General features: G+C 44.0%; 4 protein-coding genes, 2 long non-coding RNA genes and 1 pseudogene across 6 annotated transcripts in view; 1 reads left to right on the forward strand and 6 right to left on the reverse strand.

Annotated features, from left to right (window-relative positions):
• The window catches only part of LOC133001265 (SEC14-like protein 2), a 14,154-nt gene extending 4,622 nt beyond the window's left edge, over positions 1–9,532 (forward strand). The window contains exons 4-12 of the mRNA XM_061070800.1: positions 1,150–1,212; positions 1,316–1,504; positions 2,066–2,161; positions 2,977–3,037; positions 3,128–3,211; positions 3,305–3,411; positions 6,552–6,691; positions 7,572–7,741; positions 7,863–9,532. Coding sequence (XP_060926783.1) covers positions 1,150–1,212; positions 1,316–1,504; positions 2,066–2,161; positions 2,977–3,037; positions 3,128–3,211; positions 3,305–3,411; positions 6,552–6,691; positions 7,572–7,741; positions 7,863–8,059 — 1,107 coding nt within the window. The 3' untranslated portion in view covers positions 8,060–9,532. The remainder of the gene's footprint in view (positions 1–1,149; positions 1,213–1,315; positions 1,505–2,065; positions 2,162–2,976; positions 3,038–3,127; positions 3,212–3,304; positions 3,412–6,551; positions 6,692–7,571; positions 7,742–7,862) is intronic.
• Positions 9,533–30,499: 20,967 nt separating this feature from the next.
• LOC133001259 (NACHT, LRR and PYD domains-containing protein 12-like) lies at positions 30,500–83,171 on the reverse strand (annotated as a pseudogene).
• LOC133001270 (uncharacterized) lies at positions 59,500–61,274 on the reverse strand. The gene is made up of 2 exons (XR_009678230.1): positions 61,216–61,274; positions 59,500–60,298 (listed from the first exon to the last, which is right to left on the reverse strand). It is a non-coding gene; the product is annotated as an uncharacterized LOC133001270 (long non-coding RNA).
• An 8,357-nt stretch (positions 83,172–91,528) lies between the features above and the next one.
• On the reverse strand, positions 91,529–94,243 carry LOC133001271 (uncharacterized). Its single transcript, XR_009678231.1, has 2 exons — positions 94,074–94,243; positions 91,529–92,272 (listed from the first exon to the last, which is right to left on the reverse strand). It is a non-coding gene; the product is annotated as an uncharacterized LOC133001271 (long non-coding RNA).
• A 232-nt stretch (positions 94,244–94,475) lies between these two features.
• LOC133001268 (uncharacterized) lies at positions 94,476–97,266 on the reverse strand. The gene is made up of 2 exons (XM_061070803.1): positions 96,901–97,266; positions 94,476–94,959 (listed from the first exon to the last, which is right to left on the reverse strand). The coding sequence occupies exons 1-2, from the start codon at positions 97,173–97,175 to the stop codon at positions 94,524–94,526; spliced, it is 711 nt and encodes a 236-aa protein (XP_060926786.1). The 5' UTR covers positions 97,176–97,266; the 3' UTR covers positions 94,476–94,523.
• Positions 97,267–97,459: 193 nt separating this feature from the next.
• Positions 97,460–99,075, reverse strand: LOC133001438 (protein NLRC3-like; the record flags this gene model as incomplete). The annotated part of the gene is made up of 3 exons (XM_061071013.1): positions 97,460–97,476; positions 97,571–98,752; positions 98,976–99,075. Coding segments are annotated over 3 exons (1,299 nt in total), but the record flags the coding sequence as incomplete, so codon positions are not given.
• Positions 99,076–105,014: 5,939 nt separating this feature from the next.
• On the reverse strand, positions 105,015–115,843 carry LOC133001261 (NACHT, LRR and PYD domains-containing protein 12-like; the record flags this gene model as incomplete). The annotated part of the gene is made up of 6 exons (XM_061070793.1): positions 105,015–105,822; positions 106,786–106,959; positions 107,334–107,507; positions 108,853–109,026; positions 110,314–110,487; positions 114,051–115,843. Coding segments are annotated over 6 exons (2,514 nt in total), but the record flags the coding sequence as incomplete, so codon positions are not given.
• Positions 115,844–121,746: the final 5,903 nt, after the last annotated feature.

Genomic DNA, 121,746 nt, shown 5'->3' on the forward strand with positions numbered 1-121,746 from the left:
GACGTCCTCTATCTCACTGACTTATCTGTGGAGTGTGAAAGTTCAGCCTCCTCCGGCAGCACAGGCTGTTCAGTCCGTCAGCTCGGGAGTGGCAGCAGATTACAGAGGTAACGTTTCTCTTCTGTGGGGAACCTGAGTCATCGCTGCAGCCGGAGGGATCAGATAAACACGATAAGGTTTACAGCCTCCCGACTTAAAGCTGCAGGAACAGATTAATAACCACCGGGGGGGGGGGGGACACCACAAGCAACTGACGAGGGGGGGACGCAGTTATCAACTGGTTATTGTTTACGAGTTTGCAAAAGCAGCCTCTTCTTCTTCTTCTTCTTCTTCTTCTTCTTCTTCTTCTTCTTCTTCTTCTTCTTCTTCTTCTTCTTCTTCTTCTTCTTCTTCTTCTTCTTCTTCTTCTTCTTCAGAGCTAAATTCACTCATTTCCCTCTGATTTGATCTCCACCGGCCCCTCGGATAATATATCATCATCATCATATTCATTATCATCATCATATTCTTTCTACAATAGGCCCGAGTTCTTCTAATGATGTTAGCGTGGCAAAGTTAATCATCAGGAGAAAAACGCCCCGAGAAAGATTATCACCAAGTTCCAAGTGTCCACCACGTCCGACTCTCGGCTTCACCAGCAGAGAAATAAGGCGAATATAAGCAAATATAAGAAATTTAGGGTTTATTAATTATGATAAAAGTATGGTGGTAGAAAACAAATAGAGAAATCAGATTGCTGTTTGTTCAGGTTGTTCTTGGCGTCATCAGACTGAGTCACAATCTGTGTGAACTACATCTACGCTGCCGCTGCATGCGTCACAGACATTTACAAATCAGAACAGACAGTTTGAATCTTTTCATTTCTGTCTGAGTGTTTGTGAACATGTGCTTGCATGCATGTGTGTACTGTTGTGTGTGTCTGTCTGTGTGTGTGTGTGTGTGTGTGTGTGTGTGTGTGGACACTCGGCTGATCCCTGTCCTGCTGACGGAGCAGGTTTCACATCATCTACTGTCTAAAACCTCCTAAGCCACTTAATTCACTCCACTGTGTTCGGGGGCGGATCTGTTGCCAGGGAAACAGAGTCTGTCAGTCTGTGGTCGTAACTCAACTCATTCATCTTCTAACTGAACGTCCATCTTGTCTTCCAGCACGTGGAGTTCAGGAGAAACATGAAGGTGGACACGATAGTGACTGAGTGGCGTCCACCAGAGGTAACAACACACAGACACACGTGAACAGCTGCTGATGAAGCTTCTCTCTGCTGAAGGAACATGTCACTCATGGTCTGATGGTGGAAACGTGTGCTGTGTGCAGGTGATAGAGAAGTACCTGTCGGGGGGGATGTGTGGGCACGACCGCGAGGGAAACCCCGTCTGGTACGACATCATCGGGCCGATGGATCCCAAGGGCCTCTTCCTGTCCGCCTCCAAGCAGGACTTCATCAAGTCCAAGATCAGAGACTGTGAGATGCTGCAGCAGGAGTGTACTCTCCAGTCAGAGAGGGTGAGAGACCAGTGGCTTTCAGGGGACTTTGGGGGGGGGTCCCAGGCCAAAGTGACCTTGTGTCCACGGTGTCCTACAGTCTCTATTCATAGACAATTTAAGATGCTTCTCACAAAACTGTAGTTGCTGTGGATCAGCTGTTCTCGAGGGGCCCCAGGAAATATTTATCAACTTAAGTGTAGTACTTTTTGTCGATTTTTCCTTTGGACAGAATAAGCCTAAACATATTATGTTGAATATAAAAGAAGAGAAAGTTTAAAGGTGTTTTAAACTTTGTCACTTTAGCATGAATGTGTTTAAACGCTTAGCAGACGACTTCAAGTCAAGTCATAATATTAATTTGTCATTGTTTTACTAATGCAGTTGATAAACTAAATTTAACAATAACAATTTGGCCAAGTAGCCTTTTAATAATAATTTCTATTCTTTTGTGTTAATGTGTTTCAAATTGTACAAGTTTTATCCAAACGTGTCCACAAACCTGTTTAATGACCAATCTGCTCTACCACTTTTTTTAATATAATGTTGTATTTATGTTTATCTCTCACCCTCCTCATCCAGCTGGGGAGGAACGTGGAGGGGGTCACGATGATCTACGACGTCGAAGGTCTGGGTCTGAAACACATATGGAAGCCTGCTATAGAAACATATGGAGAGGTACACATACAACAGCTGCTTAACATCTGCACCAATTATTGGGTTGATTTTGATGTTAAATATAATGCTAATAAGAGTTCGGTAATGGTCCGTAGGACTAAGGATGACATGGATATTAAGTCCCCTGCCTTTCATTTTTCTGGGCAAACTCTGGGGGTGTCCAATTGGACCAAATACTTAGGGCACATTATTACAGACACTTTGGAGGATGATGCCGACATGTGCAGACAGAGGGGATTGCTCTATGTCCAAGCTAACATGTTGGTCAGAAAATTCCACCACTGTACAGATGATGTTAAGATTAATTTGTTTAGAGCCTACTGCACCCCTCTCTATACAGCTCCACTCTGGGTGAACTACAAAGAGAGCTTGCGTAGGTTGAAAGTATAATGACTGTCTTAGGATACTCCTGAAGAAACCCAGGAGTACTAGAGCCAGTGAGTTGTTCTGTAATATGGGTCTAGCCACCTTCATGGCCTTGATGAGGAACCTAGCGTTTAAGTTTATGAGTCGGCTGGACCGCTCGACAAATCTAATAATTGATCTTATGACAGACCCTGGCCGCAGCTCGGTCAAATACACATCCAAGATCTGGGAACACTGGCATGAGTGCCTTTTTTAGCCTTTCTTTCCCTGTATATTTTTATGTAATGTATTGATTGTATGAATTGTTGTTGTTTTTCTCTGTGGGCCCTGAGCCTGTATTAAAGTTTATATATATATATATATACACACACACACACACACACACACACACACTGAGACGTGATGCAGAATATTTCCTCTGGATCTTCAAACCTTCTCTCCATCACCAGATCCTCCAGATGTTTGAGACCAACTACCCAGAGGGTTTGAAGAGGCTCTTTGTCATTAAAGGTGAATTCCTCCAGAAGAACTCATGATGATAACAAATGATTTTTTGATTATTGTTGGTTAACGTTTGGTTTCTTTTATTTGATCAATCAGCCCCGAAACTCTTCCCCGTGGCCTTCAACCTCATCAAGCACTTCCTGAGCGAGAACACGAGACACAAGATCAATATCCTCGGAGGTGAGTCGCCCTCGTGTGATCGCGTCAGATTTCAAAGAACCTTTTCATTCTGATGGATTTTAACTCGAGCCGCTGTTTCCCCGGCTCTGACAGCGAACTGGCAGGAGGTTTTACTGAAGTACATCGACGCAGACGAGCTGCCGATGATCTACGGAGGGAAACTGACGGATCCCGATGGAGATCCTCGCTGTCGCACCAGGGTGAGTCGGCCGCTCGGCGTCCTGCAGCTGTGTAGAGCAGAGGGCTGAACGGGCGGAGGAGACAAGTGGATGCATGTCGAGGGAAATTACACTGTTTGTAAAGGGAGACGCCCACGGTGCAGGATTCCTTCTTCAGTCCTTAAACTATAATTAAAATTCATCCAAAGCTTTGTTTTTCAGAGTGATGTTGCTCCTCAGATAAAACTGAACCTCACAAAAGTTAGGCTCAAAGTAACGTCATCATATAAACAAGGGTCAGTTCCTGATCTCCTTTCAATTTTTATATTCTACAGAAACATGCAAAATTGTGTTTTATTTTCATCTTTTTAATTTTATAGCCAGAATAAAGTGACACAAAAGTAAATAGCTTTGAATGAGGAGACTTTCCGTGAGGTCCTTCACAGGAAACACATCTGTTCTGAACCATCAGCACCTCCTCCCACATCTGGAATCGTCCGTGCACATTATTCTGGACTAGCTTTATATTCCTCGTCTCTTTTCCCTCCTGCTCTGTAGTTTTATTTCGCCGGCTTCCTTCCTGTGTTTAGTTTGGCAGCTGCAGCTTCGTTTTGTATGTTTACGGCTGAAGTGTTGTGAGTTTACGTTGGAAGATTTGACTTGCAAACTTTGTTCTCATCCCACCATTCGTCCAGGCAGCGGAGAATACATTTGCATAAACAGCAAAGTAGAGTCTGATCTGTAACACGTCAGATCAAACTCGCTGGACGAGGACTTTTCTATAAGACTGGATCATAGACAGTTCATTTCTGAAAGCTGCAAATGAACACACTTCTGCTTCGCTGTGTAGAAACATCAGAGCTTCAGCGTAGTGTTGAGCAACTAGTGGAGAAAACAGCAGCTTGAGGCTTCATCCACTCGTCTACGTTTTCATTTGAAAACACATCGACTCAGAAACGTCCACACGACTCCGGAGCTCTAGAGAAACTAAAATGGAGAAGTTTGAAAACGCTGGACGAGCGACTCCGTCTTTTCTGTCCCGACTTCGCTGAAGACTTTGAGTTCTAACTCAAACTGCTCGTGTGGACAGAGATGTGTTATCAAATGAAAAAAGTACGGATGCAGCCTCATAGTAGAAAAGACTCTAGAAGAGAAAAACTGACGTGTGTTTGTCACTGTTTCTGTAGATATATAATTGGGCCCAGGACAGATGAGGAACACAAGGAAGAGAAATTCATTTCCGGCCGCGTTCAGGAGACGAGAAATTAAGACGCAAAAGCCTCAGAGTGTTTTCAGTTTTCCACCTTTTCTGTTTGTTGTTTTCCTGATATCTTAGTTATTTAGTTAGCTGTGTAATGGACATTGTACTGTGTGGTGTTTTATTTGAAATCCAATCCTATGACAGAGGAGACTGAGACCACTTTCAGGGGCGTGCACAGACATTTTAGGGGGGCAGGGGCTCAAGTGAGAAAAAGGGCACCTATAATAATTAACCAAATGTTAAATATACTATCAGATCTCTGAATAGCTTAACTTTTTACTACTCACACAGCTGGTAAATACTCAACAGTAGCAGGATGAATAGTTATTAGATGAGGAGCCAACAGTCAGAATTTGGCAGTTTAAGGATTTTCATTTAGAGATTTTGGTCTATTTTGCGTCATGTCGCCTTTTTCTTTCACTCTAATAGAAAGAGAACTTCATTTAGATGTTGTTTGTTTCACCCTCTGTCTGTTTGCTATAAGACACAATTTATCTTAATATTAGTTTTTCTTTAAGCTAATTGGCTGTAAACTGGAGGCACTGGTAGCTTAGTCCTTTGTTTATCACCAGCTCCACACAAGAGAAGTAAAACCAGTACAACTGGAACAACACAACATGCCTGTGGTGACTGTGTGTTCACTGCTGCACCTTCACTGGTCCCACGATTCCTTTAGGACCGACTCTGCTGCTCTGACATTTTCTAATCATCACACTGAAAGAAAATGACCTTTATAAAAAAACTGCTGAATGTTCCTGGATGAACATGGGCGTCGCTTCTTCTTCTGCAACAATGAAGTTAATATTCATATAAACCCAGATAAGCTGACTGTGCACGTCTGGTCTCGTGTTGTGTAGCAGGTTTAACATCATGATAATAAGACGGCTATAAACCACTATTTCTGGTTAACTTACCTGGTTCTGAATTAGATCTCAATGAAGACGTGTGGAATATTCTGACCTTGTTCACATTATGTCGACATGTATACGTCACACAAACATGTCAACAGGAACATAAACAGAATCAAGGAAAAATCACTGTAATCAGTCAACTTGGCTTCAGAGATTCTCACATTTAACCAAACAAAAGTCCACAACCTTTTCACTTCTGTCGTCACATGCCTCAAAAAGGCTCCACAGAAAATACACTGCATGCTCTAACATGGAATCAAATATTTTAAAACATGAAAATTATATTAAGCCTGCGTCTGTGTTACTCTCAAAATGGTTCTGGACAAAATAAAAAGAAAGTTTCAACTTGTTTGCCTTGCAGTTGCCGTCCCTCACCAGTAGGGTTCACTGCAGTAAACAGTGATTTTCAGAGTTGTTGTCAGACTGTGATTGTTGTTTCCTTCAGTTTCCTTCTGTTTGTTTCTGTTTCCTTCTGTTCCCTTCAGTTTCCTTCAGTTTCCTTCAGTTTCCTTCTGTTTCCTTCAGTTTCCTTCAGTTTCCTTCAGTTTCCTTCTGTTCCCTTCTGTTTCCTTCTGTTCCCTTCAGTTTCCTTCAGTTTCCTTCAGTTTCCTTCTGTTTCCTTCTGTTCCCTTCAGTTTCCTTCTGTTTCCTTCAGTTTCCTTCTGTTCCCTTCTGTTTCCTTCAGTTTCCTTCAGTTTCTCTCCTCAACTCTTCTGTTTAACCATTTAAAGTCGAGTGGTTTTCTGATGCAGATTGCTTGTCAGCTCTGTGTGTGTTTGTGTGTGTGTTATCGTGTGTGGGAGGGGGGGATGGTTTTATGTCTAATAAACAGGAGAGTGGAAAACAACCCTCGCTGGTGTTTTTCTTGGTCACACTTTTCTATGTTTTGTGCTCAGAATGACACAGAATCACAGTAAGTGAAGCTTTCGTTTCTCTTTCTCCAGCTTCACTTTCATTCCTCGACCCTTTGCCTCCGGCTGTCTGACCCGTTGTCTCTGTCTCTGTCACAGATTCATCACGTCGGCCCAGTTCCTCCGTCGTACTACGTGCGGGACCACGTGAAGGTGGACTACGAGCAGTGTCTGAGCGTCAGCCGAGGATCCTCCCAGCAGCTGGATTATGAGATCTTGTTCCCGGGCTGCGTCCTCAGGTGAGTCGCAGACATCAGGGAGAAAAGACTCGTCTAAGTTGTGCTGCTGCTGAAACAGCTGGAATCTGAGGTGATTCGTTTGGTTGATGGAGACGTGAACAAACTAATTCTCTGGTTCAAGCTTCTTGAGTTATATAATATAAGCTAACCCATAAAGGACAAGTAGCCAATATGCAGCAACCAAACATTCTCCAACAAGCATTATTATGGTATTTTACCAGTTATTTGATTTAACAATAACAATAAAACATCTGTTTATCAAAGTAACTACAAAGAAGCTACTATTAATATTTCTTGTTTTCTTGTGAAAAAACAATTAAACACATGATTTTATATGATCTTATTTATATATTTTATGAAGTCATATTTTGAACTCTTTATCATTAATAAACTAAACTAAAGAGCATATGCAGTATTCAGTATTCACTGTATTTGTGCTAGGGCCATGTCGACTTAATCCAGTTATTATGAAGAGGTTTATATAATGGGAGAATTTTAAATGTATATGAAAGCTTCACATATGTTATTATTAATAAAATTCAACCAGAGGTAATAGAGATATATCATATCATATTGCATCTTGTTTTATTTAGTTTTTAGTGTCAACTTGTCTGCAAGACACCAATTTACACAATATATTTATTTAGTCAAATACATCAAATTCACAAAAAAAGTTTAAAGAAAATAATTAATTAAATTAGAACCAGTCTGACTGATATGGATTATTGGAAGTCGATGCTGAAAGTGATATCAGGGAGTAATACAATGTTTTCTGATATATGGTCGATATAAACATGTAAAAAAGAACAAATATTACTAAGATGTCGTCAGACCGGCTGATATCGGCTGATTTGAATGAAAACGTTCTTGTTTCCGTCAGGTGGCAGTTTTGCAGCGAGGGGTCGGACATCGGCTTCGGGGTTTTCCTCAAGAATAAAAGGGGAGAATGGCAGAAGGCGGGTCAGATGCAGGAAGTCGTTCCCAACCAACGTTACAACTCCCACTTGGTGCCCGAGGACGGATCTCTGACCTGTGAACGCCCCGGAGTCTGTGAGTAACCGATTCAGTTCATGGTTCAGGGCAACAATCAGCCCTCAGCTCAGCAACACTGTGCAACAGCGCCCTCTGCAGCCCCACGTGGCGACTAACTCCTCTTCTTCTTCATCCGCAGACGTTCTGAGATTTGACAACACCTACAGCATCTTCCAGAACAAAAGAATCAGCTTCACAGTCGAGCTCCTGCTGCCCGACCACCTACTGCCCCCGCAGGCCAACAGGGGCTCCTGCACCCGAGCGCCAGCTGAGGACAAACCTGTCGCCACTGAGCAGACGAGTCCACGTACCTCCGCCATGTTGTCAGATCAGTAGTATGCAGCCACATGTTAGCACAGCCTGACGAACTTGATCCGCCGACGCACAGTTTGGTCCGACGTGGCCTCGGAGGAGTGTGTTCACTCACTCAGTGTTAAATCTGAACGTTCGATGACCCTTTAATAAACCTCCAGGACCTCATTCAGGAAGTTCAAATCTCCACTGAAAAGCATTTATGAAACACACGGAAATTACAAGAACGTAAACAGACATATATGTTAGAAGATTGATCTAAAGCCGGTTTCAGTTTAATTGTTTATTTGAACCAATAGTTATTTGATTAACTTGAGCTTCGGATCATCTCTACTCTGACTTTAATGCAGCAGGTGTCTTGGTCCAGCTCAGTGATTGGCTGACAGGAATAGCTCGGCTCATTCAGTTTGATAAGATCTGAAATATAATCCGGATCTGATTTAAATCAATCCTAAAACAAACACTGAGCCAGTGGGACGTGGCTCAAACGGGTTATTGAAGCAATGCATTTCAGTGGATTCTGTAATTACCTCATGCAGAGCTTATGTGTTGATGATTTATTTATGTATTTATTTTTTAAGATTTTCATTCCATATAGAGGGGAAAAGCCAAATTTCTACAGCCAAATGAAAACCACACAGTATAATGTCTATGACACAGCTAGCTAAATGAAAAGGTGTTAGAAGAACAAACAGAGTTAACGTGTTCTCGAAAACAAAGACAGAGTAGTGTCACATGTTCTCACCTTTTAAAAATGCACTCACATACTTTCCTGTTTGGAACAACTATTAGAACCTGCAGCTTCACAACGACCGAACTCACCAAAGTGAACAGAAACGATTGGCTTTTGACTTGGAAAAGAATCAAAGTAATTGATAACAATGATCCATAACCATCAACTTTAGGTTTAACTGAACAGCCAGAGGTGGGACAGGGAAATACTTTTGTGTTTGATATTTTCAGATCTGTAGAGGGCAAGAAAAAGGTTAATGAGGTTCCAGCACGTGCAACAAAATGTCTTTGGGGAAATTGTCATAAACTCGATTATATGGTATTTTTATAGCTACTGTCAGATATGCACTGAGCTCCAGAGATCCTCCCCAGTATCTCTGAAGGAGATGTATGTGTCCGAGTGAGAGCCTCCGGAGTTTCTCTCTAACTGACCCCAGGTGTAAAGTCAGTGGTCGCAACATTGAAAGAACATAAAGACTATGAATATCTCAGGATGAAGAAGCGATCACTCCGGTGGATTTGTCTCTGTTGTGAGAATCTCTCGCTGTGTTGTGCATGTGTGAGAGGAAACTTCTGGAGAAAGTCCGGACACAATTCTCCGCAGTTCCTCGGGAGGTCATGTCTGAAAATGTCTTATGTTTTAGAAAGCAAGTGAAAATATGACCTTCAGAGACGAAGCCCTTCACCTTCATATATGCAGCATGTCGATGTTGATCTGATACGAACTTCCCACAGAGAGCAAAAGATAAAATGATACAGAAACAATCAGCTGTGTGTTCTCTTTATTTACAGTTCAATCCTCCATCAATATCATGAACATGACTCTAAAGCACGATGACAAATGACATGAATCATCACCTTTTATTACATTCAATCTGCCTTTCCCCAGAAATGAGCCTGGCTGCACAAACCGAACTGATTTCATGTGAAATTTCATCCTTCAACGTGGCCCAGGAAGCATTTGCGTTTGTAGTTCTCGAGAAACGTGGCCACATGCGCATCAGAGTGATCGCATCTGAAAATTGTCTTAATGTCTCTGATACATCCACATCTTTATTTAAAGCCGTCCCCTTGTGATCTGTGGTCTTCAATGCAGAACTTACCAATGTGCGATTGAATCCATTCATCCCACCGTCCAACACGACTTGAGTAGAGATCCTGTCGAAGACCCGGTCAGAAAACAAACCTACGGTCCTTGTTGACCCTCTTGTCCAGGTTTCTGCTTCGTACTCTTTGAGACCTAAAACCCATGTCCTGCTCTTTGGGGTCGAAGACGAGGTTATCAACGCCCTGGACCACATCCCTGTAGATCACACGCTCCTCGCTGTCACCGGTTGGCCTTACTGGAATAACGACCTCAACGTTGGCTCTACACGTCACTCGCCATCGTGGTGCTTCTGTATCGACTTCAATGCTGCTGCTGCAAAAGAGCAAAAGCAAAAGGTTTAACTGACGTTTCTCACATTTCACACTGAGAACACCAACGTAATGTTTTCACAAGATTACCTCCTTTAAGATGCCACTTAAATCCACTGGTACGTGACTAATCGTATCAACAGAGAGTAAACAGAGATGTGTACTCTCATAAACATACTTTGAACTTATCGACCATATGTACGAGCTTAGCAATCATAGCTTGATTCTTAGAGATGATATTTTCTTCCTGTGCCGTGATTTCATGGATAAAAAATGATCCGAAGAGTTTTATATGCTCCTTATGTGTTTGCTTGTGTTCATGTAAAAATAGTGTCCATCTAATTTAAAATATAGGGCACAGTATTATTCATTGCCCCAACCTGTCATTGTCATTGTAAGGACGCACTACCTAATAACCGCCAGTAGGTGTCAGTGTCGCTATATGGGTGTATGTGGAGGAAGCGTCACAGGGAGATTCTCTGTGCTTCAGATAAAAACAGACATGACTCTGTGGTAATTGTCAACATAAAGTTATACTTCCACATTTTCCAGGTGAGCTGGTGATGTCATGTAGATACCCGGGGCTAGGACATTATGTATCCTTACTTTTGTCCCGTCGCTCAGGTCATCATTTCATTAACGAGTATTATTAAGAGTGAACGTTAACTTTAACATAACTTTCCTTCCTTTAGCCTCACATATTTTTTAAATATATATTTTATTCTACTTCTTCACTTCTTCCTCGAGTCTGCTGTGAGATTCTCTGTGATTCTGGCTGTACCCTCGAGGGAGCTGAAACTCACGTAGAGCATCTTTAACATCACCTTTTAACTTCTTGTTCTCAGAAGCCAGTTTGTGATTTTCCCGAGTCAGCTGGTCCAGTTTATCTTTGTCCTTATTCTGCTGGGAGTTGACAGCCTGATGAGCGAGGTCTTTCTCACGTAGAGCGTCCTCAAGTTCACTTTGTAGACTCTTCTTCTCAGAAGCCAATTTGTTAACTTTCCGACACAGGCGGATCAGTTTATCTGTGTCCTTATGCTGCTTGGCAGCCGGGTGAGCAAGGTCTTTCTCACGTAGAGCATCCTGAAGTTCACTTTGCAGCCTCTTGATCTCTGAAGCCAGTTGGTGATTTCCCAGAGTCAGCTGGTCCAGTTGATCTGTGTCCTCCCGCTGCTTGGAGATGGCAGCCTGATGAGCAAGGTCTTTGTCACGTAGAGCGTCCTCAAGTTCAACTTGTAGCGTCTTGTTCTTGGAAGCCAGATGTTGGTTTTTCTGCGTCAGCTGGTCCAGTTTATCTTTGTCCTTATTGCGCTCGGAGATGGCAGCCGGATGAGCAAGGTCTTTCTCACGTAGAGCATCCTCAAGTTCACCTTGTAGCCTCTTCTTCTCAGAAGCCAATTTGTGAATTGTCCGACTCAGGCGGATCACTTTATCTGTTTCCTTAGGCTGCTTGGAGATGGCAGCCTGATCAGCAAGATCTTTCTCATGTAGAGCATCCTCAAGCTCATCTTGTAGCATCTTGCTCTCAGAAGACAGTTGGTGATTTGTATCAATCGTCTGCTCCAAGACGATGATAATGTCTTCAGCAAGCTCTAGAGAATCCTCAAGTTCACCTTGTAGCGTCTTGTTTTTAGAAGCCAATTTGTGAATTTCCAGAGTCAGCTGGTCCAGTTTATCTGTGTCCTCATGCTGCTTGGAGATGACAGCCTGATGAGCAACGTCGTTTTCAAGCAATGCATCAACAAGTTCACCTTGTAGCTTCTTGTTCTCAGAAGCTATTTTGTAATTTTGATCTGTCGTCTGCTCCAGGACGATGAGCGTGTCTGCAGCAAGCTCTAGAGCATCAACAAGTTCACCATGTACCTCATTGTTCACAGAGGCCAGTTGGTGATTTACCTCACGGTGCTGGGAGATGACAACGTGATGAGCAAGATCTTTCTCATGTAGAGCATCCTGAAGTTCACCTTTTAGCTTCTTGTTCTCAGAGGCCAGACGTTGGTTTTCCTGAGTTAGACGGATCAGTTCTTCTCCGTCGATCTGCTGCTGGGAGACTCCAGCCTCATCACCCATCTGGAGTTTGCAGTTCTCTGCCTGCTCCCTTTGTGCCTTCATGTGCTGAATCTTCTCTCGCAGACGGGTTGCTTGAGTTTGTTCTTGCTTCAAGTCCACCTCCAGTGCAGCTCTGGCTTCTCTTTCTCTCCACGGGGCTTCTTGGAGACCACCTGCACCTGCCTGCTCTGAATCACCTTCCTGTGAAACAAAACAATTATTCCTCATGTGCTTTTGTAGCTGAAACAATTTAACAAAATTGGGGGTGAATTATCTTCTACATTTCACACAGAATTATCAAAATGGAGTCAATAATACTTCAAGCTTTATATTCGTCTCCATTTTCTCTTCTCTGTCTCCAGTCTCCATTATATTTCCCCTCTAGTGTCCTTTTCCTTGTCCACCGTAATAACTTCAAGTAAATCGATCCTCCATGAGACACAATTGGGATACACAGCGTCTATTTTCTTTCGTTCTTCTCCCTCTTTATTGACGAGAGGCAACCAACATCAAAGGAGACGGAGCAACATCATGCTTTAGTTCTCTGATCCCTTTGAAGTTGACATATTCTACTTCCTAGTGTGTGTGTGTGTGTGTGTTCGTGTGTGTGTGTGTGTGTGCGTGTGTGTGTGTGTTTGCGTGTGTGTGTGCGTATTACAGACATTACAGTTTTTCTCAGTTGTTAACACACAAAAAGCGAAAATTCGGCACAATTTGCACAACTTTCACTTCATGTACCAATAGCTTGACCCAATTTGGCACTACTTCACACTCCCTTATCTCATTAGACTCTCACTTTCCTTCTCTACACTCTGATGTAAATTACACATCACCTTGTTGTCAAAACACTACACACAATGTTCAGTTGTTGCACACACTTCTCAAGTAAAATCTCAAAGCATCAACCTACAACACACAAATACTCAAATCTCTAAACATTCAGGTCTGTTGAGCAATTTGCAATCAGGACTGCGGCATAAAAGTGTCTTGAGCCTCTGTTTTGTTTGATGAACAATGGAATACAATAGAATACAGTGTGCTCACAGTATTTATATTTTGCAGGACTGAAAGAGAACCACACCGTGGAGGAAGAACACGCATTTTCACAGCCGAACAGGAGAATGAAATTGTAGATATGGTTTGTGAGAACAACTCTATCACACTCAGACAAATACAGTAAAAACAAGGATCCTGGCTGACCATGTCAGCCTCTCTACATTGGACTGTATTCTTCATAGGAGCCATGCGGATGAAACCAGTGAACAGGGTTCCATTCCAACGGAACACAGACGCATCAAGGAGTTACGGCGAGAGTTTGTGCTTGTTAGTACCAAACATTCAGCACTGACACACATGCATGTATTGTACCTGTAATCCAATATTGTTCCTTTTCTACAGTGTCCCACTGTAGCCCACTGTGTTGAACTTGCATTCTCATGCTGCCTGTGTCAGTACTGTACTGTTCTCTGTGTGTACCGAAATAAACCTTTTTTGATGCATATTTGTGTGCTGTTTTATGTTTGACTATGAAAAAAGTAGGCCTACACTGAGACAGTTTACAAAAGGAGAAATGGCTAATTCTCCAGAGTAATTGTCATTCATATGGTGTGTTCCATTTCGATGATTGTGTTTTGAATTTTGCACTTCAGTGTGCTGTAAATGCTTGGAAGTGTGCAAGCAAATGCTTAGTTGTGTGTACTCAATAAATGGTATGTGTGTGTCATTTGAAAACATGGCTGTGTGTACCAAATGAAAACACGAGTTCCATTTTGATGGCAAAGAGTCATCTTGCAAAGGGAGTGTCAGGTTTAGCATTTTGTGTGTGAGGTTTACAGTTGTCTGTGTTCAGTTTTGAGAAAGCCGTTATTGTTTTGAAAAACGTGTGTTAACAATTGTGAAAAACTGTAATAATAACAATGTGTGTAAGACGAAGGCTACGTTGTTCACGTAGCCACCGTCTTACACTAAACTAACGTCTTGTGAACGAGCAGCAGATTATATCAGATTATTCTTCTTTCTGATCCTTTTCATTCAGGATTAGAGGTTTTGTGTTTTGCTTTTAAATGGTTTTGTTTGGTGAATGACTGAAATCAACTGATAAAGAATCAAAAATAAATGTATTGATCTGCTGTCAGGCTGTTTATATTGAGACATATTGATCAGATGTAGAATTTCATTATAAGCACAAGCTTTTCCTTATGAGTATAAAGTAAATCCCATAAATGTGTTTGATGGAATTCTAACGGATCCTTTGGACGACGTGTTGTTCACACTTTGTGTTTTGTCACCGTGACAACAGCCTGGTGCACAGCTTCATGAAGAGATGATGGTCTCACTCTGCTCTAAAATGTTTATTAAACAGTTTCCTCAGAGACTTAAAGATGCTCTGCTCTTCATCAACTCTTCTTCATACTGTAAGTGTCTCATTCACTTTTCTTCTGCTTGTTTCCATGATTTCAAACTGGTGATTTTGTTCTTTTACCTGCACCAAGGACGAGATGTTTCCACCTGTTTGTTTGAAGAGGAAAGAAAAGCAGAGTCATGATTCCAGTGAAGTCGGTGGAAGGATGTTTATTGAGCATTAAAGCAGAGACAAGTAGAAACAGAACTTTTCTCTCTGAGATGTTTTTCTTCTTGTTACATCTGGTTTGTCACAGAGGAAATGATACATGTGTTTGACTCATAGACTGAATATAAAGGCTTTGACTGGGATGTGCTGCTGTTATACTGCAGCGCCACCTGTGGGTCAAAAGTAGAAAAGCCACCACCGCTCTGCACCTGATGCAGAAATGAAAACGTCCCATTTTTAAGTCCAGAGTTTTGATCTTTTATATCAAAGAAAAAACTTTAACTTTAAGATCATAAAAAAACATATACACAGAATGTGGTTCTGCACACATGGAGACAGACTGAGGGACAAAGGTGGAAAATAATAAAGACAAACTTAAACACACTGTATGTGACTCTTTGTAGAGGGTTTATATATTCTGCTTGTGTTGTGTCATTTCAGTAAACACATTCTTCATGTGAATAAACACAATCGGGGCAGGAAGGTTGCTGGTTTGAATCCGGTTCAGATGGGTCTTCCTGTGTGGAGTCTGCATGTTCTCCTCGTGTTTTCTCCAGGTGCTCCGGCTTCATCTCACAAACACATGCAGATTAGGGGTTGTGTAGATTGGAGACTACACACATGCTGCTGCTGCTTCAGCCTCTGGATCCTCAGGACACAGCTCAGCCTCCGTCCACACACACTGTCCTCTTCACACTCAGCTCCACAAATTCCCCCACCTGTTGAGAGAAGAAGACATCAGTGTCACAGAGACTCACTTCATCAGCTGTGAGTCAGTGATGCAGCACATCCAGTAGAAAGGGCAGCAGGGACTTCAGTCCTGTTCAGAGGTGGAGCAGCTTCCTCTCTGCTTCATGTTCACGTGTTGGAATGAACACGCTAAGAGCTCAGTGTGTGTCCTCTGCATGTCAAAGTGCAGAGTGGACACGTGAGAGGTGGATTTACTGCTGTTACAGGTGAAGACATGTTTCACTGTGTGTTGATGAACATCTGCTTCTGACAAACTGGGACCAGATGAGACAGATGGACCTCAGCAGAGGTTCTGCTCTGTATAAAGAGCTCCTGGTTACCATGGTGATGAGGAGAGGCTTCAGTCCCACTGATCTCAGAGCTGTGACAAAGATCCACCTGATCAGTTCTTCACTGATGAAGTGAGAGAACAAACTGTCTCAGATCAAATGAAAACGACACCGTCTCTGTTCCTCGTGTGAGGCTGTCAGCTGTGGTCCAACTTGTGTAAGTTACAGCGCCCCCTGGTGGCATCTGGTAAGAATACATTACGTGACCACAACATAATAACGTGTGTGAACGAGATAAATGACACGAGGCCACGAGATCTGAATCTGTTGTTTACTAACAAGACGAGTGGAAGACAAGAAGACACACACTGTCTCACTGACTGTGAGGACACACACTGACTCTGAGGACACACACTGACTCTGAGGACACACACTGTCTCTGAGGACACACACTGTCTCACTGACTCTGCGGACACATACTGACTCACTGACTCTGAGGACACACACTAACTCATTGTCTCTGAGGACACACACTGTCTCACTGACTGAGGAAACACACTGTCTCACTGACTGAGGACACACACTGTCTCACTGACTCTGGGAACACACATTGTCTCACTGTCTCTGAGGTCGCACACTGACTCTGAGGACACATACTGGCTCACTGACTCTGAGGACACACACTGACTCTGAGGACACTTACTGACTCAATGACTCTGAGGACACACACTGACTCACTGACTCTGAGGATACACACATGGACCTGTCTTCAGGAAGCTGACTGAGTGCATCTGGTGTTTTGGGGACAGGATGAGTCTGGAGACATTGAGATGTTCTGGGTGAGTTAGAGATCAACTGAACCAACCAGACGTTTATTTAAACTTCCCTTATCCGTCCCTTCAAGGAGAGTGTGCACCACACAACAGTGTAGAGTCACTGTGGTCAGTGGGCGGAGCTTTTATACGGGTTGATCTCCAGCTTAACCTGGAGCAGGTTAGCCATTCATCAGAATTTACCATGGTGATTCACCTCGTTAAGAAGTGGACGAGCTTCGTAGGAATGAAAAAACTAAACGTGAAGTTTACCTGATAACCACAAATCCTGCTTGGTAGAACAGACCCTGGATCTGTGAAACTGACTGTGTTTAGTAAAATACTGATGAAAGCAGCGTGGACTGACTCCAACCATCTACTAACCTCAGAGTCTCCAGTCGACAGGTTGGACTCTGCTGTAGATCAAGCAGCTCCTTCACTGCTGAGTCCTGCAGGTTGTTTCCTCTCAGATCCAGTTCTCTCAGATGAGAGGGGTTTGACCTCAGAGCTGAAGCCAGAGAAGAACAGCTGATCTCTCTCAGTCTGCAGCTCCTCAACCTGGATAAAGAATAAAACTTTGAATTAAACTGAGTTCATGTGTGAAAATAACAGACACATATTTATGTGAGCACAGACTCATAACATGGAAGATACATATAAAATCAGACATGTTGGACTAAAATCAAGTCCTGATACAGTAAAATAGATTATTTGGACCCGGTCTCTGTCCTGCAGATCAGTTTAGGAAATCCAGAACTAAACTCTGTGTTTTAAAAAGTAGCTGAATATTTAAAATGTCACAGATGAATTAATTAATGGACTCAAGTTATGTATGAAGAGGAATTATGTTCAGTTAGAATTAAATGAGATAAATTGTGTATAAATGCTGTTTATAGATGAGATGAGACCTACAAAAGTCAGTCAGTGAACTGACCTCAGAGTCTCCAGTCGACAGATTAGATTCTGTAGGAAACCACACAGCTCCTTCACTCCTGAGTCCTGCAGGTTGTTGCCACTCAGATTCAGTCCTTTCAGATGAGAGGGGTTTGACCTCAGAGCTGAAGCCAGAGAAGAACATCTGATCTTTGACAGTCTGCAGTTCCACAACCTGAATAAAGAAATATGAATATTAGAATGTGTCCTCCTGTTGTTGTGGATCGTCATCATGTCAACACAGACTCTCAACATGCTGCGTCCAGTCTGTGACCTGAAGATAAATATCAGATCAGACATATTGGACCATTGTTTCATTCATCAGCTTCTTCTCTGTGTGTTTGGTCACTGAGCAGGTTTGGGTAATTAAACACTATTTAAAGTAGGGACGGCTCCTGATGTCACTTCCTGTTTGTTTCTATACTTATCAACTGTCCAACGCGTTTCAATAAGAATGTGTCTTATTTTGAAAACCTGAGTAGGACGAGTGCTCTACCTGAGTCCACATGTTATTTACTGACACTTTCTTAGTGATCAGGAGCAGGTGAGTGCAGGTGAATGGAGTTGATGAGGTGGACGTGACTGACAGGCTGGGTGAGGGACAGATGACTGAGGGACAGTGAGCTGAGCAGAACTGAGACAATTTAAATAAATAATGACCAAATAAGAAAGAAAGTCTGAAAAGTGAAGAAGTAATTAAGGACCTCAGAGTCTCCAGTCGACAGTTTGGACTCTCCAGTCCAGAACTCAGCAGCTTCACTCCTGAATCCTTCAAGTTATTGTCACTCAGATCCAGTTCTCTCAGATGTGAGGGGTCTGACTTCAGAGCTGAAGCCACGACTTCCCAGTGAGTCTCTGAGAGTTCACAACCCCAGAGTCTGTAATTAAAGAAAATATAAAATCTGTGAGAATCAAATCAGAAAACACAACATCCATACAAAACGTGATCATTTGACCCTCACCATGGTAAATTCCCTCTTTGTTAAAAACTTCTCAAGAGAATCCCTTCAGATTTGGTCCAATCGTTCATTCAGACAAACAGAGGAAGTCATTAGATTCAGGTGGTCAGAGGTCAAAGGTCAAGGTCACAGAACATGTTCATGTCCTCTTGAACATGATATCTCAAGTCTGTCTTTAGGGGATTTCTTCACATTTTGACTCAAAGAGAAACTGATTAGATTTCAGTGGTCAAAGGTCAAAAGTCAAAGTGACCTCATATTGTTGTGAAGTCAAGGGACGGACACTGCACTGGTTGGTGGTGGAGGACAAACGCAGGGTGGGAACTCTAGTTTGACCAGAAAGAAGAATAAACTATATTTCCTGCTTCTTCAGTTCCAAGGAACCGTCATTGATTCTCATCAGTGATCGTCTCCTCACTCTGTGCTAACTGTTTGATCATATATATATTCATATATAATAATAATAACAACTTTATTACGAGTCGTTTGAAGAACGACTCATCTCCACTGATTGAACATGTTATTGATCATGTCTAGACTCACCGAGCCTTCTTGCAGTTCCTCACAGCTGGGATCAGTCTCAGGCGACCCTGGTCTGATGTGTTGAACGTCTTGAGGACCAACTCATCCAGAACCTCCTCTGACATCTGCAGCATGTAGGCCAGAGCTGAGCAGTGGATCTCAGAGAGTTCCCCCTTAGATCTGTTCTCTGTCGTAAGGAACTGTTGCATCTGCTGATGAACTGAGTGGTCGTTCATCTCAGTCAGACAGTGGAAGATGTTGATGCTTCTGTCAGGAGAAATGTAATCACTCTTCATCTCCTTCAGGTTGTTGATTATTCTCTGGATGATCTCTGGATTGTTCCTTGTCCGACCCAGCAGGCCTCCTAAGACTCTCTGGTTGGACTCCAGACTGAGGCCGTGAAGGAAGCGGACAAACAGGTCCAGATGACCATTTGCACTGGTGAGGGATTTCTTCATGGTTCTCCTCAGGAGGTCATCCAGGGAGAAGCTACTGTCTGTGTCCTCATCTGCTTCCGAGAAGTTGTTGAGTTGTTCTCTATCCTCATCTGTTTCCGAGAAGTTGTTGAGTTCTTCTGTGTCCTCATGTGTTTCCGAGAAGTTGTTGAGTTCTTCTGTGTCCTCATCTGCTTCCGAGAAGTTGTTGAGTTCTTCTCTGTCCTCATCTGTTTCCGAGAAGTTGTTGAGTTCTTCTGTGTCCTCATCTGTTTCCGAGAAGTTGTTGAGTTCTTCTGTGTCCTCATCTGTTCCCAAGAAGTTGTTGAGTTCTTCTGTGTTCCTCTCGGTGTAACAGTGGAACATGTAGACTGCAGCCAGAAACTCCTGAACGCTCAGATGAACAAAGCAGTAGACTGATTTCTGGAAGATCACACACTCTCTTCTGAAGATCTCAGTACAAACTCCTGAGTACACCGAGGCCTCTGTGACATTAAGACCACACCGCTCCAGGTCTTCGTGGTAGAACATGACGTTTCCTTCCTCCAGATGTTTAAGTGCCACCCTCCCCAGCTTCAGGAGAACGTCCCTGTCAGCCTTCGTCAGCTGCTGTGGACTCGTCTCATGTCCCTCACCGTACTTGTTGTTCTTCATCTTTGTCTGAACCAGCAGGAAGTGTGAGTACAGGTCAGTCAGGGTCTTGGGCAGATCTCCTCTCTGGTCTGTGGTCAACATGTGCTCCAGAACTGTAGCACTGATCCAGCAGAAGACTGGAATTTGACACATGATGTGGAGGCTCCTGGAAGTCTTGATGTGTGAGATGATTCTGCTGCACAGCTCTTCATCACTGAATCTCCTCCTGAAGTACTCCTCCTTCTGGGCCTCAGTGAAGCCTCGTACTTCTGTGACCCTGTCAACACATGCAGGAGGGATCTGATTGGCCGCCGCAGGTCTGGAGGTTATCCAGACGAGAGCCGAGGGAAGCAGATTCCCCCGGATGAGGTTTGTCAGCAGCACGTTGACTGATGACCTCTGTGTGACCTCAGACACAAGCTCCCTGTGGTTGAAGTCCAGAGAAGGTCTGCTTTCATCCAGGCCGTCAAAGATGAACAAAGGTTTACAGACAGCGAGCGTCTCTGCCGTGAGCTTCTGTAACGCTGGATGGAAAACACGGAGCAGCGTGAGGAGACTGTGCTGCTGGTCCTTCACCAGGTTCAGCTCCCTGAACGAAAGCACAGTCAGCAGACCCACATCCTGGTTCTCTAAACCCTCTGCCCAGTCCAGAGTGAACTTCTGCACCGAGAAGGTTTTTCCAACGCCAGCGACGCCGTTGGTCAGGACGACTCTGATGCTGCTCTGCTGGTCAGTGGAGGCTTTAAAGATGTCGTGGCACCTGATGGGAGTGTCGTGGAGGATCTTCTTCTTGGAAGCCGTCTCAAGCTGCCTCACCTCATGTTGAGTAATAACCTCTTCACTCTGTCCCTCTGTGATGTAGAGCTCAGTGTAGATCCTGTTGAGGAGGGTTCTACTTCCTGTTGCATCATTTCCTTCAGTCACATGTTCACATCTCGTGCTCAGACTGAGTTTATGTTCATCTAAAACCTCCTGCAGACCAGGATCTGCTGAAAGACAAGAAACAATGTCAGAGACAGAGAATCTGATGATTGATTTCAACAGATACAGAAAAACTACAGAAAATAAAAGATTTTTAACTTTGTGCTTTTCTAACGATGTTAAATGTTGATGCTGTATTAAGGAACAAAATAAAACCACATGTGCTGTTGTCAGAAGTGAAGACATCAGCAGACACATGTACAGTGCTGCTCTGACCTGCTGTCTGAGATCCAGCTCCTGTTCGGGATCTTTTTCCACACTGGGGACAGGAGGAGTCTCCTGAAGAACTAGACTGGTCCCAGTATGAGGTGATGCACTGTCTGCAGAACCAGTGTCCACAGCTGGTGGAGACTGGATCCTTCAGGACGTCCTGACACGAAGCACAGCAGGACGACTGCTCCTCCTGAGAAACATGACTCCTCTTCCTCTCCCTGTGAAGACATTTCCTGATAACTCAAATGTCACAGTCACAGGTTGTCATTACTTCTGTCAAGGAAGTTTTGTTTTCACCCAGTGTGTTTGTGTGTTGGTTGGTTTGTTAGCGGGATTATAAAAAACACCAGAATACCAGTAAAATTAGTGGAAGGGTGTGGTCTGTGAACCAGATCGGAGGGGGGGGGGGGGGTCGTCTTTCACAGACATGTTCAGAGGACTGATGTTTACCAGTGTGTGGAATTTGGTGCAGATCCAAATCAAAATGAGTCTCTAGTGGATTTCAAAGCTGTTTCATAAGGAGCGTGTTGGTTCTTGGTGGAGGTCTGAGCTCTTTGAGTGATTCTGAGAGATTAGTCACCAACTTCAATAAAGCTGTGTCCTAATGCAGGGGCCACACTAGAGGAAACTAGATCCTCTTCAGAGCAGGTCACAGTAGAAACAGTCTCTTACTCTGTGTGTGAGGGTCCAGGTTCATTACTGAATAATGGAGGCTCTCTTCTGGACCAGTCACTCTTCAGAGACAGACAGCTGGACCCTGGAGACTCTGCTCTCAGTCTGTGGTCCTGACCTCTGCAAACACAAACATGTTTTATTCAGAACACATCATTCACTGGTTACTTCTCTGAGGATTCAGTTTGGAGCTTCACATGTTTGTAGCAGGTCTCTTACTTTGTGTGTGAGGGTCCAGGTTCATTACTGAATAATGGAGGCTCTCTTCTGGACCAGTCACTCTTCAGAGACAGACAGCTGGACCCTGGAGACTTTGCTCTCAGTCTGTGGTCCTGACCTCTGCAAACACAAACATGTTTTTATTCAGAACACATCATTCACTGGTTCATTCTCTGAGGATTCAGTTTGGAGCTTCACATGTTTGTAGCAGGTCTCTTACTTTGTGTGTGAGGGTCCAACTTGCTCTGAAGTGTCCTCGTCCATGTTGCACCCGGCCGGCTGCGGCTCAGTTGTGGTTCAGGCCGCGCTGCTCTTCTAGATATTCAAGGTCTGGTCTATTTCCTTCTGGTTCTGCTCTCAGTTTACAGCAGAACACAGTGAAATGATCTTTCTCACCGGTTTCAATGTTTATCTGTTGAAAACGTCACAAACACAAATATTTGCAACACTTCCTGTAACCGACCCATTTCCAAATAAAAGCACTCCAGCGTTTCTGTCGACTGAATCAATTAATTTATTTTTTTAATGTTTTTATTGTGAAATAAATGCAGGGCTTCATAGTTTGTAGTACTGGTATTTATTTGAGGACACAGGACTTCTTGAATACAAGGAAATACAGTGATCACATCAGAAACCTCAGGAAGGCTGTAGTTACACTAAAAGTAAAAACTTCAGGTGAAGGACAATAGTCTCTCTCTCTCTCTCTCTCTCTCTCTCTCTCTCTCTCTCTCTCTCTCTCTCCTGACAGGTGACCTCAGGAAGCCTCCATTACTTTGGGATATTTCAATCAATCACTAGATTTATTTAGCCAGTTTCAACCATTTCACAGAGAACATTATTAAATTAATTATATGGATATATTTTTTTGGGTACCAGCCAATAAGGGTGTGGAGGTGTACTATTGTACAAGTGCAATAATAAAGTTCCCTTTCGTGTAATATTTGTTTATGTCATCTGTACATCCACCAATAAACCTGCATAGCCACAAACAAACGTTGAATAAATAAGTATTTTTGCAACTTGAGCATTTCCTGATCTACACTCAAACCAATCAACTACATTAAAGTTAATGAATACAAGCTTGTAAAAGTTCATGTGTCCTTCAACCCCCGGCCACTAAGAGACGGAAACTCCACATCTAGTATCATGTTCACGTCATAAAGGCTGGAAATGAATTACAGAACTTTATAGACAATAACACTGAGAGCACATCAGTCAGCAGCTTGAAGCAGCACTCTGTATCTCCACTCAGTTCTATGGCTTTGTGCCCAAATGAAGGTCAAACACAAGCACTTCAACTTTATATTCACTTTAAAACTCACACAAAACCAGTGTGAAGTTATATTTGTGTGTGTGTGTGTGTGTGTGTGTGTGTGTGTGTGTGTGTGTGTGTGTGTGTGTGTGTGTGTGTGTGTACCTGGCTCTGCAGGTCGATGCTCCTCACACCTCAGCCAGTGAGTCCAGAGCTTTACTGGGATCCACAGTGAAGACTCTCCACTGGTTGGTGACCACTGCTGTAACGTATGATTGTGAAAACACCTGTGAGTTAACTCTGTTAATTTGTCCTTTGAAGGCTCTTTGATCCAGACCTGCTGTTCACATCTGTCTCTGGGATCCGATCACATGACGTCTGTCACCAGGTGTGAACTGACAAACTTAGAGTCATGTGATCAGCAGACGGATGTTAACAGCAGGTGTGAGAGTGAGACAGTAAAACTTTCAGAAAGTTGTGTTCACACTCACCTGCTCACTTTCCTTCCTTCTGCTCATCCAGGTGAAAATGGAGTGTGACCGCTCCCTGTTCTCGTGCTCCTCTTCCCTGTTGAACCAGTTCACTCTTGAAACCACCCAGTTCAAAGTCCAGTTCATACACAGTTCATGTTTTATTGTGATGTTATGATGTAGATAACAAACTTAGGATCATGTCTTGAGTTAATAATGGACGGTGTGGGATCATGAATCCAGATCTTTACTTTAACACTGAGTCCTGACTGTGAGCGTCTCCTGGGACTGAGCCGTACAATGTGATTCATCATGATGTTTAAATGAGCCTCAGAAACTCTGGAGTCAAACACGTCTTCATCATGTGAACACGATGAAGACGTGTTTCCTTGCAATCGGTCTGATCCGTCAATAGTTTTTTAAAATGTGGAAAACTCCCAAACGACCCAACTGCATCAAATGAAGCCTGAGCTCAAACCCATGTTTCCTCCTGTGATTTGAAGGTTGTTATATTTTGTGTTGGAGCTGAATGTGTGACTCCATCTGCAGAACTCTGCCACGTCATGTCACATTTATGCAGTCCAGTCACAGGGTTGGTTTATGGATCTAGAGAAATACAGTTGCATTGTGATGCATTGTTTGACCGTTGTGTATTTCATTAACTGCTGAGATTTGCATCCCAACAGTAACAGTGTTTGACCACAAGATGTCAGCAAAGAGCCAGAGTACCTGGCTGCAGACAACATGGTTTTCCCATCAAGTCTAAACTGGATTAACTGAAATTCCAACATAGAAACTACTTTTTATGAAAAAAAAAAATAAAACAGATGTGTGAGTGTAAAATCTATTTCACAGAAAACTTGACCAAAGCCTTGATCATATTTTCATTGGATTTATTTGACATGTAAGTTGTTATTTAGTGTTTTATTCACATACAGTATAAAACAAGTTGATCTCAAAGCTTATTGGAGAATCGTGATGTTAAAGAAACAGTTTTTATTTGCTTCAAAGAAAAAACGTATGTTTCTTTAAGTATAAACACAAAATACTAAACTCTAACACATGTAGGAAGAAAAACATAGAAAATAGAGTTCTTTAATATACATCGTCGTGAATAATAATTATTAGTTACATGGCAGAACTGATAAGATGCACAAACCAGGTATTTTCAAGCAAGGTCCATTTCATGTGTGCGTCTCCACTCAGGCCTTTAATCCACCCACTGTAATAAGAATGGCGTCTAGATCTCATCAGTTTAGATCAGCAATACATAAATACATGTCGAACAACTACAAGTTTACATGAGGCAGTAAACTGGGCAGAGAGAGAGAGAGAGAGAGAGAGAGAGAGAGAGAGAGAGAGAGAGAGAGAGAGAGAGAGAGAGAGAGAGAGAGAGAGAGAGAGAGAGAGAGAGAGAGAGAGAGAGAGAGAGAGAGAGAGAGGTGTGTGAAGAAGAAGAGGTATGATGTTGTCACAGATCTGAACTAAAGGGAAAGTCCAGGAATCCTTTTTGAGACGTGTTTTCATTTCCACTGACATTCAGAGAATAAGACGAGGATCTTGATGAAGAAACTCAGACATGTTGATAGAACTGATCTCTCTGAGTGTGAGTCATGTGGCTTGATGGGAACAAAGGGCCTCGGAGGTACGAGCTCTTCTGAGTCGTTCTCGCTCCTGCACCAAGGAGGTGGAAGGATGTGATGTGTGAACGGAGAGAACCCATTCAGTCTCTTTAATCAATGACATGTATAACAAATATAAATTTGTACTATCCTAAATAAAAAGAGATCAGAGACACTTGTAGAATCAATAAAACGACATATTAAATCCCCCCCCTCTTTGACTGACACTGTCAACAAGTCATGTTCACTCACACACACGTGAATATGATGACGTCACGTCTCATTCTGCACGATACAGCCGCTCACTGATATAAAGCCACTGATCTGCCCTCAGGCTTGTTTCAGTCCTGGTGGAGGAGGATAGGGAAGTGCACTGTTTGGGGGGGGCAGTTGTTAATGTAATCCCACTGTATCAGAGCAGTATGTTATTATCACGTTGTCTATAATGCTGGAACCCTTTTTAAATGCATTTGCAGATAATATCTAACAACAGGATTTGTTCTGCAACAGTAATGACTTTTTGTCTCCTGCATCAAGCACGTGTCATTTGATTTACCAGATTTTGTCAGTTTGAAGAAACCTTCAAGACCTGTACACATGATCTGGTTTTTGCTCTTTTTTATAGAAAGTTGTGTTTGCTGCATTTCATTTACCGTAATCATTCAGTACACGTTGTTCAGAATATCACATCAACACAGGGAACCAAGGTTTTGTTAAAGAGGAGTTTGATTTATAGGAATTGACTGTCATCATACTGCTATTACATTAAATTACATTGAACTGTATTTGAGATTGTGAAGAAATTCATGTAAGACAATAATGTACAGACTGATGCTAATAGTATACTGTAAATATAATAAAATACAGCACTATAGTGTGTTTAGTATGTGGACAGCACTAAACTGTTAATTAAGGTTACAGTAAGAAAGTGGTAAATCCCTGTGAACCAGCTGCCAGCAGTTTACTGTGAGAATGAGAAAACACAGCAGCGCACTGTAATTCAGTGGATTGTGTTATTACGGTCACACAGTGTAAAGTCGATGACAGTGTGAGTCCAGGTTGTTTACAGTGTTGACATGAATTAATAAACTCATGCACGCGCTTTAGATCCTCTCGTGTCAGAGGCCAGAAGCAGGTGAAGTCAGGTGAGCTTCAGAGAGAGGAATGTTTCCACACTGGTTTTCTATAGAAAGATCATTTCTTCTGGATCGTGGACGAGATGAATCACGGGAACATTCAGCCAACGTCCCGACAGAGGCCTCGCTGCTGGTTCACTGTCACGTTCACATCCGGTTGGTTTCCTGCTTCTCTTCTTCCCTCATCTCTCCTTCATCTGGGGACATTTTTATTTCCATCTTCACACGATGTTGCACAGGAGCTGATCTGCTCCACTGAGACACTGTGCACGAGGCTCATTCATGCACGTGACACATCAGGATCCCGTTCACCTTGATGTGAAACAGGAGGAAGCTGATGTGTGCGACCAGCTGTCGTTCACGTAGCCAGCGTCTTTCTCTGGGTCCGAGGCTGAATTGTTCTTTGCTTCTCTGGACCGTGTCTTGATGATGTTTAGCTGCAGAGTTGTGGAGGAGCTGCTAAGGATCATTCATCACTTTCTGTGGATTTCCTTTCCAGGGAAGTCCGTGTTAAATCTCAACTCTGTTCAGAATCCCTAGTTGGACCTTGCTGCTGGTGGCCAGTGGGAGAAGCACGACGAGCTGCTGGGAGTAGGGGAAGATGATGACGTCAAAGTAAATAAGTCCATTTGAAAATGCAATAAATATTGTGTATTTACATAATGGAATATGTTAATCATAGTTATTGATCTATTTTTATGTTTTAAAAAGGTTGTATTATAGGAAAGAGAGATGGTGAAGAGTTGAACATGGAGCAGACTCTCTGGATGTGTGACCACATGAGGGTGAAGGAGCTGAACGGACGCGTGACACTTTGCCAACAAGAATAAACTTTGGGGATCATGTTTCATCCAGCCGGCGGGTGAATGAGGGAACTTTGACATCATATCTGGATAGCTATGAACATGGCATCACAGTCACATGTTACACTGACACACGTGTGTTGAGGATCATCACAAAGTCACATGATGACCTCTCCACACAGTGAGAACTGGAGCCTGTCAGGAACTGACTCTGTCAAACATTTCTGATCCTGAAGTCACAAAGAACTGAGACGGGCTGGAACATGAAGTGAAATCATCATGTTGAGACAAGTGTCTCCACAAAATAACACAAACTGTTCAACACAACAGGCCCAAAATGTCCACTGTCTTCAGGACATCATCTCTCGGACACTTTCTGTCCCTTGTCTCTGCTGTGAACCTCCCAGCATCAATTATTTCCCAGCATGCAGCTGTTCCCAGAGGCCTGCTACAGTCTCCCCCTGGTGGTTGTTCTGAGGTAGTGGTCGAGAACGTACAACAAAGAATCTTCATCTACGTTTGTTTAAAACGTACTTGGGTCAGTTTTCTATAAAATATGGTCAAATGTTTATGAAACAGTTTCCTCAGAGACTTAAAGATGCTCTGCTCTTCATCGACTCTTCTTCATACTGTAAATGTCTCATTCACTTTTCTTCTGCTTGTTTCCATTATGTCAAACTGGTGATTTTGTTCTTTTACCTGCACCAAGGACGAGATGTTTCCACCTGTTTGTTTGAAGAGGAAAGAAAAGCTGAGTCATGATTCCAGTGAAGTCGGTGGAAGGATGTTTATTGAGCATTAAAGCAGAGACAAGTAGAAACAGAACTTTTCTCTCTGAGACGTTTTTCTTCTCGTTACATCTGGTTTGTCACAGAGGAAATGATCCATGTGTTTGACTCATAGACTGAATATAACGGCTTTGACTGGGATGTGCTGCTGTTATACTGCAGCGCCACCTGTGGGTCAAAAGTAGAAAAGCCACCACCGCTCTGCACCTGATGCAGAAATGAAAACGTCCCATTTTTAAGTCCAGAGTTTTGATCTTTTGTGTCAAAGACAAAACTCTGATCTTAAACTCAAAGTGATTTCAATGTGTTTAACTTTGTGTTGAACTAAATCAATTTGTGACGTGAATCCAGGAACTTTAAGATCATAAACAAACATATACACAGAATGTGGTTCTACACACATGGAGACAGACTGAGGGACAAAGGTGGAAAATAATAAAGACAAAATTAAACACACTGTATGTGACTCTTTATAGAGGGTTTATATATTCTGCTTGTGTTGTGTCATTTCAATAAACACATTCTTCATGTGAATGAACACAATCGGGGCAGGAAGGTTGCTGGTTTGAATCCGGTTCAGATGGGTTCTTCCTGTGTGGAGTCTGCATGTTCTCCCCGTGTTTTCTCCAGGTGCTCCGGCTTCATCTCACAAACACATGCAGATTAGGGGTTGTGTAGATTGGAGACTACACACAAGCTGCTGCTGCTTCAGCCTCTGGATCCTCAGGACACAGCTCAGCCTCCGTCCACACACACTGTCATCTTCACACTCAGCTCCACTTAGACTTCCACCTGTTGAGAGAAGTAGACATCAGTGTCACAGAGACTCACTTCATCAGCTGTGAGTCAGTGATGCAGCACATCCAGTAGAAAGAGCAGCAGGGACTTCAGTCCTGTTCAGAGGTGGAGCAGCTTCCTCTCTGCTTCATGTTCACGTGTTGGAATGAACACGCTAAGAGCTCAGTGTGTGTCCTCTGCATGTCAAAGTGCAGAGTGGACACCTGAGAGGTGGATTTACTGCTGTTACAGGTGAAGACATGTTTCACTGTGTGTTGATGAACATCTGCTTCTGACAAACTGGGACCAGATGAGACAGATGGACCTCAGCAGAGGTTCTGCTCTGTAGAAAGAGCTCGCGGTTACCATGGTGATGAGGAGAGGCTTCAGTCCCACTGATCTCAGAGCTGTGACAAAGATCCACCTGATCAGTTCTTCACTGATGAAGTGAGAGGACAAACTGTCTCAGATCAGATGAAGACGACACCGTCTCTGTCCCTCGTGTGAGGCTGTCAGCTGTGGTCCAGCTAGTGTAAGTTACAGCGCCCCCTGGTGGCCTCTGGTAAAAATATATTGCGTGACCACGACATAATAACGTGTGTGAACGAGACAAATAACTTGAGGCCACGAGATCTGAATCTGTTACTAACAAGACGAGTGGAAGACAAGACAAGACATACACTGTCTCTGAGGACACACACTATCTCACTGACTCTGAGGATACACACTGTCTCTGAGGACACACACTGACTCACTGACTCTGAGGACACACACTGTCTCTGAGGACACACAGTGTGTCTCACTGTCCCTGAGGACACAAACTGACTCTGGGGACACACACTGACTCATTGACTCTGAAGACACCCACTGTCTCACTCTCTCTGAGGACACACACTGACTCTGAGGACACACACTGACTCACTGTCTCTGAGGACACACAATGTCTCACTGACTCTGAGGACACACACTGTCTCTGAGGACACACATTGCTCACAGACTCTGAAGACACACACTGACTCTGAGGACACACACTGTCTCACTGTCTCTGAGGACACACACTGTCTCACTGACTCTGAGGACACACACTGTCTCACTGTCTCTGAGGACACACACTGTGGTGGAAACCTCTGACATCACTACTCAATAAAAACACATGGACCTGTCTCCAGGAAGCTGACTGAGGTCATCTGGTGTGTTGGTGACACGATGAGTCTGGAGAGATTGAGATGTTCTGGGTGAGTTAGAGATCAACTGAACCAACCAGACGTTGATTTAAACGTCTCTTATCCGTCCCTTTAAGGAGAGTGTGCACCACACAACAGTGTAGAGTCACTGTGGTCAGTGGGTGGAGCTTTTATACGGGTTGATCTCAAACTTAAACTGGAGCAGCTTAGCCGTTCATCAGAAGTTACCATGGTGATTCACCTCGTTAAGAAGTGGACGAGCTTCGTAGGACTGAAAAAACTAAACCTGAAGTTAACCTGATAACCACAAATCCTGCTTGGTAGCACAGACCCTGGATCTGTGATACTGACTGTGTTTAGTAAAATACTGATGAAAGCAGCGTGGACTGACTCCACCCATCTACTGACCTCAGAGTCTCCAGTCGACAGGTTGGACTCTGCTGTAGATCAAGCAGCTCCGTCACTGCTGAGTCCTGCAGGTCGTTGTATCTCAGATCCAGTTCTCTCAGATGAGAGGGGTTTGACCTCAGAGCTGAAGCCAGAGAAGAACAGCTGATCTCTGTCAGTCTGCAGCCAATCAACCTGGATAAAGAATACAACTTTGAAATAAACTGAGTTCATGTGTAAAAATAACAGACACATATTCATGTCAGCACAGACTCATAACATGGAAGATAAATATGAAATCAGACATGTTGGACTAAAAACGAGTCTTGATTCAGTAAAATAGATTATTTGGACCTGGTCTCTGTCCTGCAGATCAGTTTAGGAAATCCAGAACTAAACTCAGTGTTTTAACAAGTAGCTGAATATTTTAAATGTGACAGATTAATTAATTAATGGATTGACGTTATTTATGAAGAGGAATTATGTTGAATTTGAATTAAATGAGATCAATTGTGTATTAATGCTGTTTATAGATATGAGATCTACAAAAGTCAGTCAGTGAACTGACCTCAAAGTCTCCAGTCGACAGGTTGGACTCTGTAGAAAACCACACAGCTCCTTCACTCCCGAGTCCTGTAGGCTGAAGTTGTTAGTCAGATCCAGTTCACTCAGGTGAGAGGGGTTTGACCTCAGAGCTGAAGCCAGAGAAGAACAGCTGATCTCTGACAGATTGCAGCTCTCCAACCTGGATAAAGAAATATGAATATTAGAATGTGTCCTCCTGTTGATGTGGATCGTCATCATGTCAACACAGACTCTCAACATGCTGCTGACCTCAGTCCAGTCTGTGACCTGAAGATAAATATCACATCAGACATGTTGGACCATTTGTCCTACCCCTGCATGGCCAAACTTCCGGTTTGGCCATGCAGGGGTAGGACGCGCGAAGGCAGAGCTCCCCACCTAACTTATCAATATTAACCTTTAAAAACGCCGCTCAGGGCATCCAACTGCTTAAATCAGTCTAAGACAGACAAAAGGCCACCAACTTTGGCGAGATGAGTAAGAATAAGCCGACCAGTGCGCCGCCGCTGTGTGCTGCGCCAACAACCCGAACTAGTGCTGCTAGCAAGGTAGCTGCTATGGCTAGTGCTAGCCCACACGGTGGTGGAACGTCTGCAAACGCCGAGGCTGTATCCGTGAGCCAGCTTGTAGCCGAGTTGTCGAAACAACGGTCTTCTCTCAGGGAGGACATCTCTGCTTTGATTCAAGAGTCAATTGCCCCGCTTCAGTCCTCCGTGAATGCACTGACAGAGACTGTTACTGGCTTTCAAGCACGGCTAAGCGCAACCGAAGTTCTGGCTGGGGATAACTTCAGTGCGATTTTCACAGCGGACGGGAAAATAAAACTGCTAGAGGAGCAAAATGCCACACTGCTCGAACGCGTGGATGACCTGGAGAACCGCTCTCGCAGAGCAAACCTGAGAATCCTGAACGTCCCGGAGGACAGCGAGAAGGGCCAGTACACCGTCAAGTTTGTATCCGACCTGCTAATGAAAGCAATGGGCGAAGAGGTTTTTGAAAACCCACCGGAGTTGGAGCGGGCTCATCGTTCTCCCGGCCAAAGACCTCGAGAAGGACAGCCGCCCCGTCCCTTTGTGGTGTGTTTCCATCGTTTCCAGGTGAAAGAAAAGGCATTGCGGTGGGCCCGGACGCACAACGTGGAGTTTAACGGCTCCAAACTGAGGATCTACCCGGACATGTCTGCGGGCCTGGCGAAGAAACGCGCTGCATTTAAAAACGTCAAGCAGCTCCTCTATGAGAAGAAGATACGATTCAGCCTGCTGCATCCCGCACGCCTCCGAGTTCAGTTTGAGGATGAGACTCTCTTTTTCCACTCACCAGAAGCTGCCAAGGTGTTCTATGACCGTCGGGTTGCCGGACCAATTGACTGATTCTGACTTAAATGGGCTAATCTGAGACCGACAGAATTCCATCGAGCTGAAGTGATCAATAAGTTTGAAGGTTGGTTAATTTGAGCTGTTACAGTTTAAGTGAAGCTAGTGTCAGTCTGTATCACTTTCATAATCGATAGCAGAATGTTTGTTGTCAACTGGCTAACGTTGCAGCCTGAGAGGGGCGTAGCCCAAGCAAAACTACTTTCCTAGACTATTTGTTCAGATCCTATGGTTCAGATGCATTTATTTATCATTTAGCCATCTATCCTGTCTATGCAGTAGTTCGAATAATGCTAAGTTAGCCTGCCTACTAGTTACAATAATGGCGGTTGTTTATGTTGACTGGGAACTATAATGTTATTAATCTCTGTTCAGAGTCAATGCGCTGAATGTGTATACTTGTTAAAGTGAGAGTGGGGAGCATTGTGTAAGGGGGAAAACGCATGGGCTATTGGAAGCATAGTCACAGTAAGATAGCTGCGGTTCGTTACTGTTCAGAGAACGAACCTAGAGTTTACACATGTTCCAGGGTGGGTATTTTTTTTTTTTTTCATTTATTTATTTTCTTATTTTATTTTCTTATTTTTTTATTTATTTTTTTTCTCCCGTTGTTCTCCATTTTATATTCTCACGATCTGGCTATACAGCACCATCCATTTCAGCCGTATCATTACCCAATCCGCTTGTTTATTAAGCTATGAATAGAGCAAACACAACTTTAGCTGGAGGGTCTGCAGTACGTTTTGTTAGCTGGAATGTCAGAGGCATGAATGGCCCAGTGAAAAGGGCGCAAATTTTTTCACATTTAAAACGGTTGCACACTGAAATTGCATTTCTGCAGGAAACGCACCTACGAGTACAGGATCAAGTTTTGCTTAGAAAGGCCTGGATAGGTCAGGTGTACCATTCAACCTTTAGTAACAGAGTTAGAGGTGCTGCAATTATAATCCATAAAAAAGTACTCTTCACTGCTTCAAAAATAATTTCAGATCCCCAGGGACGTTATGTTATAGTATCAGGTCGTCTCTATCACACCCCGGTGGTTTTGGTTAGTATTTACGCCCCCAACTGGGATGATGCAGATTTTTTCAGGAAGATAATCACCTTATTACCAGATTTAAATACTCATCATCTAATATTTGGCGGTGATATGAACTGCGTGATGGACACAGCCATGGACCGGTCAAGTCCCAAATCTGCACCTTCATCCAAAATGTCCAGAGCTCTTTTAAGTCTTATGACGCACCTTGGCTGTATTGACCCATGGAGATTTTTGAATCCAAACAAAAAGGAATTCTCTTGTTTTTCACATGTTCATCAGTCTTATTCAAGAATGGACTATTTTTTCATTGATAGGCGTCTTCTTCCCTCAGTGAAATCTGTAGACTAGTCTGCTATTGTAGAATCTGATCATGCACCCGTCATCCTTGATATTGGCTTTACACTTAATTGCCCACCAAGGCCAGCTTGGAGACTTAACACGGCATTACTTTCAGATGCAGATTTTTGTCAGTTCATGTCTAAAGCAATAGATGATTTCATTTTAACCAATCAGAATGACTCCGTATCACCATCCATACTATGGGAAACATTAAAAGTCGTACTGAGGGGACAAATAATATCATTTTCGGCTTCACGTAATAAAAAAAGAAAACAAAGACAGGAGGAGCTCATTGATTATATTCTTAAAATTGATCATCAGTACTCAACAACTCCAACGCCTGAACTATACAAAGAAAAATTAAATCTAAAAGCAAAATATGATTTATTATCTACTGGAAAGACTGAACATAACTTGTTAAGATGACGAGCATTCTTTTATGAACATGGGGAGAAGGCAGGACGCCTACTTGCTCACCAGTTAAAGGCTAAGTCGTCTGCCCAACTCATATCAACAATTAGGAAAACACCTCAAGAATTGACAATTGATCCCCAAGAAATTAATAATACCTTTAAAACATTTTATTCTGAGTTATATACCTCAGAATTCCCTCAGGACACTTCTTCTATGGTTAATTTTTTAGAAACCCTGAATACTCCAACAATTGCACAGGAACAAAGGGACAACCTGGAAAGACCTCTAAACCGACAGGAAGTAGATAACTCAATTAAGGACATGCAGAGCGGGAAGGCCCCTGGGCCGGACGGCTTCCCAGTCGAATTCTATAAAAAATTCTCCTTCAAACTGATCCCTTTGCTTCTCAATATGTTTAAGCACTCGTTTGAACAGACAGCTCTCCCAAAGAGCCTCACAGAGGCTCTCATCACAGTCTTGCTGAAGCCTGGTAAAGACCCGGTGGATTGCAGCTCTTATAGGCCTATTTCTTTACTGAACGTGGACGTTAAGATACTGTCTAAAATTCTGGCCTCTCGAATAAACACCATAATATCAGACATAATTTCAAATGATCAAACCGGTTTTGTGAGAGGCCGTCACTCATTCATTAACATTCGTAGACTCCTGAATGTGGTGCATTCTCCAGCGTCTGGGGGAGGACCAGAGGTGGTGGTCTCCCTAGACGCGGAGAAGGCATTCGACAGAGTAGAATGGGAATATCTTTTTGCTGTACTGGGTAAATTTGGGTTTGGGCTGAAATTTATGTCCTGGATTCGTCTATTATATTCATCTCCTAAAGCTGCAGTAGTCACTAATAAATTATGTTCACAGTATTTTCCTTTATCTAGGGGCACGCGTCAAGGCTGCCCACTTAGCCCATTACTGTTCATTTTAGCGATAGAGCCCCTGTCAATTAAACTTAGAACTACACCATCCATACATGGCATTAGAAGGATGGAGATGGAATATAAAGCTTCCTTGTATGCTGATGATCTCTTAATATTTTTAACGGACCCGCTATCCTGTAAATCCGAACTTTTGAAGATTGTGGTTGACTTTGGTGGTTTTTCAGGTTATAGAATTAACTATTCAAAAAGTGTGTGTTTCCCTATCAATGATAAGGCAAAGCAGATTCCAGACACAGACTTGCCATTTTGTATATCACATTCAGGTTTTAAGTTTTTGGGAATAAATATCACCCCTTCTTTTTCTGAATTGTTTAAGGCCAACTTCACACCTATAATGGAGAAACTAAAATCTGACCTCCAGAGATGGAGTGCTATTTGCCTTTCTTTGGCTGGGAAAATCAACTGCGTCAAGATGAATGTGTTGCCTAGATTTTTATACTTGTTCCAGAGCATCCCAGTTTTCCTGCCAAAATCCTTCTTCCGTTCACTTGATGCCCTACTCTCAAGTTTCATATGGGGAGGTAAATCTTCAAGACTTCGTAAAACATTGCTTGAAAGACCGAGAAAAGGGGGTGGGCTTGCTCTCCCAAATTTCAGGGTTTATTATTGGGCAGCGAATCTGCAAAAAGTAATGTACTGGTTTCAGGCCCCAGACACGGGTTGGTGCAGTGAGGAGGCAAAGCTCTGTAATCTGTCATCACATCCTGCACTGTTAACAACAAAACTTCCTCTCTCCCCATCACAGTTTTCCTCAAGCCCAGTAGTGCGCTCATCCCTAAGAATTTGGATACAATTCAGGCAAACATTTAAATTGTCTGGCCTTTCTATGCTAAGTCCCATATGTAATAACCACCTTTTTCCAGCTGCTGAACTTGATGTCACATTCATACAATGGAACACTATGGGTCTTACTACATGCAAGGACTTTTTCATAGATAATATTTTTCCTACTTTCACGGATTTGGCCAAAAAACACTCTATTTCTAAATCCAGTTTTTTCCGATATCTTCAGATACGCCACTTTATTCAAACGTACAACCCATCGTTCCCTCAATTACCGGAAAGTTCAAACTTAGATGTCATACTAAAGATTCCCTTAACTTTGAAGGGCCAAATCTCTAATATATATAATTCAATTATGTCGTTTAGTAGTGTATCAACCGAAGACATCAAGACAAAATGGGAGGAAGAATTAGGAACAGCCATTTCAGACGAGACATGGGTTAGAGCTCTTAGCTGTGTAAATGGAACCTCTTCTTGTGTACGCCTCAATCTGATTCAATTTAAAGTTCTCCACCGTACTCACTATAGTAAGACCAGGCTTGCAAAAATATACCCTGAACTAGATGATACGTGTGATCGCTGTAAAGCCACTAACGCAGACCTAGCTCATATGTTCTGGACGTGCTCCAAGTTGGAAGAGTTTTGGAAATCAATATTTGGGATTTTGAATGTTGCTTTTGGCCTACATCTACAACCTAGCCCTTTAATGGCTATATTTGGGGTAAGGGGTAACGACACTGCGACAGCCACTAACAAGAAAAATGTTATTGCCTTTGCCACTCTAATTGCTCGAAGGAGAATTCTCTTGGAATGGAAATCACAATTACCACCGAAGGCATCTGTGTGGCTTTCTGATATGATGATGTTTTTAAAAATTGAAAAAGTTAAATACTTTCTTAGAGGATCAACCGGAAAATTCAACAAAGTCTGGGACCCTTTACTGGTCTATTTTGACAAACTTGTCACTCTCCCCTCTCATTAGTATAGGGCGTTAACGTAAAGCGCAAACGCTTTCATCTTAGGAGAACTCCCCCCCCCCCCCCTCCTTTTTTTTTTTTTTTTTTTTTGTGGCACAGGGAATGTTAGGGTGGGATGGGGTTTATAAAAATATAAAAATGTAAATTGTTAAAATGCTACTGTTTCATTGTACATTGACACAAAAAGAAATTTAATTGAAATATTGAAAAAAAAAAAAAAGACATGTTGGACCATTGTTTCATTCATCAGCTTCTTCTCTGTTTGTTTGGTCACTGAGCAGGTTTGTGTAATTAAACACTGTTTAAAGTAGGGACGGCTCCTGACGGTCACTTCTTGTTTGTTTCTATACTTATCAACTGTCCAACGTGTTTCAATAAGAATGTGTCTTATTTCAAAAACCTGAGGAGGACGAGTGCTCGGCCTCAGTCCACATGTTATTTACTGACACTTTCTTAGTGATCAGGAGCAGGTGAGTGCAGGTGAATGGAGTTGATGAGGTGGACGTGACTGACAGGCTGGGTGAGTGACAGATGACTCAGGGACAGTGAGCAGAGCAGAACTGAGACAAGTCAAATAAATAATGACCCAATAAGAGAGAAAGTCTGAAAAGTGAAGAAGGATTTAAGGACCTCAGAGTCTCCAGTCGACAGTTTGGACTCTCCAGTCCAGAACACAGCAGCTTCACTTCTGAATCCTGCAGGTTGTTGTCACTCAGATCCAGTTCTCTCAGATGTGAGGGGTCTGACTTCAGAGCTGAAGCCACGACTTCACAGTGAGTCTCTAAGAGCCCACAACCACCGAGTCTGTAATTAAAGAAAATATAAAATCTTTGAGAATTAAATCAGAAAACACATCATTCATACAAAACGTGATCATGTGACCCTCACCCTGGTAAATCCTATCTTTGTTAAAAACTCCTCAAGAGAATCCTTTCAGATTTGGTCCAAGCGTTCATTCAGACTAACAGAGGAACTCATTAGATTCAGGTGGTCAGAGGTCAAAGGTCAAGGTCACAGAACATGTTCATGGCCTCTTGAACATGATATCTCAAGTCTGTCTTTAGGGGATTTCTTCACATTTTGACTCAAAGAGAAACTGATTAGATTTCAGTGGTCAAAGGTCAAAGGTCACAGTGACCTCATGTTATTGTGAAGTCAACATGTCAGGAACCTGGAGGGACGGACACTGCACTGGTTGGTGGTGGAGGACAAACGCAGGGTGGGAACTCTAGTTTGACCAGAAAGAAGAATAAACTCTATTTCCTGCTTCTTCAGTGATTCAGTGATTGTCTCCTCACACTGTGCTAGCTGTTTGATCATATATATATGATCACATTAGATTTCACCCTCCACATCTGATCTAGTTGCTCTCATATGTACATAATTATAATAACTTTATTACACATACACACACACACACACACACTGAGTGTATTTGAAGAACAACTCATCTCATATGATTGAACATGTTATTGATCATGTCTGGACTCACCCAGCCTTCCTGCAGTTCCTCACAGCTGGGATCAGTCTCCATCGACCCTGGTATGATGTGTTGAACTTCTTCAGGTCCAACTCATCCAAAACCTCCTCTGACATCTGCAGCATGTAGGCCAGAGCTGAGCAGTGGATCAAAGAGAGTTTCTCCCTTGATCTGTTCTCTGACGTCAGGAACTGTTGCATCTGCTGATGAACTGAGTTGTCGTTCATCTCAGTCAGACAGTGGAAGATGTTGATGCTTCTGTCAGGAGAAATGTCATCACTCTCCATCTGCTTCAGGTTGTTGATGACTCTCTGGATGATCTTTGGATTGTTCCTTCTCCGACCCAGCAGGCCTCCTAAGACTCTCTGGTTGGATTCCAGACTGAGGCCGTGAAGGAAGCGAACAAACAGGTCCAGATGACCATTTGTACTGGTGAGGGATTTCTTCATGGTTCTCTTCAGTAGGTCATCCAGGAAGAAGGTTCTGTGTGTGTCCCCATATGTTCCCAAGAAGTTGTTGAGTTCTTCTGTGTTCCTCTCGGTGTAACAGTGGAACATGTAGACTGCAGCCAGAAACTCCTGAACGCTCAGATGAACAAAGCAGTAGACTGATTTCTGGAAGATCACACATTCTCTTCTGAAGATCTCAGTACAAACTCCTGAGTACACCGAGGCCTCTGTGACATTAAGACCACACCGCTCCAGGTCTTCTTGGTAGAACATGATGTTTCCTTCCTCCAGATGTTTAAGTGCCAGCCTCCCCAGCTTCAGGAGACAACCCCTGTCAGCCTCCGTCAGCTGCTGTGGAGTCGTCTCATGTCCCTCACCGTACTTATTGTTCTTCCTCTTTGTCTGAACCAGCAGGAAGTGTGAGTACAGGTCAGTCAGGGTCTTGGGCAGCTCTCCTCTCTGGTCTGTGGTCAACATGTGCTCCAGAACTGTAGCATTGATCCAGCAGAAGACTGGGATTTGACACATGATGTGGAGGCTCCTGGAGGTCTTGATGTGTGAGATGATTCTGCTGCAGAGCTTTTTATTACTGAATCTCCTCCTCAAGTATTCCTCCTTCTGGGCGTCAGTGAAGCCTCGTACTTCTGTGACCCTGTCAACACATGCAGGAGGGATCTGATTGGCCGCCGCAGGTCTGGAGGTTATCCAGACGAGAGCCGAGGGAAGCAGATTCCCCCGGATGAGATTTGTCAGCAGCACGTTGACTGATGACCTCTGTGTGACCTCAGACACAAGCTCCCTGTGGTTGAAGTCCAGAGAAGGTCTGCTTTCATCCAGGCCGTCAAAGATGAACAAAGGTTTACAGACAGCGAGCGTCTCTGCCGTGAGCTTCTGTAACGCTGGCTGGAAAACACTGAGCAGCGTGAGGAGACTGTGCTGCTGGTCCTTCACCAGGTTCAGCTCCCTGAACGAAAGCACAGTCAGCAGACCCACATCCTGATTTTCTAAACCCTCTGCCCAGTCCAGAGTGAACTTCTGCACCGAGAAGGTTTTTCCAACGCCAGCGACGCCGTTGGTCAGGACGACTCTGATGCTGCTCTGCTGGTCAGTGGAGGCTTTAAAGATGTCGTGGCACTTGATGGGAGTGTCGTGGAGGATCTTCATCTTGGAAGCCGTCTCAAGCTGCCTCACCTCATGTTGAGTATTAACCTCTTCACTCTGTCCCTCTGTGATGTAGAGCTCAGTGTAGATCCTGTTGAGGAGGGTTCTTCTTCCTTTTTCATCAGTTCCTTCAGTCACATGTTCACATCTCCTCCTCAGACTGAGCTTATGTTCATCTAAAACCTCCTGCAGACCAGGATCTGCTGAAAGACAAGAAACAATGTCAGAGACAGAGAATCTGAGAATCTGCTGATTGTTTTCATCAAATACAGAAAAACTACAGAAAATAAAAGCTTTTTAACTTTGTGTTTTTCTAACGATGTTAAATGTTGATGCTGTATGAAGGAACAAAACAAAACCACATGTGCTGTTGTCAGAAGTGAAGACATCAGCAGACACATGTACAGTGCTGCTCTGACCGGCTGTCTGAGCTCCAGCTCCTGTTCTGGATCTTTGTCCACACTGGGGACAGGAGGAGTCTCCTGAAGAATGAGACTGGTCCCAGTATGAGGTGATGCACTGTCTGCAGAACCAGTGTCCACAGCTGGTGGAGACTGGATCCTTCAGGACGTCCTGACACGAAGCACAGCAGGACGACTGCTCCTCCTCAGAAACATGACTCCTCTTCCTCTCCCTGTGAAGACATTTCCTGATAACTCACATGTCACAGTCACAGGTTGTCATTACTTCTGTCAAGGAGGTTTTGTTTTCACCCAGTATGTTTGTGTGTTGGTTGGTTTGTTAGCGGGATTATAAAAAACACCAGAATACCAGTAAAATTAGTGGAAGGGTGTGGTCTGTGAACCAGATCGGAGGAGGGGGGGGGGGTTGTCCTTCACAGACATGTTCAGAGGACTGATGTTTACCAGTGTGTAGAATTTGGTGCAGATCCAAATCAAAATGAGTCTCTAGTGGATTTCAAAGTGGTTTCATAAGGAGCGTGTTGGTTCTTGGTGGAGGTCTGAGCTCTTTGAGTGATTCTGAGAGATTAGTCACCAACTTCAATGAAGCTGTGTCCTAATGCAGGGGCCACACTAGAGGAAACTAGATCCTCTTCAGAGCAGGTCACAGTAGAAACAGTCTCTTACTCTGTGTGTGAGGGTCCAGGTTTATTACTGAAGTATGGAGTCTCATGTTTGGGCATGTCACTCTTCAGAGACAGACAGCTGGACCCTGGAGACTCTGCTCTCAGTTTGTGGTCCTGACCTCTGCAAACACAAACATGTTTTTATTCAGAACACATCATTCACTGGTTCATTCTCTGAGGATTCAGTTTGGAGCTTCACATGTTTGTAGCAGGTCTCTTACTTTGTGTGTGAGGGTCCAGGTTCATTACTGAAGTTTGGAGGCTCACTCATGGACCAGTCACTCTTCAGAGACAGACAGCTGGACCCTGGAGACTCTGCTCTCAGTCTCTGGTCCTGACCTCTGCAAACACAAACATGTTTTTATTCAGAACACATCATTCACTGGTTCATTCTCTGAGGATTCAGTTTGGAGCTTCACATGTTTGTAGCAGGTCTCTTACTCTGTGTGTGAGGGTCCAGGTTCATTACTGAAGTTTGGAGGATCTCCCATGGACCAGTCACTCTTCAGAGACACACAGCTGAACACTGGAGACGCTGCTCTGTCCTCTTCCTCCTCATAACCACTCATCTTCAGTCTGAGTGGAAAAACACTGTGAGCTCAAACACACACAATGAAGCCAAGTATGTAAACTCAGTGTTTATTCAAATATAACAGAGTCCACCCTCCTACACTGTTTCCCTGTTGTCGCGGTTACCTGAGAGCGTTGTAGGTTTAATGTGTTGGACTCAGCCAATCACAGCGTTGAGTCAAACTGTTGATTGACTGACAGAAGTTCATCCTGAATCTTCTTCTCTCTAAAGTCCACGAGTAGAAAACTGACCCAGAGTCTGTGACAGTGAAATAATATGAATGAATAATATAAATGTAGCTGAACACTCACCAGCCTCAGACTTCACGTCTCCTCCGTCTGCTGCTTGAAGTTAGAATGAGTCTGAACGCTTTCACTCGAGGCTCCTCCTCCTCTCTGCAGTTACTGGAAATCACATGACTCTGGGTGTGTGTGTGTGTGTGTGTGTATATTGTGTTCACACTCACCTGCTCACTTTCCTTCCTTCTCCTCCTCCCTGTTGAACCGGTTCACTCTTGAAAAATAACTGAATACACATGAAGCTAACCCTAACCCATGTTTCCTCCTCTGATTTGAAGGTTGTTATATTTGGTGTTAGAGCTGAATGTGTGACTCCATCTGCAGAACTCTGCAACGTCATGTCACATTTATACATCGTCGTGAATAATAATTATTAGCTACATGGCAGAACTGATAAGATGCACAAACCAGGTATTTTCAAGCAAGGTCCATTTCATGTGTGCGTCTACACTCAGGCCTTAATCCACCCAATGTAATAAGTATGAGGTCTAGATCTCATCAGAGTAGATCAGCAATATATAAATACATGTAGAACAACTACAAGTTTACCTGAGGCAGTAAACTGGGCAGAGAGAGAGAGAGAGAGAGAGCGAGAGAGAGAGAGAGAGAGAGAGAGAGGGGTGTGAAGAAGAAGAGGTAAAGGATGGGACAAGAAAGAACCCATCAAATGTTGTCACAGATCTGAACTAAAGGGAAAGTCCAGGAATCCTTTTAGAGACGTGTTTTCATTTCCACTGACATTCAGAGACTCAGATGAGGATCTTGATGAAGAAACTCAGACATGTTGATAGAACTGATCTCTCTGAGTGTGAGTCATGTGGCCTGATGGGAACAAAGGGCCTCGGAGGTACGAGCTCTTCTGAGTCGTTCTAGCTCCTGCACCAAGGAGGTGGAAGGATGTGATGTGTGAACGGAGAGAACCCATTCAGTCTCTTTTAACCATGACATGTATAACAAATATAAAGTTGTACTATCCTAAATAAAAAGAGATCAGAGACACTTGTAGAATCAATGACACGACACATTAAACCCCCCCCCCCTCTTTGACTGACACTGTCAACAAGCCATGTTCACTCACACACACGTGAATATGATGACGTCACGTCTCATTCTGCACGATACAGCCGCTCACTGATATAAAGCCACTGATCTGCCCTCAGGCTTGTTTCAGTCCTGGTGGAGGAGGATAGGGAAGTGCACTGTTGGGGGGGGAAGGCAGTTGTTAATGTTATCCCACTGTATCAGAGCAGTATGTTATTATCACGTTGTCTCTAATGCTGGAACCCTTTTTAAATGCACGTGCAGATAATATCTAACAACAGGATTTGTTCTGCAACAGTAATGACTTTTTGTCTCCTACATCAAGCACGTGTCATTTGATTTACCAGATTGAGTCAGTTTGAAGAGACCTTCAAGACCTGTTCACATGATCTGGTTTTTGCTCTTTTCTATAGAACGTTGTGTTTGCTGCATTTCATTCACCGTAATCATTCAGAACACGTTGTTCAGAATATCACATCAACACAGGGAACCAAGGTTTTGTTAAAGAGGAGTTTGATTTATAGGAATTGACTGTCATCATACTGCTATTACATTACATTACATTGCACTGTATTTGAGATTGTGAAGAAATTCATGTAAGACAATAATGTACAGACTGATGCTAATAGTATACTGTAAATATAATAAAATACAGCACTATAGTGTGTTTAGTATGTGGACAGCACTAAACTGTTAATTAAGGTTACAGTAAGAAAGCGGTAAATCCCTGTGAACCTGCTGCCAGCAGTTTACTGTGAGAATGAGAAAACACAGCAGCGCACTGTAATTCAATGGATTGTGTTATTACGGTCACACAGTGTAAAGTCGATGACAGTGTGAGTCCATGTTGTTTACAGTGTTGACATGAATTAATAAACTCATGCACGCGCTTTAGATCCTCTCGTGTCAGAGGCCAGAAGCAGGTGAAGTCAGGTGAGCTGCAGAGAGAGGAATGTTTCCACTTTGGTTTTCTATAGAAAGATCATTTCTTCTGGATCGTGGACGAGATGAATCACGGGAACATTCAGCCAACGTCCCGACAGAGGCCTCGCTGCTGGTTCACTGTCACGTTCACATCCGGTCGGTTTCCTGCTTCTCTTCTTCCCTCGTCTCTCCTTCATCTGGGGACGTTTTTATTTCCATCTTCACTTGATGTTGCACAGGAGCTGATCTGCTCAACTGAGACACTGTGCACGAGGCTCATTCATGCACGTGACACATCAGGATCCCGTTCACCTTGATGTGAAACAGGAGGAAGCTGATGTGTGCGACCAGCTGTCGTTCACGTAGCCAGCGTCTCTTTCTGGGTCCGAGGCTGAATTGTGCTTTGCTTTTCTGGACCGTGTCTTGATGATGTTTGGCTGCAGAGTTGTGGAGGAGCTGATCAGGGATCATTTATCACTTTCTGTGGATTTCCTTTCCAGGGAAGTCCGTGTTAGATCTCGACTCTGTTCAGAATCCCTAGTTGGACCTTGCTGCTGGTGGCCAGTGGGAGAAGCACGACGAGCTGCTGGGAGTAGGGGAAGATGATGACGTCAAAGTAAATAAGAAACAAGTCCATTTGAAAATGCAATAAATATTGTGTATTTACATAATGTAATATGTTAATCATAGTTGTTGATCTATTTGTATGCTGTAAAAAGGTTGTCATATAGGAAAGAGAGATGGTGAAGAATTGAACATGGAGCAGACTCTCTGGATGTGTGACCACATGAGGGTGAAGGAGCTGAACGGACGTGTGACACTTTGCCAACGAGAATAAACTTTGGGGATCAGGTTTCTTTACAAACAACAACATCCAGCCGGCTGGTGAATGAGGGAACCTGGTGGCTGATGGACACGAGAAACACAAAGGACAAATGAAAGTCCACTTCCTGTCCAGCGTGTGCGTTCACCTTGACCCACAGGTGAGGCGTCACGCTGGTCTCCTCAGGTTCGCACCTTGTCTCTACTCTAACAAGAAGAAACCAACCTGTGGTCATTTCATTTTAACCAACCCTTGTTTTTATCATTTGAAATAAATTTGAATTAGGGTATTCCTGTCGGGGAAAAAAGGATCCTGACGCTGCGTCTATTTTTATTCTGCTGGATTCCTCTGTACTGAATCTGTATCAACTGGAGGAGAACAATCGAGAATCAGCACTTTGAAGATGTTGTTCCAGACGTGTGAGGTGGTCGGCCCTCTCCAAATGGTTTCTCCCACATTAGCAACAGTTGAAGCAGATTAAACAGTTCATACATGTTCAGAGGAGACAGGGGAAAAGTTAATGGTAATAATGTCAAACTAAATACAATGAGAGAGAGAGATGGTAATGGATTCAATCAGGAAGTGAAACTATTCAGATATGATGTCAAAGTAAGATTAGTGAGTAAGAAAGCAAAGTCAGATTCAGATTTTATTTTTATAAGTGAAAATAGCAGACTCAACGAGCAAGCACTAGGCACCCATTCGAAATGTCTGGATATCTAATATATTACCACAAAAAAAGGAAGTGTTCTGAGAGGATGACGAAGTTCTGCCACAGTAGTTCAGGTTTGCTGCTGTTTCCAGCCTTGATCCCCAAACGTGAGGCCAGACCGGCAGCGTGGTCCAGGTCGATCAATCAATCAATCAAATTTTATTTGTATAGCCCACATTCACAAATAACAATTAGTCTCTTAGGGCTTTAACATTGTGCGACATCCTCTGTTCTTAACCCTCAGCAAGAGTAAGGAAAAACTACTAAAAACCCTTTAGGTAAAAATATGTAGAAACCTCAGAGAGACACATGTGAGGATCCCTCTCTCAGGACGGACAGAAGTGCAATAGATGTCAAGTGTAGGAAAACATTATCGAGATTAAAGTTTTTTAGCAGCATCGATGAGGGTAAACATTTTTGAAGGATAACTTCAATACTATATGTCAAGCAGTCCTGCTGCAATCATAGTCTCTGGTCAGCAGCAAGATCACGATCCAGCGTCAAGATCGGATCCACTATAGTCCACAGTCATTGTCCACTGCCGCCAGTTAGGATCCATCATCAGCTGCCGCCTCGATCGTGGTCCACCACCATCCGCTGCCAACGCGACAAAGGATCCTCCATTACCACTACGATCAGCTGGCACGATACAGAATCCACCAAACTGGATCCACCATTGCGACCTCTGACGCGCGATCCACAATCATAATCCATGGTGCGTCCACAGCTGTGGCCCTGGATCTGTGGGCGATGAGGTACAGAAACTCCGGGGAAGGGGTCAAGTTAGTAACATGTACTGATGAGATAAGAATTACTTTGATGTGATAAGGATGGAGAAGAGGAAGGAGAAGCAGGAAAGAGAAGCTCTGTGTGTCATGTGTCATCAGGGGTTTTTGCCTTTTATTCAATTTTACAATGATACAGGCCGAGCTTGAGGCTACACTGAGGCTCAAGGTAAATCTGACTGGCTACTGGTTGGTATGGTAGTACGATGAAAACCATGTGGCCCACTCAGTTGATCAGACATCAATACCTTCGGAACACAGGACGAGTTACTTTCTGCCGTACTAATTAGCTCTTACTATAAGCTTTATCAAAAAGGAAGGTTTTGAGTCTACTCTTAAACGAACAGAGCGCGTCTGCCTCCCGAACTGAAAGTGAGAGATTATTCCACAGCAGTGGGGCTTGATGGCTAAAAGCTCTGGCTCCTACTCTACTTTTAGAGACTTTAGGGACGACAAGTAAACCTGAGTTCTGGGATCGGAGTGCTCTAGTAGGTTGATATGGTACTAACATCTCTTTAAGGTAAAAAGGTGCCATATTATTAAGGGCCTTGAAGGTGAGGAGGAGAATTTTAAATTCTATTCTAGATTTAACAGGAAGCCAGTGTAGCGATGCTAATACTGGAGAAATGTGCTCTCTTTTCTTAGTTCTCGTCAGGACACGTGCTGCGGCATTTTGGACCAGCTGCAGAGTCTTTAACGACTTGCTGCTGGAGCCTGATAATAATGAATTACAATAGTCCAGTCTCGATGTAACAAAGGCGTGGACTAGTTTTTCTGCATCTTTTTGCGAAAGGACATGTCTGATTTTTGAGATATTACGTAGGTGGAAAAACGCGGTCCTAGAAATTACTTTAAAGTGACTATTAAAGGACAAATCAGGATCGAAGATCACTCCCAAGTTCCTGACTGTTTCATTGGAAGCAAGGGCAATGTCATCTAGCGCAGCTATATCATTAGATAATGTATCTCTAAGGTGATTAGGGCCAAGTATTATAACCTCCGTTTTATCTGAGTTTAATAAGAGAAAACTATGGTGGACCACACACCTCCACCACATGGCCCAGTGGGAGGACTCTGGATGGAGATTTGGATTATTTAGCTCTAATATTATAATAATATATATCCCATAAATGTGTTTGATGGAATTCTAACGGATCCTTTGGACGACGTGTTGTTCACACTTTGTGTTTGGTCACCGTGACAACAGCCTGGTGCACAGCTCCATGAAGAGATGATGGTCTCACTCTGCTGCAGAGGAAGTGGACCTCAGAGCTTCAACATCTGCTGGACAGATGTTAGAGCAGCGTGTTCATGTACATGGCGTCACAGTCACATGTTACACTCACACACGTGTGTTGAGGATCATCACAAAGTCACATGATGACCTCTCCACACAGTGAGAACTGGAGCCTGTCAGGAACTGACTCTGTCAAACATTTCTGATCCTGAAGTCACAAAGAACTGAGACGGGCTTGAACATGAAGTGAAATCATCATGTTGAGACAAGTGTCTCCACAAAATAACACAAACTGTTCAACACAACAGACCCAAAATGTCCACTGTCTTCAGGACATCATCTCTCAGACACTTTCTGTCCCTTGTCTCTGCTGTTAACCTCCCATCAATTATTTCCCAGAATGCTGCTGTTGCCAGAGGCTGCTACAGTCTCCCCCTTGTGGTTGTTCTGAGGTGGTGCTCGAGAATGTACAGTAAGAATCTTCATCTACGTTTGTATAAAACGTCCTTGGGTCAGTTTTCTATTAAATATGGTAAAATGTTTATGAAACAGTTTCAGAGACTTAAAGATGCTCTGCTCTTCATCGACTCTTCTTCATACTGTAAATGTCTCATTCACTTTTCTTCTGCTTGTTTCCATTATGTCAAACTGGTGATTTTGTTCTTTTACCTGCACCAAGGACGAGATGTTTGCACCTGTTTGTTTGAAGAGGAAAGAAACGCTGAGTCATGATTCCAGTGAAGTCGGTGGAAGGATGTTTATTGAGCATTAAAGCAGAGACAAGTAGAAACAGAACTTTTCTCTCTGAGATGTTTTTCTTCTCGTTACATCTGGTTTGTCAAGAGGAAATGATCCATGTGTTTGACTCATAGACTGAATATAACGGCTTTGACTGGGATGTGCTGCTGTTATACTGCAGCGCCACCTGTGGGTCAAAAGTAGAAAAGCCACCACCTCTCTGCACCTGATGCAGAAATGAAAACGTCCCATTTTTAAGTCCAGAGTTTTGATCTTTTGTGTCAAAGACAAAAGTCTGATTTTAAACTCAAAGTGATTTCAATGTGTTTAACTTTGTGTTGAACTAAATCAATTTATGACGTGAATCCAGGAACTTTAAGATCATAAACAAACATCTACACAGAATGTGGTTCTACACACATGGAGACAGACTGAGGGACAAAGGTGGAAAATAATAAAGACAAACTGAATGTGAGTCTTTATAGAGGGTTTATATATTCTGCTTGTGTTGTGTCATTTCAATAAACACATTCTTCATGTGAATAAACACAATCTGGGCAGGAAGGTTGCTGGTTTGAATCCGTTTCAGATGGGTCTTCCTGTGTGGAGTCTGCATGTTCTCCACGTGTTTTCTCCAGGTGCTCCGGCTTCATCTCACAAACACATGCAGATTAGGGGTTGTGTAGATTGGAGACTACACACAAGCTGCTGCTGCTTCAGCCTCTGGATCCTCAGGACACAGCTCAGCCTCCGTCCACACACAATGTCCTCTTCACACTCAGTCCAACGAAGACCCCCACCAGCTGTTGAGAGAAGAAGACATCAGTTTTCCAGAGACTCACCTATCAGCTGTGAGTCAGTGATGCAGCTCATCCAGTAGAAAGAGCAGCAGGGACTTCAGTCCTGTTCAGAGGTGGAGCAGCTTCCTCTCTGCTTCATGTTCACGTGTTGGAATGAACACGCTAAGAGCTCAGTGTGTGTCCTCTGCAAGTCAAAGTGCAGAGTGGACACCTGAGAGGTGGATTTACTGCTGTTACAGGTGAAGACATGTTTCACTGTGTGTTGATGAACATCTGCTTCTGACAAACTGGGACCAGATGAGACAGATGGACCTCAGCAGAGGTTCTGCTCTGTGTAAAGAGCTCCTGGTTACCATGGTGATGAGGAGAGGCTTCAGTCCCACTGATCTCAGAGCTGTGACAAAGATCCACCTGATCAGTTCTTCACTGATGAAGTGAGAGAACAAACTGTCTCAGATCAGATGAAGACGTCTCTGTCCCTCGTGTGAGGCTGTCAGCTGTGGTCCAGCTTGTGTAAGTTACAGCGCCCCCTGGTGGCATCTGGTAAAAATATATTACGTGACCACGACAAATAACGTGTGAACGAGATAAATATCTCAAGGCCACGAGATCTGAATCTGTTGTTTAATAACAAGAAGAGTGGAAGACATGAAGACACACACTGTCTCACTGTCTCTGAGGACGCACACTGACTAACTGTCTCTGAGGACACACACTTACTCACTCTCTCTGAGGACACACACTGTCTCACTGTCTCTGAGGACACACACTGTCTCACTGACTCTGATGACGCACACTGTCTCACTGTCTCTGAGGAGACATACTGTCTCACTGTCCCTGAGGACACAGACCCTGGATCTGTGATACTGACTGTGTTTAGTAAAATACTGATGAAAGCAGCGGGGACTGACTCCACCCATCTACTGACCTCAGAGTCTCCAGTCGACAGGTTGGACTCTGCTGTAGATCAAGCAGCTCCTTCACTCCAGATTCCTGCAGGTCGTTGTCACTCAGATCCAGTTCTCTCAGATGAGAGGGGTTTGACCTCAGAGCTGAAGCCAGAGAAGAACAGCTGATCTCTGTCAGTCTGCAGTCTTTCAACCTGGATAAAGAATAAAACTTAACTGTAAATTAAACTGAGTTCATGTGTGAAAATAACAGACACATATTCATTTCAGCACAGACTCATAACGTGGAAGATAAATATGAAATCAGACATGTTGGACTAAAAACGAGTCCTGATTCAGTACCAATAGATTATTTGGACCCGGTCTCTGTCCTGCAGATAACTTTAGGAAATCCAGAACTAAACTCAGTGTTTCAAAAAGTAGCTGAATATTTAAAATGTCACAGATTAATTAATGAATGGAATTCAAGATATGTATGAAGAGGAATTATGTTCAGTTAGAATTAAATTAGATAAATTGTGTATAAATGCTGTTTATAGATATGAGATCTACAAAAGTCAGTCAGTGAACTGACCTCAGAGTCTCCAGTCGACAGGTTGGACTCTGTAGGAAACCACACAGCTCCTTCACTCCTGAGTCCTGCAGGTCGTTCTGACTCAGATCCAGTTCTCTCAGATGAGAGGGGTTTTACCTCAGAGCTGAAGCCAGAGAAGAACAGCTGATCTTTGACAGTCTGCAGTCCCACAACCTGAATAAAGAAATACGAATATTAGAATGTGTCCTCCTGTTGTTGTGGATCGTCATCATGTCAACACAGACTCTCAACATGCTGCTGACCTCAGTCCAGTCTGTGACCTGAAGATAAATATCACATCAGACATGTTGGACCATTGTTTCATTCATCAGCTTCTTCTCTGTGTGTTTGGTCAATGAGCAGGTTTGTGTAATTAAACACTGTTTAAAGTAGGGAGGGCTCCTGATGTTACTTCCTGTTTGTTTCTATACTTATCAACTGTCCAACGTGTTTCAATAAGAATGTGTCTTATTTTGAAAACCTGAGGAGGACGAGTGCTGGGCCTCAGTCCACATGTTATTTACTGACACTTTTTTAGTGATCAGGAGCAGGTGAGTGCAGGTGAATGGAGTTGATGAGGTGGACGTGACTGACAGGCTGGGTGAGGGACAGATGACTGAGGGACAGTGAGCAGAGCAGAACTGAGACAATTCAAATAAATAATGACCCAATAAGAAAGAAAGTCTGAAAAGTGAAGAAGGATTTAAGGACCATAGAGTCTCCAGGCGACAGTTTGGACTCTCCAGTCCAGAACACAGCAGCTTCACTCCTGAATCCTGCAGCTTGTTGATACTCAGATTCAGTTCTCTCAGATGTGAGGGGTCTGACTTCAGAGCTGAAGCCACGACTTCACAGTGAGTCTCTGAGAGTTCACAACCACAGAGTCTGTAATTAAAGAAAATATCAAATCTGTGAGAATTAAATCAGAAAACACAACATTCATACAAAATCCTCTTTGTTAAAAACTCGTAAAGAGACTCCTTTCAAATTTGGTCTAAGCATTCATTCAGACTAATAGAGGAACTCATTAGATCCAATCAGAGGTCAAAGGTCAAGGTCACAGAACATGTTCATGTCCTCTTGAACATGATATCTCAAGTCTGTCTTTAGGGGATTTCCTCACATTTAGACCCAATTTTAAACTGATTAGATTTCAGTGGTCAACATATTGTTGTGAATGCAACATGTCAGGAACCTGGAGGGACGGACACTGCACTGGTTGTTGGTGGAGGACAAACGCAGGGTGGGAACTCTAGTTTGACCAGAAAGAAGAATAAACTATATTTCCTGCTTCTTCAGTTTCAAGGAACCGCCAGTGATTCTCATCCAAAACACTGATTCAGTGATCGTCTCCTCACACTGTACTAGCTGTTTGATCATGTATATATATATATATATATATATATACATATATATATATATATATATATATATATATATATATATATATATATATATATATATATACAATAATCTCCCTTGGACCCCACATGGTCTGAATCCTCAAACTCCATCACAGTGATCACATTGGATTTCACTCTCCACATCTGATCTAGTTGTTCTCATATTTACATGAGAACAATGGGAATGTATATGTTCATAATAATAATAACTTTATTACACACACACACACACACACACACACACACACACACACACACACACACACACACACACACACACACACACACACACACACACACACACACAGAGTGTATTTGAAGAACGACTCATCTCCACTGATTGAACATGTTATTGATCATGTCTGGACTCACACAAACTTCCTGCAGTTCCTCACAGCTGGGATCAGTCTCTGTCGACCCTGATTTGATGTGTTGAACTTCTTCAGATCCAACTCATCCAGAACCTCCTCTGACATCTGCAGCATGTAGGCCAGAGCTGAGCAGTGGATCTCAGAGAGTTTCTCCTTTGATTTGTTCTCTGTCGTCAGGAACTGTTTCATCTTCTGATGAACTGAGTGGTCGTTCATCTCAGTCAGACAGTGGAAGATGTTGATGCTTCTGTCAGGAGAAATGTCATCAGTCTTCATCTTCTTCAGGTTGTTTTCGATTCTCTGGATGATCTCTGGATTGTTCTCTGTCCGACCCAGCAGGCCTCCTAAGACTCTCTGGTTGGACTCCAGACTGAGGCCGTGAAGGAAGCGAACAAACAGGTCCAGATGACCATTTGTACTGGTGAGGGATTTATTCATGGTTCTCTCCAGGAGGTCATCCAGGGAGAAGGTACTGTCTGGGTCTCCATCTGTTCCCAAGAAGTTGTTGAGTTCTTCTGTGTTCCTCTCGGTGTAACAGTGGAACATGTAGACTGCAGCCAGGAACTCCTGAACGCTCAGATGAACAAAGCAGTAGACTGATTTCTGGAAGATCACACACTCTCTTCTGAAGATCTCAGTACAAACTCCTGAGTACACCGAGGCCTCTGTGACATTAAGACCACACCGCTCCAGGTCTTCTTGGTAGAACATGATGTTTCCTTCCTCCAGATGTTTAAGCGCCAGCCTCCCCAGCTTCAGGAGAACGTCCCTGTCAGCCTCCGTCAGCTGCTGTGGAGTCGTCTCATGTCCCTCATCGTACTTGTTGTTCTTCCTCTTTGTCTGAACCAGCAGGAAGTGTGAGTACAGGTCAGTCAGGGTCTTGGGCAGCTCTCCTCTCTGGTCTGTGGTCAACATGTGCTCCAGAACTGTAGCACTGATCCAGCAGAAGACTGGGATTTGACACATGATGTGGAGGCTCCTGGACATCTTGATGTGTGAGATGATTCTGCTGCACAGCTCTTCATCACTGAATCTCCTTCTGAAGTACTCCTCCTTCTGGGCGTCAGTGAAGCCTCGTACTTCTGTGACCCTGTCAACACATGCAGGAGGGATCTGATTGGCCGCCGCAGGTCTGGAGGTTATCCAGACGAGAGCCGAGGGAAGCAGATTCCCCCGGATGAGGTTTGTCAGCAGCACGTTGACTGATGACCTCTGTGTGACCTCAGACACAAGCTCCCTGTGGTTGAAGTCCAGAGAAAGTCTGCTTTCATCCAGGCCGTCAAAGATGAACAAAGGTTTACAGACAGCGAGCGTCTCTGGCGTGAGCTTCTGTAACGCTGGATGGAAAACACGGAGCAGCGTGAGGAGACTGTGCTGCTGGTCCTTCACCAGGTTCAGCTCCCTGAACGAAAGCACAGTCAGCAGACCCACATCCTGGTTCTCTAAACCCTCTGCCCAGTCCAGAGTGAACTTCTGCACCGAGAAGGTTTTTCCAACGCCAGCGACGCCGTTGGTCAGGACGACTCTGATGCTGCTCTGCTGGTCAGTGGAGGCTTTAAAGATGTCGTGGCACCTGATGGGAGTGTCGTGGAGGATCTTCTTCTTGGAAGCCGTCTCAAGCTGCCTCACCTCATGTTGAGTAATAACCTCTTCACTCTGTCCCTCTGTGATGTAGAGCTCAGTGTAGATCCTGTTGAGGAGGGTTCTACTTCCTGTTGCATCATTTCCTTCAGTCACATGTTCACATCTCGTGCTCAGACTGAGTTTATGTTCATCTAAAACCTCCTGCAGACCAGGATCTGCTGAAAGACAAGAAACAATGTCAGAGACAGAGAATCTGATGATTGATTTCAACAGATACAGAAAAACTACAGAAAATAAAAGATTTTTAACTTTGTGCTTTTCTAACGATGTTAAATGTTGATGCTGTATTAAGGAACAAAATAAAACCACATGTGCTGTTGTCAGAAGTGAAGACATCAGCAGACACATGTACAGTGCTGCTCTGACCTGCTGTCTGAGATCCAGCTCCTGTTCGGGATCTTTTTCCACACTGGGGACAGGAGGAGTCTCCTGAAGAACTAGACTGGTCCCAGTATGAGGTGATGCACTGTCTGCAGAACCAGTGTCCACAGCTGGTGGAGACTGGATCCTTCAGGACGTCCTGACATGAAGCACAGCAGGACGACTGCTCCTCCTCAGAAACATGACTCCTCTTCCTCTCCCTGTGAAGACATTTCCTGATAACTCAAATGTCACAGTCACAGGTTGTCATTACTTCTGTCAAGGAAGTTTTGTTTTCACCCAGTGTGTTTGTGTGTTGGTTGGTTTGTTAGCGGGATTATAAAAAACACCAGAATACCAGTAAAATTAGTGGAAGGGTGTGGTCTGTGAACCAGATCGGAGGGGGGGGGGGGTCGTCTTTCACAGACATGTTCAGAGGACTGATGTTTACCAGTGTGTGGAATTTGGTGCAGATCCAAATCAAAATGAGTCTCTAGTGGATTTCAAAGCTGTTTCATAAGGAGCGTGTTGGTTCTTGGTGGAGGTCTGAGCTCTTTGAGTGATTCTGAGAGATTAGTCACCAACTTCAATAAAGCTGTGTCCTAATGCAGGGGCCACACTAGAGGAAACTAGATCCTCTTCAGAGCAGGTCACAGTAGAAACAGTCTCTTACTCTGTGTGTGAGGGTCCAGGTTCATTACTGAATAATGGAGGCTCTCTTCTGGACCAGTCACTCTTCAGAGACAGACAGCTGGACCCTGGAGACTTTGCTCTCAGTCTGTGGTCCTGACCTCTGCAAACACAAACATGTTTTTATTCAGAACACATCATTCACTGGTTCATTCTCTGAGGATTCAGTTTGGAGCTTCACATGTTTGTAGCAGGTCTCTTACTTTGTGTGTGAGGGTCCAACTTGCTCTGAAGTGTCCTCGTCCATGTTGCACCCGGCCGGCTGCGGCTCAGTTGTGGTTCAGGCCGCGCTGCTCTTCTAGATATTCAAGGTCTGGTCTATTTCCTTCTGGTTCTGCTCTCAGTTTACAGCAGAACACAGTGAAATGATCTTTCTCACCGGTTTCAATGTTTATCTGTTGAAAACGTCACAAACACAAATATTTGCAACACTTCCTGTAACCGACCCATTTCCAAATAAAAGCACTCCAGCGTTTCTGTCGACTGAATCAATTAATTTATTTTTTTAATGTTTTTATTGTGAAATAAATGCAGGGCTTCATAGTTTGTAGTACTGGTATTTATTTGAGGACACAGGACTTCTTGAATACAAGGAAATACAGTGATCACATCAGAAACCTCAGGAAGGCTGTAGTTACACTAAAAGTAAAAACTTCAGGTGAAGGACAATAGTCTCTCTCTCTCTCTCTCTCTCTCTCTCTCTCTCTCTCTCTCTCTCTCTCTCTCTCTCTCTCTCTGACAGGTGACCTCAGGAAGCCTCCATTACTTTGGGATATTTCAATCAATCACTAGATTTATTTAGCCAGTTTCAACCATTTCACAGAGAACATTATTAAATTAATTATATGGATATATTTTTTTGGGTACCAGCCAATAAGGGTGTGGAGGTGTACTATTGTACAAGTGCAATAATAAAGTTCCCTTTCGTGTAATATTTGTTTATGTCATCTGTACATCCACCAATAAACCTGCATAGCCACAAACAAACGTTGAATAAATAAGTATTTTTGCAACTTGAGCATTTCCTGATCTACACTCAAACCAATCAACTACATTAAAGTTAATGAATACAAGCTTGTAAAAGTTCATGTGTCCTTCAACCCCCGGCCACTAAGAGACGGAAACTCCACATCTAGTATCATGTTCACGTCATAAAGGCTGGAAATGAATTACAGAACTTTATAGACAATAACACTGAGAGCACATCAGTCAGCAGCTTGAAGCAGCACTCTGTATCTCCACTCAGTTCTATGGCTTTGTGCCCAAATGAAGGTCAAACACAAGCACTTCAACTTTATATTCACTTTAAAACTCACACAAAACCAGTGTGAAGTTATATTTGTGTGTGTGTGTGTGTGTGTGTGTGTACCTGGCTCTGCAGATCGATGCTCCTCACACCTCAGCCAGTGAGTCCAGAGCTTTACTGGGATCCACAGTGAAGACTCTCCACTGGTTGGTGACCACTGCTGTAACGTATGATTGTGAAAACACCTGTGAGTTAACTCTGTTAATTTGTCCTTTGAAGGCTCTTTGATCCAGACCTGCTGTTCACATCTGTCTCTGGGATCCGATCACATGACGTCTGTCACCAAGTGTGAACTGACAAACTTAGAGTCATGTGATCAGCAGACGGATGTTAGCAGCAGGTGTGAGAGTGAGACAGTAAAACTTTCAGAAAGTTGTGTTCACACTCACCTGCTCACTTTCCTTCCTTCTGCTCATCCAGGTGAAAATGGAGTCTGACCGCTCCCTGTTCTCATGCTCCTGCTCCCTGTTGAACCAGTTCACTCTTGAAACCACCCAGTTCAAAGTCCAGTTCATACACAGTTCATGTTTTATTGTGATGTTATGATGTAGATAACAAACTTAAGATCATGTCTTGAGTTAATAATGGACGGTGTGGGATCATGAATCCAGATCTTTACTTTAACACTGAGTCCTGACTGGGAGCGTCTCCTGGGACTGAGCCGTACAATGTGATTCATCATGATGTTTAAATGAGCCTCAGAAACTCTGGAGTCAAACACGTCTTCATCATGTGAACACGATGAAGACGTGTTTCCTTGCAATCGGTCTGATCCGTCAATAGTTTTTTAAAATGTGGAAAACTCCCAAACGACCCAACTGCATCAAATGAAGCCTGAGCTCAAACCCATGTTTCCTCCTGTGATTTGAAGGATGTTATATTTGGTGTTGGAGCTGAATGTGTGACTCCATCTGCAGAACTCTGTCACGTCATGTCACATTTATACAGTCCAGTCACAGGGTTGGTTTATGGATCTAGAGAAATACAGTTGCATTGTGATGCATTGTTTGACCGTTGTGTATTTCATTAACTGCTGAGATTTGCATCCCAACAGTAACAGTGTTTGACCACAAGATGTCAGCAAAGAGCCAGAGTACCTGGCTGCAGACAACATGGTTTTCCCATCAAGTCTAAACTGGATTAACTGAAATTCCAACATAGAAACTACTTTCTATGAAAACAAAAAATAAAACTGATGTGTGAGTGTAAAATCTATTTCACAGAAAACTTGACCAAAGCCTTGATCATCTTTTCATTGGATTTATTTGACATGTAAGTTGTCATTTAGTGTTTTATTCACATACAGTATAAAACAAGTTGATCTCAAAGCTTATTGGAGAATCGTGACGTTAAAAAAACAGTTTTTATTTGCCTCAAAGAAAAACACACGTTTGTGTATAAACACAAAATACTAAACTCTAACACATGAAGGAAGAAAACCATAGAAAATAGAGTTCTTGAATATACATCGTCGTCAATAATAATTATTAGTTACATGGCAGAACTGATAAGATGCACAAACCAGGTATTTTCAAGCAAGGTCCATTTCATGTGTGCGTCTCCACTCAGGCCTTTAATCCACCCACTGTAATAAGTATGAGGTCTAGATCTCATCAGTGTATATCAGCAATACATAAATACATGTAGAACAACTACAAGCTTACCTGAGGCAGTAAACTGGGTCGAGAGAGAGAGAGAGAGAGAGAGAGAGAGAGAGAGAGAGAGAGAGAGAGAGAGAGAGAGAGAGAGAGGGAGGTGTGAAGAAGAAGAGGTAACGGATGGGACAAGAAAGAACCCATTAAACGTTGGCACAGATCTGAACTAAAGGGAAAGTCCAGGAATCCTTTTATAGATGTGTTTTAATTTCCACTGACATTCAGAGAATAAGACGAGGATCTTGATGAAGAAACTCAGACATGTTGATAGAACTGATCTCTCTGAGTGTGAGTCATGTGGCTTGATGGGAACAAAGGGCCTCGGAGGTACGAGCTCTGCTGAGTCATTCTCGCTCCTGCACCAAGGAGGTGGAAGGATGTGATGTGTGAACGGAGAGAACCCATTCAGTCTCTTTAATCAATGACATGTATAACAAATATAAAGTTGTACTATCCTAAATAAAAAGAGATCAGAGACACTTGTAGAATCAATAAAACGACATATTAAATCCCCCCCCTCTTTGACTGACACTGTCAACAAGTCATGTTCACTCACACACACGTGAATATCATGACGTCACGTCTCATTCTGCATGATACAGCCGCTCACTGATATGAAGCCACCGATCTGCCCTCAGGCTCGTTTCAGTCCTGGTGGAGGAGGATAGGGAAGTGCACTGTTTGGGGGGGGGGGGGGCAGTTGTTAATGTAGGGATATCAGAGCAGTATGTTATTATCACGTGGCGTCACAGTCACATGTTACACTGACACAAGTGTGTTGAGGATCATCACAAAGTCACATGATGACCTCTCCACACAGTGAGAACTGGAGCCTGTCAGGAACTGACTCTGTCAAACATTTCTGATCCTGAAGTCTCAAAGAACTGAGACGGGCTTGAACATGAAGTGAAATCATCATGTTGAGACAAGTGTCTCCACAAAATAACACAAACTTTTCAACCCAAAATGTCCACTGTCTTCAGGACATCATCTCTCAGACACTTTGTGTCACTTGTCTCTGCTGTGAACCTCCCAGCATCAATTATTTCCCAGAATGCAGCTGTTGCCAGAGGCCTGCTACAGTCTCCCCCTGGTGGTTGTTCTGAGGTAGTGGTCGAGAACGTACAACAAAGAATCTTAATCTACGTTTGTTTAAAACGTCCTTGGGTCAGTTTTCTATTAAATATGGTAAAATGTTTATTAAACAGTTTCCTCAGAGACTTAAAGATGCTCTGCTCTTCATCGACTCTTCTTCATACTGTAAATGTCTCATTCACTTTTCTTCTGCTTGTTTCCATTCTGTCAAACTGGTGATTTTGTTCTTTTACCTGCACCAAGGACGAGATGTTTCCACCAGTTTGTTTGAAGAGGAAAGAAACGCTGAGTCAAGATTCCAGTGAAGTCGGTGGAAGGATGTTTATTGAGCATTAAAGCAGAGACAAGTAGAAACAGAACTTTTCTCTCTGAGATGTTTTTCTTCTCGTTACATCTGGTTTGTCAAGAGGAAATGATCCATGTGTTTGACTCATAGACTGAATATAACGGCTTTGACTGGGATGTGCTGCTGTTATACTGCAGCGCCACCTGTGGGTCAAAAGTAGAAAAGCCACCACCTCTCTGCACCTGATGCAGAAATGAAAACGTCCCATTTTTAAGTCCAGAGTTTTGATCTTTTGTGTCAAAGACAAAAGTCTGATTTTAAACTCAAAGTGATTTCAATGTGTTTAACTTTGTGTTGAACTAAATCAATTTATGACGTGAATCCAGGAACTTTAAGATCATAAACAAACATCTACACAGAATGTGGTTCTACACACATGGAGACAGACTGAGGGACAAAGGTGGAAAATAATAAAGACAAACTGAATGTGAGTCTTTATAGAGGGTTTATATATTCTGCTTGTGTTGTGTCATTTCAATAAACACATTCTTCATGTGAATAAACACAATCTGGGCAGGAAGGTTGCTGGTTTGAATCCGTTTCAGATGGGTCTTCCTGTGTGGAGTCTGCATGTTCTCCACGTGTTTTCTCCAGGTGCTCCGGCTTCATCTCACAAACACATGCAGATTAGGGGTTGTGTAGATTGGAGACTACACACAAGCTGCTGCTGCTTCAGCCTCTGGATCCTCAGGACACAGCTCAGCCTCCGTCCACACACAATGTCCTCTTCACACTCAGTCCAACGAAGACCCCCACCAGCTGTTGAGAGAAGAAGACATCAGTTTTCCAGAGACTCACCTATCAGCTGTGAGTCAGTGATGCAGCTCATCCAGTAGAAAGAGCAGCAGGGACTTCAGTCCTGTTCAGAGGTGGAGCAGCTTCCTCTCTGCTTCATGTTCACGTGTTGGAATGAACACGCTAAGAGCTCAGTGTGTGTCCTCTGCAAGTCAAAGTGCAGAGTGGACACCTGAGAGGTGGATTTACTGCTGTTACAGGTGAAGACATGTTTCACTGTGTGTTGATGAACATCTGCTTCTGACAAACTGGGACCAGATGAGACAGATGGACCTCAGCAGAGGTTCTGCTCTGTGTAAAGAGCTCCTGGTTACCATGGTGATGAGGAGAGGCTTCAGTCCCACTGATCTCAGAGCTGTGACAAAGATCCACCTGATCAGTTCTTCACTGATGAAGTGAGAGAACAAACTGTCTCAGATCAGATGAAGACGTCTCTGTCCCTCGTGTGAGGCTGTCAGCTGTGGTCCAGCTTGTGTAAGTTACAGCGCCCCCTGGTGGCATCTGGTAAAAATATATTACGTGACCACGACAAATAACGTGTGAACGAGATAAATATCTCAAGGCCACGAGATCTGAATCTGTTGTTTAATAACAAGAAGAGTGGAAGACATGAAGACACACACTGTCTCACTGTCTCTGAGGACGCACACTGACTAACTGTCTCTGAGGACACACACTTACTCACTCTCTCTGAGGACACACACTGTCTCACTGTCTCTGAGGACACACACTGACTCTGAGGACACACACTGACTCACTTTCTCTGAGGACACACACTGTCTCACTGTCCCTGAGGACACAGACCCTGGATCTGTGATACTGACTGTGTTTAGTAAAATACTGATGAAAGCAGCGGGGACTGACTCCACCCATCTACTGACCTCAGAGTCTCCAGTCGACAGGTTGGACTCTGCTGTAGATCAAGCAGCTCCTTCACTCCAGATTCCTGCAGGTCGTTGTCACTCAGATCCAGTTCTCTCAGATGAGAGGGGTTTGACCTCAGAGCTGAAGCCAGAGAAGAACAGCTGATCTCTGTCAGTCTGCAGTCTTTCAACCTGGATAAAGAATAAAACTTAACTGTAAATTAAACTGAGTTCATGTGTGAAAATAACAGACACATATTCATTTCAGCACAGACTCATAACGTGGAAGATAAATATGAAATCAGACATGTTGGACTAAAAACGAGTCCTGATTCAGTACCAATAGATTATTTGGACCCGGTCTCTGTCCTGCAGATAAGTTTAGGAAATCCAGAACTAAACTCAGTGTTTCAAAAAGTAGCTGAATATTTAAAATGTCACAGATTAATTAATGAATGGAATTCAAGATATGTATGAAGAGGAATTATGTTCAGTTAGAATTAAATTAGATAAATTGTGTATAAATGCTGTTTATAGATATGAGATCTACAAAAGTCAGTCAGTGAACTGACCTCAGAGTCTCCAGTCGACAGGTTGGACTCTGTAGGAAACCACACAGCTCCTTCACTCCTGAGTCCTGCAGGTCGTTCTGACTCAGATCCAGTTCTCTCAGATGAGAGGGGTTTGACCTCAGAGCTGAAGCCAGAGAAGAACAGCTGATCTTTGACAGTCTGCAGTCCCACAACCTGAATAAAGAAATACGAATATTAGAATGTGTCCTCCTGTTGTTGTGGATCGTCATCATGTCAACACAGACTCTCAACATGCTGCTGACCTCAGTCCAGTCTGTGACCTGAAGATAAATATCACATCAGACATGTTGGACCATTGTTTCATTCATCAGCTTCTTCTCTGTGTGTTTGGTCAATGAGCAGGTTTGTGTAATTAAACACTGTTTAAAGTAGGGAGGGCTCCTGATGTTACTTCCTGTTTGTTTCTATACTTATCAACTGTCCAACGTGTTTCAATAAGAATGTGTCTTATTTTGAAAACCTGAGGAGGACGAGTGCTGGGCCTCAGTCCACATGTTATTTACTGACACTTTTTTAGTGATCAGGAGCAGGTGAGTGCAGGTGAATGGAGTTGATGAGGTGGACGTGACTGACAGGCTGGGTGAGGGACAGATGACTGAGGGACAGTGAGCAGAGCAGAACTGAGACAATTCAAATAAATAATGACCCAATAAGAAAGAAAGTCTGAAAAGTGAAGAAGGATTTAAGGACCATAGAGTCTCCAGGCGACAGTTTGGACTCTCCAGTCCAGAACACAGCAGCTTCACTCCTGAATCCTGCAGCTTGTTGATACTCAGATTCAGTTCTCTCAGATGTGAGGGGTCTGACTTCAGAGCTGAAGCCACGACTTCACAGTGAGTCTCTGAGAGTTCACAACCACAGAGTCTGTAATTAAAGAAAATATCAAATCTGTGAGAATTAAATCAGAAAACACAACATTCATACAAAATCCTCTTTGTTAAAAACTCGTAAAGAGACTCCTTTCAAATTTGGTCTAAGCATTCATTCAGACTAATAGAGGAACTCATTAGATCCAATCAGAGGTCAAAGGTCAAGGTCACAGAACATGTTCATGTCCTCTTGAACATGATATCTCAAGTCTGTCTTTAGGGGATTTCCTCACATTTAGACCCAATTTTAAACTGATTAGATTTCAGTGGTCAACATATTGTTGTGAATGCAACATGTCAGGAACCTGGAGGGACGGACACTGCACTGGTTGGTGGTGGAGGACAAACGCAGGGTGGGAACTCTAGTTTGACCAGAAAGAAGAATAAACTATATTTCCTGCTTCTTCAGTTTCAAGGAACCGCCAGTGATTCTCATCCAAAACACTGATTCAGTGATCGTCTCCTCACACTGTACTAGCTGTTTGATCATGTATATATATATATATATATATATATATATATATATATATATATATATATATATATATATATATATATATATATATATATATATATATATATATATATATATATATATATATACAATAATCTCCCTTGGACCCCACATGGTCTGAATCCTCAAACTCCATCACAGTGATCACATTGGATTTCACTCTCCACATCTGATCTAGTTGTTCTCATATTTACATGAGAACAATGGGAATGTATATGTTCATAATAATAATAACTTTATTACACACACACACACACACACACACACACACACACACACACACACACACACACACACACACACACACACACACACACACACACACACACACACACACACACACAGAGTGTATTTGAAGAACGACTCATCTCCACTGATTGAACATGTTATTGATCATGTCTGGACTCACACAAACTTCCTGCAGTTCCTCACAGCTGGGATCAGTCTCTGTCGACCCTGATTTGATGTGTTGAACTTCTTCAGATCCAACTCATCCAGAACCTCCTCTGACATCTGCAGCATGTAGGCCAGAGCTGAGCAGTGGATCTCAGAGAGTTTCTCCTTTGATTTGTTCTCTGTCGTCAGGAACTGTTTCATCTTCTGATGAACTGAGTGGTCGTTCATCTCAGTCAGACAGTGGAAGATGTTGATGCTTCTGTCAGGAGAAATGTCATCACTCTTCATCTTCTTCAGGTTGTTTATGATTCTCTGGATGATCTCTGGATTGTTCTCTGTCCGACCCAGCAGGCCTCCTAAGACTCTCTGGTTGGACTCCAGACTGAGGCCGTGAAGGAAGCGAACAAACAGGTCCAGATGACCATTTGTACTGGTGAGGGATTTATTCATGGTTCTCTCCAGGAGGTCATCCAGGGAGAAGGTACTGTCTGGGTCTCCATCTGTTCCCAAGAAGTTGTTGAGTTCTTCTGTGTTCCTCTCGGTGTAACAGTGGAACATGTAGACTGCAGCCAGGAACTCCTGAACGCTCAGATGAACAAAGCAGTAAACTGATTTCTGGAAGATCACACACTCTCTTCTGAAGATCTCAGTACAAACTCCTGAGTACACCGAGGCCTCTGTGACATTAAGACCACACCGCTCCAGGTCTTCTTGGTAGAACATGATGTTTCCTTCCTCCAGATGTTTAAGCGCCAGCCTCCCCAGCTTCAGGAGAACGTCCCTGTCAGCCTCCGTCAGCTGCTGTGGAGTCGTCTCATGTCCCTCATCGTACTTGTTGTTCTTCCTCTTTGTCTGAACCAGCAGGAAGTGTGAGTACAGGTCAGTCAGGGTCTTGGGCAGCTCTCCTCTCTGGTCTGTGGTCAACATGTGCTCCAGAACTGTAGCACTGATCCAGCAGAAGACTGGGATTTGACACATGATGTGGAGGCTCCTGGACATCTTGATGTGTGAGATGATTCTGCTGCACAGCTCTTCATCACTGAATCTCCTTCTGAAGTACCCCTCCTTCTGGGCGTCAGTGAAGCCTCGTACTTCTGTGACCCTGTCGACACATGCAGGAGGGATCTGATTGGCCGCCGCAGGTCTGGAGGTTATCCAGACGAGAGCCGAGGGAAGCAGATTCCCCCGGATGAGGTTTGTCAGCAGCACGTTGACTGATGACCTCTGTGTGACCTCAGACACAAGCTCCCTGTGGTCGAAGTCCAGAGAAAGTCTGCTTTCATCCAGGCCGTCAAAGATGATCAAAGGTTTACAGACAGCGAGCGTCTCTGCCGTGAGCTTCTGTAACGCTGGATGGAAAACACGGAGCAGCGTGAGGAGACTGTGCTGCTGGTCCTTCACCAGGTTCAGCTCCCTGAACGAAAGCACAGTCAGCAGACCCACATCCTGGTTCTCTAAACCCTTTGCCCAGTCCAGAGTGAACTTCTGCACCGAGAAGGTTTTTCCAACACCAGCGACGCCGTTGGTCAGGACGACTCTGATGCGTCTCTGCTGGTCAGTGGAGGCTTTAAAGATGTCGTGGCACCTGATGGGAGTGTCGTGGAGGATCTTCCTCTTGGAAGCCGTCTCAAGCTGCCTCACCTCATGTTGAGTATTAACCTCTTCACTCTGTCCCTCTGTGATGTAGAGCTCAGTGTAGATCCTGTTGAGGAGGGTTCTACTTCCTGTTTCATCACTTCCTTCAGTCACATGTTCACATCTCCTCCTCAGGCTGAGCTGATGTTCATCTAAAACCTCCTGCAGACCACGATCTGCTGAAAGACAAGAAACAATGTCAGAGACAGAGAATCTGAGAATCTGCTGATTGTTTTCATCAGATACAGAAAAACTACAGAAAATAAACGATTTTTAACTTTGTGCTTTTATAACGATGTTAAATGTTGATGCTGTATGAAGGAACAAAATAAAACCACATGTGCTGTTGTCAGAAGTGAAGACATCAGAAGACACTTGTACAGTGCTGCTCTGACCGGCTGTCTGAGCTCCAGCTCCTGTTCTGGATCGTTTTCCACACTGGGGACAGGAGGATTCTCCTGAAGAGCCAGACTGGTCCCAGTATGAGGTGATGCACTGTCTGCAGAACCAGTGTCCACAGCTGGTGGAGACTGGATCCTTCAGGACGTCCTGACACGAAGCACAGCAGGACGACTGCTCCTCCTCAGAAACATGACTCCTCTTCCTCTCCCTGTGAAGACATTTCCTGATAACTCACATGTCACAGTCACAGGTTGTCATTATTTCTGTCAAGGAGGTTTTGTTTTCACCCAGTATGTTTGTGTGTTGATTGGTTTGTTAGTGGGATTATAAAAAACACCAGATTACCAGTAAACTTGGTGGAACCAGATTGGGGTGTTCCTCTTTCACAGACCTTTTCAGAGGACTGATTTTTACCAGTGTGTAGAATTTGGTGCAGATCCAAATCAAAATGAGTCTCTAGTGGATTTCAAAGTGGTTTCATAAGGAGCGTGTTGGTTCTTGGTGGAGGTCTGAGCTCTGAGTGATTCTGAGAGATAAGTCACCAACTTCAATGAAGCTGTGTCCTAATGCAGGGGCCACACTAGAGGAAACTAGATACTCTTCAGAGCAATAGAAAAAGTCTCTTACTCTGTGTTTGAGGGTCCAGGTTCATTACTGAAGTTTAGAGGATGTCCCATGGAACAGTCACTCTTCAGAGACATACAGCTGGACCCTGGAGACTCTGCTCTCAGTCTGTGGTCCTGACCTCTGCAAACACAAACATGTTTTTATTCAGAACACATCATTCACTGGTTCATTCTCTGAGGAGTCAGCGTGGAGGTTCACATGTTTGTAGGAGGTATCTTACTTTGTGTGTGAGGGTCCAGGTTCACTACTGAAGTTTGGAGAATCTCTTCTGGACAAGTCACTCTTCAAAGACACACAGTTGAACCCTGGAGACCCTGCTCTGTCCTCCTCTTCCTCCTCATAAACACTCATCTTCTGTCTGAGAGGAAAAACACTGAGCTCATTGGAATCAGGACAAACCAGTCTGTTCAAGAAACACACCCAAAAATACTCTGTATTTAACTCTGTAAATTAGTAATTTGAAGGCTCTTTGTTCCAGACCTGCTGTTCACAGCTGTCTCTGGGATCCAGTGAAAAACACTGTGAGCTCAAACACACACAATGAAGCCAGGTAGTAAACCCAATGTTTCTTCAAATATTACAGAGTCAACCCTCCTACACTGTTTCCCTGTTGTCACGGTAACCTGAGACAGTTGTAGGTTTAATGTGTTGGACTCAGCCAATCACAGCGTTGAGTCAAACTGTTGATTGACTGACAGAAGTTCATCCTGAATCGTCTTCTCTCTAAAGTCCACGAGTAGAAAACTGACTCAGAGTCTGTAACAGTGAAATAATATGAATGAACAATATAAATGTAGCTGAACACTCACCAGCCTCAGACTTCACGTCTCCTCCGTCTGCTCCTTGTAGTTAGAACGAGTCTGAACGCTTTCACTGGAGGCTCCTCCTCCTCTCTGCAGTCACTGGAAATCACGTGACTCTGTGTGTGTGTGTGTGTGTGTTTGTGTGTGTGTGTGTGTGTGTGTGTGTGTGTGTGTTTGTTGTGTTCACACTCACCTGCTCACTTTCCTTACTTCTGCTCATCCAGGTGAAGTCCAACCGCTCCCTGTTGTCAGGCTCCTCCTCCCTGTTGAACCGGTTCACTCCTGAAAACTAAATGAATACACATGAAGCTAATCCTATCCCATGTTTCCTCCTGTGATTTGAAGGTTGTTATATTTGGTGTTAGAGCTGAATGTGTGACTCAATCTGCAGAACTCGAGTCATGTCACATTTATACATTGTCGTGAATAATAATTATTAGTTACATGGCAGAACTGATAAGATGCACAAACAAGGTATTTTCAAGCAAGGTCCATTTCATGTGTGCGTCTCCACTCAGGCCTTTAATCCACCCACTGTAATAAGTATGAGGTCTAGATCTCATCAGTGTAAGTAAGTAAGTAAGTAAGTTTTATTTATAGAGCACATTTAAATACAGCATAAACTGACCAAAGTGCTGTACAATGACAATAAAAGGCAAATAATACAATATAACAATACGGTGCTATACAATGACAATAAAAGGCAAATAATACAATATAACAATACAAATTGACCATAAGTCCTAATATCCAATACAAAGTGCAATAACATTCAATAACAGTTAGGGGGAAAGGAAGGCCAGGGAGTAAAAGTGGGTTTTTAGCCTAGACTTGAAGGCAGAAATGGAGGGGGCGGATCTAATGTCCTGAGGGAGCAGGTTCCACAGACGTGGAGCGGCGACAGCAAAGGCCCTATCACCTTTCTGCTTGAGCCGTGAGCGTGGCACGTGCAGAAAACCTTTGCTAGAGGATCTGAGGGACCTTTGGACTGACTGGGGCTGTACAAGGTCAGTGATGTAGGCTGGGGCCAGCCCATTGAGTGCCTTAAAAACAAATAATAAAACTTTAAACTGTATCCTAAAATGAATGGGGAGCCAGTGCAAGGAGGCCAGAATGGGGGTGATGTGCTCACGCCTCTTGGTGCCAGTTAAAAGACGTGCAGCTGCATTTTGAACCAGCTGTAGACGTCTGAGTGAGGATTGGGGGAGGCCGAGGTAGAGGGAATTGCAATAATCCAGCCGTGATGTAATAAAGGCATGAATTACTATCTCCAGGTCTTTATGAGATAGGAAGGTTTTGAGGCGGGAGATCACTCTAAGTTGGTAGAAACTAGTTTTGACCACATTACTAATCTGTTTGTCAAGACAGAGTTCAGAGTCGAAGATGACACCCAGGTTTCTGGCGTAGGGTGTGACAAATGGAGTGAGGTAACCTAAATTATTTAGAGCAGTGCATCTTGCATTGGGGGGGCCAAAAATTATGACTTCTTTCTTGTCACCATTTAACTGGAGGAAGTTGTTGGCCATCCAGTTTCTGATGTCTTCAAGACAGACCAGGAGAGATTGGATGGAGTCCCTAGATTTTAATGGCAGGTACAGCTGTGAATCATCTGCATAGAGATGAAAAGAGATGTTATGCTTTCTTATAATGTCACCCAGTGGGAGCATATACAGGCTGAATAGCATGGGACCCAGTATGGACCCCTGAGGGACCCCATAAAAGGCAGGGGCAGATGATGAAGAGAACTGGCCTATAGAGACAGAGAAAGTCCTGTGTTTAAGGTAAGAGCTGAACCAAAGTAATGCAGTCTCCCTGATACCCACCTGCTGGTCCAGGCGGGTGAGGAGGATGTTGTGATCTACAGTGTCGAAAGCAGCACTAAGGTCAAGTAATATCAAGATGGCATTATCACCAGAATCCAAAGTGAGGAGCAGATCATTAGTTACTTTAAGCAGGGCAGTTTCTGTGCTGTGAAGGGATCTAAAACCTGATTGAAAGGGTTCTAGTATGTGGTGGGTGGTCAGAAAGGGAGTCAACTGTGACAAAACAGCTTTCTCTAAAACTTTAGAAAAAAAAGGAAGCTTAGAGATGGGGCGGTAATTTTTTAGGCATTCAGCATCAAGGTTGTGTTTTTTAAGCAAGGGTTGGACAACCGCATGCTTAAAACATGTAGGGACAGTGCCGGATGTGAGGCATGAGTTTAGAATTACCTGAATAGAGGGGCCAACTGCATCAAAAACATCCTTTATGATAGAAGAGGGAATGGCATCATGGGGGGATGCAGTGGGTTTCATGTGCAATACTAAATCCTGCAGTTCAATGAGAGAAATGGGCTGAAATTGGTTAAAAATAGCTGGTGCACCAGAATAATCTGGTGGAGAGGGTGATGAGGAGGGGGTAAACAATGATCTAATGTTCTCTATTTTATTGGTGAAAAACTTAAGGAATTTCTCGCAGGTATCAGTAGATACATCAGCAACTGGGGAGTTAAGAGGGTTGATAAAAGAATTAATAGTGCTAAATAAAATGTTGGGTCTATTAGAGTGTTTGCTAATCAGACCAGAGAGGTGTTTTGACCTGGCTTTTTTTGCTGCTGCCTGGAAGGAAGCTAGTGTAGTTTTAAAAATTTCAAAGGAGACAGTTAGGTGATCCTTTTTCCATTTCCTTTAGGCTTTACGGCAGGCCTGTCTGAGAGAGCGGGTGGCCTCATCCAACCAACATTGAGATTTTTGCTTGGGGCGGCTATATGTAAGAGGAGCTACAGAGTCAAGTATGGAAGAGCAAGAAGAGTGGAAAAGGCTGACTAAATCATCCGGGCTAGAAGAGGATGATGCCGCTGTTGCAATGGTAGATGCAACAGTTTTACTAAGAAAGCTATCAGAAAACTGGGCTGCAGTAAGAGAGTTTATGCGGCGAGAGTAACGACCTTGAGCTCTGGCAGTTCGCAATGGATTGGAGAGGGTAACATCAAACATAATAGGCTTATGGTCAGAGAAAGTGGCATCCTCAATCACAATATTATCTACAGAAAAGCCATAAGATAAAATAAGATCAAGTGTATGTCCCAAAATATGAGTAGCTTTATTTATATGTTGAGTAAGACCAAAGGCATCTATTACACCGCGGAATTCGTTAACCATGGGTCTGTCTGGACAGCAGACGTGGATATTAAAGTCACCAAGTATGAGAAGACGATCATGCAATGAGACAAAATGGGAGAGAAAGTCAGAGAATTCTGTTATAAAGTCTTTGTCAGGCTTAGGGGGCCTATAGATGAGTACACAAACCAGTGGGGACATAGCAGATTCTACAATTACGCATTGCAATTCGAAAGTGGAGAAACTCCCTACAGAGAGTGTCCGTAATTTAAAATGATTTTTGAAGACGAGAGCTACTCCACCTCCTCTTCCAGCGCACCTCGGTGTGCTAATGAACGAGCAGTTAATAGGGCAAAGTTCGCCGAAGACAGAAGACTGGCCAACTCCAGCGCTGATCCAAGTCTCGGTTAAAAACAGGAAGTCCAGATTGTGATGAGAGAAGAAGTCATTTAAAACAAAAGTTTTGTTAGACACAGACCTGTAGTTGACCAAGGCGATTTTTGCCGTGGAATGAATCGCAGCCTGGGGGCAACGGGAGTAATCCAAAGGGCGAATGTTCACGGAGTTCACTCCACCGCTACGGATCCGCAGTCTCGGACGAGCAGAGCTGACAGGTGTTTGGGGTCGATGCGGAGTGATGGATACATGGCAGGAGTACCTCGGATCCCACGAACGACGAGCCAGGAAGAGATCTTTCCGTCCTAGATGGGCTGCAGAGAGATGACAGGGCCACGGCTGTGCGGGAGTAACACACGCTCTTTTCCTGATCGCCACCCGGACTCCTCCGCGTTTGCCTCGGCGCTTCTGACGCTTCTTCCGGAGAGAGACACAGCGGACTCCGACGCTTCTTCCGGAGAAAGACACAGCGGACTCCACCCGGACTCCTCCGCGTTTGCCTCGGCGCCTCCGACGCTTCTTCCGGAGAGAGACACAGCAGGGTAGCCGAAGGACACACACCAGGTAGGGGTGTACAAACGGAGGGGGACATCTGGTGTAGGGACCAGGAGACCCACTAGTATGGGTCACCAGTGCATTTCTGAGATGTAGCAGAGTCTGACGATCATAGGTCCAGTTAGCGGCAACAGAGCAGTGCCCGCATAGCATAAGTGCCAGCATAAACAAACATAGAACAACTCGAACAGTTACGAGCTGACGGAGCTGACGGCAGGCCGACAAACACACTGGCGCCATCTTGCTCTTGGTAGATCAGCATTACATAAATATATGTAGAACAACTACTAGTTTACATGAGGAAGAGAGAGAGGGGGGAGAGGGGGGAAGAGAGAGAGAGAGAGAGAGAGAGAGAGAGAGAGAGAGAGAGAGAGAGAGAGAGAGAGAGAGAGAGAGAGAGAGGTGTGAAAAGGAAGAGGTAACGGATGGGACAAGAAAGAACCCATTAAATGTTGTCACAGATCTGATCTAAAGGGAAAGTCCAGGAATCCTTTTAGAGACGTGTTTTCATTTCAACTGACATTCAGAGACTCAGATGAGGATCTTGATGAAGAAACTCAGACATGTTGATAGAACTGATCTCTCTGAGTGTGAGTCATGTGGCTTGATTGGAACAAAGGGCCTCGGAGGTACGAGCTCTTCTGAGTCGTTCTCGCTCCTGCACCAAGGAGGTGGAAGGATGTGATGTGTGTACGGAGAGAACCCATTCAGTCTCTTTAATCAATGACATGTATAACAAATATAAATTTGTACTATCCTAAATAAAAAGAGATCAGAGACACTTGTAGAATCAATAAAATGACATATTAAATCCCCCCCCTCTTTGACTGACACTGTCAACAAGCCATGTTCACTCACACACACGTGAATATCATGACGTCACGTCTCATTCTGCACGATCCAGCCGCTCACTGATATAAAGCCACCGATCTGCCCTCAGGCTCGTTTCAGTCCTGGTGGAGGAGGATAGGGAAGTGCACTGTTTGGGGGGGGCAGTTGTTAATGTAATCCCACTGTATCAGAGCAGTATGTTATTATCACGTTGTCTATAATGCTGGAACACTTTTTAAATGCATTTGCAGATAATATCTAACAACAGGATTTGTTCTGCAACAGTAATGACTTTCTGTCTCCTACATCAAGCACGTGTCATTTGATTTACAGGATTGTGTGAGTGTGAAGAAACCTTCAAGACCTGAAAACATGATCTGGTTTTTGCTCTTTTCTATAGAAAGTTGTGTTTGCTGCATTTCATTTACCGTAATCATTCAGTACACGTTGTTCAGAATATCACATCAACACAGGGAACCAAGGTTTTGTTAAAGAGGAGTTTGATTTATAGGAATTGACTGTCATCATTCTGCTATTTCATTAAATTACATTGAACTGTATTTGAGATTGTGATGAATTTCATTTAAAACAATAATGTAAAGACTGATGCTAATAGTTTACTGTAAATATAATAAAATACAGCACTATAGTGTGTTTAGTATGTGGACAGCACTAAACTGTAAATGAAGGTCACAGTAAGAAAGCGGTAAATCCCTGTGAACCTGCTGCCAGCAGTTTACTGTGAGAATGAGAAAACACAGCAGCGCACTGTAATTCAGTGGATTGTGTTATTATGGTCACACAGTGTAAAGTCGATGACAGTGTGAGTCCATGTTGTTTACAGTGTGGACATGATTTAATAAACTCATGCACGCGCTTTAGATCCTCTCGTGTCAGAGGCCAGAAGCAGGTGAAGTCAGGTGAGCTGCAGAGAGAGGAATGTTTCCACTTTGGTTTTCTATAGAAAGATCATTTCTTCTGGATCGTGGACGAGATGAATCACGGGAACATTCAGCCAACGTCCCGACAGATGCCTCGCTGCTGGTTCACTGTCACGTTCACATCCGGTCGGTTTCCTGCTTCTCTTCTTCCCTCGTCTCTCCTTCATCTGGGGACGTTTTTATTTCCATCTTCACTCGATGTTGCACAGGAGCTGATCTGCTCCACTGAGACACTGTGCACGAGGCTCATTCATGCACGTGACACATCAGGATCCCGTTCACCTTGATGTGAAACAGGAGGAAGCTGATGTGTGCGACCAGCTGTCGTTCACGTAGCCAGCGTCTCTTTCTGGGTCCGAGGCTGAATTGTGCTTTGCTTTTCTGGACCGTGTCTTGATGATGTTTAGCTGCAGAGTTGTGGAGGAGCTGATCAGGATCATGCATCACTCTCTGTGGATTTCCTCTTCCAGGGAATGTGAGATCTCGACTCTGTTCAGAATCCCTAGTTGGACCTTGCTGCTGGTGGCCAGTGGGAGAAGCACCACGTGACCACAGGAGGCAACAAGCTGCTGGGAACTTGCTCTGCAGGTTGTACAGATTGGAGCTGGGAGCAGCGAACCAGAAACAAGAGGAACACTTCAGGGCCAGATGTTTGAAGTACATGGAGCTTCTTTACTACACTTTGCTTTTAGCTTGACCTTAAAACACTAAAGACATATTCAAAGAGACCAAGGGTCGACTCTCCGTTCTCAGCCACGCGGCGCCCCCTGCTGGTCTTTGCCTTACACACACATCAGTCAATAAATCAATCAAATTTTATTTGTATAGCCCATATTCACAAATCACAATTCGTCTCATAGGGCTTTAACATGGTGAGACATCCTCTGTCCTTAACCCTCAGCAAGAGTCATGAAAAACTACAACAACAAAATTAAATTAAAGTTTTTAGCAGCATTGATGAGGGTAAACATTTTGAAGCATAACTTCAATACTATATGTCAAGCAGTCCTGCTGCATCATAGTCTCTGGTTATTTTACCTGCACCAAGGACGAGATGTTTCCACCTGTTTGTTTGAAGAGGAAAGAAAAGCAGAGTCATGATTCCAGTGAAGTCGGTGGAAGGATGTTTATTGAGCATTAAAGCAGAGACAAGTAGAAACAGAACTTTTCTCTCTGAGATGTTTTTCTTCTCGTTACATCTGGTTTGTCAGAGGAAATGATCCTTGTGTTTGACTCATAGACTGAATATAACGGCTTTGACTGGGATGTGCTGCTGTTATACTGCAGCGCCACCTGTGGGTCAAAAGTAGAAAAGCCACCACCGCTCTGCACCTGATGCAGAAATGAAAACGTCCCCTTTTTAAGTCCAGAGTTTTGATCTTTTGTGTCAAAGACAAAACTCTGATCTTAAACTCAAAGTGATTTCAATGTGTATAACTTTGTGTTGAACTAAATCAATTTGTGACGTGAATCCAGGAACTTTAAGATCATAAACAAACATATACACAGAATGTGGTTCTACACACATGGAGACAGACTGAGGGACAAAGGTGGAAAATAATAAAGACAAACTTAAACACACTGTATGTGACTCTTTATAGAGGGTTTATATATTCTGCTTGTGTTGTGTCATTTCAATAAACACATTCTTCATGTGAATGAACACAATCGGGGCAGGAAGGTTGCTGGTTTGAATCCGGTTCAGATGGGGTCTTCCTGTGTGGAGTCTGCATGTTCTCCCCGTGTTTTCTCCAGGTGCTCCGGCTTCATCTCACAAACATAGGGGTTGTGTAGATTGGAGACTACACACAAGCTGCTGCTGCTTCAGCCTCTGGATCCTCAGGACACAGCTCAGCCTCCGTCCACACTGTCCTCTTCACACTCAGCTCCACGGCTCTCTCCCCTCCCACCTGTTGAGAGAAGAAGACATCAGTTTTCCATAGACTCACTTCATCAGCTGTGAGTCAGTGATGCAGCTCATCCAGTAGAAAGAGCAGCAGGGACTTCAGTCCTGTTCAGAGGTGGAGCAGCTTCCTCTCTGCTTCATGTTCACGTGTTGGAATGAACACGCTAAGAGCTCAGTGTGTGTCCTCTGCATGTCAAAGTGCAGAGTGGACACCTGAGAGGTGGATTTACTGCTGTTACAGGTGAAGACATGTTTCACTGTGTGTGGATGAACATCTGCTTCTGACAAACTGGGACCTTTGAGGACACACACTGTCACATCGTCTCACTGTCTCTGAGGAGACACACTGTCTCACTGTCTCTGTGGACACACACTGTCTCACTGTCTCTGTTGACACACACTGTCTCACTGTCTCTGTGGGCACACACTGTCTCACTGTCTCTGTGGACACACACTGTCTCACTGTCTCTGTGGACACACACTGTCTCACTGACTCTGAGGACGATCACTGACTCTGAGGACACACACTGTCTCACTGTCTCTGTGGAGACACACTGTCTCACTGACTCTGAGGACACACACTTACTCTGAGGACACACACTGTCTCACTGTCTCTGAGGACACACACTTGGACCTGTCTTCAGGAAGCTGACTGAGTGCATCTGGTGTGTTGGTGACACGATGAGTCTGGAGACATTGAGATGTTCTGGGTGAGTTAGAGATCAACTGAACCAACCAGACGTTGATTTAAACTTCCCTTATCCGTCCCTTTAAGGAGAGCGTGCACCACACAACAGTGTACTGTAGAGTCACTGTGGTCAGTGGGCGGAGCTTTGATACGGGTTGATCTCCAACTTAACCTGGAGCAGGTTAGCCGTTCATCAGAAGTTACCATGGTGATTCACCTCGTTAAGAAGTGGACGAGCTTCGTAGGACTGAAAAAACTAAAGCTGAAGTTAACCTGAAAACCACAAATCCTGTTTGGTAGCACAGACCCTGGATCTGTGATACTGACTGTGTTTAGTAAAATACTGATGAAAGCAGCGTGGACTGACTCCACCCATCTACTGACCTCAGAGTCTCCAGTCCACAGGTTGGACTCTGCTGTAGATCAAGCAGCTCCTTCACTGCTGAGTCCTGCAGGTCGTTTCCTCTCAGATCCAGTTGTCTTAGATGAGAGGGGTTTGACCTCAGAGCTGAAGCCAGAGAAGAACAGCTGATCTCTGACAGTCTGCAGTCCATCAACCTGGATAAAGAATAAAACTTAACTGTAAGTTAAACTGAGTTCATGTGTGGCAATTACAGACACATATTTATGTCAGCACAGACTCACAACATGGAAGATAAATATGAAATCAGACATGTTGGACTAAAAAACGAGTCGTGATTCAGTACAAATACATTATTTGGACCCGGTCTCTGTCCTGCAGATCAGTTTAGGAAATCAAGAACTTATGTTTGAAAAGGAATTATGTTCAATTAGAATTAAATGAGATAAATTGTGAGTAAATGCTGTTTCTAGATTTTGAGATCTACAAAAGTCAGTCAGTGAACTGACTTCAGAATCTCCAGTCGACAGGTTGGACTCTGTAGAAAACCACACAGCTCCTTCACTCCTGAGTCCTGCAGGTCGATGTTTCTACTCAGATCCAGTTCTCCCATATGAGAGGGGTTTGACCTCAGAGCTGAAGCCAGAGAAGAACAGCTGATCTTTGACAGTCTGCAGAAATCCAACTTGAATAAAGAAATATGAATATTAGAATGTGTCCTCCTGTTGTTGTGGATCGTCATCATGTCAATACAGACTCTCAACATGCTGCTGACCTCAGTCCAGTCTGTGACCTGAAGATAAATATCAGATCAGACATGTTGGACCATTGTTTCATTCGTCAGCTTCTTCTCTGTGTGTTGGTCACTGAGCAGGTTTGTGTAATTAAACACTGTTTAAAGTAGGGACGGCTCCTGATGTAACTTCCTGTTTGTTTCTATACTTATCAACTGTCCAACGTTTTTCAATAAGAATGTGTCTTATTTTGAAAACCTGAGGAGGACGAGTGCTCGGCCTCAGTCCACATGTTATTTACTGACACTTTCTCAGTGATCAGGAGCAGGTGAGTGCAGGTGAATGGAGTTGATGAGGTGGACGTGACTGACAGGCTGGGTGAGGGACAGATGACTGAGGGACAGTGAGCAGAGCAGAACTGAGACAATTTAAATAAATAATGACCCAATAAGAAAGAAAGTCTGAAAAGTGAAGAAGGATTTAAGGACCTCAGAGTCTCCAGTCGACAGTTTGGACTCTCCAGTCCAGAACACAGCAGCTTCACTCCTGAATCCTGCAGCCAGTTGCGACTCAGATCCAGTTCTGTCAGATGTGAGGGGTCTGACGTCAGAGCTGAGGCCACGACTTCACAGTGAGTCTCTGAGAGGACACAACCACGGAGTCTGTAATTACAGAAAATATCAAATCTGTGAGAATTAAATCAGAAAACACAACATTCATACAAAACGTGATCATTTGACCCTCACCCTGGTAAATCCCCTCTTTGTTAAAAAATCCTGACGAGAATCCATTCAGATTTGGTCCAAGCGTTCATTCAGACTAACAGAGGAAGTCATTAGATTCAGGTGTTCAGAGGTCAAAGGTCAAGGTCACAGAACATGTTCATGGCCTCTTGAACATGATATCTCAAATCTGTCTTTAGGGGATTTCTTCACACTTTGACTCAAAGATAAAACTGATTAGATTTCAGTGGTCAAAGGTCAAAGGTCACAGTGACCTCATATTATTGTGAAGTCAACATGTCAGGAACCTGGAGGGACAGACACTGCACTGGTTGGTGGTGGAGGACAAACGCAGGGTGGGAACTCTAGTTTGACCAGAAAGAAGAATAAACTATATTTCCTGCTTCTTCAGTTTCAAGGAACCGTCAGTGATTCTCATCAGTGATCGTCTCCTCACTCTGTGCTAGCTGTTTGATCATATATATATATATATTTATATATATATATATATATGGCCAAATGTGGGCACCCGCCCTGCCACTCGGAGCGCTATACCTGCGTGCGCCCTCCCCGCCAAGTGGGGCGCTAGCACCCCTATTTTAGGTAACAGCGCACTCTCACTAGCTCTCTCCCTGGCCCTTTGCCTCATCCCTGGACCTCGGTTGGTGAGCGGGGGTAGCGTGGTCTAGTGAGCACATCGGCTTGCACATCTCATCCATGGCAGTTATTCCTAGGCCTCTGACGAAAGGCATGGAACCGCTCCGCCGGGAGAGACGAGCACAGTAGCGCGCCAGCGGGGTAAGTGACGTTGTCTGCCGTCCTCGCGGTTACCGTGTTGTAGCTGACGCATGACTTAATCTTACAGCTAACTACCTAACTCTGCTAAACGCTGAGGATATCCCCCCTCCGGGCCACAGAGATGCACCCTTGGCCTGACATGGTGGAGCGTATGGTCCGATAAGTCCTGATTTGTCTTGTGATAATGTCCATCAATGACATGATTTGTTTGTTAGGGTGAGGCCCTTCCCCCCTCATCGACTCCAGCAGCCACGTGTCTCAGGACGTTCAAACCTGCTGTTCTGGTGCACCTGGAATTTAGGACTCCTCTTCGGGAATTCTGGTTTTAATATTGTGTTCAATATTACAAACAAGGACCAAGAGTAATAGACATTTTACTCTACGCTGCACCTTCACGGTGTGTGGAGAGCAACACGTCCAGGGGGACACCAATATCTTATACTTATCTTTTAAACCAAGTATACTGTGTTTTAGATAGGTTTGTATGTGTTATTTTGTTGTGTTGTTTTGTTTGTTTACCTTGTTTTAAACCTCGACTAGTTTAAATCATCTTTGGACGGCGGCCCAATTCCTGGGGGAGGGAGCTTCCTCACGACCCGTTTTGTTTGGTGTGCTGTGTCACGGGTGGTTTGTTTTCTTAATCACTTTCCCCCTTTTGTTTGGTCCTCGTCGCCGCGGTGAGTCACAGCCCTGTCCAAATACTATATATTTTAATTCAAGTGTTTGGTTTTTTTTTGTGTGTTAATTGTGTTTTGATTATATGCCTTTTTGTTCATTAAAGTAGTTTCATATTGATTTAAACACGTCTCTTGCCCCAGTGATTTAAACGAACCTGTGCTGTTGCACGCACACTACACTTAGTAATATTCCTGAGGTGAGACTCCTCAGGTGGCGTTGTAGGCAACATAATAACCCATAGCCGCCGCTTCGCTACATATACATATATACAATAACCTCCCTTGGACCCCACATGGTCGTATGTCTGAATCCTCAAACTCCAGCACAATGATCACGTTGGATTTCACTCTCCACATCTGATCTAGTTGTTGTCATATGTACATGAGAACAATGAGAATGTATATGTACATAATAATAATAATTTTATTACACACACACACACACACACACACACACACACACACACACACACACACACACACACACACACACACACACACACACACACACACACACACACAGAGTGTATTTGAAGAACGACTCATCTCCACTGATTGAACATGTTATTGATCATGTCTGGACTCACCGAGCCTTCCTGCAGTTCCTCACAGCTGGGATCAGTCTCCATCGACCCTGGTGTGATGTGTTGTACTTCTCCATGTCCAACTCATCCAGAACCTCCTCTGACATCTGCAGCATGTAGGCCAGAGCTGAGCAGTGGATCTCAGAGAGTTCCTCCTTTGATTTGTTCTCTGACGTCAGGAACTGTTTCATCTGCTGATGAACTGAATGGTCGTTCATCTCAGTCAGACAGTGGAAGATGTTGATGCTTCTGTCAGGAGACTTATCACTATCCATCTCCTTCAGGTTGTTGATGACTCTCTGGATGATCTTTGGATTGTTCCCTGTCCGACCCAGCAGGCCTCCTAAGACTCTCTGGTTGGACTCCAGACTGAGGCCGTGAAGGAAGCGAACAAACAGGTCCAGATGACCATTTGTACTGGTGAGGGATTTCTTCATGGTTCTCTTCAGGAGGTCATCCAGGGAGGAGGTCCTGTCTGTGTCCTCATCTGCTTCCGAGAAGTTGTTGAGTTCTTCTGTGTCCTCATCTGTTCTCGAGAAGTAGTTGAGTTCTTCTGTGTCCTCATCTGTTCCCATGAAGTTGTTGAGTTCTTCTATGTTCCTCTCGGTGTAACAGTGGAACATGTAGACTGCAGCCAGAAACTCCTGAACGCTCAGATGAACAAAGCAGTAGACGGATTTCTGGAAGATCACACACTCTCTTCTGAAGATGTCAGTACAAAGTCCTGAGTACACCGAGGCCTCTGTGACATTAAGACCACACCGCTCCAGGTCTTCTTGGTAGAACATGATGTTTCCTTCCTCCAGATGTTTAAGCGCCAGCCTCCCCAGCTTCAGGAGAACGTCCCTGTCAGCCTCCGTCAGCAGCTGTGGAGTCATCTCATGTCCCTCACCGTACTTGTTGTTCTTCCTCTTTGTCTGAACCAGCAGGAAGTGTGAGTACAGGTCAGTCAGAGTCTTGGGCAGCTCTCCTCTCTGCTCTGTGGTCAACATGTGCTCCAGAACTGTAGCACTGATCCAGCAGAAGACTGGGATTTGACACATGATGTGGAGGCTCCTGGACATCTTGATGTGTGAGATGATTCTGCTGCACAGCTCTTCATCACTGAATCTCCTCCTGAAGTACTCCTCCTTCTGGGCGTCAGTGAAGCCTCGTACTTCTGTGACTCTGTCAACACATGCAGGAGGGATCTGATTGGCCGCCGCAGGTCTGGAGGTTATCCAGACGAGAGCAGAGGGAAGCAGATTCCCCCGGATGAGGTTTGTCAGCAGCACGTTGACTGATGACCTCTGTGTGACCTCAGACACAAGCTCCCTGTGGTTGAAGTCCAGAGAAGGTCTGCTTTCATCCAGGCCGTCAAAGATGAACAAAGGTTTACAGACAGCGAGCGTCTCTGCCGTGAGCTTCTGTAACGCTGGATGGAAAACACGGAGCAGCGTGAGGAGACTGTGCTGCTGGTCCTTCACCAGGTTCAGCTCCCTGAACGAAAGCACAGTCAGCAGACCCACATCCTGGTTTTCTAAACCCTCTGCCCAGTCCAGAGTGAACTTCTGCACAGAGAAGGTTTTTCCAACGCCAGCGACGCCGTTGGTCAGGACGACTCTGATGCGTCTCTGCTGGTCAGTGGAGGCTTTAAAGATGTCGTGGCACCTGATGGGAGTGTCGTGGAGGATCTTCTTCTTGGAAGCCGTCTCCAGCTGCCTCACCTCATGTTGAGTATTAACGTCTTCACTCTGTCCCTCTGTGATGTAGAGCTCAGTGTAGATCCTGTTGAGGAGGGTTCTACTTCCTGTTTCATCACTTCCTTCAGTCACATGTTCACACCTCCTCCTCAGACTGACCTTATGTTCATCTAAAACCTCCTGCAGACCACGATCTGCTGAAAGACAAGAAACAATGTCAGAGACAGAGAATCTGAGAATCTGCTGATTGTTTTCATCAGATACAGAAAAACTACAGAAAATAAAAGCTTTTTAACTTTGTGCTTTTATAACGATGTTAAATGTTGATGCTGTATGAAGGAACAAAATAAAACCACATGTGCTGTTGTCAGAAGTGAAGACATCAGCAGACACATGTACAGTGCTGCTCTGACCGGCTGTCTGACCTCCAGCTCCTGTTCTGGATCTTTGTCCACACTGGGGACAGGAGTCTCCTGAAGAACCAGACTGGTCCCAGTATGAGGTGATGCACTGTCTGCAGAACCAGTGTCCACAGCTGGTGGAGACTGGATCCTTCAGGACGTCCTGACACAAAGCACAGCAGGACGACTGCTCCTCCTCAGAAACATGACTCCTCTTCCTCTTCCTGTGAAGACATTTCCTGATAACTCACATGTCACAGTCACAGGTTGTCATTACTTCTGTCAAGGAAGTTTTGTTTTCACCCAGTATGTTTGTGTGTTGGTTGGTTCGTTAGTGGGATTCTAAAAAATGACAGATTATCAGGAAATTTAGTGGAACGGTGTGGTCTGTGAACCAGATCGGGGGTGGGGGGGGGGGAGGGTCTCTTTCACAGACATGTTCAGAGGACTAATGTTTACTAGTATGTGGAATTTGGTGCAGATCCTAATCAAAATGAGTCTCTAGTGGATTTCAAAGTGGTTTCATAAGGAGCGTGTTGGTTCTTGATGGAGGTCTGAGCTCTTTGAGTGATTCTGAGAGATTAGTCACCAACTTCAATGAAGCTGTGTCCTAATGCAGGGGCCACACTAGAGGAAACTAGATCCTCTTCAGAGCAGGTCACAGTAGAAACAGTCTCTTACTCTGTGTGTGAGGGTCCAGGTTCATTACTGAAGACTGGAGGAAGATAAATGGACTGGTCACTCTTCAGAGACAGACAGCTGGACCCTGGAGACTCTGCTCTCAGTCTGTGGTCCTGACCTCTGCAAACACAAACATGTTTTTATTCAGAACACATCATTCACTGGTTCATTCTCTGAGGATTCAGTTTGGAGGTTCACATGTTTGTAGCAGGTCTCTAACTTTGTGTGTGAGGGTCCAGGTTCATTACTGAAGACTGGAGGAAGATACATGGACTGGTCACTCTTCAGAGACAGACAGCTGGACCCTGGAGACGTTGCTCTCAGTCTGTGGTCCTGACCTCTGCAAACACAAACAGGTTTTTATTCAGAACACATCATTCACTGGTTCATTCTCTGAGGATTCAGTTTGGAGCTTCACATGTTTGTAGCAGGTCTCTTACTCTGTGTGTGAGGGTCCAGGTTCATTACTGAAGGTTGGAGGATTTCCTTTTGACCAGTCACTCTTCAGAGACACACAGCTGAACCCTGGAGACTCTGCTCTCTCCTCTTCCTCTTCCTCATAACCACTCATCTTCAGTCTGAGAGGAAAAACACTGTGAGATCAAACACACACAATGAAGCCAGGTATGTAAACTCAGTGTTTCTTCAAATATAACAGAGTCAACCCTCCTACACTGTTTCCCTGTTGTCACGGTAACCTGAGACAGTTGTAGGTTTAATGTGTTGGACTGAGCCAATCACAGCGTTGAGTCAAAGTGTTGATTTACTGACAGAAGTTCATCCTGAATCTTCTTCTCTCTAAAATCCACGAGTAGAAAACTGACCCAGAGTCGGTGACAGTGAAATAATATGAATGAATAATATAAATGTTGCTGAACACTCACCAGCCTCAGACTTCACTTCTCCTCCGTCTGCTCCTTGAAGTTAGAACAAAGACTGAACACTTTACTTTCACTTTCACTGGAAGCTCCTCCTCCGCTCTGCAGTTACTGGAAATCACGTGACTCTGGGTGTGTGTGTGGGAGAAAGAGACGTATTTGACAAACAGAACAGAGAGCCACGCTCATCCAGAGTAAACCGAATTTAAAAGCCTCTGTTGCAATAACAAACATTAAACTTTTCAACATTTCAACCCGTAACAGAGGCTGATGCTGATGTTGCGGTCTCTGTCTGCTTTCTTCATTCACTTCACTTGACTCAGGCTTAGTGAAACAGTTTAACTTTATTTTCTGTAACATACAACGGGACACAGTCACAGTCATCTACAAAAGAAAAGTTGCAAAAGTTGCATATTACTAAACACGTTTCATACACTAAATTAACCATAAGATAGTAACTAAAACACTAACAGTCAGAGAGACACGACTTACCCAGAGCTGGGGAATCTGCTTCTGAGATAGAAAAGGGTGCGCCCGGAAGTTCCCGCTGTGGGCCTTCAAAAAAGACACCTGGCGTAATAAAAGAAATACATAAAAAAAAAACTGTGACTGCAGTTCCACGTTGAACAGGATTTAACTAACAGCATATTTACACCGTTGCACTGACTTAATGTTTCCTCATCACATTTAAACATTTCAAATTTCAACTGTTCAGCTCAAATGTTTCTCTCCTTGATTTATTAAACTTCGGCTTCTAAAAATCTTGTGACCTGAACATGTTGTAATAAATCTTTGATCTCAGTTTTAGTTTCCTGAATGCAGAGTAGAAGAGTGTTTCAGATCTGTGTTAATGGATCCTTTTAATCTGTCACGTTCATTTGGCTTCAGGTGAAATTAGGCCGTCTATAAAACACAGTGTACATTGGAGTGTCTGCTTGTTCAGAAGACAGACGGAGGAAACCTAACAAAGAAAGTCTGAAGTCCAAACCAATCGATTGGTTTCAGGGAAACAACCCTGCATGTTATCTCAAATGGAAATTCTCCACAGTGAGTGCACTCCACCTGTAGCCTTGTTGTTCTAAATGAATCAAAAATGTATATAACTCGGAACTGATAACTGCAGCGTATTAAATCATTGAAACTAATTACTAGACCATATCCTAAAATATGACAATTAGGATTTGTTCACACTCAAAGACCTGTGTTGTGCAATAGGAGTAGATTTGACGTTGGCTAATTATTAATAATCCTGAAATATGATTATTAAAATAATAAAAATTATTTATTAAAAATAATAAAAAATGATAAGGCTATCACTTAAGAACAGTAAAATAATGAATTAGAAATGATAAGGTTATCCATTAAGAATAGTTAAATAATTAATGAAAACAATAAAATTATCAATTAAGAATGATACAATCTGTAATTATTACTTATCGTAGCGGGGCACCACCCTGGTTACAGGGACCAACGAGTCAAACTATAAATATCAGTCTCATATGATAAATGTTAAATGAATAATCTCAATAGTTAATATTAATGATTATATAATAAACAGTGAAGGGTTCTAAGTTCGAGCACAGGCTATCATAATCCAGCTGTATTCACACACATATGCACAAATAATCACAGACTACAGATACTTTAATTACAAAAGCATTTATTAAAAAGGGGAAATAAAGTTAATGTTATTTAATGATTCATCATTTTAACAAAGTCCAATATTTCAAGATAACAACAGCAGCACTTATCACAACTCAGACCATACATGTAAACCCTGTGGTCTATGTACGTCTGTCTGTGTGTGTGTCTGTGTCAATGTGTCTGTGTGTGTGTGTGTGTGTGTGTGTGTGTGTGTGTGTGTCTATGTGTGTGTGTGTGAAATAAAGTTAATGTTATTTAATGATTCATCATTTTAACAAACTCCAATATTTCAAAGATAACAGCAGCAGCAGCACTTATCACAATTCAGAAACACATGTGAAACCTATGGTTTATGTTTGTCTGTCTGTGTGTGTGTGTCTGTGTCAATGTGTCTCTCTGTGTGTGTGTGTGTGTTTGTGTGTATGTGGGTGTGTGTTAGTGTGTGAGAGAGAGAGAGAAAGGGGGAGTGGCGATGACGCAGTCACGTGGTGACGTGGTCTGGTCGCATCCAAAATGGCGGCCGATAATGATTCAAGGAATTATTAGGCCTAAAAACTCTCAAAATGGCCAAAGAGCCAAAAGGGGAGGAGAGAGAGAGAAGAGGCGTGGCAATAATAAACTCTCAAAATGGTGGTCTAACTCGCGTTATTCAAAATGGAGCCTATGTTAATGACACCATGTGGCCGGAGGCCAAAATGGCGGTCGCCACGCGAATTTAACACAAAGGAATTTTCCGAGAAAGAGAATTCTTTATCTTTGCTTTGGCCTTGGGGCCGAATGGCTTCCAGATGTGTTCAGCCTCTCTAAGTATAGATTTATCTATGTGACATGAACTGTATAAATACAGATCGGAACGGGTGTGTAGGTAGGTTTAGGAGAAAAGAGAGAGAGAGAGGATAGAGAGAGAGCATGCAAGGAAATATCAAAGTCAGAGACAAGTTAACAGTGATTTAAACACTCAGCCCCCAAGCGGACGTTGTGGGCTAATGTTCTGATCGGTAAAATCTCTGCAGACTTACACGGACGTAAACAGCGCGGCCGGAGGCTTTTCTCGCGGCCCTATTCACTGTAACACAAACGCGGCCGTCAAACCGGAAACCGGAAGTGGCGACTCGCCGCGGCTAAACAATGAAGACACGGAGGTCTTATAAACAAAAACACTCAAATATTAAACAATACGCTAAGTATTAAAACTAGTGTCTGCCAAGACAAAATATCCTCCTACTGTAAAACCCTCGCGGTGTGCATGCGCGTCTGTGCGAATGTGCCGGAAGCTCAGTGAATCACGTGGTCTCTCGAGCGGTGCTTCGGTGGTTCTCGTGGTGACACGAAGCTCGGCCGCTGGACCGGAAAAGGGAGCGAATTTCCTCGTGCTGCCTTGACAGAATAAACGTCGTCTTCTTCTGCAGGGATGTGCGGCTGCTTGTAGCCGGTTGAAGATCGTGTGGAAAGAAAAGTAGTCCGTGTGGAAAATGTCTGAGCTTGTCCCGCGAGTGAATCTCCTGTTTCAGTCTTTCAAGTTAAAACAGCAAAAAGTCCTATAAAAAATATAACTTCGACTGAGATAAAAGAAAGAAAAATGAAATGAATTAAAAACAAACGTTTGTAGTTGCCCCCAATAGCAGCTGGAACATCTGGAAAGACCCGGGGGTCTGGTTCAAAAGTCTTTAAGCAGGGAATGGCTGTGGTTGCTCCCTGTAGCAACTGAATCATCTGTATAGACCTGGAGAGGTCATTAGTGCAGGGAAAAAAGCAGAGTTCTGAGGGGGCTCAGCTGTTTTATCCTACCTTCCAGGTACATGCCCCCTGGAGGAGGGGTCATGGGGTTCAGTGGGCTCTCAGCCAATGGACTGTCAGATTTTGACCACAAGGGGCGGGCTTCGCCCTCGGTGGACGTCTCAGGTTTCATTAGGGTCTCTGCAGGGCTGCGTGCAGCATCTCCCCCCCAGGGCCTGCTGGGGGGGGGGGGGTAGGGGTTCGACCACCAGGAAAACTCTAGAGCTGGTCTCAGCCTTGCGTGTAGGCCTTGTAATGGTTCTTTGTTTAAAAGTCAGATCACTTGGGCCTCCCCAACACCTGTTAGTGCTAAACACAGAAGCTGACACTGAATAAATGTTCAGTAAACATTAGATTAGACCGAGCTAGCAGCCTCTAGCACATGACAAGATTAATCCTAGAAGTCTGTGTTTCTGAATTTCACGTCTCACCTTCCCTGATATATCAAATGAAAAGTGTTTGTGATCAGTAGGAGGAGAATCAATAAGAACGTCTTCTTCTTGTTTTTTGTCCGGTTTATTGGCGACTGACACTTCTTATTAAGCCACAAGAGACAAACTGTGGGACAAATAAAATCAAATTCATTGATTAAGTTAGAAGTGAGCGTGTGTCCTCGCCACCAGCTCAATCTTTAGAGCTAAAGACTCACTCTTTAACACACACACACACAGAGAACAGCACCCGCGACCTTGATTCATAAATATTTTATGTACAAAATATTGTTACAAGTATATTCAACATATGTCACATTAGAATAATGATGAGTACTTTACATACATTTGATCATTCTTCATATTTCACAGTACAGACATGAAAAAGATCACAATTTTAGTTAAGTTAGATTTTATACAATAAATACATGCTCTGCTCACAGGCATTTTCCTTTGATTTTTTTTTACAAACTTACACTTGGTTTTAAACAGAGCTCAGTTGTCGCTGCAGCTGTGGCCACTGTGAAAAATCCCACTTATACTCAACTGTGGACGCACGTTTTTGTTTTAATACAACAGAAGAAGAAAGACAAAACTCTAAACTAGTCTCCGAACTATCTTGTCTCAACCAAACAAATTCAGTTTGGAGCCAAAGTGCAGCTAGTTTTTGGCAAACGTGCATCAGAAGGCGGGACGTTCACCGTGGCCACGTCCGCGTCCGACCAGCAACCCAGAATTCCATCAGGGAGCTCGTTGAACCCTTGAGTTCCTTGGCACGTGGTAAACAGAGAAGAGTGTGGATCAGCTATATGTTAAACCTGCATGTGTTTTCCTTTTCCATCAGATTGTGGTAAAAATATCCGATACTCGGAATCGTATGATCCGTACAGGCTGTGCATGCATGGCATCGGGAACATTTCATCTTCAAACTGTAAAAAGGGGATATAATTGAATTGTTAGCAGAACCGTTCCAGGTTCTCTCCGTAAAGGTGTTCGCACTTTTGAACCGTTAAAAAACAGGTGTCATCTTTTTGGTTTTCTATTCAGAGCAGGTCGACGGGTCAACAGTCGTCACAGTCACAGTTTCATCAACACCTGGTTAAAACAGAAGAGCTAAGTTCTAAACCTCCGACGTCACGTTTTCTTCTCACGAGGCAGAGAAGCTGCGTTTTCTTCGTCTTACTCTTTTAACTACGATGCCCAGAATTCTTTGCTTCAGGGAAAAAAGTATTTTGACTTAAATGTCGATGGTGACGAACCCACTTAGCTTTAGGTAGGAGAACAGTGAGCTAGCTGTGTTAGCCAGCTGGCTTCTTTTAAGGCTACGTTATCGTTAACAATGCGCAATCTGACCGCAGTGCGTCGTGTTTTCTTTCTTTTTAAGGTTTAATATTTTCACTCTGGGAAAAATATGACTAGCACGTTAGCAGCATCTGGACAGAATCCGTCCCCGTCGGAAGTCGACCCTCCAGAAAAGCTCTGGATCGGCGGCCGTGTCCTGACCACCTCCGGGAATCTGGAGCTACAGACATCAGTCGCTCGGTGTGTGTTGCTCTTCTTCTCTCATGAGCTGTTTTATTTTTAGTTTTCAGCCCTGGTGCAGTTTTACTTGGCTAACTGTTGAAAATAATGTTATGCGTTCTTTGCAACAACTCGTAAGACGATCACGTTACTGTGTTTTTTATTTGTTAGCTGTTCGATGGTATCTAGTGACAACTTTGCTGTTGTATTTGTTAGCGTTCTAAATGTATCTCAGTGCTTCCATGAGCAAGAGCCTGAGACGAGCGTGAACTTTCCCTTCTCTACTCGCAGCTGCTCAACAGACAGTCGCTCGCTCGTCAAACTGAATTTAAAAAACTTTGTGGACGAACCACCACATGAATCTGGTGCTGATGTTTGATGCACTTCTTCTATCATGAGCTGTTTTGTTGTTGTTTCTGACATCACTTCACTGATTGACAGCAGGTTTCTGATGATGCAGAGAACAGTGATGCCGATGTCACTGAACATTTTCATTAGGCCTCACACGATTCAATAATGTGGGATTACGGCTCCTTTCAGTTGATGTAAGATACGTTTGCATCTTCTCGTTCTGTCAGGTAGATTCAAGATTCAAGAATCAAGTCAGGTGGACAGAACCCGAGATGGTCGACAGGTGACAGACACCGGATGTAACTGACGACTTGAATAGTCCGTCGTTGGAACTTAAATGATCTCTGTCCTCCGAGCTGTTGATTTAAATCAGCTGATAATCATTTTTCTTTTTTTGACATTTTAGAGAACATCTTCCTGCGTCCTACTCCCCCATGTTGAATATTATCACTCAGACACTTCATCGGCCTGTGTTTACTGAGGAAAACTGAAACGCAGCCCTGACTCTAAACCCAGATCTCCATTTATGATCCAGTTTCCAGCGCCGGTGTCCGTGCCTCTGCTCCTCATCTTCCCTCCTCCACAGGACGGATCTCAGATTTCAGCTTGACAAACTCCTTGGCCACCTCATCGGCCGGCCGCTGGGACAGGATGCGCATCACCGTCATGCCCGTCTCGTCCGTCTGGATGCGCGGCCCCAGGGGACACCAGCACACGCAGCTCTTGCGGTTGGCGACGTCACGCAGCTGCACCACGGCCATGCCGACCACCCGGTCCGCCCGGCCGAAGCAGTAATCCTTCACCGTCACCTGGAGCTCGTAGCAGTCTGGAGACTCCTTACCCAGGATGCTGTGGGGCAGAGGGACACATTGAAACTCTGCCTCTTAATCACCGTTTTCAGGTGTCACGCGTCTGGATTTCGAAACTCACAACTGGAAGGCCTCGTTGAACTTCGCCGTCCAGCTGTTGTTCTTGGATTTCGTGGTGAGCTTGCGCTTCTTGTCGGCGAGGAAGGGGCCGACCACGGAGACGTCGACGAAAGGCCGGAACATCCCGGACGTCTGCCACTTCATGTCGTTCACTGCGATGACTGGATGGACACAAATCCAGTGTGAATTTTCTTTTTCTTGTTGTGGATTTAGTTTCAGGTTTAATTTAAACATTCTAACTGTATTCTGAAGCGACTCACCTCTGACGTTGACCTTACGTTCTTTCCCGAGCATCATATCGATCTGCAGGACGGCTTCTCCGATCGGCCTCTGGACCCCTGAGCCTGCACCAGTCAAAGAATAATACAAAACATTTTAATAAAAAGTACAATATTTTAAAACCATTACAGATTCATAACTGCTTTCATGGGCAAGGAAGAGATTTCTCTGAGGCTGATTTTTCTATAAGGAACCTCCACAAAGAACTTGATATTTCCCTGAGGAACTCGATGAACCACATTTATTTTTTGAGTGTTGTGAACTTACCCCGATCAGGTCGAATCTTTTCATTGCCGGTGACTCTGATGCCCATCCCATCGTGCACTGAGACAGGAAGAGACATTTAGAAACATTTCATCAGTTATAAGCACACAAGTCATATCTGTATGTGTGTGTGTGTGTGTTTGTGCGTGTGTGTGTGTGTGTGTTTGTGCGTGTGTGTGTGTGTGTCGCTGTGTGTGTGTGTGTGTGTGTGTGTGTGATCACCCTGCGAGTGTTGCGTGGTGACAAAGGTCTTGATGAGAGCGTCGGTGCTCTGGGAGTAAAGGGAGAGGGCGTAACGCAGCGACGCCAGTTCAGGACTTTTCTCCTGACAAACGCCTTCTTCAGCCCGTTTCCTCCAGCGTGGAAGTATTGCTGAACGAAGAAAGCATCACGATGAAGGTGAAGACCAATGGATGGACAGTAAAAACAAGATATACGATACGATGAGAACATCAAAAAGTACAAATAATTAAAGGAATAAATAAGATATCAGATTTGTGAGTGTACGCAGGTCTGCACTCACCTTGATGCTTGATTATTAAGCTATAATATTACAATAATATATATCCCATAAATGTGTTTGATGGAATTCTAACGGATCCTTTGGACGACGTGTTGTTCACACTTTGTGTTTGGTCACCGTGACAACAGCCTGGTGCACAGCTCCATGAAGAGATGATGGTCTCACTCTGCTGCAGAGGAATTGACCTCAGAGCTTCAACATCTGCTGGTCAGATGTTAGAGCAGCGTGTTCATGAACATGGCGTCACAGTCACATGTTACACTGACACACGTGTGTTACGGATCATCACAAAGTCACATGATGACCTCTCCACACAGTGAGAACTGGAGCCTGTCAGGAACTGACTCTGTCAAACATTTCTGATCCTGAAGTCACAAAGAACTGAGACGGGCTGGAACAGGAAGTGACATCATCATGTTGAGACAAGTGTCTCCACAAAATAACACAAACTGTTCAACACAACAGGCCCAAAATGTCCCATCATCAATTATTTCCCAGCATGCAGCTGTCCCCAGAGGGCTGCTACAGTCTCCCCCTGGTGGTTGTTCTGAGGTGGTGGTCTAGAAAGCACAACAAGAATCTTCATCTACGTTTGTATAAAATGTCCTTGAGTCAGTTTTCTATTAAATATGATGAAATGTTTATTAAACACTTTCCTCAGAGACTTAAAGATGCTCTGCTCTTCATCGACTCTTCTTCATTCTGTAAATGTCTCATTCACTTTTCTTCTGCTTGTTTTCATTCTGTCAAACTGGTGATTTTGTTCTTTTACCTGCACCAAGGACGAGATGTTTGCACCTGTTTGTTTGAAGAGGAAAGAAACGCTGAGTCATGATTCCAGTGAAGTCGGTGGAAGGATGTTTATTGAGCATTAAAGCAGAGACAAGTAGAAACAGAACTTTTCTCTCTGAGATGTTTTTCTTCTCGTTACATCTGGTTTGTCACAGAAGAAATGATCCATGTGTTTGACTCATAGACTGAATATAAAGGCTTGGACTGGGATGTGCTGCTGTTATACTGCAGCGCCACCTGTGGGTCATAAGTAGAAAAGCCACCACCGCTCTGCACCTGATGCAGAAATGAAAACGTCCCATTTTTAAGTCCAGAGTTTTGATCTTTTATATCAAAGAAAAAACTTTAACTTTAAGATCATAAAAAAACATATACACAGAATGTGGTTCTGCACACATGGAGACAGACTGAGGGACAAAGGTGGAAAATAATAAAGACAAACTTAAACACACTGTATGTGACTCTTTGTAGAGGGTTTATATATTCTGCTTGTGTTGTGTCATTTCAGTAAACACATTCTTCATGTGAATAAACACAATCGGGGCAGGAAGGTTGCTGGTTTGAATCCGGTTCAGATGGGTTCTTCCTGTGTGGAGTCTGCATGTTCTCCTCGTGTTTTCTCCAGGTGCTCCGGCTTCATCTCACAAACACATGCAGATTAGAGGTTTTGTAGATTGGAGACTACACACAAGCTGCTGCTGCTTCAGCCTCTGGATCCTCAGGACACAGCTCAGCCTCCGTCCACACACACTGTCCTCTTCACACTCACCTCCAGAAAGATCCCCCCTCCCACCTGTTGAGAGAAGAAGACATCAGTGTCACAGAGACTCACTTCATCAGCTGTGAGTCAGTGATGCAGCTCATCCAGTAGAAAGAGCAGCAGGGACTTCAGTCCTGTTCAGAGGTGGAGCAGCTTCCTCTCTGCTTCATGTTCACGTGTTGGAATGAACAAGCTAAGAGCTCAGTGTGTGTCCTCTGCAAGTCAAAGTGCAGAGTGGACACCTGAGAGGTGGATTTACTGCTGTTACAGGTGAAGACATGTTTCACTGTGTGTTGATGAACATCTGCTTCTGACAAACTCGGACCAGATGAGACAGATGGACCTCAGCAGAGGTTCTGCTCTGTATAAAGAGCTCCTGGTTACCATGGTGACGAGGAGAGGCTTCAGTCCCACTGATCTCAGAGCTGTGACAAAGATCCACCTGATCAGTTCTTCACTGATGAAGTGAGAGGACAAACTGTCTCAGATCAGATGAAGACGTCTCTGTCCCTCGTGTGAGGCTGTCAGCTGTGGTCCAGCTTCACTTCCTATTCACATGAAAACAACTACAACTGTCGTCTTCATGTCAACCCGATCACATGATCCCAAGCAGCTTGTTGCTCGTCTGATTGGTCGACTGTTGTCTCTCTGTGTCTCTGTCAAATCCTGACGTCTGTCCTCATTGTCCTCTCACAGCTTCACTGAGGAAACACTGAGGCCTGAACTACGAGGACACTTCACCATGTCCAGGAGATCTTTCTGAGATCAGCTCAACTGAACCTGACAGACACAGTCAGGCTAAGTGGTCACATGATGCTGGTTAACAACTCGTTAAGTTAACTCAGGTTTCCTCAACAGGAACCGTCTCACTGTCTTTGAGGACACACACTGTCTCACTGTCTCTGAAGACACACACTGTCTCACTGTCTCTGAGGACACACACTGACTCACTGTCTCTGAGGACACACACTGTCTCTGAGGACACACACTGTCTCTGAGGACACACACTGTCTCACTGTCTCTGAGGACACACACTGTCTCACTGTCTCTGAGGACACACATTGTCTCACTGTCTCTGAGGACACACACTGACTCACTGTCTCTGAGGACACACACTGTCTCACTGTCTCTGAGGACACACACTGTCTCACTGTCTCTGAGGACACACACTGTCTCACTGTCTCTGAGGACACACATTGTCTCACTGTCTCTGAGGACACACACTGACTCACTGTCTCTGAGGACACACACTGTCTCACTGTCTCTGAGGACACACACTGTCTCACTGTCTCTGAGGACACACACTGTCTCACTGTCTCTGAGGACACACATTGTCTCACTGTCTCTGAGGACACACACTGACTCACTGTCTCTGAGGACACACACTGTCTCACTGTCTCTGAGGACACACATTGTCTCACTGTCTCTGAGGACACACACTGTCTCACTGTCTCTGAGGACACACACTGTCTCACTGACTCTGAGGACACACACTGTCTCTGAGGACACACACTGTCTCACTGACTCTGAGGACACACACTGACTCTGAGGACACACACTGACTCACTGTCTCTGAGGACACACACTGTCTCACTGTCTCTGAGGACACACACTGTCTCACTGACTCTGAGGACACACACTGACTCTGAGGACACACACTGTCTCTGAGGACACACACTGTCTCACTGTCTCTGAGGACACACACTGTCTCACTGACTCTGAGGACACACACTGACTCTGAGGACGGTATCACAGACCCTGGATCTGTGATACTGACTGTGTTTAGTAAAATACTGATGAAAGCAGCGTGGACTGACTCCACCCATCTACTGACCTCAGAGTCTCCAGTCGACAGGTTGGACTCTGCTGTAGATCAAGCAGCTCCTTCACTGCTGAGTCCTGCAGGTTGTTTCTACTCAGATCCAGTTCTCTCAGAAGAGAGGGGTTTGACCTCAGAGCTGAAGCCAGAGAAGAACAGCTGATCTCTGTCAGTCTGCAGCTCTTCATCCTGGATAAAGAAATATGAATATTAGAATGTGTCCTCCTGTTGTTGTGGATTGTCATCATGTCAACACAGACTCTCAACATGCTGCTGACCTCAGTCCAGTCTGTGACCTGAAGATAAATATCAGATCAGACATATTGGACCATTGTTTCATTCATCAGCTTCTTCTCTGTGTGTTGGTCACTGAGCAGGTTTGTGTAATTAAACACTGTTTAAAGTAGGGCCGCTCCTGATGTCACTTCCTGTTTGTTTCTATACTTATCAACTGTCCAACGTGTTTCAATAAGAATGTGTCTTATTTTGAAAACCTGAGGAGGACGAGTGCTCGGCCTCAGTCCACATGTTATTTACTGACACTTTCTCAGTGATCAGGAGCAGGTGAGTGCAGGTGAATGGAGTTGATGAGGTGGACGTGACTGACAGGCTGGGTGAGGGACAGATGACTGAGGGACAGTGAGCAGAGCAGAACTGAGACAATTTAAATAAATAATGACCCAATAAGAAAGAAAGTTTGAAGAGTGAAGAAGGATTTAAGGACCTCAGAGTCTCCAGTCGACAGTTTGGACTCTCCAGTCCAGAACACAGCAGCTTCACTCCTGAATCCTGCATGTAGAAGTTGAAGCTCAGATCCAGTTCTCTCAGATGTGAGGGGTCTGACTTCAGAGCTGAGGCCACGACTTCACACTGAGTCCCTGAGAGTTCACAACCAGCGAGTCTGTAATTAAAGAAAATATCAAATCTGTGAGAGTTAAATCAGAAAACACAACATTCATACAAAACGTGATCATTTGACCCTCAACCTGGTAAATCCCCTTATTGTTAAAAATTCCTCAAGAGAATCCTTTCAGATTGGTTCAAGCGTTTATTCAGACTAACAGAGGAACTCATGAGATTCAGGTGGTCAAAGGTCAAAGGTCAAGGTCACAGAACATGCTCATGGCCTCTTGAACATGATATCTCAAGTCTGTCTTCAGGGGATTTCTTCACATTTTGACACAAAGAGAAACTGATTAGATTTCAGTGGTCAAAGGTCAAAGGTCCCAACGACCTCATGTTATTGTGAAGTCAACATGTCAGGAACCTGGAGGGACGGACACTGCACTGGTTAGTGGTGGAGGACAAACGCAGGGTGGGAACTGTAGTTTGACCAGAAAGAAGAAGAAACTATATTTCCTGCTTCTTCAGTTTATAGCATATATGTCAAACTCAAGGCCCGATGTGGCCCGCATGATAAAATCTATTTACTATTAGAGCTGGCCCGCCGGCAGTGTTTTGCAAGTGCTCAATACAAAATAAGTATTGAGAATTCCTGAGGGTCAGTGAACAGATCGGGATGGGGCACGTTACAGTTCTAGACCAATTCGCTGATGAGTGGGCGGGTCAAGGGTGAAAGTCAAATCCCACAATGCACTGCCCGTGTGTCAGCACGTCAATCACGGTCCCGCGAACGCGCGCCTCACAGTCTGTATCACATACCACTTGTGACAACTTTCAACTGTCCCGTTCCCCAAAAAATGGCTAAACGAAAGGTGGAATTTGAAAACAGGAGCTTTCAAGACAGGTGGGAGGAACAGTATATGTTCGCGGATGTAAAGGGAAAAGCTGTGTGTCTTCTGTGCGGAGACGGTGTGGCTGTAATGAAAGAATACAACATGAGAAGACACGAAAGAGCAAGACCGATACAAGCATCTGGACACAACACAGAGGCTACAGAAGGTAGAGGAGTTAAAAAGAAGTCAGGTGTCACAGCAGGCTATGTTCACTAAAGCCAAATCACAAAGCGAGGCTGCTGTTAAAACGATTCAGTGTGACATCACGAGCCACCTGCATGCCAACCTGCAGGGGCGGGGCCGTGTCATCAATGACATGTACAGTGAGGGCTTTTAAAACCAAGCTGCGCCTGCGGGAGACGCAGATGCTGCAGAAAAACTTTTCTTTCTCCTGCTACTACAGGACATTTGATTTTTCTTTGAAGTCAATTATTTTTGGCTGTTTGTAGAAAATGTTTTCACTGAAAATTACTCTGGAACTACTGCAGATAGAGCCAGAAAGCAATTAATGAAACTGATTTTATTACTTTTATATTTATTTCATAATTAATGTTTTATCAGCAATACTCTATAGGCCTTGTTAGTTCCAGGTTCAATATGTGCACTAAGGTTCTTTCAATAAGTTTTCAATAAACGTTGAACCCTTCTGGCCCTCGACTTGATACATTTTTAAATTTCGGCCCACTGTGTATTTGAGTTTGACAACCCTGGTTTAAATGAACCGTCAGTGATTCAGTGATCGTCTCCTCACTCTGTGCTAGCTGTTTGCTCATATATTTATATATATATACAGTATATACAATAATCTCCCTTGCACCCCACACGGTCGTATGTCTGAATCCTCAAACTCCAGCACAGTGATCACATTGGATTTCACTCTCCACATCTGATCTAGCTGTTCTCATATGTACATGAGAACAATGAGAATGTATATGTACATAATAATAATAACTTTATCACACACACACACACACAGACACACACACACAGACACACACACACACACACACACACACACACACACACACACACACACACACACACACACACACACACACACACACACACACACACACACACACACACACACACACACACACACTCACAGAGCCTTCCTGCAGTTCCTCACAGCTGGGATCAGTCTCCATCGACCCTGGTGTGATGTGTTGAACTTCTCCATGTCCAACTCATCCAGAACCTCCTCTGACATCTGCAGCATGTAGGCCAGAGCTGAGCAGTGGATCTCAGAGAGTTTCTCCTTTGATCTGTTCTCTGACGTCAGGAACTGTTTCATCTGCTCATGAACTGAGTGGTCGTTCATCTCAGTCAGACAGTGGAAGATGTTGATGCTTCTGTCAGGAGAAATGTAATCAGTCTTCATCTTCTTCAGGTTGTTGATGACTCTCTGGATGATCTCTGCATTGTTCCCTCTCCGACCCAGCAGGCCTCCTAAGACTCTCTGGATGATCTTTGGATTGTTCTCTGTCCGACCCAGCAGGCCTCCTAAGACTCTCTGGTTGGACTCCAGACTGAGGCCGTGAAGGAAGCGAACAAACAGGTCCAGATGACCATTTGTACTGGTGAAGGATTTCTCCATGGTTCTCTTCAGGAGGTCATCCAGGAAGAAGATACCCCATGTGTTCCCATATGTTCCCAAGAATTTCTTTAGTTCTTCTTTGTTGCTCTTGGTGTAACAGTGGAACATGTAGACTGCAGCCAGGAACTCCTGAACGCTCAGATGAACAAAGCAGTAGACTGATTTCTGGAAGACCACACATTCTCTTCTGAAGATCTCAGTACAAAGTCCTGAGTACACAGAGGCCTCTGTGACATTAAGACCACACCGCTCCAGGTCTTCTTGGTAGAACATGATGTTTCCTTCCTCCAGATGTTTAAGTGCCAGCCTGCCCAGCTTCAGCAGAACGTCCCTGTCAGCCTGCGTCAGCTGCTGTGGAGTCGTCTCATGTCCCTCACCGTACTTGTTGTTCTTCCTCTTTGTTTGAACCAGCAGGAAGTGTGAGTACAGGTCAGTCAGGGTCTTGGGCAGCTCTCCTCTCTGCTCTGTGGTCAACATGTGCTCCAGAACTGTAGCACTGATCCAGCAGAAGACTGGGATTTGACACATGATGTGGAGGCTCCTGGACGTCTTGATGTGTGAGATGATTCTGCTGCAGAGCTTTTTATTACTGAATCTCCTCCTGAAGTACTCCTCCTTCTGGGCGTCAGTGAAGCCTCGTACTTCTGTGACCCTGTCAACACATGTAGAAGGGATCTGATTGGCCGCCGCAGGTCTGGAGGTTATCCAGACGAGAGCCGAGGGAAGCAGATTCCCCCGGATGAGGTTTGTCAGCAGCACGTTGACTGATGACCTCTGTGTGACCTCAGACACAAGCTCCCCGTGGTTGAAGTCCAGAGAAAGTCTGCTTTCATCCAGGCCGTCAAAGATGAACAAAGGTTTACAGACAGCGAGCGTCTCTGCCGTGAGCTTCTGTAACGCTGGATGGAAAACACGGAGCAGCGTGAGGAGACTGTGCTGCTGGTCCTTCACCAGGTTCAGCTCCCTGAACGAAAGCACAGTCAGCAGACCCACATCCTGGTTTTCTAAACCCTCTGCCCAGTCCAGAGTGAACTTCTGCACCGAGAAGGTTTTTCCAACGCCAGCGACGCCGTTGGTCAGGACGACTCTGATGCTGCTCTGCTGGTCAGTGGAGGCTTTAAAGATGTCGTGGCACCTGATGGGAGTGTCGTGGAGGATCTTCTTCTTGGAAGCCGTCTCAAGCTGCCTCACCTCATGTTGAGTATTAACCTCTTCACTCTGTCCCTCTGTGATGTAGAGCTCAGTGTAGATCCTGTTGAGGAGGGTTCTACTTCCTGTTTCATCACTTCCTTCAGTCACATGTTCACATCTCCTCCTCACACTGAGCTTATGTTCATCTAAAACCTCCTGCAGACCACGATCTGCTGAAAGACAAGAAACAATGTCAGAGACAGAGAATCTGATGATTGTTTTCATCAGATACAGAAAAACTACAGAAAATAAATGCTTTTTAACTTTGTGCTTTTCTAACGATGTTAAATGTTGATGCTGTATGAAGGAAGAAAATAAAACAACATGTGCTGTTGTCAGAAGTGAAGACATCAGCAGACACATGTACAGTGCTGCTCTGACCGGCTGTCTGACCTCCAGCTCCTGTTCTGGATCTTTGTCCACACTGGGGACAGGAGGAGTCTCCTGAAGAGCCAGACTGGTCCCAGTATGAGGTGATGCACTGTCTGCAGAACCAGTGTCCACAGCTGGTGGAGACTGAATCCTTCAGGACGTCCTGACACGAAGCACAGCAGGACGACTGCTCCTCCTCAGAAACATGACTCTTCTTCCTCTCCCTGTAAAGACATGTCCTGATAACTCACATGTCACAGTCACAGGCTGTCATTACTTCTGTCAAGGAGGTTTTGTTTTCAGCCAGTATGTTTGTGTTTTGATTCGTTTGCCTTGTGGGACTATAAAAAACGACAGATTACCAGTAAACTTGGTGGAAGGTTGTGGTCTGTGAACCAGATCGGGAGGGGGGGGGGGGTTCCTCTTTCACAGACATGTTCAGAGGACTGATGTTTACCAGTGTGTGGAATTTGGTGCAGATCCAAATCAAAACGAGTCTCTAGTGGATTTCAAAGTGGTTTCATAAGGAGCGTGTTGGTTCTTGTTGTGGAGGTCTGAGCTCTTTGAGTGATTCTGAGAGATTAGTCACCAACTTCAATGAAGCTGTGTCCTAATGCAGGGGCCACACTAGAGGAAACTAGATCCTCTTCAGAGCAGGTCACAGTAGAAACAGTCTCTTACTTTGTGTGTGAGGGTCCAGGTTCATTACTGAAGTTTGGAGGATGAGGCATGGACCAGTCACTCTTCAGAGACAGACAGCTGGACCCTGGAGACTCTGCTCTCAGTCTCTGGTCCTGACCTCTGCAAACACAAACATGTATTTATTTAGAACACATCATTCACTGGTTCATTCTCTGAGGATTCAGTTTGGAGATTCACATGTTTGTAGCAGGTCTCTTACTCTGTGTGTGAGGGTCCAGGTTCATTACTGAAGAGTGGAGGATTTCCTTTTGACCGGTCACTCTTCAGAGACACACAGCTGAACCCTGGAGACTCTGGTCTGTCCTCTTCCTCCTCATAATCACTCATCTTCAGTCTGAGAGGAAAAACACTGTGAGCTCAAACACACACAATGAAGCCAGGTACGTAAACTCAGTGTTTCTTCAAATATAACACAGTCAACCCTCCTACACTGTTTCTCTGTTGTCACGGTAACCTGAGACAGTTGTAGTGTTAATGTGTTGGACTCAGTCAATCACAGCGTTGAGTCAAACTGTTGATTGACTGACAGAAGTTCATCCTGAATCTTCTTCTCTCTAAAATCCACGAGTAGAAAACTGACCCAGAGTCTGTGACAGTGAAATAATATGAATGAATAATATAAATGAGCTGAACACTCACCAGCCTCAGACTTCACGTCTCCTCCGTCTGCTCCTTGAATTTAGAACGAGTCTGAACACTTTCACTGGAGGCTCCTCCTCCGCTCTGCACTTACTAAAAATTACATGACTGTGTGTGTGTGTGTTTGTTTGTGTGTGTGTGTGTGTGTGAGAGAGTGCGTGAGCGTTTGTGTGTGTTAGAGACCGTGAGACTGTGAGAGTGCCTGAGCGCGGGTTTGTGAGTGCGTGTATGTGTGTGTTCGCCCCTGTAACTCCTCACACACTTTAACCCTGTGTTACGTCCAGTCCGGATTATTAAGGTTATGTTGGCCTGATATTTATGGTTTATTCTTCTGTTCTGTGTTGTTATTGTTTACTCACCTCTCCTCTCATTTCAGACTCCTCATTCCCTCCCCTTGGGTGTGTTTTCCCGCCTCGTTGATAATCTGCCCCGCTTTGATTGTTTTCACCTGTTTCGTATTTACCTTGTGTATTTAGTCTGCGTGTCCCTGTCGTCTTTTGCCAGTTCGTCTTAGTTCTTGCATGTGTCTAGCATCCCAGCATTTATTCCTGATAGCTCTCTTGTTGCCGACCACTGCTTTGTTTAACGGATTCCGTCTCTGCCTCTCCCTTTCTGGATACTCTGCTCTATCTTGGACTGCCTGCCTGTTGACCGACCTTGGACCGTGTTCTCTACAAACCCTGTCGCTGCCTGTTTCCCTTTGGATTGTTGTACTTGTGTTTGGACTGCCTACTCCTGTACCGATACAAAACAGTAAAGCTTTTCGTTGCACTCACCTCTGTCTCCGAGTTGTGCGATTGGAGCCTCAGACTCTACTGCACCCGTTACACCCTGATGTCCTGTCTGTGTGCGTCTCGTGTTGTGTAGCAGGTTTAAACCTGTGTCTCATAAATTCTAGAGCGAATCAAACAAAGTGTCCTAATAACTCAGTATTTATTGTTAAAGTGTAAAATGAGAACAGGTCAGAGGAGGAAACACAACGGACTTATATCTATCTATCTATCCATCTCTCTCTATCTCTGCTCTGTCCTCCTCTTCCTCCTCATAACCACTCATCTTCTGTCTGAGAGGAAAAACACTGAGCTCACAGGAATCAGGACAAACCAGTGTGTTCAAGAAACACACCCAAAAATACCAAGCAAGGACACACACATACACACACACACACTCACTCAGGTGACTGCACCGTATGATTTTGAAAACACGTTCTGTTATTAAACACTTGATGAACAGATGTGATGATATAACAAGTGAAACTGTGAGTTAATTCTGTTAATTAGTCCTTTGAAGGCTCTTTGTTCCAGACCTGCTGTTCACATCTGTCTCTGGGATCCAGTGAAAAACACTGTGAGCTCAAACACACACTATGAAGCCAGGTAGTAAACCCAATGTTTCTTCAAATATAACAGAGTCAACCCTCCTACACTGTTTCCCTGTTGTCACGGTAACCTGAGACAGTTGTAGGTTTAATGTGTTGGACTGAGCCAATCACAGCGTTGAGTCAAACTGTTGATTTACTGACAGAAGTTCATCCTGAATCTTCTTTTCTCTAAAGTCCACAAGGAGAAAACTGACTCAGAGTCAGTGACAGTGAAGTAATATATGAATGAATAATATAAATGTTGCTGAACACTCACCAGCCTCAGACTTCACGTCTCCTCCGTCTGCTCCTTGAAGTTAGAACGAGTCTGAACGCTTTCAGTGGAGGCTCCTCCCCCTCTCTGCAGTTACTGGAAATCACATGACTCTGGGTGTGTGTGTGAGTGTGTTTGTGTGTTTGTGTGTGTGTGTGTGTGTATGAGAAAGAGACAGAAGGTATTTGGCAAACAGAACAGAGAGAGCCACGCTCATCCAGAATAAACAGATTTTAAAAGCCTCTATTGCCATGACAAACATTAAACTATTTCAACCTGTAACAGAGGCTGATGCTGACTTAATGTTTCCTCATCACATTTAAACATTTCAACATTTCAACTGTTCAGCTCAAATGTTTCTCTCCTCGATGTATTACAGTATTAGCTACATGGCAGAACTGGTAAGATGCACATACCAGGTATTTTCAAGCAAGGTCCATTTCATGTGTGCGTCTCCACTCAGGCCTTTAATCCACCCACTGTAATAAGTATGAGGTCTAGATCTCATCAGAGTAGATCAGCAATATATAAATACATGTAGAACAACTACAAGTTTACATGAGGCAGTAAGAGAGAGAGAGAGAGAGAGAGAGAGAGAGAGAGAGAGAGAGAGAGAGAGAGAGAGAGAGAGAGGTGTGAAGAAGAAGAGGTAAAGGATGGGACAGATCTGTATTAAAGGGAAAGTCCAGGAATCCTTTTAGAGACGTGTTTTCATTTCAACTGACATTCAGAGACTCAGACGAGGATCTTGATGAAGAAACTCAGACATGTTGATAGAACAGATCTCTCTGAGTGTGAGTCATGTGGCTTGATTGGAACAAAGGGCCTCGGAGGTACGAGCTCTTCTGAGTCGTTCTAGCTCCTGCACCAAGGAGGTGGAAGGATGTGATGTGTGTACGGAGAGAACCCATCCAGTCTCTTTAATCAATGATATGTATAACAAATATAAAGTTGTACTATCCTAAATAAAAAGAGATCAGAGACTTGAAGAATCAATGACACGACACATTAAATCCCCCCCCTCTTTGACTGACACTGTCAACAAGTCATGTTCACTCACACACACGTGAATATGATGACGTCACGTCTCATTCTGCACGATCCAGCCGCTCACTGATATAAAGCCACTGATCTGCCCTCAGGCTCGTTTCAGTCCTGGTGGAGGAGGATAGGGAAGTGCACTGTTTGGTGGGGGCAGTTGTTAATGTAATCCCACTGTATCAGAGCAGTATGTTATTATCACGTTGTCTATAATGCTGGAACACTTTTTAAATGCATTTGCAGATAATATCTAACAACAGGATTTGTTCTGCAACAGTAATGACTTTCTGTCTCCTGCATCAAGCACGTGTCATTTGATTTACAGGATTGTGTGAGTGTGAAGAAACCTTCAAGACCTGAAAACATGATCTGGTTTTTGCTCTTTTCTGTAGAAAGTTGTGTTTGCTGCATTTCATTTACCGTAATCATTCAGTACACGTTGTTCAGAATATCACATCAACACAGGGAACCAAGGTTTTGTTAAAGAGGAGTTTGATTTATAGGAATTGACTGTCATCATTCTGCTATTTCATTAAATTACATTGAACTGTATTTGAGATTGTGAAGAAATTCATGTAAGACAATAATGTACAGACTGATGCTAATAGTATACTGTAAATATAATAAAATACAGCACTATAGTGTGTTTAGTATGTGGACAGCACTAAACTGTTAATTAAGGTTACAGTAAGAAAGCGGTAAATCCCTGTGAACCTGCTGCCAGCAGTTTACTGTGAGAATGAGAAAACACAGCAGCGCACTGTAATTCAGTGGATTGTGTTATTACGGTCACACAGTGTAAAGTCGATGACAGTGTGAGTCCATGCTGTTTACAGTGTGGACATGAATTAATAAACTCATGCACGCGCTCTAGATCCTGTCGTGTCAGTGGCCAGAAGCAGGTGAAGTCAGGTGAGCTGCAGAGAGAGGAATGTTTCCACTTTGGTTTTCTATAGAAAGATCATTTCTTCTGGATCGTGGACGAGATGAATCACGGGAACATTCAGCCAACGTCCCGACAGAGGCCTCGCTGCTGGTTCACTGTCACGTTCACATCCGGTCGGTTTCCTGCTTCTCTTCTTCCCTCATCTCTCCTTCATCTGGGGACGTTTTTAGTTCCATCTTCACTCGATGTAGCACAGGAGCTGATCTGCTCCACTGAGACACTGTGCACGAGGCTCATTCATGCACGTGACACATCAGGATCCCGTTCACATTGATGTGAAACAGGAGGAAGCTGATGTGTGCGACCAGCTGTCGGTCACGTAGCCAGCGTCTCTTTCTGGGTCCGAGGCTCAATTGTTCTTTGCTTTTCTGGACCGTGTCTTGATGATGTTTAGCTGCAGAGTTGTGGAGGAGCTGATCAGGATCATTCATCACTCTCTGTGGATTTCCTCTTCCAGGGAATGTGAGATCTCGACTCTGTTCAGAATCCCTAGTTGGACCTTGCTGCTGGTGGCCAGTGGGAGAAGCACCACGTGGCCACAGGAGGCAACGAGCTGCTGGGAACTTGCTCTGCAGGTTGTACAGATTGGAGCTGGGAGCAGCGAACCAGAAACAAGAGGAACACTTCAGGGCCAGATGTTTGAAGTACATGGAGCTTCTTTACTACACTTTGCTTTAAGCTTGACCTTAAAACACTAAAGACATATTCAAAGAGACCAAGGGTCGACTCTCCGTTCTCAGCCACGCGGCGCCCCCTGCTGGTCTTTGCCTTACACACACATCAGTCAATAAATCAATCAAATTTTATTTGTATAGCCCATATTCACAAATCACAATTCGTCTCATAGGGCTTTAACATGGTGAGACATCCTCTGTCCTTAACCCTCAGCAAGAGTCATGAAAAACTACAACAACAAAATTAAATTATAGTTTTTAGCAGCATTGATGAGGGTAAACATTTTGAAGCATAACTTCAATACTATATGTCAAGCAGTCCTGCTGCATCATAGTCTCTGGTTATTTTACCTGCACCAAGGACGAGATGTTTCCACCTGTTTGTTTGAAGAGGAAAGAAAAGCAGAGTCATGATTCCAGTGAAGTCGGTGGAAGGATGTTTATTGAGCATTAAAGCAGAGACAAGTAGAAACAGAACTTTTCTCTCTGAGATGTTTTTCTTCTCGTTACATCTGGTTTGTCAAAGGAAATGATCCTTGTGTTTGACTCATAGACTGAATATAACGGCTTTGACTGGGATGTGCTGCTGTTATACTGCAGCGCCACCTGTGGGTCAAAAGTAGAAAAGCCACCACCGCTCTGCACCTGATGCAGAAATGAAAACGTCCCCTTTTTAAGTCCAGAGTTTTGATCTTTTGTGTCAAAGACAAAACTCTGATCTTAAACTCAAAGTGATTTCAATGTGTATAACTTTGTGTTGAACTAAATCAATTTGTGACGTGAATCCAGGAACTTTAAGATCATAAACAAACATCTACACAGAATGTGGTTCTACACAGATGGAGACATACTGAGGGACAAAGGTGGAAAATAATAAAGACAAACTTAAACACACTGTATGTGACTCTTTATAGAGGGTTTATATATTCTGGTTGTGTTGTGTCATTTCAATAAACACATTCTTCATGTGAATGAACACAATCGGGGCAGGAAGGTTGCTGGTTTGAATCCGGTTCAGATGGGTCTTCCTGTGTGGAGTCTGCATGTTCTCCCCGTGTTTTCTCCAGGTGCTCCGGCTTCATCTCACAAACACATGCAGGTTAGGGGTTGTGTAGATTGGAGACTACACACAAGCTGCTGCTGCTTCAGCCTCTGGATCCTCAGGACACAGCTCAGCCTCCGTCCACACACAATGTCCTCTTCACACTCAGTCCAACGAAGACCCCCACCAGCTGTTGAGAGAAGAAGACATCAGTGTCACAGAGACTCACTTCATCAGCTGTGAGTCAGTGATGCAGCACATCCAGTAGAAAGAGCAGCAGGGACTTCAGTCCTGTTCAGAGGTGGAGCAGCGTCCTCTCTGCTTCATGTTCACGTGTTGGAATGAACACGCTAAGAGCTCAGTGTGTGTCCTCTGCATGTCAAAGTGCAGAGTGGACACATGAGAGGTAGATTTACTGCTGTTACAGGTGAAGACATGTTTTACTGTGTGGTGATGAACATCTGCTTCTGACAAATTGTGACCTTTGAGGACACACACTGTCACACCGTCTCACTGTCTCTGAGGAGACACACTGTCTCACTGTCTCTGTGGACACATACTGTCTCACTGTCTCTGTGGACACATACTGTCTCACTGTCTCTGTGGACACACACTGTCTCACTGTCTCTGTGGCCACACACTGTCTCACTGACTCTGAGGACGATCACTGACTCTGTGGACACACACTGTCTCACTGTCTCTGAGGACACACACATGGACCTGTCTCCAGGAAGCTGACTGAGGTCATCTGGTGTGTTGGTGACACGATGAGTCTGGAGAGATTGAGATGTTCTGGGTGAGTTAGAGATCAACTGAACCAACCAGACGTTGATTTAAACTTCCCTTATCCGTCCCTTTAAGGAGAGTGTGCACCACACAACAGTGTAGAGTCACTGTGGTCAGTGGGCGGAGCTTTGATACGGGTTGATCTCCAACTTAACCTGGAGCAGGTGAGCCGTTCATCAGAAGTTACCATGGTGATTTACCTCGTTAAGAAGTGGGCGAGCTTCGTAGGACTGAAAAAACTAAACCTGAAGTTAACCTTATAACCACAAATCCTGTTTGGTAGCACAGACCCTGGATCTGTGATACTGACTGTGTTTAGTAAAATACTGATGAAAGCAGCGTGGACTGACTCCAACCATCTACTGACCTCAGAGTCTCCAGTCGACAGGTTGGACTCTGCTGTAGATCAAGCAGCTCCTTCACTGCTGAGTCCAGCAGGTCGTTGAAGCACAGATTCAGTTCTCTCAGATGAGAGGGGTTTGACCTCAGAGCTGAAGCCAGAGAAGAACAGCTGATCTCTGATAGACTGCACCACATCAACCTGGATAAAGAATAAAACTTAACTGTAAATTAAACTGAGTTCATGTGTGAAAATAACAGACACATATTCATGTCAGCACAGACTCATAACATGGAAGATAAATATGAAATCAGACATGTTGGACTAAAAACGAGTCCTGGTTCAGTGAAAATAGGTTATTTGGACCCAGTCTCTGTCCTGCAGATCAGTTTAGGAAATACAGAACTCAGTGTTTTAACAAGTAGCTAAATATTCGAAATGTCACAGATTAATTAATGAATGAGTTCACGTTATGTATGAAGAGGATTTATGTTAAATTAGAATTAAATGAGATAAATTGTGTATAAATGCTGGTTATAGATATGAGATCTACAAAAGTCAGTCAGTGAACTGACGTCAGAGTCTCTAGTCGACAGGTTGGACTCTGTAGAAAACCACACAGCTCCTTCACTCCTGAGTCCTGCAGCTTGTTTTCAGTCAGATCCAGTTTTGTCAGATGACAGGGGTTTGACCTCAGAGCTGAAGCCAGAGAAGAACAGCTGATCTCTGACAGTCCGCAGAGACTCAACCTGGATAAAGAAATATGAATATTAGAATGTGTCTTCCTGTTGTTGTTGATCGTCATCATTAGGGATGGGTATCGTTTGGTTTTTATCCGATACCGGTTCCTAACCGATACTTTTAAAACGATACCGATGCCTAAACGGTGCCTGAACCAATACTTTTTCAAAAAAGTGCACAAAACAATGCTTGACTAAGAAAGGCTGTTTTTATTGCCTAATATATGAACTGTTTAAAGTAGATTATAAATATAAATAAATACAAAACCCTTTTTAACTTAAAACTATGAATAACATACGAACTGTTAACAAAAGTTTACACTATACTTAAATAAATAAAAATAAATGCAAAACACACACACTCTGACTCGTGACTCTGACTTCGGTGCCTGAGCCAATTGAAGACTGAGGGTCGCTTTTCCATCACTCAGAGACCCCCCCCGTGTCTCCGCGGCTGGGGCTGTCGCAGGCAGGCTTCGGCCCGCCTTCGTCCCCCTAAAATGCGGTTGCTTTTATGAAACATTTCTCGGCGTGGTCTTCGTTCCTCCCGCCCCGAGCCTTTCCAAGCCGACCCGGAGAGATCCCACCCCCCCACCTGCACGGGAGCCCTGACGCACGCGGCGCGGGCAGCGCGCCGACAACAGTCTGTCCACCGGCAGCCGCGCCCGCGGGGGCCCAACGGGAGCCCCCGCTTCCAGTGAAGGAAGGAGTGGAAGTGTGAGGAGGTGGGACGAGCGGAGACCTCAGTCTTCAATTGGCTCAGGAACCGAAATGAGGCACCGAAATCTCCGTTGCATTTCGTTCCGGGTAGGTACCTGTTGTATTGGAACCGGTTCCATATTGGAACCGGTTCTCGGTACCCAACCCTAGTCATCATGTCAACACAGACTCTCTACATGCTGCTGACCTCAGTCCAGTCTGTGACCTGAAGATAAATATCAGATCAGACATGTTGGACCATTGTTTCATTCATCAGCTTCTTCTCTGTGTGTTGGTCACTGAGCAGGTTTGTGTAATTAAACACTGTTTAAAGTAGGGACGGCTCCTGTTGTCACTTCCTGTTTGTTTCTATACTTATCAACTGTCCAACGTGTTTCAATAAGAATGTGTCTTATTTTGAAAACCTGAGGAGGACGAGTGCTCGGCCTCAGTCCACATGTTATTTACTGACACTTTCTCAGTGATCAGGAGCAGGTGAGTGCAGGTGAATGGAGTTGATGAGGTGGACGTGACTGACAGGCTGGGTGAGGGACAGATGACTGAGGGACAGTGAGCAGAGCAGAACTGAGACAAGTTAAATGAATAATGACCCAATGAGAAAGAAATTCTGAAAAGTGAAGAAGGATTTAATGACCCCAGAGTCTCCAGTCGACAGTTTGGACTCTCCAGTCCAGAACACAGCAGCTTCACTCCTGAATCCTTCAGGTCGTTTCCACTCAGATCCAGTTCTCTCAGATGTGAGGGGTCTGACTTCAGAGCTGAGGATACGACTTCACAGTGAGTCTCTGAGAGTCCACAACCACAGAGTCTGTAATTAAAGAAAATATCAAATCTGTGACAATTAAATCAGAAAACACAACATTCATACAAAAACCTCTTTGTTAAAAACTCCTAAAGAGAATCCTTTCAAATTTGGTCTAAGCATTCATTCAGACTAATAGAGGAACTCATTAGATTCAATAAGAGGTCAAAGGTCAAGGTCACAGAACATGTCCTCTTTAACATGATATCTCAAGTCTGTCTTTAGGGGATTTCCTCACATTTAGACCCAATTTTAAACTGATTAGATTTCAGTGGTCAACATATTGTTGTGAATACAACATGTCAGGAACCTGGTGGGACGGACACTGCACTGGTTGGTGGTGGAGGACAAACTCAGGGTGGGAACTCTAGTTAGACCAGCAAGAAGAATAAACTATATTTCCTGCTTCTTCAGTTTCAAGGAACCGCCAGTGATTCTCATCCACAACACTGATTCAGTGATCGTCTCCTCACACTGTACTAGCTGTTTGATCATTCATATTATATATATATATATATATACATATACACACTTTAAAATAGACTCATAGGGTTTTAAGTGCATTTCCGCAAAAGTTGCAGCAGTGTTAGCCTCCAAAGCTATAGTCTGTGTGTGTCTGTGTGTGTGTCTGTGTCTGTGTGTGTGTCTGTGTGTGTGTCTGTCTGTGTGTGTGTCTGTGTGTCTGTGTGTGTGTGTCTGTATGTGTTTGTGTGTGTCTGTGTGTCTGTCTGTGTGTGTTTGTGTGTGTCTGTGTGTCTGTGTGTGTGTCTGTGTGTGTGTGTCTGTGTGTGTCTGTGTGTGTGTGCGCGCTCTAAGAATATATGCCCTGTATGAATAAATATACACATACAATTATATACTGTATACACATATCTAATGCATGTATTTAAATAATGTACATCCTTATCAAAAGGTGTAGTAGTTTGAAAATTGTAGCTTCAATGAAGAAACACAACAAACTGATACAGAAGTATATGTGTAGGACAGTGACTTAAAATTATTTTAACAACCATAAATATGCAATGATTTAAGACGTGAAACTGGATGTGTGTGTGTGTGAGTGACAGGGGGGGCGAGGGGTGACGGGGGGGGTGGAGCAGTGAGAGGGGGGGAGGTGGGGGCACTCAAAAGAGGTCAATCTGAGGAGGACTGTTTTTGACAGGGTAACAAGGGTGCTGTTTTAAATGATCCTTGTGGTATTTTGACCAAAACATGTTACAGACATTTCATTAAGACCCCAAGGAACCATATCAACTTGTGGTAAAATGGGCATACGAGGGGACCTTTAAGTACCTCAGAGTCTCCAGTCGACAGTTTGGACTCTCCAGTCCAGAACACAGCAGCTTCACTTTTGAATCCTGCAGGTGGCTTCCACACAGATCCAGTTCTCTCAGATGTGAGGGGTCTGACTTCAGAGCTGAGGATACGACTTCCCAGTGAGTCTCTGAGAGGAAACAACCAGTGAGTCTGTAATTAAAGAAAATATCAAATCTGTGAGAATTAAATCAGAAAAAACAACATTCATTCAAAACGTGATCATGTGACCCTCACCCTGGTAAATCCCCTCTTTGTTAAAAACTCCTCAAGAGAATCCTTTCAGATTTGATCCAAGCTTCATTCAGACTAACAGAGGAACTCATTAGATTCAGGTGGTCAAAGGTCAAGGTCACAAAACATGTTCATGGCCTCTTGAACATTATATCTCAAGTCTGTCTTTTGGGGGATTTCCTCACATTTTGACTCAAAGAGAAACTGATTAGATTTCAGTGGTGTTGTGCAATAGGAGTAGACTTGACGTTGGCTAATTATTAATAATCATGAAATATGATTATTAAAATAAAAATTATCTATCAAAAATAATTAAATTATTAATTGAAGATGATCAGTAATCAAATAACAATAAAACCACTAATGAGAAAATAGGAATTATCAATTAGAAAGTACAAGCTATCAATTAACAATGATAAGGTTATCAACCAAGAATAATGAAAATAATTAGTCAAAAAACCATAAAATTATCAATTCAAGAATAATACTATCTATATTAATAATTGAGAAAGGGGGGCACCACCCTGGTTTCCCAGGGACCAACGATGTCAAGCTATAATTATCAGTCTCATAATGATAAATGTCAAATTAATAATGTCAATATTTTAATATTAACGATTACTTAATAAACAGTGAAGGCTTCTAAGTTCGAGCACAGGCAATCATAATCCAGCTGCAATCACACACTTATGCACAAATAATCACAGACTACAGATACTTTAATTACAAAAGTATTTATTAAAAAGGGGAAATAAAGTTATAATGTTATTCAATGATTTATCATTTTAACAAGCTCCAATATTTCAAAGATAAACACAGCAGCAGCACTTATCACAATTCAGAAAATACATGTAAAACCTGCGGTCTACCTATGTATGTCTGTCTCTGTGTGTGTGTGTCTGTGTCAAAGTGTCTCTCTGTGTGGGTGTGTCTATGTGTGTGTATGTGAAATAAAGTTAGTGTTATTTAATGATTTATCATTTTAACAAACTCCCATATTTCAAAGATAACAACAGCAGCTTATCACAATTTAGAACACGCATGTAACCTCTGGTCCATCTATGTGTCTCTGTGTGTGTGTATCTGTCTGTGTCTATCAAAGTGTGTGTATGTGTGTGTGTGTGTGTGTGTGTGTGTGTGTGTGTGTGTGTGTGTGTGTGTGTGTGTGTGTGTGTGTGTGTGTGTGTGCGAGAGAGAGAGAAAAAGAAGGGGGCGTGGCGATGACGCGTAGTGACATCACGTCTAAGATGGAGGCCGATCATGATTCGTGGAATCAAGGCCTAAAAACTCTCAAAATGGCGGATTGACTACAAAACAAGATGGCGGAGCCGTTATGAATTTAGAGCCAGGATGGGAGGAGAGAGAGAGCGGAGGCGTGGCAATAATAGACTCAAAATGGTGGGTTAACTTGCGTTATTCAAGATGGAGTCTATGTTAATGACACCATGTGGCCGGAGTGCACACTAGTGGTCGTCACATGAATTACACAAAGGAAATTTTAGACAAAGAGAATTCTTATCTCTGCTTGGCTTTGGGGGCCGAATGGTTTCCAGATGTGTTCAGCCTCTCTAAGCATAGATTTAACTATGTGACATGACCTGTATTATAAATACAGGTCAGAAGTGTGTATAGGTCGGTTTAGAAGGAGAGAGAGAGAGAGAGAGAGAGAGAAGACATGTAAGGAGAGTTCAAAGAAGCTCTTATAAATACACGCCTGAGATGAGTTAACAGTGATTCACCCCTCAGCCCTCAAGCGAGCGTTGTGGGCCGAGGTTCTGATCGGTGAAATCACTGCAGACTCACACAGACTTTAACAGTGCGGGCGGAGGCTTTCCTCGCGGCCTCAAGCACTAACACAAAACCCGGAAATGAACCGGAAGTAGCGGCTCGTCGTAGCCGGCTAAAACAATGAGACTCAGCGGTCTCGCAACAAATACAATCAAATATTAAATAATATGCTACGTATCAAAACTAACATCTGCCCAGACAACATAAGTCTCTTACTGTACAACCCTCGCGATGTGCCTGCGACTCGGCGCGAATGTGTCGGGGGCCAGTGAATCACGTGGTCTCTCTCACGAGCGGAGCTCCTGGCTCGGCCGCTGGACCGGAAAAGGAAGCGAATTATTCCTGCTGTCTTGACGGAATGAAACTTCGCCTTTCTTCTGTAACAGCGGAGAACGTGCTGGTCTACAGGAACGGAGTGGATTGCCTCTTACTCCTCAGCGGGATGAACGTCGCGCTTCTGCAGGGGACGGCTGGTTTGAGGCCGTTTGTAGATCGTTGGAAAAACAAAAGTAAAGTCCGTGGGGAAAATGAAACAGTTTGAGATCGTCCAGCGAGCAATTTCCTGTTTGATCTTTCCAAGTTAAAACAGGAAAGGTCCTTTCCAAAATAAAAACGTCGACTAAGATAAATGAATGAAATGAATTGAAACAAACATCTTATTGCCTCCTTAAGCAACGGGAACCTCTGGTCAGACCTGAGGAGGCCTAACTGGAATGTCAGTGCTGGAGTGAAAAAGAGCAGTTAAGAGAAAAGTAGTTCCCTCCTTAAGTTGCTGGAACCTCTGGACAGACCCGAAAGGGCCTGATGGGAACGTCAGCATCGGAGGAAAAAGAGAAGTTAGTTGCCTCCTTAAGTTGCTGGGTTAACTGGTGAGACCCCGGGGGGGGGGGGGTCCCGTTGTCACATCAGCATCGGAGTGAAGAGAGAAAGAAGTTTGTGAGCTCAGCCTTTTTATGTCTCAGGTGACTCCCCCCTGGGAGGAGGGGTCAGGGGTCAGTGTGGCCCCCGGCCAATTGAATTGTCAGGATTTGGCCCCCAGGGGCGGGCTTACATTGGGGGCCCAGGAAGTGACCTGCTGCCACATGGTGATAAGGGCCACATGCTGGATTTTTAAATGTAAGGGGTTTCCCGAGCCTGGCCTAAGGTTTTACGACTCTTTGTTCTAAGTCAGGACTCTACCCCAACAGTGGTCAAAGGTCAAAGGTCACAGTGAACTCATGTTATTGTGAAGTCAACATGTCAGGAACCTGGAGGGACGGACACTGCACTGGTTGGTGGTGGAGGACAAACACAGGGTGGGAACTCTAGTTTGACCAGAAAGAAGAATAAACTATATTTCCTGCTTCTTCAGTGATTCAGTGATCGTCTCCTCACACTGTGCAAGCTGTTTGATCATATATATACAGTATATATAATAACCTCCCTTGGCCCCACATGGTCGTATGTCTGAACCCTCAAACTCCAGCACAGTGATCACATTAGATTTCACTCTCCCCATCTGATCTAGATGTTCTCATATTTACATGAGAACAATTAGAATGAATATGTACATAATAATACACACACACACACACACACACACACACACACACACACACACACACACACACACACACACACACACACACAGAGTGTATTTGAAGAACGACTCATCTCCACTGATTGAACATGTTATTGATCATGTCTGGACTCACCGAGCCTTCCTGCAGTTCCTTACAACTGGGATCAGTCTCTGTCGACCCTGGTATGATGTGTTGAACATCCCCAGGTGCAACTCATCCAGAACCTCCTCAGACATCTGCAGCATGTAGGCCAGAGCTGAGCAGTGGATCTCAGAGAGTTTCTCCTTCCATGTGTTCCCATACGTCAGGAACTGTTTCATCTGCTGATGAACTGAGTGGTCGTTCATCTCAGTCAGACAGTGGAAGATGTTGATGCTTCTGTCAGGAGAAATGTCATCAGTCTTCATCTCCTTCAGGTTGTTGATGATTCTCTGGAGGATCTCTGGATTGTTCCCTGTCCGACCCAGCAGACCTCCTAAGACTCTCTGGTTGGACTCCAGACTGAGGCCGTGAAGGAAGCGAACAAACAGGTCAAGATGACCATTTGTACTAGTGAAGGATTTCTCCATGGTCTTCTTCAGGAGGTCATCTAGGGAGAAGGTACTGTCTGTGTCCCCACATGTTCCCAAGAAGTTCTTGAGTTCTTCTGTGTTCCTCTCGGTGTAACAGTGGAACATGTAGACTGCAGCCAGAAACTCCTGAACGCTCAGATGAACAAAGCAGTAGACTGATTTCTGGAAGATCACACACTCTCTTCTGGAGATCTCAGTAAAAACTCCTGAGTACACCGAGGCCTCTGTGACATTAAGACCACACAGCTCCAGGTCTTCTTGGTAGAACATGATGTTTCCTTTCCTCAGATGTTTAAGTGCCAGCCTCCCCAGAGGCAGGAGAACGTCCCTGTCAGCCTCCGTCAGCTGCTGTGGAGTCGTCTTATGTCCCTCGTACTTGTTGTTCTTTCTCTTTGTCTGAACCAGCAGGAAGTGTGAGTACAGGTCAGTCAGGGTCTTGGGCAGCTCTCCTCTCTGCTCTGTGGTCAACATGTGCTCCAGAACTGTAGCACTGATCCAGCAGAAGACTGGGATTTGACACATGATGTGGAGGCTCCTGGACGTCTTGATGTGTGAGATGATTCTGCTGCACAGCTCTTCATCACTGAATCTCCTCCTGAAGTACTCCTCCTTCTGGGCGTCAGTGAAGCCTCGTACTTCTGTGACCCTGTCGACACATGCAGGAGGGATCTGATTGGCCGCCACAGGTCTGGAGGTGATCCAGACGAGAGCCGAGGGAAGCAGATTCCCCCGGATGAGGTTTGTCAGCAGCACGTTGACTGATGACCTGTGTGTGACCTCAGATACAAGCTCCCTGTGGTTGAAGTCCAGAGAAGGTCTGCTTTCATCCAGGCCGTCAAAGATGAACAAAGGTTTACAGACAGCGAGCGTCTCTGCCGTGAGCTTCTGTAACGCTGGATGGAAAACACGGAGCAGCGTGAGGAGACTGTGCTGCTGGTCCTTCACCAGGTTCAGCTCCCTGAACGAAAGCACAGTCAGCAGACCCACATCCTGGTTCTCTAAACCCTCTGCCCAGTCCAGAGTGAACTTCTGCACCGAGAAGGTTTTTCCAACGCCAGCGACGCCGTTGGTCAGGACGACTCTGATGCTGCTCTGCTGGTCAGTGGAGGCTTTAAAGATGTCGTGGCACCTGATGGGAGTGTCGTGGAGGATCTTCTTCTTGGAAGCCGTCTCAAGCTGCCTCACCTCATGTTGAGTATTAACCTCTTCACTCTGTCCCTCTGTGATGTAGAGCTCAGTGTAGATCCTGTTGAGGAGGGTTCTACTTCCTGTTGCATCATTTCCTTCAGTCACATGTTCACATCTCGTGCTCAGACTGAGTTTATGTTCATCTAAAACCTCCTGCAGACCAGGATCTGCTGAAAGACAAGAAACAATGTCAGAGACAGAGAATCTGATGATTGATTTCAACAGATACAGAAAAACTACAGAAAATAAAAGATTTTTAACTTTGTGCTTTTCTAACGATGTTAAATGTTGATGCTGTATTAAGGAACAAAATAAAACCACATGTGCTGTTGTCAGAAGTGAAGACATCAGCAGACACATGTACAGTGCTGCTCTGACCTGCTGTCTGAGATCCAGCTCCTGTTCGGGATCTTTTTCCACACTGGGGACAGGAGGAGTCTCCTGAAGAACTAGACTGGTCCCAGTATGAGGTGATGCACTGTCTGCAGAACCAGTGTCCACAGCTGGTGGAGACTGGATCCTTCAGGACGTCCTGACATGAAGCACAGCAGGACGACTGCTCCTCCTCAGAAACATGACTCCTCTTCCTCTCCCTGTGAAGACATTTCCTGATAACTCAAATGTCACAGTCACAGGTTGTCATTACTTCTGTCAAGGAAGTTTTGTTTTCACCCAGTGTGTTTGTGTGTTGGTTGGTTTGTTAGCGGGATTATAAAAAACACCAGAATACCAGTAAAATTAGTGGAAGGGTGTGGTCTGTGAACCAGATCGGAGGGGGGGGGGGTCGTCTTTCACAGACATGTTCAGAGGACTGATGTTTACCAGTGTGTGGAATTTGGTGCAGATCCAAATCAAAATGAGTCTCTAGTGGATTTCAAAGCTGTTTCATAAGGAGCGTGTTGGTTCTTGGTGGAGGTCTGAGCTCTTTGAGTGATTCTGAGAGATTAGTCACCAACTTCAATGAAGCTGTGTCCTAATGCAGGGGCCACACTAGAGGAAACTAGATCCTCTTCAGAGCAGGTCCCAGTAGAAACAGTCTCTTACTCTGTGTGTGAGGGTGCAGGTTCATTACTGAAGTTTAGAGGAGTTCTTCTGGACCAGTCACTCTTCAGAGACAGACAGCTGGACCCTGGAGACTCTGCTCTCAGTCTGTGGTCCTGACCTCTGCAAACACAAACATGTTTTATTCAGAACACATCATTCACTGGTTACTTCTCTGAGGATTCAGTTTGGAGCTTCACATGTTTGTAGCAGGTCTCTTACTTTGTGTGTGAGGGTCCAGGTTCATTACTGAATAATGGAGGCTCTCTTCTGGACCAGTCACTCTTCAGAGACAGACAGCTGGACCCTGGAGACTTTGCTCTCAGTCTGTGGTCCTGACCTCTGCAAACACAAACATGTTTTTATTCAGAACACATCATTCACTGGTTCATTCTCTGAGGATTCAGTTTGGAGCTTCACATGTTTGTAGCAGGTCTCTTACTTTGTGTGTGAGGGTCCAACTTGCTCTGAAGTGTCCTCGTCCATGTTGCACCCGGCCGGCTGCGGCTCAGTTGTGGTTCAGGCCGCGCTGCTCTTCTAGATATTCAAGGTCTGGTCTATTTCCTTCTGGTTCTGCTCTCAGTTTACAGCAGAACACAGTGAAATGATCTTTCTCACCGGTTTCAATGTTTATCTGTTGAAAACGTCACAAACACAAATATTTGCAACACTTCCTGTAACCGACCCATTTCCAAATAAAAGCACTCCAGCGTTTCTGTCGACTGAATCAATTAATTTATTTTTTTAATGTTTTTATTGTGAAATAAATGCAGGGCTTCATAGTTTGTAGTACTGGTATTTATTTGAGGACACAGGACTTCTTGAATACAAGGAAATACAGTGATCACATCAGAAACCTCAGGAAGGCTGTAGTTACACTAAAAGTAAAAACTTCCGGTGAAGGACAATAGTCTCTCTCTCTCTCTCTCTCTCTCTCTCTCTCTCTCTCTCTCTCTCTCTCTCTCTCTCTCTCTCTCTCTCTCTCCTGACAGGTGACCTCAGGAAGCCTCCATTACTTTGGGATATTTCAATCAATCACTAGATTTATTTAGCCAGTTTCAACCATTTCACAGAGAACATTATTAAATTAATTATATGGATATATTTTTTTGGGTACCAGCCAATAAGGGTGTGGAGGTGTACTATTGTACAAGTGCAATAATAAAGTTCCCTTTCGTGTAATATTTGTTTATGTCATCTATACATCCACCAATAAACCTGCATAGCCACAAACAAACGTTGAATAAATAAGTATTTTTGCAACTTGAGCATTTCCTGATCTACACTCAAACCAATCAACTACATTAAAGTTAATGAATACAAGTTTGTAAAAGTTCATGTGTCCTTCAACCCCCGGCCACTAAGAGACGGAAACTCCACATCTAGTATCATGTTCACGTCATAAAGGCTGGAAATGAATTACAGAACTTTATAGACAATAACACTGAGAGCACATCAGTCAGCAGCTTGAAGCAGCACTCTGTATCTCCACTCAGTTCTATGGCTTTGTGCCCAAATGAAGGTCAAACACAAGCACTTCAACTTTATATTCACTTTAAAACTCACACAAAACCAGTGTGAAGTTATATTTGTGTGTGTGTGTGTGTGTGTGTGTGTGTGTGTGTGTGTGTGTGTGTGTGTGTGTGTGTGTGTGTGTGTGTGTGTACCTGGCTCTGCAGGTCGATGCTCCTCACGCCTCAGCCAGTGAGTCCAGAGCTTTACTGGGATCCACAGTGAAGACTCTCCACTGGTTGGTGACCACTGCTGTAACGTATGATTGTGAAAACACCTGTGAGTTAACTCTGTTAATTTGTCCTTTGAAGGCTCTTTGATCCAGACCTGCTGTTCACATCTGTCTCTGGGATCCGATCACATGACGTCTGTCACCAGGTGTGAACTGACAAACTTAGAGTCATGTGATCAGCAGACGGATGCTAACAGCAGGTGTGAGAGTGAGACAGTAAAACTTTCAGAAAGTTGTGTTCACACTCACCTGCTCACTTTCCTTCCTTCTGCTCATCCAGGTGAAAATGGAGTGTGACCGCTCCCTGTTCTCATGCTCCTGCTCCCTGTTGAACCAGTTCACTCTTGAAACCACCCAGTTCAAAGTCCAGTTCATACACAGTTCATGTTTTATTGTGATGTTATGATGTAGATAACAAACTTAGGATCATGTCTTGAGTTAATAATGGACGGTGTGGGATCATGAATCCAGATCTTTACTTTAACACTGAGTCCTGACTGTGAGCGTCTCCTGGGACTGAGCCGTACAATGTGATTCATCATGATGTTTAAATGAGCCTCAGAAACTCTGGAGTCAAACACGTCTTCATCATGTGAACACGATGAAGACGTGTTTCCTTGCAATCGGTCTGATCCGTCAATAGTTTTTTAAAATGTGGAAAACTCCCAAACGACCCAACTGCATCAAATGAAGCCTGAGCTCAAACCCATGTTTCCTCCTGTGATTTGAAGGTTGTTATATTTTGTGTTGGAGCTGAATGTGTGACTCCATCTGCAGAACTCTGTCACGTCATGTCACATTTATGCAGTCCAGTCACAGGGTTGGTTTATGGATCTAGAGAAATACAGTTGCATTGTGATGCATTGTTTGACCGTTGTGTATTTCATTAACTGCTGAGATTTGCATCCCAACAGTAACAGTGTTTGACCACAAGATGTCAGCAAAGAGCCAGAGTACCTGGCTGCAGACAACATGGTTTTCCCATCAAGTCTAAACTGGATTAACTGAAATTCCAACATAGAAACTACTTTCTATGAAAACAAAAAATAAAACTGATGTGTGAGTGTAAAATCTATTTCACAGAAAACTTGACCAAAGCCTTGATCATCTTTTCATTGGATTTATTTGACATGTAAGTTGTCATTTAGTGTTTTATTCACATACAGTATAAAACGAGTTGATCTCAAAGCTTATTGGAGAATCGTGACGTTAAAGAAACAGTTTTTATTTGCTTCAAAGAAAAAACGTATGTTTCTTTAAGTATAAACACAAAATACTAAACTCTAACACATGTAGGAAGAAAAACATAGAAAATAGAGTTCTTTAATATACATCGTCGTGAATAATAATTATTAGTTACATGGCAGAACTGATAAGATGCACAAACCAGGTATTTTCAAGCAAGGTCCATTTCATGTGTGCGTCTCCACTCAGGCCTTTAATCCACCCACTGTAATACATACATACATGTAGAACAACTACAAGTTTACATGAGGCAGTAAGAAAGAGGTGTGAAGAAGATGAGGTAAAGGATGGGACAGATCTGAACTAAAGGGAAAGTCCAGGAATCCTTTTAGAGACGTGTTTTCATTTCCACTGACATTCAGAGAATAAGACGAGGATCTTGATGAAGAAACTCAGACATGTTGATAGAACTGATCTCTCTGAGTGTGAGTCATGTGACTTGATGGGAACAAAGGGCCTCGGAGGTACGAGCTCTTCTGAGTCGTTCTAGCTCCTGCACCAAGGAGGTGGAAGGATGTGATGTGTGAACGGAGAGAACCCATTCAGTCTCTTTAATCAATGACATGTATAACAAATATAAAGTTGTACTATCCTAAATAAAAAGAGATCAGAGACTTGAAGAATCAATGACACGACACATTAAATCCCCCCCCTCTTTGACTGACAGTGTCAACAAGCCATGTTCACTCACACACACGTGAATATCATGACGTCACGTCTCATTCTGCACGATACAGCCGCTCACTGATATAAAGCCACCGATCTGCCCTCAGGCTCGTTTCAGTCCTGGTGGAGGAGGATAGGGAAGTGCACTGTTTGGGTGGGGCAGTTGTTAATGTAATCCCACTGTATCAGAGCAGTATGTTATTATCACGTTGTCTATAATGCTGGAACCCTTTTTAAATGCACGTGCAGATAATATCTAACAACAGGATTTGTTCTGCAACAGTAATGACTTTTTGTCTCCTACATCAAGCACGTGTCATTTGATTTACCAGATTGAGTCAGTTTGAAGAAACCTTCAAGACCTGTACACATGATCTGGTTTTTGCTCTTTAGTATAGAAAGTTGTGTTTGCTGCATTTCATTCACCGTAATCATTCAGTACACGTTGTTCAGAATATCACATCAACACAGGGAACCAAGGTTTTGTTAAAGAGGAGTTTGATTTATAGGAATTGACTGTCATCATGCTGCTATTACATTAAATTACATTGAACTGTATTTGAGATTTCATTTAAAACAATAATGTACAGACTGATATACAGCAAATACAGCACTCTATGTGTTTTAGTATGTGGACAGCACTAAACTGTAAATGAAGGTTACAGTAAGAAAGCGGTAAATCCCTGTGAACCTGCTGCCAGCAGTTTACTGTGAGAATGAGAGAACACAGCAGCGCACTGTAATTCAATGGATTGTGTTATTATGGTCACACAGTGTAAAGTCGATGACAGTGTGAGTCCATGTTGTTTACAGTGTTGACATGAATTAATAAACTCATGCACGCGCTTTAGATCCTGTCGTGTCAGAGGCCAGAAGCAGGTGAAGTCAGGTGAGCTGCAGAGAGAGGAATGTTTCCACTTTGGTTTTCTATAGAAAGATCATTTCTTCTGGATCGTGGACGAGATGAATCACGGGAACATTCAGCCAACGTCCCGACAGAGGCCTCGCTGCTGGTTCACTGTCACGTTCACATCCGGTTGGTTTCCTGCTTCTCTTCTTCCCTCGTCTCTCCTTCATCTGGGGACGTTTTTATTTCCATCTTCACTCGATGTTGCACAGGAGCTGATCTGCTCCACTGAGACACTGTGCACGAGGCTCATTCATGCACGTGACACATCAGGATCCCGTTCACCTTGATGTGAAACAGGAGGAAGCTGATGTGTGCGACCAGCTGTCGTTCACGTAGCCAGCGTCTCTCTCTGGGTCCGAGGCTGAATTGTGCTTTGCTTTTCTGGACCGTGTCTTGATGATGTTTAGCTGCAGAGCTGTGGAGGAGCTGATCAGGATCATTCATCACTCTCTGTGGATTTCC

This window comes from Limanda limanda, chromosome 5 (genome assembly GCF_963576545.1).
Source record: "Limanda limanda chromosome 5, fLimLim1.1, whole genome shotgun sequence".
Classification (NCBI taxonomy): domain Eukaryota; kingdom Metazoa; phylum Chordata; class Actinopteri; order Pleuronectiformes; family Pleuronectidae; genus Limanda; species Limanda limanda.

Coding starts and splice junctions, on each gene's coding strand:
- LOC133001268 (XM_061070803.1), bottom strand. CDS start 97,175: ATGAAGACTGATTACATTTCTCCTGACAGAAGCATCAACATCTTCCAC. Junction 94,960..96,900: donor AGGAACTGCAGGAAGGCTCT/GTGAGTGTGTGT, acceptor CTTTAATTACAG/ACTCGCTGGTTGTGAACTCT.